At 32.2% G+C, this 144,179-nt stretch overlaps 1 protein-coding gene across 1 annotated transcript; it reads right to left on the minus strand.

Moving 5' to 3' along the window:
• Positions 1 to 34,293: 34,293 nt before the first annotated feature.
• Positions 34,294 to 107,407, minus strand: scrt (scratch). Its single transcript, XM_072537355.1, has 2 exons — positions 107,019 to 107,407; positions 34,294 to 36,273 (listed from the first exon to the last, which is right to left on the minus strand). Exons 1-2 carry the CDS (start codon positions 107,230 to 107,232, stop codon positions 35,156 to 35,158), a joined length of 1,332 nt encoding a protein of 443 aa, XP_072393456.1. The 5' UTR covers positions 107,233 to 107,407; the 3' UTR covers positions 34,294 to 35,155.
• Between the last annotated feature and the right edge of the window lie 36,772 nt (positions 107,408 to 144,179).

Genomic DNA, 144,179 nt, shown 5'->3' on the forward strand with positions numbered 1-144,179 from the left:
GCTGTTCAATCCCTTCGGATTACAGTTAACACTTGCACATATTACCCTATTTTGAGATGCAAGTCGTATTTTTCATTATTTTGGTTACAATTTATTGTATTTCGGGCTGATTTCGTTATATATCGTCATTTATTTTAGTTTCTTTATTTGTCTTTTCTTTGTTTTATTTTCATGAATTTTATGTCATTTGCCATGAAAATCCAGCTCCTTGTTCTCGATATCCTTTAGCTGCTTTATTAGAATGGGGTATATCTCTTAACTTTTTTAATTATCTTGCTTACTTATTTTCTGTTTATATATTTTATCCATTTCAAGCTCTTTTTCTCTCTGTTGTCGTTTCCCCATTACTAAGAATCGTGATTCTTCCAATAATTCTACCAAGTTTTCTCCATTGCTCTCTATCTTCAGCTTCTTTAGGGTAGCCGGAGAATCTATATATTTTCTGCTGGGTTTCGTTATTTTTATATAGATCGCTACAATAGTTACCCCACATTTCCAATATTTCGTCAGGATTACCTTCATTGTCCATCATATATCACATTTCAGGTTTAAACTCTCTGGTAAGAAGTTTGACTTTTTGAAGTAAAACTCTCGGTTCATTTCGACAGCTATGTTCTTCTATTGCTCTGCATATTTGGGATATATACTCCTCTTTGTCTTTGCGGCATTGCTTTCGTATTTATTTTGACAACCACTGTAATAATCGTTTGTTCCAAATCTACTTTTATCTTTTTTTTTCAGTGTTAAATCACAGTCCAAGTGACATTAGTTATCCATGGCTATTTTTTTTAGATAGATCCAAGTATTTTTTTAACTTTTGTTGGAATTCATTTATTTTTGAGAAGTCGTGCGTTTAATATCAGTAGTTGATGTTCACTTTCACAACTTTGCGCCCGAGTATGTTTTACATTTGGAAGTCGAAGATTTCCATATTGTTCTTATTAGGATGTAATCTATTTAATTTCTTGTTCGTCCATCTTGGCTACGCCGTGTATACAATCTACTCGAATGGTGCTGATAAAACATGTTTGTAATTGCCAGATGATGCTCCACACATAACTTTATATGACGGTCACCACTCACATTTATTGATCCCCGTACATTGCTGCCCAATACTGCTTCAATATTTTCGTTAGATGACCCTACTTTGACGTTCAAATCTCCTTTGATTATGGCTATTTCACGATTGGAAATAGTGCTAATAGTTTCTTCTAGACGACCCGATAACCTGTCAATGACATCTTGTGGAGCTGTTGTAGGAGCGTATATCTGTATAAGGTATACAGTATTGGCGGATATCAGAACTTGAATGGATATTATATGGATATATATTATTCTGTCATCGACAATACTATATCCAATCACACAATCATTATTTTGGAGGGTACAATTATAGCAACTACATTCCAAGCGTTGTGGCTTAATTACTCTCTTCATAATTTTCGTTTCCTTTGTCTGCCTTTGTTTTTTCATCTGGAATAATGTCAGATCCTGAGATTGTTCTAAGTATTTTCCTTTCAAGTCTTCTTAAAATTTCATTCTCTTTTTTGGTTACTACTATTGTTTTTCTCGTATAGATGACAACCTGCCATATCATTGTTTTTAATAACTTTATTTTTGTCTTGTTGCTTAAAAAAACAAGACCAGAAGTTACAATTGAAGAGAAGTTATGAGATTACGTAAACATACTTAGATTGCTTCGACAAGTTTAAAAATGATATATATTTTTACTGCTCTTATTTAACGAACACAGAGAATTCTTATTTTAGGAAGCTTACTCGAAAGCTGCAGATTCGGGTCAAGGAAAGTGTTATTATTGTGGTCATTATTACAAACGCCATGAAACGGTCACAAATGCAGTATATAAAAACTATTACACAGAATATGGAGGTACGTCCTAAAGCTACGACAATAAGAAAACTTTAATATTTACGTCAAATAGTGAGGGCACAGGAATAAGCGTTAGACTTATTTTGCAAGAAAAGATACAAGGAATGACAAACTCAAGAAGACGGCACAATAGTCTAGCACAAATCTAAGAAAGTGGTTTAGTTGCAGCTTACTAGAATTGTTCCAAAATGCAGCGAATAAGGTTAAGATAGCTATATTATTTGTAACCTCTAATTGAAGAAGAGAAAGACCAATATACAGGATAATCAACAACATACAAAAAGAAAGACGAAATTTATATTTTACGTTGGTTATGTTTGTTACATTGATAAAGAAACAAGTGCTGTGTTAAGGTCAAATCTAGCAGCTTAAATTAAAATTCAAACAATACCTCTTCACCAAAAAAATATATGACTTTTTTGCACTAAAAGATAATATTTTATAATAGTACAAATAAGCGAATTGCTGACTAAATTCTTTTATTAAAATAGTGGTATTTGTATTTTCTGGTCCAAATCAATAAAAGTTACGTAGTTATTAACACAAGCGGAGAAATAGTACAAATATAAATTCACACGCTAAAGTGACATTATATAAAATGAGTAATTATCTCCTCCCTCTACTGCAAATATCCCATTAATCTTGTGTACGAATTCTTTTAAAATGGAATATTTTTTAAACTAAAATAATTATTTAGTTTTTAAAAAACGCTTATTAATTTTAGCGATTTATCAATTCCAATTGCAATTTGTCTGGCCATATGACTAAAAATTTCGTGGTTTTCCGATTTTCTCGTGACACCTAGACATCTAAAATCTAAATATACTATTAACATTTAACATTATAAATATGGGTTGAAATAACAGAAAAATTTGTACCGAAATCGCGCTAAAATCGAAAAATCCTCGAAAGAAGACGTCTTCAAGGACTATCAGTAAAGGACTGCTAACAAAAATGACAGATTAACATATTTTTATATTTTTGTCAATAATAATAATTTATTTGTATTTTGTTATTTTTATTGTGAGCTAATATTTTTTGATATATATATATATATATATATATATATATATATATATATATATATATATATATATAAAATAATATTTTTCTGTAATAACAAAACATCTGTATCTTAAACAACTTTATAAGTATTATTTGCAATTTTTGTGGGTAATAATTTCAAAAATGTGATTCTTGTGATCTATAGTGGTAAAATTATTGATGCAATATCGAAATTTACAACAATTTACCTTATTTGTAATTATAACAATTTTGTGTAAGTTGGCAATAGTCAATTGATGAACTATCCGTTTATATTTAAACTAAGAAATAAAGTTTTTTATACACAATCGTCATTAAACAATACACCAACGTTGAAATCATGAAGCAGTGATTGGCAGTTGTATTGTATTATTGGTTTCATAATTAATAGAAACCAATATACAAATAATATAAACAACGAATAAAAAATCCAACGAGCTATCCGACAAGGTGACACGTTGTCACCTAAACTTTTCATATCGGCTCTAGAAAAAGCGATCAAAACCCTCGAATGGGGTGAATAAATGTGGACGGAGAGATGCTACACCACCTAAGCTACGCAGAAGATTATAGTCCTGATTGCAGACGATTTGGGACAACTAAAGAAAATGTTGGGACAACTAAAGAACTTAGACAGCCTGTCATAAAATAGGTTTAAAAATGAATATAACAAAAACAAAATATATGACGAACTTAGTACCAAGTAAACACCTTGAAATACAACGTTGAAAGACGTTGGCGTTGAAAGAAGCTGTAACTTAAAATGGAAATGGGCTGGACACTTTGCCAGAATAAAAGACGGAAGATGGACTCGCAAACTAGTTGAATGGAGACCAAGAGCCAATAAACGTAGCAGAGGAAGACCACCAACACGATGGCAAGACGACTTACGGAAGACAACAAAAAACTGGATACAGCAAGCACAAGATAGAACACTTTGGAGACAAACAAGGGAGACCTATGTCTAGCAGAGGATTGAGAGAGGTTGATGATGATATAATTTGATGATGATATTGGTGTATACAGCTCCAGCACTGCAGGATACAAAATAGATTGGCTGTATTATGGTATTTAGCTAACGTAAAGAAAATTTAAATAGTATAAGGAAAGAGTATATATTATGTTATAATAACTTTTGAGTATTGGGCCTTTTGATTCTAGCCTAAAAGACCTGGAGCTAACCGTAGTTCAATTGAACTTTTATTGGTTAGTCTTGATTATTAAAATTATCCAAGAAACCAAACGCTAAAAGCCTATTCTAATCATCGACCTATTAAGCTAATGAATCATACCCTAAAAGTTTTCCTTAATTCTGTATAAAAAAAACTTATTACCACACTTGTGATAGACCTTAAGAATAAAGTAGATGTATCTCTGCTGATGACAGAGCAATTCTGACGGTTGGTCAAAATATAAAAGAAAATTTCGAAAAACATACTTTGAATAAATTAAACCAGTGGAGAGAAAGATGGAAGATCAAATTAGATCTAGGTAGTAGCTACTAATTTTTGCACATTTCAAAAGACCAGAGGACAGAAAACAATTTATTTAATTGTTTAGTTCTTCGTCACCAAAGTAGGTGGCAGGTTCATGACGCTTTTAGAACATACTTGTAAGAAGGTACATCTGAACGAGCATGGTATCAAAATAAATGGAGAGAAGCTCACTCATTTGCAGATGACATCGTCCTTATAGCCGATCGTATGGATGATGCAATATTAAAATTATATCACGCGTGCTTGGAGGTCGGACTAAAGATTAATATTAACAAGACGCAAATAATGACTAATCTGGTGTTAAATCGAAATATTGCTGTTGATAGAAGAGCTGTGGTGCAGACTACATCGTATAAGTACTTAGGCCATGAAATTCGGTTGGGCAGAGATAACCAGACATGTAAGCTTCTACGTTGCTGGATAGCGTTTGAGTAATAACTTTTGAGTATTGGGCCTTTTGATTCTAGCCTAAAAGACCTGGAGCTAACCGTAGTTCAATTGAACTTTTATTGGTTAGTCTTGATTATTAAAATTATCCAAGAAACCAAACGCTAAAAGCCTATTCTAATCATCGACCTATTAAGCTAATGAATCATACCCTAAAAGTTTTCCTTAATTCTGTATAAAAAAAACTTATTACCACACTTGTGATAGACCTTAAGAATAAAGTAGATGTATCTCTGCTGATGACAGAGCAATTCTGACGGTTGGTCAAAATATAAAAGAAAATTTCGAAAAACATACTTTGAATAAATTAAACCAGTGGAGAGAAAGATGGAAGATCAAATTAGATCTAGGTAGTATCTACTAATTTTTGCACATTTCAAAAGACCAGAGGACAGAAAACAATTTATTTAATTGTTTAGTTCTTCGTCACCAAAGTAGGTGGCAGGTTCATGACGCTTTTAGAACATACTTGTAAGAAGGTACATCTGAACGAGCATGGTATCAAAATAAATGGAGAGAAGCTCACTCATTTGCAGATGACATCGTCCTTATAGCCGATCGTATGGATGATGCAATATTAAAATTATATCACGCGTGCTTGGAGGTCGGACTAAAGATTAATATTAACAAGACGCAAATAATGACTAATCTGGTGTTAAATCGAAATATTGCTGTTGATAGAAGAGCTGTGGTGCAGACTACATCGTATAAGTACTTAGGCCATGAAATTCGGTTGGGCAGAGATAACCAGACATGTAAGCTTCTACGTTGCTGGATAGCGTTTGGTCAATTAAACTATGTGTTTAAATCAGATTTACCCATATGACTCAAAAGGAAAATCTATGTTAACTGTACTCACTTAGGAAGCGAAAACATTAACACTCACAAAAAAGGGATTCAGAGGGCTATGGAGCGCCAGATGTTGGGTGTCTCTCTGAGAGACCAAATCATAAACGAAGAAATATGTCGTGGAACAAAACCAATAGACGTCATCAAACAAATCGCGTCCCTAAAGTAAAATTGGGCAGAAAACGTCCACCAGATTATCAGACAACCGATGAACAAAACGTATTGTTGAGTGGAGACCAAGACAAGAAGCAATACGGAGCAGAGAACGCCCACCAACTAGAAGGACTGACGACCTGAAGCGTGTTAGCAATAACTAGATGCAAGCCGCACAAGACAGAGACAGATGGAAAGAGCTGAGGGAGACCTATGTCTAGCAGTGGACGCATACAGGTTAATGATTATATATATATATATATATATATATATATATATATATATATATATATATATATATATATATATATATATATATATATATATATATATATATATATATATATACTGTATCTTAGTTCATGGTATGGAAGCCTGGACGTTGAAAATTAGCTGTTTATAACGCCTGGAAAACTTTAAAATGAAATGAAGAAGTTTTAAAAGCATGGTTCTGTCAGACGACAAATGACATGGCTGCGCAACATAGAGGAATAGATAGGACCAAATTTTACTAAGATAAGCCCAAAATAGAGATGAATTTGCAGAAGTTATCGTCGATCTTCATTAGAGAGGACTAAAAAAGAAGAATAGATAATAATATCCCTTTAAACTGGTAATAAGTTATGTCTTCTGTATAAAATGTTTTTCTTATTTCTTCAGTACCAGTAGATATTATTGTTTATACACTCCTTGAGAATCCGTATTCTCAATGTTACTAGAGAATTAGAAACCCAAAATATTCATTACTGAAAATTTTAAACCAACTTATTAAAGTTAAAATATCGTTTTGTTAGATTTTTAATAGCCAAAAATGTATGGAATACAAAAATTATGAAATACAAATTTGTGAAAGATTCCAAAACAATTATTTAAAGGTAAGTTTTATTAACTAGCATTGTTTGTTAGTAGTTCTTCCCTAATGTTCCATTCTCGAAAACGACCTAAAATACGTTTATAAAATAGTTTCTTCTAAAATTCCCCTACTTACTACTATATAAATAATACAATAAATGGTATTGCTTTTGATTATATTTGTTTATATATTATGTAAACTATTGCTGACGCTATATTGCTATATATTAAATAGGCAGGCGCTAACTCTAGTCGGTAAAGGTACTCCAACAAACCCCACTTTAATTGCTCTGATATTGACCTAAAGTTTATTTGAACTACTAGGCAATTGAAAATCTAGTACAGGAAAATTCGGCCGACTCATGGAGTAAAATAAATATTAAAATAAACTATGCCATGCTATTAATTTACCAAAGTTTAAACAACAACACCACTTTTATGTATCTGAAGGAAAATTAAGATCTGTTGTGCCAACCTTATTACAAGTTTCTTTTAATTTTTAAAAGTGTAATACTTAAGTAACCGTATATTGGAAGCAGAAAGCAGTAGTACGAGTCAATGGGTGATCAACCGATGAATGTTACGTTCAAATACGTGTCAGACAGGGATGCATTATATTCCCGATTATGTACTAGGATGAAATATTAAAACGGGAATTTTGGCAAATGGTCAATTAATTAATAATCTTAGAAACGCTGACGATGCTGTTAGCTTATGCGATAGTCTCCAGTGTCTCGAGAGTTATTATATTACGTCAATACGACAGGAAGTAAAATGGGTCTAAAAGCAAATGCTTTTAAGATATCATTTATGACAGTTAGTCGCCAACTTCACGACAATGCTTCACTACAGATAAATACATACAACATACACACATACAACAACACTTAAAATACATAACACTTCGTAACACTAAATATTTGAACTTTGAGTTACAGGCTTGTATCGTTGCTGCAAACTATTTTTCTGATAATATTAAATACTGATCGGAATTTTCCTTTTTTCATTGGATTTCTTACATATAATCCTTGTGTTCCATTACTAGTGTTCCCAAGTATGTATATCTGATATCTGTCCACGTTTTGGACAAGAGACAGGTTATTTTTACCCTACTAATGACTTGTCCTTGCTATGCTAATCCTACTCAGTTATAGAAGAACCGCATATTCGGACATTTGATTGACGCACTTACTCGGGCAGGTAATGGAGCGAAACTACTATTTCGTGAAATGATGCCTAAACGCCTCTAACGCCATATTTTTTCTGGTCAAAAGCGCCAACGATGTCTCTTGGAGTTCCGAAAGTCGAAAGGATTTTCGACAAGAAAAAACAATATGACTTTTCTAGACAATCGTAGTTCTTTACGAGCCCTTATTCCGTTAAGAATCTCAGTTTACGGTGGAATCGGTTTTTGCCGGTCAGATCTTTAGACGGACGAACATGGGTATTACAATCTTTTCAATTTTGGAACTCAAAATTTTCTGTAGTTCGCTTTAATTCGCCTTTAGTACATAATCTCTCTTATTGCGGTGTTTTTATAATGGTCATGCATTTTACCCTTTTGATATCTTAAACCCGCAATTCTTCAACTGACTCTGCGATTATGAACGTGTCCTTCGCTTATCTAATATTATTGATAGATTCCTCGTTGACTTTAATTCCAATTGATGTTTCTTTTAATGCTTCTTGCACGATCTTTTCTGTGTACGGTTCGTAGAGCAGCGGGGAAAGTTTAAATACCTGCCTAACCCCTCATTGTAACACTGTTTTATCTGGGAGTTAGTTATCTACATTTATAACCAGATTTTTGTTTCCAAGTAGTTGTATGAGTAGGTTATGTTGTATTTTGTCAAATACCGTGTTGTAATCAAGTAAACAGACACACAGAGGTTAACATCCATTTATCGTTGTGCCGGTATAGTAAGAGCAAACAAGGCCTCCCTTGTACCCATTGCATTTCTGAAATCATCTGATTGTCTATTCAATTAAAATTCATAGACAATTTTGACAATTTCAAAAATGCTATCCATGCTTTCTATATTTGACACTTTAGTTTAATTTCTCCTTTTAGATATATTTTTTGGTTTCTGCCTTTTTTTCCTTTTCCGAAATTTCAATTTCAGAATTTTTTCGTTTATCTTAGGATTCATCATAATTACTGTTTGGTGGTTGTATCTTACTATTAGGGGTTTTCTGGTTACGTTGCTTCAATTAATAACGTTCTCCAAGCTATTAATGCTTTGTACTAATTTTATATATATTTATTTTAAACATATCTCTCTCCAATGGCGCTACAGCCCAAATCGAGCCTAGGCCTCCTACAAACTATGAATCCAACCTTGTCGGTCCCGGACCGACCTTGTCCAGGTTCTCACGTCTAGCAAATTTTGCGAGTCCGCTGCCACTTCATCCTCCCACATTTCTCGTGTCCTTCCTTAAAGATTTACTTTTTAATACCAGTTATTTTATACACCAGGATTAATGCAAGCAAAGAGATCGACAATTATTGTCTGAAACATGACACTATCCTTTCAAAATACGTCAAACGCATTGAATTGGCACCAAGTTTCCTTAATGTCTAGTGCCCCTTAAAGTAGTATTCCAATAAGATGGGTAGGTTATACCATTATAATGGTAAAAGAAAAAAGCGTTAGAAGAAACAGCAAAATATCTGCTATGTTGTTTAGAACATGTTACTCTTCCACGGTTGGACATAAAGAGCGTGCCTCAAAGAAAACTTGTCAACGTTGTCTAATTTATTGATATTCTAGGTTTTATTATATTAGTCTTGTGCACAAAGATCTCAGTAAGTCATGAAGTACAAAATATCTTATCATTATTATATTTTTATACAATTATCTTTAAACCAAAAAGCTAGCAAGCTACTTTGCTACTTTATCAACTTTGAAAAAATGTTATATGTTAAATATAGCATATATTTGCAAAACAGAAATTAGAACCTAATCTTTCATTTACTTTATCTTACAATATATGAATTAATTTGTTACTTTCAAATTTTTGAATATTTTCTCCATACTAAAACCAATATTTTCCTGCACTGTATAAGGTTACAGTCTACAATCCTTTATTGCTTTTATGAGAAAATATTGCTCGGCGGTTATTGCTCAAGTTTTGCCATTTCGGAATAAAATGAACTGCACAGGTTTCGCGTATGTTAAAAATCTGTTGAACCCTAAATTGAACTTTTCTTGAAAGGATTCGTTTCGTTCGAGCTTAATCCTTTTATACCACTAGTAGTCGTCTAAATAAGAGTTAAATTTAAACTGAGTATTTTAAGGTAACATTTAATTAGATTTACAAGATATTTTGTAAACTATATATAAGTATTGCGTTTATTTTTATAAAAATTATAGCACAGTTGGTTTGCTCTTTATATTATTGCATCACTCTTAGCTTTATTTTTTAATACAATCTTTTTTTTATTTTGGTTTTTTTGTAAGTCTGTTTTATATTTTCTTTTTCGTTTTTCTTTTTCAAGTGCAGTGTTCCTATGGAACGTCATCTACTACCACTCTTTATTGATTTCTAATAATATTCTTTTATTGATTTCGGTCTTTGCGTATGTATGACAATTGCTTTGCTGTTAAACTTGTATACCGTTGCAAATTTCTTCACCAGGAGAGTGTCTTCCATCCTATCCATTTCTTTCCTTCAATTTTAGCGTTAAGAATTAGCCGAAGGAACTTATATCTTGGGCTTCTGATTATATTATGTCCAAGATATTTTAGTTTAAGTATCTTAATGATATTTAATAGAGTTGGTTAATATCCTATTCGTCGAAGAACTTCTTCGTTTCTGTTTATGCTGGTACATGGTATTTTCAGTATTCTTCGATACATCTATATTTTAAATGCCTTAATTTCATAGTATCTACATTCAAAGTCCAAGTTTCACATACATATCACAGTATCGACTATACATAGCATCTTGTAAACTCTTCACGAATTTTCAAATTCAATGGGTTATTGAAGGGGTTGAATTTTTTAAATGTGCTTGTTACCTTTTTAATTCGACATCTGATTTCGAACATTTCGACATTCTGTGAACTCCATTGATTAATTCCTGCAGTTCGTTGATGGTTTCAGCTAGAATCACAGTATCGCCAGCGTATCGTATATTGTTATTTATTTCTCTTTCTATTATAATTCTTTTTTGATCTTCTAAAGCATCCTCAAATATATTCTCACAATACACTTTAAAGAGCATGGGAGATAGTATACAACCCTGTCTTACATCTCGTTCAATACTAGCTGGCCTTAATTCTCTGTTGTGTGTATTAATAATGACTGTTTGGTCCCAGCTAAGGTTGGCAATACGTTTCATGTCTTTGTAAGATGGAAACTATTTTGGTATGCAGTATGCGATCTAATGCCTTTTCAAAATCAATTAAGCAGCTGTATAAAAGTTTTCTAATTTCCCAACACAGCCTATTTTCTTTAAATACTGTGTAAATCTTTAATGTACTTTCTCTAATCGTCCATTATTTCGTTTTCCAAAGATAGTGAATGACGTTATGAGAATATTATTCCTTAACGTTATGGTTGTTCTTGTGCATTCCAATATCTTCGATTATATCCTTATGCTTATTAAATTGGTCATGTTTTAGTTGCAAATCTCGCACCTACAACTCTTTAGCTTTACTGATTTTTCTTCATATTAAATAATACTTTGGTATATATTCTGGATTAGTACAATTTTGAAGCTGCATTCTTTCCTATATTTCAATTATTTCATCTGTCATCCAAGCTTGTTTCTTAAACTGATTTACTGTTTCACTTTGCGTTAACCTATCTTTCATTTTTCATCATTCTCTTTATCCTTCCATTATCTTCGTTATCCCAGTATGTTATTGTATCTGTTATCGTTTGAGTTTTTAGTTTGATCAGTGAAGCTTTGCTCTATTGGTTTGCTCTTGGTTTTATTGCTGTTTTTTTAGTGCTTGAGCCCAATTTTATTTTCTTGCGGTCCTTTTTAAATTTTGCGTTTTAGATAATAATAATAAAACTTTAGCATCAGATTAAGAGGCCCTAAAAACATATGACTTTGGTAGTTTTTCTACTTTTCTATCTTATACTAGAGTTTTCCAATCTTTGACTTTAAAAATTTTATGTCTTTCTATACTAACTTCTTCTTTTTCTTCTAAAACTGCTTCGAAATTGATCCGTTTTCTTGTATGTGCTTGTTTTAATTTCAAATAATTTTTTAGGCAATCTTTCTTCTTGCATCCTAGCTATATGCCCAAGCTACTAGAATCTTTAAACTTTCACAAACGTTGTTTTTTTTATTGTTTAAATGCACATATAATTTATAATTCTCTACCTTTTTTTCATAGTCATCCATTAGCTTAACCTCCTAGTATTTTGGAAGGAGTCTAAGACGATTCCTTGGTGTATATTGTTTTTTTGTTCCTACAGATATTTTTTGGTCTTATAACATTATTTATCCTCTCGATGCTCTTACTAGTTCTAATAATCTTCAATCTTTGACAAATTCTGTTTGTAGTTTTCCTACCGTCCTACCGAATGATTAAATTCGTCGATGTCTTTTTTAAATGTTTATTCAATCCATACACCTTGGAGTACTTCTGTTAAAAGCTTTCGGTCTATTACACATTTCTTTTATTTTATCTAGTTTTCTCCGTGTCTCTTATCGTTTTCGTAATACTAAGGATTGTGATTTTCTTCAATACTCCAATAAATTTACTCCATTTTGGTCTGTATCTTCAGCTGGTCTAAAGGTTTCGCAGAATAAGTGTTCCGCTGAAATCTGAATTTGGTCGAACCATCTGTTTGATGACTATTCTCTTGGTATTTTTCCCGGAACGCTTCCATAAACAATTAATCTCTTTAAATTATTGTCACCTTTGTAAAATTTGCTGCAGATATGTTTTGACAGTCTTTTATTAATATCAAGTTGATTCAGAACAAAGAAAAAATGTGCAATGAGCTATCCAAGCTATGTGCAGCATTCTTCTTTAACACTACATCTCAAAGTCATTAGTTTTTGGCATGCTTGTGCGCGAAGAGTCCAAGTTTCTGTCCCGTACAGAAATATTAGAACTAAGTCCATTCACCGAAATGAAAGTCATTTCGATTTTATGAGAAATAAATCTGCCTTTTCGAACTTCGGTTAGGCGATACATCGCATTTTTTACCATATTAATGCGTCTTTCAACGTTTGCTTTGCAGTTACAATCGTTAGTTATACTAGATTCGAGATATTTGAAGCTGTCTTCTATCTAATATTCCTACAAGTGGTTACTTAGCTCAATATTGTTAGATCTGTCTATCGCCAATATTTTCATCTTGTCTTTATTAAAAGAGATCTAGCATTTCTTGTTTATTTGCTGGTGTCAGTTGATTTTTCTAACAGCCACCAATATTTAATTACCCAACCTTTTAAATCATGATCATATGTTTATTTATAAATATTAAATAAGTAAGGTGGAAAAACGCATCCTTGTCGAATCCCTCTCTCTGCGGTGAATTGGTTTAAGAACCTCCGTCCACTTGTCGTCATTATCACATCGTCCATCTTCTATTTATCACGTCCACTGCTGGACATAGGCCCCCCTTAAACTATTTTATTCTTTACAATTTTGGGCTCTTTGTTGCGAATTTTTGGTGATACGCCTGATGTCAGCCCAACGTATAGGTGGTCTTCCTTTACTACGTTTATCTGCTCTTGGCCTCCAATTTATAATTTTTACTGTTGCCATATTGGACTGGTACATATTTGTAATAAGTGTCAGTAGGTGTATTGATGTATCCATCTTGATTAAAATGGATCAAATATTAATAAAAAAAAGCGCCTTATATACCATATCTTACATCACTATTTTTGTCTAGTTTTTATGATCTGTAACTTTTCCCTTTTTCTGTACTGGGCATCCCTTGGTTGCATATTTAAGATATTTAGGTTCTATTTCTCTTCTTCTTCTTAGTTTAATTGGCAAGACTCCTATATTTCTGATACTTGGCCATAAGACCTTTGTACCATCCCTGTTCTTTTCAACGATATCGGTTTAAATATTGTTTTGTCAACATTTAGGTTACACATCCGTAGCTCACTATCGATTGGATTATGGTCTTGTAGATTCGTATTTTATTTCTTTGATGTACATCTCGTGATTTAACTATCGGGCTCATAGCAAAGTATGCCGTATTGGCTAATATAATTTTTCTGCTAAGCTCTGCATCGTTAATGTTGTCCTTTGTGACGTTAACTCCTAAATAAATATACTAATCTACTTTTTCTAAATTGTCAATAGTCAGGTAGGATTTTTTTGCCTACATATTTTATCAGATTCTGTAGTCATCTACCAATCTCCATTCGTCTAGTCATATATATTTTATGTGCTTTATTTAGTTCTTTAATTATCGCTTTACACTAATCATTAAACCGTTGGTTATTTTTCCTTTTTTTGTTCCCAGCATCGACTTTGTTGTAGTTAGTTAGTTAGTTTTGTTCTATTTAGAAGGTTTTACTAGTTTTCTAATGATCTCTTTTTATTTTCTTCATATTCAGTCAGCTTCCTCTTTATTCCTCTCCAAATTTTTTTGTTTCGGTTGTTTTAAGTTTTACCAGATCTAGAATTTCCTTCTTTGATTAATTCTTTTTTGCTTGCCGGCTAATCCTACATCTGAAATGTACCCAAACTAGGAGGTAGTTTGAGCCGCATCATACACCTCGTCTACTTTTTACGTTCAGAATGCTTCTGATCGATTTTATATCAAGACGTGGTCTATTTGGTTCACAACATCCCATCCAGGGAAGATCCAGGTGTATATGTGCATGTTTTTGTGAGTAAATAGAGTAATAGGAACTCGACACTCACCAGATACATACAATATATTTTTTATATCTTCATTATATTTGTGTCTATTATACTTCTTAATAGAAGGCATTTCTTTTGTACCATTTTCGTTTTTTCTTTCTTCATACTATGGTTGTACTTGCAAATATTTACCGCGTTCTTATATATTTAATGTACTTTAAATTGTCTGGCCAGCTTTACATTTCTCATCTGTTCTGCCGAATAAATACTCCTTATTATATCTAAGTAAGGCTTTGTGATAAATTCTCTTTTTTTTTTCTGGAAAGAAATTACTGGCCTGTGCGTTTACAAATTCGTTTTAAATATTTTTAATTTTTTGTCCAGGAAAAACCTTTCCTTATCATAATTTAAGTAACTTTGTAAAGGATTCTCTTTTTTTTGGACGTAGTTTCTTGACTTGTTTTTATACAAATTTGTTTTCAATACACTTTTGTTGTCTAGGAAAGACCTTTCTGTTACTTTATTCTTTGTTTATGATTTAAAGAAAATCTTTCCCTGCAAATGTTGTTTATTTTTCTGTTCTGGCAATATTTCGGTTATTGTTGATAAAAAATATGTTAATACAATTTAGGATAGTAAATTTAATAACAAATATAAAACCAGTGCTGTCATAAAATTCCGTTTTAGCTTTTGGTATATCACAGTAAACTGCAAACCTTTGGATAGCGAATTTAAAATTCGACTTAATTGCATCTGTGTTTTGATAATAATAATTGACTTGGGTTTGCGAGAGAACTCTTACGAAAACGCTCAGAAAAGCGTTTGTAAACATTTTCGATGTTTAAACTTAGATCTAGATCGAAGTTAAAATATGACACTCTCTAGTTTTTCCTAAAATTCACTTTAAAAATTCGTAAAATGTACATTTTCCTATAGCTCTCTTTTTACAATATCGTATTATCTAATATAATTTCTAATATATTTTTCTCTAAAAAGAATTCTAAGAAAAAACTGCCTATAAAAATTTTATTTTACTTATATAGATTTGCTCAAAAAGTCCCAAGTTTCAGGCATTTCAGAAGTTTTATGCAAGATTTATAAAAGTTTAAAATTGCAAGCCTTAATTTTTTGTTTATTTATATTACTTAACTTTATGAATTGCTTCTTTACCTTCTTGATGTATTTTCAATAGAAAAACAAAAAGTTCTAAAAATGTAGCGATACATCATTTCTAACACTTTCAGACATAATGAAAGTTATAGTTTAAAAATTTCGCTCTAAAATTTTGCTCTTTTTTTAATTTTTTTATAAATAATAATTCTTAATTATTACACAACAGTATTCAAATTTTTTTATTGACCATTCTTTGACCATGTATTTTCTGTTATCAACATATCTATCAAGTTAAATTTAACAACCGCATTTTTCCGATATTCCTTAGAGAAAATATAGTTACCTCTGTATATTTAATAAATTAAAATTTTTATTTTAATTTAAATTTTATTTAATTTTTTTTTAATTTGTTTAGTTTGAAGATCCTGAGTTTAAACTAAACTTCGTCTACAGCTTTTTTTTATACTTTGACATATAACTTTAAATCAATACATCGCATATCGATAATATTCAACATGAAAAAATAAAACCAGTAATATACGGACAGAAATGGAAACACTTATACATTTTAAAATTGCGAATAAATTAGCATTCCCAAGTCCCAGAGAATCTAGTAATCAATCGAATATGACGAATCTGTCCTGTATTATATTATTATTAAATACAAAAATACCATTAGGATTAGTAAGGGACCTCCATGGTCAAATCTTTAACTTACTATCGATCTCCTTCACCTGTCTTCTTTTCTAGTCTGGCTTCACAACTTGGGGTCTTATCTGCATCCACTGCCGCCCTTGTTATTCTACAATCTTGTGCTTATTTCCCATCATTGCACCCCATTCCTAAACAAATCGGCTTCGACATCATCTTTTTATCTTCTCCTAGGATAACCTGCTAACTTACCTCCATGGTCAAATCTTTAACTTACTATCGATCTCCTTCACCTGTCTCCTTTTCTAGTCTGGCTTCACAACTTGGGGTCTTATCTGCATCCACTGCCGTCCTCGTTATTCTACAATCTTGTGCTTATTTCCCATCATTGCACCCTATTTCTAAACAAATCGGCTTTGACATCATCTTTTTATCTTCTCCTAGGACAACCTGCTAATCTTCTACCATCTGGTTTCTCAAAAATACTTTTATAAAGTTTTTAATACCTTGTTGTCCTCTGATCTTACCAAATGACCCAGAGGTAATTCTATCGTACAAAAAAGGAGATTCCCATGAATTAGAAAACTACACACCCACATGTATTCTTAGTCACCTATACAATCTCCTTACAAGAATAGTAACGAATCGTCTTGAGAAAAAACTTGATTTCTACCAGCCAATAGAGCAAGCGGATTTTTGTACCGGATTTGGAACAAATGATCACCTACAGAGCGTTGAAACGGTAATAGAAAAGACTATCGAATACAATCGATCACTCGTTCTGGCTTTTGTAGATTTCATAAATCGTTTATCACGGTAGAATTTGACAAAATCCTGGAAGTACTACAAGCATGCCGCATTGAGTACCGATATACAAGGTTAATTTACAATACATACAGGAACGAAACTATGTCGGTGAAACTACATAAAACACGGATCGTATCCCAATCAGTAGAAAAGTCCAACAGGGTCATACCTTATCGCCTAAACCGTTTACCGCAGTACTAGAATATGCTTGTAAAAAACTTAACTGAGAAGAGAAAATCCTGAACATTGACGGTAGAAGAAAGAAATTCACAGACAACATAATTTTGTTCTCTTACAACCTCAAGGAGATATTTACAATGCTACATAAACTTCAGTTAGTGTGTGCCAGTATGGGTCTTAAAATAAACATCTCCAAAACAAAATTCATGACAAACCTAGTACCTATGCCTTGGACACAAAATAAAGATCACAAGAGACAACCAACCATGCGACCTATGAAGTAGAATAAGCATGGGCAGCCTTTGGAAAACTCAAAGACATCTTTAAAAGTGACATACCAATTTCTTTAAAACGTAAAATATTTGACCAATGTGTGTTGTCTGTGATGACCTATGGTACCGAAACCTTGACATTAACAGCTACAACTTATAAAACGCTACAAATAGTTAGAAGTTAGAGTTAGAAATGAAGACTTAAGGCGAAGAACAGGAGTTACCGATGTAATTTGCCGAATTGCCACACTGAAATGAAACCAGGCCGGACACGTTGCCCGAATCATTGATGAAGGGTTGACGAAGAAATTGCTTGAGTAGAGACTGAGGTTAGACAAAAGAAGTAAAGGGAGACCCCTACTCGTTGGACTGACGATCTCCAGAAAATGTCAAGAAATTGGATGAGAATTGCTCAAGATAGAGCACAATGTTCAAAAATAAGGGAGGCCTATGTTCAGCACTGTACTCGAAGGACTTTGATGATGATGATGATATAAGTGATATGCCTCTATAGTCTTAATATTGTTTTTTATTTTATCTCTTATGTATGGGTACTGTGATACCTACATTCCATTTTCTAGGAATATTTTCTTTTTCAGATGCATATGTAGTTTTTTACTTCCTTTTATATCATTTCTTTATTTATATCATCTAGTGCTTTGTGATCTTTAGGATATTTAATATCATTTTTTACCTTCTTAAATTATTGGTGTTGGTATTTTTACATCTGCAGAATAAAATTTAATATCTTCTTTCTCTGTTTTACTTTTAATATTTATATAATACTTGAAAGTATTCCTTGCATCGTTCGCTGATTTTGGTTTTCGTCTTTATTAGTTCTCCTGTTTTATTTCTCATACTTTTTGTTTTCCTAACACTTTCCTCTTAACCCACCGTTTTTAGTTCCTCATATAATTTTCTGACCTAATTGATCTCTCTACTGCTGTATTCTTTTTAGTGCTGAGTAGTCGCCTTGTCTATGATTTTGTTCTGTGAAATCCAGCTCTGTTTTTATCTGTAGGATTTTGTAGCATTCCTAATATTTTGTGAGATTTTATTATCAGTATTTTTTGCATTTATTTATCAATCGTTTTTGCTTTGGGCAATTTCTGCAACTTGCCTCCAAACCCATCAATCCTGCGTAGCTTTTATCTCGTTTTCTGTTCTTCCATTTTGTTAAAGCTAGTCGCATACTTTCTTGCCATAGCATGATTACTTTTCAAATTCTGATTCACATTTTTTTAGTCTCTCCAGGTGTTCCCCCACCTTTATATTTGTCTTTTAATCCCCTTTAGAATTTCGCTTATCTTTGTTCTTTTTCTTATTTCTTATTAAGCAAATTAGCTAACAGGCCATAGATACTAGCCAGTCTACTAATGGTTAAGTCAACCTGCGGAGAGACAAGTCTTGTCACATAAATTAAGAGAAAGAAAATACATCATTAAATATGGGAAAAAGATGCCTACCAAATGGATCAAGAGGTGTGACAAATGTGGCTAGATCACATAGAAATGATCTCCAAGAACTAGGTTTAAAAGAATGGATAGGCATAATCTAAAAGGTTAACAATGTATATTTCCTTTTTCCACCGCTCTAGTTAAACTGTATTCCATATGTTCTAAAAATGTGTTCCTAGTTTAAGATTTATAAATTTAGAATAAAATATTTCTAAACCATTTTTGTTTAATCGTTACAAATTTGGTATTTTTTTACTGAAAATATAATATTTTTTTTATTTGGTTTATAACAACATATAATTGCTTGCACCTTTTTTAAAGTACATTTAGTATTTGGCTCTCCTTTAAAACGTGTCAAAATTTTGCTATTTATTTTTAAAGATAAAGAAGCTTTACAAATTGATTGCAACTATAAAACGAAGTATTTACATGTTTTCCTTAAAATTTGCTACAAAATAACCTTGCTAAAACAACTAGCACTAAGAAAAATTTTTTTTATAAAAGATACATATTACATGCATCTTTTAAATTATCATCGCTTGACTAATCTAAGGACTTTTCAAAACGTGCTTTATCTTAATTAAACATACTTTAACTTCGAGATTATCGTTACACTTAATTATTCGTTATTTCTATATTGCTATAGTTTTAGAGGAAGGGTCCTTCCTGACCGATCTACTCATTTATTGCTTTTGAATACCCGGCTTTCCGGGGGCAATATGCCGAACCCAAAATACCCGCCATTTCATATACGCAACATTATATTTTTTAATTATTCGTAAACAATATAGAACAAATCGAAATTTTTAAAAAATTAACTTTGACAGCATCATTTTAAACAGTTTATTTAAATATAGAAGTAAGTAATAGCAAATATTTATGATAATCCTTGTTAAGATTGTTTCCTGTTCATTTGCATCATATTTCACGTCATTTTTTTTTGCCAGGAAGCATTTGAAGAAAATTTTTTATACAAATAGCAGTACAAATAAATGTTTGAAAATAACTCTTACCAAATACTTCTAATAAACAGTAAAAACAAATCCTAACTTGAATATAGTTTTTATTCGACTCAAAAGTAGTTGTAAGATAAAATATAATAAACTCCTTTTAATATATTTTTATGATTAAAAAAGTTACTAAATGTATTGTAGTATATTAGTTTAACGCCTTTTTGTAGGGTCTTATGGGCTTTAATATATTCTTAAAACAAATAAACATACAACGGTTTAATGTGATTTATGGTAATAATATTTTAACGCACTGCAAAATTTTTAATCCTTTTTTTGTTTTGTATATTTGCATTTAATTGCATTAAAGAACAAGACCTCGACATTTATTGAATTTATATATTGGAGTTGATTCCTTAATGTGTGAGGGTTTCTCCATCTATTTACATAAGTTTATGTCATGTTGTCGGATTTTAGACTCCATTTCTACTTATTCCCCTTCTAGTATGAAGAGCGTTTCTGCCATTCAAACCAATATCTTCTGGAGTTTCGATCAATGTAGACTACTGAACACGATCAAATGTCTTTCTAAAGTCAAGAAAATAGCAGTACACGTCTACAGACATATAACGACATTGTTGAGCAAGTACGTTCATCCAAAACAATATGCCTCTTGTTCCAAACCCGTTACGGAAACCAAACTGTTTGTCGCATTTATTATACATACGGCCATGTATTACCTTAAAAATTTTTCAATAAATAGCTCAACAAACTGATAATTATATTATCAGCAGATGTTTTTCTCTTGTTTTTTGAGGTAGCGCTATGAACAATCAATTGGACCAACCATTAGGCTGGTGTCATTTGACTTCACCTGTCACCTGTCACCTTGTCATTTTTTGAGGACTTCATGACTTGTACTACCTCAAGGCGTGTTATTATGAGTCTGTCGCAGTTAGTATATCGTTGTCGATTAGGTTTGAAATGTAGTTTTATGAAATGTTACTTTAAATATTACATTACAGTTTTCATCGTATAGAGATAGATGGTATACAGATGACGCCCACTAAGCAGATGGATTGACGACTTGAAGCGTGTTGGCAGCGAGGATGCACGTTGCACAAGACAGAGACATATACAAAGAGCTAAGAAAGACCTATGTCCAGCAGTGAACGGGTACAGGTTAATGATGACTTTTACAAAGTTTTTTGTTGTTTTTTACTAATTGTAGTTGTTCCATCAAATTAAATACGTGTTCTGTCATCCATGATACCCGCTCACTTTATAAATTATAAATTACGCACTAAATGTAGTGTTCAGTATATATTATGCATTATGTAAGGGATGTGAGTCATTTTGTTTGTCGTAAAGAAGTATTCTAGCCTTTTCATATATAACTTTGCCGGTCAGATAGCCAAATAGGGGCGGGCGGTCGACTCACATGTCGTTACAGGGCTTGCAGGTTGGTGATACTCCTCTATAGATCCCTACCGCAAGGGCGTGATGCCTAATATGCCGTATGCCTACATCTATATATATATATATATATATATATATATATATATATATATATTGTTATGATATGTAAAATCGAGAAAAATATTGGTTTGTTTAAAAATATTTCAAAGTTCAAAAACATTAAAATAATTCAGATAAGTAGGATAATATCCAACAAACATTTCGAAGAAGGAAAGTTATTAAATTCTTGGATTACCTGTACTAAACAAAATGTAAGCTTTGCATAAATTATTTCTTTGTTATACTTGAGTGACCCGCATAATTTTAAGTGAAATACAAAGACAATTGAACGGGGTTTTCCAAAATACATTAATGCAGTGATTAGAGACAAATAGAAGAGATTTTAGAAAGAGGTTTTTGTTAGTTTTTAAGAATTATAGAAAATATTATTTGTAAATAAGTTTTAGGAAATTTTATACTTATAGGTAAAAATTTGTTTGTTATCGAAATAAAAAAATGGGGGAATTGTGACGAGTTTTGATTGGCGGAGATTGAAAAAGGTGGGATAAGTATGTAGGAAAAAGTTTAGCGAGATTGAGGAGAGAGAAAAAATAATCAGTTGGTTTTCCAAGTCTGTAAGACGAACAGTGATTGTTCTCTGGTGGTTCCCAAGAAGTAGCAAGCAGTAGTGTTGAATGTTAGTGAGTTTTTGTGGAGTTAGTGTATCTGACAGAAGCTGAAGCAGCAAAATATTGTAAGTCATATTTTCCTACTTATATTCCAAGAGTCACTGTTCAGGCCAACGAGAGATTCAGTTTATCGTAAAGAGAAGATATTCCAAGAGTCATTTTTCACTCGGGCCAACGAGAGATTCAGTTTATCGAGAGGAGAAAGGCTATCATAATTTGAATGATTGTTGTTTTTGAAGGAGATCATTAAGGATGATATACTTGCAACAATCTGTTGTAAGATTGCTGATTACATAGGGAGCGGTTGAGAGGAGATAATACAGTCTACAAGGAACAAGGATTTGGACCACTCATCATCAGAGAGAGATATTTTTGTTTTCTGCAGTTTTTTCTTTTATTGATAACACAATTTTTACACGTAATTTAGAAAGGATATAAATATTTTGATTAGGAGAGTTAGAATAGTTTGGGATTTTGAGTTTTCAATTAATATTGTTTGTACCATTAATTTTGATTGTTCACGTACGGAGAACAAAATTTTGAGAATCCTTATATGAGATTTGTTTATTAAAAACTTTTGAGTGTGAATTATTTCATTATTTTTATTTCAATATATATAGTGTTAGATCATATGTGTTTTTTTATTATTCCGGTATTCTCTGGACCTTACCTTTCACATGTAATAGCATAAATATTGAAGCACGAATTTAACCCTGAGATAAAAGAATTAAAAATTGTGATAGAGTCATAATCATATCATTTAAATAATTTTAATTAATCAAAAAAATTAATTAGCTAATTATTGCTTGGCGCACCAAGACTTTAAATATCACAATAACATATATATGTATATATATATATATATATATATATATATATATATATATATATATATATATATATATATATATATATATATATATATATATATATAACATTAAAAAATTTAGTAAACAAAAAGGAAAATAAAACTTAAAAAAATCAAAATTATATGGTGTTTATTTTCAAAATACCTGTAACATAATAAATAATTCAGGATACTATTCTTAACATATCGCTTACTATATTATTGTGTGATTACAGTTTTAAATGGTGCTGTCTTATTGATACTAAAATATGAAATATTTCAGAACGGACAAATGTCACGCGTATACCATATAATGCTTTAAAAATTTAGTTTTCGTTGTAAATATTGGTGTATATATTTTGGCATTCTGAAAAGTAGGAACCTGGAATGTTAATTTTTATTAAAAATATACAAAATAATTACAAAATTTGTTGAAAAATCTTATAATATTCATTTGTGCTTCTCCATATTTACAACGTTTTACACAAACATTTTCAAATTAATTAGAAATGACAAATTGGGGTTACAATCACATAAAGAATACTCACATGTAGGATGTATTAGCACAATATAGATTTCGAACTCTAAATAAAGATCACACATATCAAATCATGTCGAACAAGAGGCCATTGTATAAATTTGGATTTATTAAGAGTTTTTGTGGATTTTGTTAATTTTGGTGGACAATTAAATTACTAATGTTTTACAAATTAAAAACACAAAAAACTTTCTCTCTTTTTAACATATTGTGGAGCAGTAGAATTAAAATTAATTAATATTTCTCCAATAGTCACTTGAGCTGATCCACAAATATAAGAACATACAGATACTGATTATATTATGCATTGGTACTTTGTTTAGAGTTGGAAATATGTCATGTTAATATCGTTTAAGGTGTTTTAAACACTTAGCAGTTTCAAAACAAATTAAGTTTATGTCGCATTACAAAATTGATAATGTTTTGTCCGTAATATTATGTTTGAAAACTGCCAACTGATTTAAATTTATCGATTAACGGTGTTATAGTTCGAGTATTTACATATACAATATGTCATATTATGGAATTGCTTATTTTTGATGAACACATAAACGTCAAATATTGCTTTTGGAAAATGAATCACATAGAGATATTTCTTCAAAGTTGAATTAAGACTAAATATATATGAGTTACTATTTAGGTATATCATATCGTATAGATACTCTAATTAATTATATCCAGTTACGTTGTGTCTAACATATACTAAAACGACTCGCTTTTTTTTCTTTATAATTTTTCTTTAGTGAAATATTTTTGAAAATATTTACTCCTTAGCCACGTGGGAACAATCATATTTATGTTTTGTACATATTTGACCAATAGTGTACTTGTTGTAGGTTATATTTGATAATATACACAAACAAACAGTTAGAAAGTTAAAAATGATTTATATGTTATTATAAAGGTGTACTCTACCAACTTAATCATTTTTATCCTTTAAAATGATTGTTGAAAGAAACTAGGCTCGACATAAACTATAGGTTAACTCATCGCACACTCTCAATTCGATTTGGTTCGGATAAAATATTCTTATAGCTGAAACAATAAGTCTATTCATAATAACGTCTTCACTTTGATTTTGATCCTAAACGGATATGATATTGATACGTTTCATAAAATATTTTATCGAAGTAAGATATAATTTGCCTCGATAGTATGCATACACTTTTTCATTTCACATCGACTACTAAAAAAAATACTGAAAAGCAATCGAAAACGGCGCATTAATATGAATACACATATTTTCCATAACATAACCCTATCAAAAGCGAATTTTTGGTGCATATCAAGCTGTTATATTCTGAGGCTCTACCAAAAACTAAATATTTACCAAAAGAGTTTAAAACAAAAGCAAAGCCTATAAAATACACAATTATTTTTTATCCTAAATAGTCTTTCATCTATATATGGCCTTAAAACATTTTTCCGAAACTCTTTCCAAAATTTAGTTTTAAAAAACACTTAGTTCGTTGTATAGGCAACCATAAACTACTCATTAATTGATTTCACGATGTAGATTATTGCTTATGAATATCGCGAGGACCGCAGATTCGGGTATGCTCCCCCGAAGTTATTGCCAGAAAATGTTAATATAAACTATATATATTTTTAAATAAATAACTCCTATCGTCTATATTTTGCACTCACGCTACTGTACATGTGCTCAGTTCTACGCTACTGGACGTGGGTCATCTAATCACAAAATTATCAAAGAACAGAATAAAGGATATTTGAGTTAGGTTTAAAAATTTCGCTCAATAGGTTATTAAATATTAGGAATAATTAAATTGATATACGTACTATTGTATAAGACTTGAACTACATTATTAATTTTTTGCTGTATTATTTTAGTAATATTTGTCACCTGGATGGTACGCGTAGGTTCAATTCAGTTCTCTCACAAAGTTTTTCCTGATTGAAATGTTATCCTTAAAACACGTGTATGATAATGACAATATAAGTACTGCTATGATCCAATAGACAAACAAAATCTCAAATAAATAAAAGATAAATGTCACAGGGAAGTATTATATGAAAAACGAATAGATCTAACAAAAAAGAATAGAGTTAAGAGTGTTTGTATGTAGTTTAAATCAACTTAATATTTGAGAAATGAAAAAAAGTAAACTCGTTTACTCGATAAAAAAAAGTAAGAGCCCATTAGGTCTTATCTAAAATAAGATAACAAATAATTTACAGCATAATTACCCAGCCTTCAATAAAATAAGACAGTTCTAGAAGTAGCAGATATATTTATACATAAACGCAAATATCTGAAAACACCATAGGTCATTTGCGCAATAAAAAGAAGAGAAGAAGAAAGAGAAGAAGAGATCCGTATACATATTTTACAAAGTAGGTCGAATATTTCAAATTTCTCGCATATATTTTCGTAATTGCAATAAGATTAAGTTAACAGTGTATCATTCTTTCTTGATACAAATTATATCTTGAGTTTTTATTGTTCACACAAATTTAACATTACAACTAAACTAATTACACTAAAACTAATAATACCAATAAAATATTAACGTTATTTTTGAACAAATCGTTGTTAATTTCGTTGTTTTGGCTTAATTTACGTTGAAACTAAGGCACGCCGTTGTGATATTTTGTGATTAGATACCCTTAAGTGGCCCGGCACTACTGATATTGGCTAAATGACTAGATATACACTCGCCTTGGCTCAGCGCTCGGGCCTATTGCACTGGCCCATCCTTACGTGTTTATACTCACCTAATATTAGAAGTATATGTTAGGTTATTCGTTCACACGGACAAAAGAACATAAATTGCACACGAGTTGCGGTCAAAAATTGACTAAAAGGTATATGTTTATTATATGTGCCACAATTGTGCAAAATCTGCACAAAGTATGATAAATTAAGGGATTTCTAACCAGTTGCGCCACTAGCGAGTAAAGCCCTGAAGTAAGCGATGACTGTCAAGTGTCAAATGTCTTTTATTTGTCTTTATATTACTTGTAAGATAACCAAAAGTTTTGCTGCATTAAAAATTTAAAGTAAAAAAAGATGAAGATGTTCACGGCATCTTATAAAGAAGTTTTCAAGAAGTTTAAAACAGAAATTTTAAATTAGACTAATTAGGATCCGCTTTAATAAAAGCGTTTATCCTAGTTATGTTAATATATTTGGAATAATATCATCTCACAGTCTATACTATTCAGTAGATTTTACTTTTGTTAGATCCATTCAATATTTATGCATCCGTAGAAATAAAATACAGATGTAGGTACGTACCGACCTTTATTTTGTAGGGAACGATGTAATGAACGTAATACAAAAATTGAACAAACTAACATATACTTCCAATAATCGTTTTTTCCAGGAACTGTATTACCCGATCGATGAAGTTTAAAAACTATTATCTAACTCAATTAAATTAAGTATAGTCTTTAGGACGTAATACATATCCATTACGCTTTAAAAGGTTCAACCTCAAACATAAAACTAGCGTCTTTACAGTTTCTGGAAATATCGTTAATGGAGAAGATTACGAAATCAAGTATGAACGTTTGATTGAATTGTATGTGTAAAATTTACTAATTGAAATCAGGATTCAAAAACCTATTTTTTTATATGATAGAAAATAGAGTAATTTGAATATTTTGATTTTCGAAACAAAAAGGGTAAATAGCGAGTTTGCAATTGCAGTGTTTGTGTAATTTGTTTTTCTTTATAATTACCTGGAGTGCTGGAATATGATCTAACAGAAAAATATCAATAATCACTTTGAATCATACATAAACTTCGTACACCAATGATTTTTGTTATAGGTTATAATTAAAAGAGAATGTTCGAAGTAGCTAACTAATTACTTTTATTTTAAAATCAAATTAAAGAATGAACAAATTATCTGACACTATAAAGAATTCTACAGGAAATATCTTAAGAAACTTCACACTCACTTGTAGTAAAAAACTGTAGGAATATAATACCTAGAGTGAGCGCTGCAATTTAGACCCGTTCCCCCAGTGCGACAGAGAAAAATGACGCAAAGCAGTCACTGCATCTCTTTCTAAGGGGTGAGGTTTATTTCCACGTGACCTTTTCACTACTAAACACAAGTGATAAGTTAACTTATATCGCAAAAGCAGTAGCAGACTATAAGAAGGGTATTAAAGTAAACAACATATTTATTAATAACCGTAGGTATGCTGATCACACAGCGATACTGGCAGAAAAGAAGAAGACAAAAAAAATTATAGGTAGAAATAATTACTCAAATGTAAAGATATACATACCTGGAGAAGAAATAGAGCAAGGTAAATACTTCAGTTGTGTAATTTAATATGTATTAAGTTTTTTTACCTCAAATTTTATTTCTCAAATAATACCTGATTAATTTAATAACTAAGTTTATTTTATATAAAAATATTTAAAGGATTTAAAGAAAGTTATTAGAAAATATGTTTTCAAAGAAAAGTGGAGTGGATAGTTGTAACATCTAAAGAAATTTCTAAATGAAAACGGATACTGGCGTACTTCCAAAGACCAAAAGTGGAGACGTAAATGGAACATTAGTCGAATGTTTGTTTCATTGATTGTATTCGAATGAAAAATTAAGGATTGAAAAATGAGTCTTAGAAAAGAAATAAATAACTTCTACTTGAAGGTTTATAACTTACTTTAACGTTCAAGTTTTAGATCTTTGGAAGAAATAGATTTCATAAAATAGGAAATGTGAATGAATCCACGGAGAGACATTGGAACAAATTACAACAAACATTTAGGTTTAATACTTGCTAGAGCAAAAAGTTGCTCTTATTGTTAAGTTAAAAAAACTATCAAATTTTCATAACCTTCTTCATTCCATCACCCATTCTAACTTGATCAAATGACATCGACAACGAGTCTTAAATTTACATTAATTTTTAATAAATATATTTTTAATAAATACTTGCAAAAATACTGCCAAAACTATCATTCAATTATCTTTGTATAATTTTCTTTTTACATTTTTTAAAGTAACGTCTTAGACGAACCTCGATTAGTTAGTAGTAATAAATTAATTGAAATAAATAATTGACTAGCATACAGGACTAGATACGTGTGAAGAGATGCTTAAATGATGACATTATCTGGAGATTATAATAACCCTTTTGTAGGTACAATATGTGCTATATATAAAAAAATATACGAAAAATGGTAATAAAGTGGCAGCAATTTTTTTAATTACAAGTTTGTACCTCCTTATTGTATTTTAATAGAACCCTGTAAACTTTGTATTCAAAACTTCCACAAAATTTATTATAAAATCTTATCACTGCAGCTGTTTCGGCAGAGTGTCTTTCTCAAGTGATCTATTTTTGGCATGCGTTTACACTTTATAGTCTTTAGTGAAATAGGTTGAGGAGGGGAGAACTGTTTGACTCAAGTTGGTCATTCAGAATTATATCTGTGTTTTTTAATTTGTTAAATTCCATAGATTCTAACAAAGATAGCTTACGGCCTTTATTTTGAATGTGAAGAATTTGAAATTTGTCATTAAAAGAATGATTACATAATCATTCTTTTAATGACCCCAACGATACAGCCAACGATATTGTGTGTTACTGCTAATTTATTGTTGCAGTCATAACTTAATACCTTGGAGAGACAAAATAACAAAAATAGTGTAGTTCTTCGAAGAATGAACAAAACAACAGAGAACGGGAGCTGTTGATCACCATCAAGAGAAGAAAGTTGGAATATCTTGCTCATGTGATGAGAGGGAAAAAGTACCGATTGCTCCAGTTAATTATCCAAGGAAAGATTCAGGGCAAACGAAGCGTGGGGAGACGACGTATATTTTGGCTGCGCTATTTAAGAGACTGGTTCCAGTGCACATCTAACCAATTATTTAGAGCAACAGCTTCAAAGATACGAATAGCAATGATGATTGCCAAACTTCGTAGCGGAGAGGGCACTTGAAGAAGAAGTCATAACTATCATCACACTAAAATGGCAATTAAAATTTCCTATAAAGAATGCTAATATTACTGTAAATGTCTGCCAGTAAATCAGTTTGAGTAACCTCTAAAACATAACATTGGTACAACATATGCTACCATTTTTTTCAACCCTAATTGTTATAACAAATACATTAGATCATATTATATAATTATATTATACAATAACAGTGTACAGATGTGACAGATTTTAGCGTTTATCTTACGTAAATAAAAAGTCGTTGTTCTTAGTTTTTATCTTTAACCCAATGTGCGAATGATTTATTACACTTATCTGCTGTTACACACGCGCTAACCTCAATAAGATTAAATCTCACACACCTGTAGTGACAAGACTGTGACGAGGACGCCCCAGGAAGAAACCTGCATCTTCTGCTGGTCTCTCCTTTAACGAGTTCGATGCCAGGGAAACCATAATCTCTACGTTACACCTATGGGGGTATCAGGGATGTAATAACCATGTGCATCTAGCAGATGTCAAATGGTCTAACGTATTTATGTGATACATGTGAGTCGTGTTATACCTATCAATAAAGAAACGCACATATTTAACCATGTTAAAAAAATTCCTATAAAAAACCCTAAAATCTCTGAGAAAAACTAAGTTCATGCTATACAACATATTTAACCTAACCAATTCCAAAACCAAAAGTAATACAAAGAAAAAAATTTGTCAAATACTGTAAAAGAAAAATGGAAGAACTAAATAGACAATGGTATACCAAAATAGGAGACTTGGTAAGAAGAGTAAAAAAACCTCAATTAAAATCCATTTTAGAAAAGTTCAAATATACATAAACAAATATATCTCTTAAAACAAATTCCACGCAACCTTTTATGATAAACCACAATACAGAAACACTTACCAATAAAAATTAAACAAGATTTAAGTGATACAAGGAAGAGTTAACAAAACAAGACATAGATTTTAAAATTTTACATAAAAAAAAATGAAAAAATCGTGTGGAAACACCTAAAGAAGAAGTAAGTAAACAAAAATATATAAAATGATATGCAGAAAAAATAGGATAGAGAAACATAATAAATATATAGAAAAAAAAAAACAGAAGAACCTAGTGCCAGTGATCCAAAATGCCACTATTAATCCACAGGAGTAGTAAATATCAGAGTATCAAATATGTTGATTCGAGATGTGGAATACAGCTTTAAAACACTGCAGGCCTTAGATAAACTATGCTAATGCACAAAAGTTAAATCCGTCAAAACAATTAACTTGTAGACTTCATGGTAAATGAAGCGAGAGTAGAGCACTGATGGAGTCCATATTAGTGGTACTTTCGAGAAAAATTCTTAAATTTGATTTGGTAATTCAACTCCATTTGGATTCAGAGCAGAACAGTGCTATTAAACTGTCCGAGATCTTCACAGTCGAAAAAGGAGTTAGAAAGGTTTGCATAATGTCACCAGCATTATTTAACATAACTCTGAAAACATTTAACTCTGAAAACATCTCTAGAGAAACCTTGGACGAATCAGAAGATGAAATGATGATAGATATGCAGACGAAACTGTGTTGCTGGCAAGTGCACAGGGGCTCCAAAGGATCAATATGTTTATTTTATTATTTATTGTTTAAAAACGATAACAATGAATTTTGATATTTGCGATATTTATCGTAAAGAATTTGACAGGGAAAATGGCAACCCTTATGACAGTTACTAAAAGAAGTAGGCGTACCACAACACTTAATTTCGCTTATAAGTGAACTATACGAATACACTACTGGAACATTTGAAATGCTTGGCATACGCTCAAATAAATTCCATCCAAAATAGGTGTCAGACAGGGATATATACTGTCTCCATAATTATTTAATATATATGGAAAGCATATTATGAGAAGCGCGCTTTAAGGATGGGAAAATGGGTATCTCAATAAATGGCCGAAAAATAAACAACATTTACATTTCTAGATACTTAAACAGGAAAGTGTTTAATTCTTGTATATTATCGCTGTGTACTAATACTTAAAGACCATGTTAATAACTATGAAGTCCATAAGCCTATAATATATGCAGATACGATGATAGATAGATCTGGAGAATCCTGGACCAAAAAACAAGAAAACAAAAGCACAGAAAGACTTATGGATAGGATAGGATAAAAGAGATGGGTAGATGATATAAGAGCAGTGAGACAGCCAAACAGTAAATGAGATTAGTACAGGACAACGAAATATTAAAGCCATTAGTGACGGCCTGCATCCCGAAGTGGAAGTATATTCATAATCATCTGTGTCATTACAGCTGGTTATAAACCAAAGTCTTCTTCAGAATAGTTTTTCATTTACTCCTCTCTCACATCTTTCCATGTTTTAACTCCAACAAACTAAACTTTATATATAAAGAGAGAAATGGAAACTACCAAAGTCATTTCTACAGTCGTAGCCTAATGCTTCATTTAACTCTTTATTTGCCTGTTTTTATTACCATTTCTAATGTAATTTTATAATTATGTCAGCGTTTAAAGCTTATTTACGAAAACTAAACATTTTATTTATATTTAAATTAGCTGCACATGTTATAACTCGTTATAGAAAGTAAGAAAAAGCTCTCCTCCTAATAACATAAATTTGAAAAGGCTAATACTGTCTTTATCCCACCTCAGGGTGGCAAGTTAAGGCTCTGATGTGATTTTATAGCCAAGCTAATAACCAGAAAGTGGGTTTTAATAATCTCCGAGAACTGGCATCCTAAAAGGAACTCTCCAAATACATAGGGGGATCGGGATTGGAAAATGCGACTAAATTATGCGGCAGGAACCGCTTTAACGTATTAATTCCTTCCTTAATCTAAATATGTTTAATAATACTAGGTATTTGCATAAGTTCGTTGTATTTGAAACGTTGCTTTCGGTCTTAGAGAACCTTGAAAATTTCACGTTATTCGTTAAAGACATCGAAGGAAGGAGTTGGAATACATTTACATTAATTTCGTTTCGTCAAAATCGCTGCAGTCGATAATAGAAGTGCAGAATTAATACCAGAAAGTTTATTTGTAAAATTAATTTGTTCCTTTTAAATTTCAAATTAGTTTTTATTATAATTTACCGAAGCATTCAATTTATCGAATATCCACTTTGTTTATTGATTTCAAAATAATACAAAGTTGGTATTCTAAAGTGTTTTGTCCTAAACATTATCGTAACAAATAGAGTTTAAAGCATTGTATTTATGAAAGTATTCAGTTGCCAATAAAAATTATCTATCTCATATTACTTCATGATTTTGTATTTATTGGTTAATTGTAAACTGTATAAAATAATATACTTTGTACAAAGATACAACAAAAAGTTTTTTGAAATCTTGATTAACGAAATTTGTACTAGGTATACTTTGTGTACAGAAAAAATTACTCAAGGTCAGGGTATGGACTAAAGAAGCTTCAATTAAGCAACCAATTTTAAAGTGTGATCCAATTTTGCCAGTTGTAGATCCATAGATAATCGGATAAACCACTTACGCTACTTCTTCTTTCTTTTCTTCTTGTTTTTTTTCTTCTTTTTCCTAAGTCCTTTTTGATTGTCTACAGCTAGACATAGACATTTTACATATGTTTTTATTAATGTCTACTGTTAGCAATGATCATCCATTGCCTACCCACGATATGTTTAATATCTTTCGTCCAACTTCTCTGGGGTCTGTGCACTCCTCTCCTGTTTTCTCTTGGTCTCCAGTTTATTATTCTTTGCGTTTAAGTCTCGCATACGTTTCCCGATGTCAGTAATTTTTTTCTGCCATGAATGTTGGTATTCAGCATCCTGTTGCTCAAACTAATCCTGAACACGGTTTTCTCGAAGGCTTTGAGATATTCTGAAGTTTTCTTTAAAAAGACCATGGTCTAAAGTCTGTACGTTGTCACTATTTAGGTGTTTTTTCTTTATCCAAATAGAGCTTAATTTGCAATAGCTAAAAAAAGAGAACAAAGAACCAGTGTAGTTCATTGGACATTCTTCCAGACCAATGAAAATTAAAAAATATTTTACAGAGAGATGTAGTCGGTATTAGAAGAAGATGTATGAGGTTAGAAGAAGATATATAAATTAATTTGCGAATAAAATATTAATTTTTATATAGAAGTTTGAAACAAGAAAACCAGTGCAAAGCACATGAAAGAATAAAATCTGATCATGGAACAGTTCCCAAAGGATTTTAAAGAATAGGATTATGATAATCATGTCGTTGTTCCGTGATTCAAATATTTCCTTGACTTGTGATATTAAGCTATGTTAATATCTATCATAAACAGCAATAAAAATATTATGCAGCTAATCTGTCGGTCTGCTATAAGTACATGATTTAAGAGATTTTTTTCTAGGCCTTATTATTTTTAAATGTTGATTTTTTTATCCTGTAGCTTTAAACTGTTTTATTATATTTTTACTAAATACTTCCTAATTGTTGTTTCGTATATCATAGATTAGATTAGATTAAGAGAGGTGGCCTTTCGGCCTATTCCACTGCGACCTTTTCAGATCTATTGTGGTCCTCTAGTCCTAGATAACATTCTCTAGCCTGACCTTTTTTATAAAGTCTAGTAGCTTCGAGACTGTATCTTCCATGTAGCTATTTGCCGGTGGATTTTCTTCTCCTAATGCAAAGAACCGCACATTTGCTAGACTGTCACACTGACATAAAATGTGCGTATATCATACAATGCTTAAAATATTTATTATTTAATGATTAATTTAATTTTTAATCCCAAAAGAATAAAATCTAAATTGAATAGTGTAAATAAAACATAATATCAATGTTTTTTTTTAATATAGCTGATCAAAATATGTATCTGCAAGTAAGAATTTAATTATAACAAATAGTACATTGCAGAGAATAATTTATTTTAAGCTAATAATATACTATTTAATTGGAAGACTAATTTTTTATTAATAAAGCTTTTTTCTAGAAACATAATACGAGATTTTTTTCTAGGAAATCCTAACCTCTTTATTTCAGATTTAGAAATCTTTTGATTAACGCCAAATATTAGCTGTTACTGACTGGTTATTTATAGTCTTAAATTCAGTCTATGATTGACATTAATAATTTGAAAAATGCACAAAAAGAAAGTTTGATAGAACGTTTTAAACGCACTTTAAAAAATAATATTGTTTCTATCAATTCCGACGTGCGTAAAATATAATTTTGATTATATTTTATCTCCCTTTTAGGGCCAATGTACTCTAGAGCCTCCTTCGATCGCTACCTTTAACTCAGCAAAAAAAGTAGAAGAAACAGTGTCTGCAATAACTGCTGTCTATATACATCCTTTTGAATTATTAGTCTAAAAGGTACAGCTTATGTACTAATCCTAAATTAGTGGACGTGTTGCGATGTGTTATCTCTTTGGAGGGGATATTTACAAGGGGCGTCACTTACGAAAAATAAATCTAGACGGCATGCCATGCTCGCCTTTGCCATCGACGTAACGCTTAACTAAACTAACAGGAAAGACTAGAAAGCTTGACTAGACAAACTCAGATCGAGAGAGGCCACGGCATTTCATTCCATAATAATTTACATGATTCCTCCAACTATAGTGCAAGAATATTATTATACTACATTGAAAAAATATAGACTTTGGCAAGAGTTAGAGGACGTCACATAGGCAAGATTTTGCCAATTTGTAGTCAACGCAGGTTCATTTGTTATGATAAGAATAAATAGCAATTACTAAAATCAACCTGCGTAGACGCGAACTGGCACAGGTGTAGCTACAGTTATTTCTTTTGAACTTGGCTCTTCTTTACAACTTAGTGGAGATATAACTTCTTCCTTTAAACAAGCTGATTCTAAATGTTTGTTTAGATAAGATTTGAGAGCAAACGTTTTGTGGCAGCGTGGGCATTCAAAATTCTTATCTGCTGAATGCGTCTGCATGTGTGCTCTCAAATTTGATCGATCCGCAAAGGCTTTCCCACAGTGTGCACAACCATATGGTTTTTCTCCAGTGTGGGATCTGAGGTGACCTTGAAGTAACCATGGTCGCGAAAATTGCTTGCCGCAGACACCACATCGGTGAGCTAGTTTATGCGTAAGGACATGCATTGCTAAAGCTGGCATGCTTACGTATGCTTTTCCACATGTTATACATTTTTTGGCAGCTTGTGAATCCAGACTTCGATGAGTTTGTTTATGCCTGGATAGGTTACTGGATGTCGCATATTGTTTTCCACACTCGCTGCAGGTATATTTTGGTTTCTCTGTAACTTTAACTACAGTTATATTTCCGGTTGATTCTTCAGAATCGTGTCTCTTTTTTGATCGTCCGTCACTTACGAAAAAGGCTTCATAAGTGTACGCTATAGTTTTAGCAGGCTTTATAGACGGACTTAAATCGCCCATTGTTTGAGGAATGTTTGGATCTTGGACATCCGGAGGAAGTTCCAATACATGGTGCTGTTCTTGTATTTGAATTTGCGGTGGAGGTGGCAAAAAAACTGTCGTAGAAGCACTTAAGTCCAGTATAGCGTGAGCAGCGTGAAGATCTTCTTCAGCTGGAACTCTAATTGTGTGATGAAAAAATGGAGGAGAAGGTTTGTCTTCAAGTGAGTAAGGTCGATATATATCCTTTTTCTTTGGAGGCAAACTCAGTGCTGTTCCGGTACTTGTATAAGTCATTGCTAAAGATTTTTTGTGTTTGATTGGAACTTGATTAGAAGTGTTATACTCATACCGTACGTCAGTTGGTTCTTCAGCATTTCTTAAAGTGATGTAAGATGCTTGTGGTTGACTAGGTAGTTCAGATTTTGGAACAAAAGTTGTATAGCTTGAAGAAGAAATATCGTGAAGATATCCTGAAACAAAAAGTACTTGTTTAGATTGTATAAACACATAACTGGATCCGCAACAAAATATTCAGTCCTTTTTTTAAATTATATTTAAATATAAAATAAAATTAAAGTTATAAGAACGTTAGTTTTATTAATAATATTAAATTAGTCCAAAAAAAACGCGCTAAATCCATTCCTTCGGATCAGAGTCTGTCCACTTGTAATTGTTAAGACACCCTTTATTACCTTTTAGGTTGTAAATAGAACATAATTTTCTATTTGAATGTTAATGGTAAGTGGGAATGTCAGGAACTAGGGTCTTATACTCATGTTACATTGTAGATTTTTACTTAATAAAAGATTGGACTACCGGTATCGCCGTTTACAAGTTATACAGCACCATCAGGCCATCAAGTAACTAAAGGTTGAAATAGACGATATGTAAGACAATATGTATACAACCAGAAAACCAAAAAATTTTATTAAACATAGTACTAAGAAAATATAGTGAACAGTCAGTTACATAAAAAACAACTAACAACATAAATTAGTAATACTAATAACAACTAATAACATAAAAAATATATGAAATATAAAAGATGGTTAGCAATATATATATATATATATATATATATATATATATATATATATATATATATATATATATATATATATTTATATATATAAACTAAGGTACACTCGAAGAGTGGTGGGTTTTTCGGTCAAAGTGGAGAAATAAAAGACAAAGACGATGGCTACTTCATCTATTTATTGAAGACGTTTCGCTTTCTGCTCAGAAAGCATCATCAGTTCATCTAAAAAGAACAATATGAAACCAAACATCCATATATATATATATATATATATATACAATACTAAGTGATACAAAAGTATAAAAAAGTGATAAGTCTATAGAGTCATAGTTAGCTTTATAATATAAAGTGTGTTTCAAAAAACCAGCTTCAGTCCAATGTTAACTGGTGCATCTATTGCTAAAATGTTTATGCATGTGTAAAAGAAAAGTATAAAGGTACTTACATATTAATACAAGGAATTCTGTAGCTGTGTCATTGGTTGTGTGTGGTTGTTGTGGCTGTGTAGTTGGTTGTCACATATATATTTCAGAGCATACTCATGCGTCCAGGATACTTAGCAAAATTCATGTAATTAGCTTACGTTGTTCTTGTTTTTAGAATAGTTTGAAAATATCTTGCCTATGCGTCAAGGCCATGATAATGAAATGAGACATCCATACGGATATCCAAGCAAGGATCAAGGAAATACTAGCCAAATCATGTTTGCGCAGACCATTCTATCAATTTGTGTAAAGTTCATGCATTTTCAAACAATCCTAGTTGTGTAAGGTTTTTTTGCAAAGTTTGAAAGTGTATATAATTTCTTCTGGTCCTCTCCATATAGATGGGGGATTATAATGAAAGTAATCGGTGGATCTATAAAGCAGCTATCTGACACTAGATGGAGTGCCAATCACGAAGCTGTAAAACCTATTTTAAAACATTTTGATAAATTAGTTCAAGTTACGGCCTTCTCCAGCTGATTCTCCAAGGGAAAGTAAATGGTAAGAGAGGACCGGGAAGAAGACGCATTTCCTGGCTTCAAAATTTACGCAAGTGGTATAACACGACTACCACTGAACTGTTCCGCGCTGCAATAAATAAAGTAAAGATAGCCGTGATGATCGCCAACATCCGGAACGGATAGGCACTTTAAGAAGAAGAAGAAGTTCAAGTTGCAGAAAAATTGTGTGAAGCCAAGGAAAATATTAAAACACGGGGCTTCAAATTTCTCGGATTCCTTCATTTATGAACAATCCAGGGGAGTATTTACAGACGGAGTGTTTAAGCCTTGAAAACTTCGTAATAAAACTCCGAAGTCTTTTTAAAAGACAGTCGGTATGAATTGGTCACGAAGGCTCTCCAGTTTGCTTCGGAGAAAGCTGATAAAATGGGAATCTCCCTTGACAAATAAAGTAGGAGACGGTGAAAGAAATAATAAGTTAGACTTACTCACAATCAATTTAATTTAACTAATCGGACGACCGGTTTCGCTTTCTATAATATGCAAAGCATCTTCAGGTCACGATACAAAGTTAAAATGCTGAAAACAATAATACCATATTAGGGTGTTATCTAATAAAGATAAAAAACATAGGTAGGTGATATAAATTATATAAATTACAGTAATTATGCCAATATTACATGTCTGTGGTTTTATAAATGAATAAAAATAAAATGTTTAAGCAGACAAGGTAAGACCCACAAATTGGTAACATCGTCTATTAAACTGTAATGAATCAATAAATAAACCACTAAATAAACATTACTTACATGCCGGTACTCTATTAATTGATGGTTGAAAGAACATGGTTCAAACTATCTTGGATTGTTGATTGGAGAACTCAGGTTAACTATTGTAATTGTTTAACAGTAAACTGGGAAGTTCTTGAGGAGACAGATTTTATCCAATGAAGTAGAGATAGGTGGAATGTATTGTTTGTTTTATGAAAGTAATGTTCTATACCATTAATTTATTTAAAGTTATTTAAGTTTATTCTGGAGATATATTTATGAACTGTGTGTTATTTATTGAGATTTTATGTTTTGTTTTGGAAGGTGACAGTTGTAAGACAATGAATAGGAATGGATGTACAGATTGTGTGGGTGTGCAATTGTATAAACTTGTAGTTATCAAAATTTCTTTGATAAAGTTGTTGCAATATCTGGCAAATTATTGTAAAGTCCAAAGATTTTTATGTTAAAATTAAATTAAGACACTTTTACACACACAGAAACACACAGAAAACACTTTAAAAAAACGGGGGACGAAACACACATTTAATTTAAAAGGAGAGGATTTCCAAAAGAACTACATTTCTTACTAGGAGACAATGAGTTTTTTATGTGTTGTATATCAGATTTAGAGGTAAACTTGACAAATGTAGGTTAAAGTGTGACAGTTCTTCTTCTATTTTAAATGCTGTAAGTTAAGTTATCCAGTTTATGAAACAAGCTGATATTAATAAAAATCTAAAATTTTTTAATTTTAGATATCAAAGTTATTTGATGTGTTAATATTGGCATACTTTAACAAACTTTAAATAATTGATTTCAATGTAACAATATAAATAATTGTAATACTTATTCTATGATAACTAACTCAGCTTAGTCAAAGTTACAGAACAAACTTAAGTGATTATTTGTTAATTAAATTAAAATATGTACATTTGTATTGAAAATGTATAATGTATAACTAAATTACAAACTTTCTTTGAAAATAATTGTTGGTGTGAGTCATCTGTCATGGTGTGTATAAGTATTTTTAATTATTTATTCCAATTCTGATATGTTAATATGGAACTGAAATAATAAGCAAATAAACCAGTGTTGATAAAATTATTGATAAATTAAAGAAAATTAAAGAAATTCACTGAAAATTAAGTATTCAAAGGTTAGTTGGTAATTTTAATATCTGACAGTTGGGACCGGAAATTGGTTATACCAACAGGTAAAAGGTTCTCTATTTAAACCGGTGTAAAGTAAAATTATTCTTATTTCAATTTTCCAATACCATGAAGAAGTACCATCACACCGACACGAACAATGGTGAGTTTGTACAATAATTTCTGTGACACTTTAACAATTTTAAATTTAAAACAGTTTATAGTTAAAATATAATATTTCTATTAGAAAATGTAGATTTGCTAATTATTAGGATTAACAAAATTCTATTTAATTAATACTGCCAGTCTGAACGACTTTACCATGTTGTGTTGGGAAACAATCAAACCACGTGTTAATTTGAAATTAAATATTTTGTAAAATGAGTGTATGTCGCAACCGGATGGGGTGTAATAATAATTTTGGGTTAAATAAGTTGAGGCACCATACCAGTTCAATACTGATGTTTTATATAGTTTTAGGAAAAAGTAGTTTAAAGTAACATGTTAATGAATCCAGTGAACAAAAAACTTAATCAATGGGGACCGTATTTTAAACTTTATGTAGAAATTCAAATAATCTGAGGAGTATATCAAATGTATTTGAATGTATATGGGATATTAGAATAAAAAGTTTGACCATGATGTTGAAGTTAATTCCAGAAAATGTGCATGAAGATAATGGATACTGTATGGAAAACCTCATATAAAAGAAGATATTGGGTAATCAATTATATAAGTATATGGATTTTGGTGTGGAAAGCAGAAATGGAGTGAGATCAGGTAAAATTATTTATATTAAGTTTATATCAATACTGAGTATACTGGTGTGTACTCTAGTTCTAACTGTGCATTTAAAGTTTCAGCTGTGTGATTTTTTAGAGATTTTAATATTTCTAAATGTTCCAGGTTATTGAGTAATAAGCCTTTGTTACAAGTATGGAGGATTGTGAAATCTGTTTGTGGATCAAAGTTATGGTTTTTATGTCGGATATGTTGGGAGAAGTGTGATTGACCCGATGTTGGACGTTCTATATATCTAAGATGTTCTCTTAGTCTAATATTGAAGGATCTGAAGGTTCTACCAATATAGCATGCATTGCAGGTATGGCAGCTCAACTTATACACTCCGCTATACTCAAGTGAGTTACGTTTATCTTTGTTATTCAAGAAAGTCAATCCTAAATTAGAGGCAGTTTTAAAAGAGATGTTCATGTAGTCATCAAAGACTTTTGCTATTTTATAAGAAAGATCACCTATGTATGTTAAAGATCTGTAAGGTTTTTGTTCCACCATTTCATTAGAATGTTGTGTATATACTTGGTGTTCTAACATTCTATTAGTCTTTTTATGTAAAATTTTATTCACTAGATTAATTGAATAACCATTATTTATAGCTATTTGTTGAATAATTTTTAATTCTTTATTGAATGATGTTAAAGTTAATGGTAACGATATTAAACGATTAATGTAACTGTAGAATGCTGCCATTTTGTGTTGAATAGGATGGTGTGAGTCAGCTGGTATAACTGTACCAGTATGCGTTGGCTTTCTATAAATATCAAGGACAATCGTGCTATTATTTAATGTTAATGTTAAATCTAAGAAATTTAAGCTATTTGAGTCATCTTGAATCTCCAGTGTAAATTTTATGGTGTGGTGTAATTGATTAAGGTAATCTAAGAAAGAATGTAGATTATCAAGAGAACCACCCCATACAATAAATGTGTCATCTACGTATCTCGAATAGAACTTGATGTAATTAGTAAAAGGATTGTTATTCATTATTTTGTTAGATTCAAGATCATTCAAAAAGATATCTGCGAGAATTGGGGATAGAGGGGAACCCATTGCTAGTCCATCTGGTTGCACAAATGTCTCGTTATTGAAATTGAAAAAATTCTGGCTCAGGCAAATATTCAAAAGCTCTGCATATTCAATTATTTGATTAGGAGAGTAATTGTTATTCCACAAGTCCATAGTAATTATACTAATGACTTCTTGTGTTGGGATATTTGTAAATAGATTAGTGATATCTAAGGATATCAGTATGTCACCTGTGGAAAACTTTAATGAAGTTAATTTATTGGCTAAACTTAGATTATTATTAACTATATATTCAAATTTATTATTGTATAATGTTTTAAGGAATTGATTTAAATATGTTGCTAAGGCAAATGTTGGAGGAGTGTTGGAGGAGGAACCTGAGTTCTCCAATCAACAATCCAAGATAGTTTGAACCATGTTCTTTCAACCATCAATTAATAGAGTACCGGCATGTAAGTAATGTTTATTTAGTGGTTTATTTATTGATTCATTACAGTTTAATAGACGATGTTACCAATTTGTGGGTCTTACCTTGTCTGCTTAAACATTTTATTTTTATTCATTTATAAAACCACAGACATGTAATATTGGCATAATTACTGTAATTTATATAATTTATATCACCTACCTATGTTTTTTATCTTTATTAGACAACACCCTAATATGGGATTATTGTTTTCAGCATTTTAACTTTGTATCGTGACCTGAAGATGCTTTGCATATTATAGAAAGCGAAACCGGTCGTCCGATTAGTTAAATTAAATTGATTGTGAGTAAGTCTAACTTATTATTTCTTTCACCTTTTGAAATGGACTCACACAAGCAACACATTCATGATTTAAAGTAGGAGACGTTTAAAAAAGAAAATGCCTGGAGAAACAGCCAAAGACGCCGGATTATCTCTCGAAGAAGAAAGGAAAAGATGTATGCTTGATCGTTCAGACAAGCTACACCAAGAGCGTCAAACCAGAATGTAAAGAATGGAGACAGAATTTGATAAGCAAGAAATTGTAAATGAAATCAAAAGACTTTGCCACCATATAAAAGCTGTAAGAATAAATGAAGAGGCCAGAAATTGAACTACATTAATGATGGCACAATTTATTCTTGATATGGACCTGATGAAATCTGGTCCAAATGTCTTTGGAATAGTATGTGTCTCTATTACTTCTAATGAAGGGAGTTTTTTAAAATTCAGAAATAAAAAAAATGTTAATTAACAAAATAATCTTGAGTTATCAATGTAGCCCTTGCTTTAATGTTTGGATAATGAATTAAACCCGATTAATTCACTTAAAAGTAATTTTTAGCATAGCATAGGTACCTATAAATTTTATTACATTTTATCTTTAACTGTTGTATTTATATAGCTCCTATATGAAGGTGAGTCAGCTTTTTCTTAACTCAAATAATTAATAATTGGCATACAGTATATAAGACTTGTCGTACATACGACATATTGTCGTACATACGACAGAATGCTTATTGCTACTCTCAAAATAGAAAATGCATTAATATATTTTATAACTACTTTTGCACCTGATGCCGTAGATGTTATTGAAAGAATACGAAGTATTTTGTGAATAACTAAAAGACGAGCTGAACAATATATTGGCCATGATTTAATAATTAATCATTATGGGAGATTGAACGCAAGAGTAGGAAACCGACATGGATAGATCAGTGAGATCATGGGTTAGTGTAATGCAAAGCAATATTAAAAACAATTTCTAATAAAAATAAAGCCAGAATATATAGAAAACGTTAATATGGAATAAAAAATGCACAAGGAATCTGTTTAAAATTAGTTGAGGAGGAAAGATAGCAGAAAACAGGATACTATATAACGACAGACATTTGGAGCAAAGTTACAGACCATTTCCAACTTCATACTGCAGACAGTGTTAATTATAAGAAGTCATACAAATAAATAAAAATCTTTAATTTAGTGTCATAAATCAAGTTTACATGATTAGTTTTCGGTTCCATAGTCCTGTGCAGGGTATCAGTTTATTACCTTATTAAATTGATGAAACTTCAAAATAGAATACTAATTTACTTGCAAAGTATTTTTAACAAATCACTAGAAGAATAGTTGTAATATTTTATCTTATATATAAACAGCTACAAGAAATTAACGAAAACGTATTAGAACTTAAAAGTTGCATAAAACTTTCACAGCTGTTTTCAACATTTTTACCTGTAAGTTAGTTTCAAAACAAAAGTTCGTAAGACTAATTTGTATTTACCTAACTCCGAAGAATTACCAGCTTATGTTTTAATACATCTAAACGATGCCAAGTAACATAACGGCGCAATTTAGAAACATTTTTAGTTAAAATTATCTGCTTTTAACTAGGAACTCGCTTAAGAACTTACAACTTCGTAATTATGGAGATTTGTTGTGCTTTCCTTTTGCGATCTGTCTATTATTTACAATGTCGAGAATACAACAGCATAACTAAGTTTTAGTTTAAGAGGCCACAGAATTGTGCAACAGTTTCTACAGAATATTATATAGAGCGTATTAAATATCCGGGAAGGCAAGCAATGTCAAGTCATAAATAAACTGAATTTCTAATGAAAGCGCACTTGCTATTGTGTTTATGTCATAAATAAAAGAACTTTCGTTCTTACAAAGTTAACATAATAATTTACGAGTCCTAAAAAGACACTGCCAATAATGGCAGACCTTTTTGAAAAGCAAAGAGATTACCGCGATATAAACTTAAAATGCTTTTTAGTTTAAACAAAATTAAAACTACGGATAACGGTTAAATAAGGGAAGTTAGCGAAACTGACATATATGCAATGGATTTTAAGTATGAATCTCCTTTATTATCTTAAAAACGGTTCGCACACTTTACATAATTATATATATTTTGATTTATGAGGATTTTGTACTACGTTTAATTTTATAGCAGTAGAATAGAATAGAATAGAAAATATGCTTTATTGTCGCTAAAAATTCTACAATTTTATGGACAAAACTTATAAAACGTTAGAAAATAACAATAACAATTTAAAATTTACTAAAAGTTCATAAATCGTCAATATCACAAAATAAAGGATAATAAAATAAACAAACCATTGCAAAATGTTAATTAAATTGCAAATTGCATAATAAAACCTTACGCACTAAGTTTAAGTTGCTGCATGTGATACCCAAATATAAATTATTAATAGTATATTACTTTATAAGGCGGAGAAGCATGACTTTGCTTCATGAATTTGTTTGCCGAATATAATATAGATTTCTGTACTAACTCAGTGGACAGGATCGGTAAATACACATCAAAGGTTGAATTTTTAATGGAGTAGTCATGATTAGATCTTGCTGGAAAAACATGTAGGTGTTTACGAATTAAGCAAACAGTTTGTAAAATATATAAAAGGCAAGAGTTACTATCCTGTGATTTTTGAAGTAGTTTCTGTTATGTAATGTTTTTTGTAATTTAAAAATAACATCAGATTGGACAGCTGTAGTTGAACTCTAAAAAGAAGACCATATCGAAGATGAGACTCAAACAAAGAAAAATATATTATTTTGGAAGATGATAAATTGATTGCTTTGAAACAGATTTTATTGCATAGCAGGCTACGCTATGCAATAAAAAATCAAATCGATATGAAGGGATCATTTAAGGTTGTTGTCTATAAGAATATCAAGAAAGTTTACAGAATCAACGATACTGATCTGGCTGATATTAAGAAGCAAGGATTAAAAAGCTCCTTCATAGAATACTGCTACTGTCTTATCCACGTTTAAGAGAGTGAATTGTATTACTTGGACCAGGTTTTTATTTTAAGTAGATCAGAAGTAATAGGTGCATGAAGAGTTGCAATATTAGAATTACTCCAGGAGATACTGGTATCATCATTAAAAAGAAAAATTTTTTCTATTAATTTTTAATTTAGTGATGTTATTTATAAAGATAAGGAAAAGTAGAAGACCCAATACTAAACCTTGTGGTACTCCATATACAATGCTTTTGTGAATAGAGTCACAAATTCAACCAATTCATACCAATCCAAAGAAATACCTCGAATTCAGTAGAAATTTAGTTTTTTTTTATCAAAATGTCGTGATTTACACAATCAAAAGCTTTGTCATAGTCACAAAAAACAGTGGCAGTGTAGAGATTATTGTTTAGAGCTTGATAGACCTCATGCAGTACAAAAAACATAGTATCAATGGTACATTTGTTAGATAAAAAGCCAAACTGACTTTGTAATAAAATGCTATTTTTAACGAGAAAGGACATAAGGTAGGACATTTTGGATAGGACCGGTAGTAATGCAATGGGTCTATTGTTGCAGACATTTGATTTTTCACCACCCTTATGAAGAGGAATAGTAATGGCTGTCTCAAGCCACTCTGGAAATATACTTTTTTCAAAGGAATCATTATATTAGAAAGACCAGGACTTTCAACTCATTTTTTGGGAGATTTAAGACACTTTTTTTAAAATTTTTTGTTGTTGGCAAATCTGATCTTGGAGATTCAAGACTTTTTAAATAATGTTATATTCTTCGGTGGCGTCACTTTTGTTATTTACAGATACGCAAATCAGCCTAATTATAGATACTGGTTTTGCAACAATCCTCGTTGAATGCGTGAATACCACACCAGGTATCCAGAAAATCTTAATGTAGGAGTTTGAATAAAAGGCGGTAAAATAATTGGACCCTTTTTCCATTGAAGAAAGCTTACAGAGTTTGTCGTATTTAAATTGATTATAAAATAGTTTTATAACTAAATCCGTTCGAGTGGTTCCAAATTCAAGAAAGTAATTTTCATTGACCTTTTACTGCGTCCTGTACCTATCCTATTACGGGATTTCTTATAGAACATAAATTATATTAAAGAATATTTAAATTAAACCGATTTATTCAATCATAACATCAAAACTACAAAAATATACATGGTGATCCATTTAAAATAACAAAATTCATACAAGTTTAGACACAGAAAGTTATTTTCCTGAATGACATATAGAATAGAGAAGACATAGTTAATCGCCAAATTCAACATACGCATGTAAGAGTTCTTAATCCAGCGCTTGAAGACATTTTGAATAACGAAAACGAATTGAAAAAAATATTGAGAATCAGGAATTAATAGCTGACATGATAGATGGCGTCATAGTTTACATCTTCAAAAGAGGAGTGGCTTGTTACGTCATAGTGGTAGTAGAAAAGACGTCTGAAGTGAAGGTACGCCCTCATCTTTATACTTTTCTGTATTAGATAAAAGACATCGTTATTCCTGGGTGGATAATATAAACAAACAATGATATAGTGACAACGTCTTCCAACTTAATAATAAAAAAAAAAATTACTGTGCAGATTCGTCGACAACGTCGAAAAAAATACCGAAAATAACATTTTTTAAAGTCGATCTATCATTTTATATTATTTGTTTTTATGTTATAAAAAATAATAGCATCTTACAAGCGCGAGACATCGAAGAAAAGGTGAACGTATCCGTTAGAGAAGTTGTCGACTTAAAATTTTTTTTTATGTACTATGTATATACTTGCGCAGTTATCACCCAACTGGATAAACATCGTCACAGTGATCTTACCGAGACAAAGGAGTAGGAGTAGAGAAAAAAAACATAGTTCTAAGATATATCTATGCTTTATTCAGTTCTTGGTATTTCAACCCTGTAGAATATTTGATTGTATTATTTTTTATATAACTTTAGAATATTTTATTAGTGAGATTTATTTTATTGTTTTTGTAGTAGAAATATTGTATTGTTGTCAGACAAAAAGCAATATCAAACAAACGTTTCAGTACTACAACCAAGCAAAAGGAAGTTTTGTTTTGTAAAGAACAAAATAATATATATTATATGAAACTCTTTCCTATATCACTGTGTTTCCTATCGGCAAGATTAAAAGAGGTTTTCTTTCCTTTAAGTAATAAATTTCGTCTTTTGTTTCAGCTCTTTAATAAATTTCGAAGAAGGACTACCAAACTTTTTCATTTCGTTATTTTATCGTTCTACTAAAGAAACTGTTTTAAAAATGAATTGAAAAGGGAACGCCAAGAATTGTGTTCTTTATGCTCAAAAACAAAGCCATTTTGAAAACCCAACTCTACTCAATTAGGTCAAACTCTCTCTGTTCCTCCTGTCGCTAGTTTTTATTGGCTCATTTTCAACCATTACGTCATTATAACACGACTTTACGAATCCAAATGACGTATTTATGCAAATGATATTCTAATCCTAGGCCTCATGGTCGGATTTGCACAAAAGCTTTGTCATATCCGATGTCGCTTTTTATATTATTCCGTATCTATATTATATCTTTGTTAGAAAGCCCCTCTAAGTTTAAATATCGGGGGTGGCCGAAATGTTTGTAACTTTAAACCATATTTGTGAGTATTAGGTATTTTATATTGTGCTGGTATAATAACTTTTTTAGCCCATTAAATGCCAAATTTTTAATTTTTGTGATTTATATTAAAACATGTGCATCATTACTTATATACGAATCATCGTACGTACCACTTACTTTTTATGTAATCGCACAAAACATTCAATATTAAGCCCAACATTGCACTTCCTATATTGTTTTCAAACTGTCTTATAAATTGCAAATTTTGTTTTCTTTTGTCCATTTGTTCTTTCAATATAATGTTCGGTTATCGAATTTCTTACATCAGGCACACATTGTCATGATATGGATGACTTAGGAACGATGGATGTCCGGCATTTTTTGAATAGAGAATTTGCAAAGAAATAGAGAGATAAGCTGTTGCGTCTGTATTCAAGTATTGTCACATTGTCACAAATTGCATTTTGTGACAATGTTGTAAAGCACATGCACATTTGTTAGTGCAACATATGTACCGTTAGTAAAAAGCAGGAAGTAACAGTTTTTTTCTTTTTAGGTTAATTCTATACTTTCGATCATTACAATCTAATTTGTCCGCACCTTTGTATTCTAACAAAAAGTTTAGGTTAATGTAAGCGGACATCTTTCTTTTCTGCGTGGGCATACCTATTTACGTAACGTATTGGTTCGATCTTCTGATGATTTGGAGTGAGGTTGGTATCCTTCCATGTTGCTGCGAAGATTTCATTATAAGGGTCAAATCCGTAGTCAAGTTCACCTCACATATATGTACTTAGTCATTTAACATTGGACAGTTGTCGCATCTGTTGTATCTAGCAATACCAGTTACTTAACTACATTTTCACTTAGCTGTAGCATTCGATTGAAGCGTAAAAAATGGGTATACAATTTATATTCTAGTGGATTTGAAATAATAGTACTAACTTTAGACATATTAAAAGCTTAAACTCCCGAAGCTATTTTCTTGTGGCATTTTAAAGTACCTAATTACTATTTCAATGGAAAAATGCCACAATTAAAGGTTAAAGTTTATTGACGTTTCAATTTGCACTTCGGAATTCATTCTCAAAATACAAACATTAATAAATTAAACAAATTTTGTTTTTTGTTACTTGATGATAAATTCTTGTAATAATTTAATTTTATTTGACTCATTTATATTCACAATTCAGAAATATATTATACATTTTAAAGTAGACGACGAAAGATAGTTCATTCGATTACATTAAATCAATTCTACCTTAAGAATATCGGAAAGGAAAATCAGAAATAAGGAAACTAAAACGTCAATAACCTTACTTTAATCTTTAATTGTGGCTTACTCCCATTAAAATAGGATATAATCACTCAAAGTCTCATTAGAGATGATTTGCCTGACTGATAGCGAGAGCCTCGTTGATGAGGGGCAGGAGGGGGTTACATTTGAGGGCATGAATTTCACATAAAAATTCGCCCCCCCCCCCACACAATACAAATTGACGTGCTTTCTTACATTTTGAAGAAACTCTAAATTTCTGTGGGGGTCAAATTTTGGTTGGAACATACTGTATTTCCTCCACGAACATGCATTTTGATTGCCCCAAAAGTATTTTGTTTGTTTAAAAATTACTATATTAATCTAAATACAAAAACAATCTTTGTTTTGTAGTGCCTATTTGCATTCAATAACACGCCTCTTTCATATGGAAATTGATCGATGCGATAAAACATTACGTCCTTTTATTTGACTTATAATTATTTTAACAAATGATACTCGGCTACAAACAACGGCAGTAAATAAAGCAATGACAAAATACTGAAATTACTATGTTTTATTTATTGCGCCCTTTTGTCCATAACAATGAGTATCGATTCATAAAAACTGCTTCAATCAAATATACATGTCATTTGATTAATAGAAGCAATTTAAGCTGATATCAGTATAGTAATATTCGTATTGCATGTCTTCGAATGCATTTTCTTTACAAAAGTAAATTTAGTAAAAATTTTAACGACAGGTAATTTAAACGGGACATATTTCATTGATCAATTAATGTACATCGTGTGACAAAAGTTAATACGGTAAATTATCTATTATTGATGGGACCTAGTTGCAAATTGTCAATGGAATAAATGTATATTTTTCGTACCAGCAAATTTTTAAACACGAAATGACAAAGTTAAAAAATGTAATATAAAACATGTCGCTAAAAACCATGCGACGTATATTAAAAGCAAAATATAAATATTTTTATTATCAGATATTATACATAGATAATTTTTCGACTGTTCTAACAACCATACAAATTTCGTCATTTTGTGTCATGTGGAACAATTTCACCCAATCATGTCAACATTAGACTGATAATTGCATTCAGTGCAATTTTCAATCCCTATGACAACACGATCGAGTTTGACAACTTCATCCAAATAAATTTCAAAATGTCACGTTTCGGCAATGAGAATGTTCAAAGTATAAATTACTTTCACTAACTGTACTTTTAATAAATAAATGTTTCGTTATGTTGAGTTATGATTTTTTTTTTCGAAAAATTATCCGCCGAATATCCCTCGGATATTGATGAATGCCTCATAATTTCATGACAAATTTCTCAAGCTCGTTGCTTGGTAACAGCACTCAGCCTTCGACTTCGTGCTGTTACCAAGGAACGAGCTTTCGATTGTCATGAAATTATCTCGTCTGTTATCAATGTCCTAGGGATATTACTACTGATAATTTATTTTACAGAATCATACTCCAGGTGTCTGAAAATATTCAGCTATTCCAATTTTTCCATGGCGACAACCATGGCAATCTGTTTTTTGCAAACTGCTGATCTGAACAGACTTGTGGTTGTAATGTTGAACTACGTACTTAGATTTTTTAGCCAGGAAATCCTTCGCCTTGCTGGTCCCCGTTTTTCTTCTACTTTTCCTTGTAGAATTAAATGCAGGAACCAATATCTTTCGCTGTTCCTCATGATGTAACCGCGGTATTCGATTTTAGCTGTTTTTGTTGTGGTTAACAACTCTTTGTCTTATTGCATTCCTAATAAAACGTAATGGTTAGTAACGTGGTCGGTATAGGATATCTTCAGGGTTCGACGACAAAGTCACATTTCGAAAGCGTCAACTTTCTTGCAGGTAGCGTCTGTGAGATTCCACGAGTCAACTCCGTACAACAGTATAGGAAAGTTATACCATCGTAGTAACCTAATTTATGTGGGTACTGATAAATCATGGCATTTGAATAGCTTAGCCATTTTTTGAAATACAGATCTTGCTTTCCCTATCCTACATTTTATTTCTAGGTAATGGTCCCAATTTTCATTAACGTTCGTACCTAGGTAGGTGTATGTTTTTACTCTTTCTATTATTTGACCATTTATACTGCTTCTTTCAATTTGCTGTTCATTCTTAGATATCATCATACATTTTGTTTTTTAATGTTCAGTGAAAGTCCATATCTCTGATTAACTTCTGTGATTCTGTTCATTAACTAAGGGAGAGCTTCATAACTGTCAGAGAATATCACCATGTCTTCCGCGTATCTAATTTTATTGATACATTCTTCGAAATTTTTTTATTGTACAAGAAAAATTAAACATAGCTTCAGAAATAATAGATTTCATGAAATTGTTGGCAATATTTACTAGGTTGACTGGGTAACAGTTATTGCAATTAAGATTATTGTCTTTCTCTAAATAGGAGTAAGGGGAGACAATCTTCAAGATGAAGATATATAACTCTGGTTTAAAAAGACATGAATTATGAAAAACAGAGTGGTTGCTAAAGATTTTACGCATTGTATAAGGAAAACAGGAGTTGGTTTATCCAATCCAGTTGATGAATTATTACATAGTTTTCATAAATGTTGCTTTATTGCTTTAGGTGTAAAAGAGATGTTGTCAAAAGTTGCTTCTATACCTAGACACATTTTAGCAACGGTATTTAGTCCGGGATATGGCGGTAAAAATAGCCGAACACCTTTGAATGTTTTTAAGCATATATTTGCTTGAAATTTTGACAGGTAGAAAATAGCTCAAATATCAAAATCTACCATATGGCAATATGTGCTTTTCCTCTAGCGGTGTTTACCACCCCAAATTCGGGGTGGAAAAATTGTATCAAAAAAACTATGGTGGTCACTAGAATAGTGCATTTTTAAGTCAAAAATGTTCCTTAGAGTTTCAAACAGTCAATACTTTTGGAGTTATTCCTGACTGAACTTTCACAAATTATACGTCACAAAAGCATGTTTTTAACTCGAATAATTCCAAAAATTTGGATTTTATCGGAAAACTGTTTGGACGTAATTTCTGTAAATCCTCTGCAGTCGGTGTTCATTTATGAATCTATACCACAAAAATCTTATCGGCTTAAGATTAAACATCGTTTCCACTGAGTGTGCAATGAGATCATTCGGTTGAACAAAATCTGCTAAAAGAGCGCGGCTAATATTCAAAAGTAACGAGACAAATTAATAACAGATAATGCCAAAGCTACGGTGTGAACACAATATTGAAGTTTTTTAAGTAAGGAAGTAAAGATAAAACAGAAGACCTTAATGGTAGAACTGGAAGGAAAAAAGACGATAAAGTAGTGGGGAGATTTGGAGAGGATAAACAAAACGATAACGAAGAATGTCTGATTGAATTATTCGAACTAAACAACCTAAAAATCGCCAACGGATTCTTCAGACATAAAAATATTCATAAATATACATGGAAGCAAGAAACACGAAAGCTGAAATCGATAATAGACTACATAATAATCAAACAAGATACCACAATAAAGATCAAAGATGTGCGAGTCAGAAGAGGAGCAGAATGTGGAACGGACCATAAAATACTGACAGCAAAATTGGGCATTAATTGGAAACATAACAAGACCCCCTCTACAGAAGAACCGTTGAATACTATAAGAGAAAAACAATACAATATAGAACTACTCGAAGAACAATCAATAAGAGAACTATGCCAACAACGTCTAGACCAAAAATTAATAGAATTTAGATACGGCAACATCGAAGAAATATACGAGCATATAAAGGCGAGTATACAACAAGCAGCATTTGAAGCACTTGGAGAAAAAGAACATAACACAAATAAACAGCACTATTATGAAATAAATGAACCAACAAAAAGAATAATTGAAGAAAAAAAGCAACTATACAGAAAATGGCTGACTACAAACAACGATGAAGTTTATAAAGAATAGGTATAGAGAAAAGGGTAGAGAAGTGAAAAAACAAATAACACAACAAAAGATTGAAGAATGGGACAGAACCTACTAAAATATTGAAACATACATAGGAGATACAAGAACTTTGGAGTCATGGAAAGTACTGAGAGGATTGAAACAAAACTCAAAAGAAAAAATTAAATTGGAAAATATACGGGACAAAGAATGGAAGGACTATTACAAGGAACTGTTAACAGAACAAATACCACAATTTATTGGAAAAGAAAACAGGCGAAGACGAAGCAGATCCCCACAACAAGAAATAGAAATAGCAGATAGGCAAATGAGAACGGCCATAAAAGCAATCAAAGATAAGAAAGCACCGGGACCTGAAGGCATCTCACCTGAGCTGATAAAATACAGATCAAAAAAATTACAACCGGATGATACAATGGATGTTTCAGAAAGCCATAAATGAAGAACAGGTCCCAAAGGAATGGACGGAGGCATATATGACATCTATATTTAAGAAAGGAGATAGAAAACGATGCGAAAACTAGAAAAGAATAAATTTAAATACTTGGGGTTTATAATCACGAAAAATGCAACAACAGAGAAAGAAATTACACTAAGATTAATAAAAACAAGAACAGCAATTCGACAACTTAACTCAGTATGGTGGGATAGCACCTAAATATGAAGACAAAAACACAGATTTATAAAACATTAGTGCGAAGTATTATGAGATATGGGGCTGAAAATTGGATCATAAACAAGAAAAACAGCAGTAAGATAGTAGCAACAGAGATGGAATGCCTGCGAAGATGCTGCAGAGTAACAAGAATGGATAGGAGAAGTAATGACGGAATAAAGCAAAAAACATCAATAGAAACAGACATACTAAAATATATAGATCAAAAAAGACTAAAGTGGTATGGACATGTAAGAAGAACTTGTGACAGCAGATGTATAAAGAGAATAACCGAATGGAGCCCCATAGGAAGGAGGAAAAGAGGAAGACCCCGAAAATCCTGGAGGAACGAAGTAGACGACGCCATGAGTAAGAGATGCCTAAACGATGGAGAATGGGACAACAGAGAGAGATGGAAACGGTTGAGCGAGGGAAGGCAGTGAATACTGTAGAATTTCTGAATATATATATATATATATATATATATATATATATATATATATATATACATATATATATATATATATATACATATATATATATATATATATATATATATATATATATATATATATATATGTAAAAGGATAATGCGAGTGAATAATAAAAGTAAAAAGTAATGGCATGTCTCGCAAAACAGAAAAACAAAAATGGTATATCGATATATACAGATTGAACGAATTTAAAACGGAACATACGAAATCAATGTATTTCGGCTCAACTCCGCTCTAGGTGGTTGACCAACAAGAGGTTGTCAAATAATTATATTATAAAAATCCAATACTTCAGCGGGCTGTTGGATTCTGAATTCATTCAAGAACAAGTCAAAACTAGACTACACTACACAAGCAGTTATTATGCTGTCAAACCACTTATCGCTTCCTTATAGTCCAAGAGATAGAGCCGAAATTTTGAACTGATCAGTAATATGACATTTCTCTATTGGGATATATTCATTGTAACTGGGTTAAGACTGTGCCTTACAGGCGGACGCCCCTCGTGGTACAGGGGGTGGCTATACAGGGATGAAGTTGTAATTTTTTTCAGAAAAATTAACGATCGATAATATGGCTGAAAATTTGCCCAGAGTAAGATCTTGGTATAACCAGACGAAATCCCAAAGGACGGACGCGAGAGTGGATACATAAGGGGTGGCGGAAAGGGGTGAAATTGCAATTTTTTGGGGAAAAATTAACGATAAGTAATATGTCCGCCATTTTCATGGCTCATTATTTAGCCCCTAAAAACTCTAAATCCAAAAGGGCGGACAGCTGGGTTGGTACAGAGAGCCATAAAACGGGGTCAAATGTACCACTTGCCTGCGCATTTTAGGTCTCGGTAACAATTTTCAAACTGATTTTATTATGATATTTTTATATCGATTGATTTGAAAATTTGTATGCTCACTTCTGTTACTATTCTGAGAAGCGTCAAGTAGAGTTTTCCTCAAAATTTTCCAAAAAAATTTCCGTAAATGAAAATTTTCGTAATTTTTTGAGGTAAAATCTAATTTATAGAATCCTTTCGATTTTCTGTAAGTTATACCATGATTTTTTTTCAAAAATTTTCAAACGATTTTTCGGATAAGAAAAAAAATTAGAAAAACTTTTCTAAAACATTTGATAAAACTCTACGTCATCGTCTGAATCTTTTATAGAATATTTTGTAGTTTTAAAATGATATTATGATAATGTTTTTTTTTTCAAACTATTTATTTAGATTTACTTTACAAATCACATTTTTTTCTTAAATATAAATATTTTACGAATTAATTTTTAATTGAATAAATGTTTGATATTTGATATTTTATTAAATTAAAGTAATTTTATAATGTTAACTATTAAATATTTTTGGTATAACAAATAGTAATTTTACTTATTTTTTATTACAATAAAAAGGTTTTTAAATTTATATTGCATAAATAATGGTTGTTCAGATATAAGAAAAATTTTATTTATTATTACATTAATAATCAAATACAAAATATATTATTTCTATTTATCAATAGGTAAAATTCAATTTGTAGAATTCCTTTAACATTTTACAAATAATTATTAATAAAAATCAATTTAATAGTGGAATTATCAATTTTTTAAGTTTTGAAATTTACTTTGTACTTAGATATTTTCAATATTTTTTTTAACTTTCAAATTGATTGAATTTTTTTTTTTCATTAGTTAATTATAATTTTACAAATTCTGTTTGGACATTAATTTTGCATCATTATTATTTTAAAATATTAAAATAATAATGATGCGTGTTCCATTTAGATCAGTAATTCTAGACGCATGCGCTAAATGTAATAAGTATCAAGATGCTTTTATCCAACTTGGTGAAACTGACTTCGATTGTAATGAAGTTTTTTGAAACCTTAGAAACTTTCATATGTCACTTATATGGAACAGGACTGACGAAAACAATTCCAAAAAGAAAAGTAAACGATGTCAGATTTTCACTATTTAACCGGCAGTATAAGTTGCATGATATGAACGAGCCTTTTTAAAAAAAAAAACTAAAAAATTTTGATGCTTCAAGCTTACCACCATGTCAAGATGAATTATACCAACATCTACTGCGAGCCCATTATATTTCAAATATTTGGACAAATGCTCATAAAAAAGTACCAACAGAATTGATTGTTGAAGAACATGGTTGGGAGTTTGAAGATGAAACATATAAATTCAAATGGTTTAGTGGACCTCAGATGCCAGAATCAATTCGAGAAGTAGTGATTGAAAATGAAGCAGATAATAAATGTGATATTATTGAAAGTGAAAGTGACGAAGATGATGAATGTGATGACATCAGTGATAGTGAGAAAAATGACGAAATTTTTAAAGTTTTTCTAAATTTTTTTTTCTTATCGGAAAAATCGTTTGAAAATTTTTGGAAAAATTCATGGCATAACTGACAGAAAATTGAAAGGATTCTACAAATTAGATTTTACCTCAAAAAATTACGAAAATTTTTATTTACGGAAATTTTTTTGGAAAATTTTGAGGAAAACTCTACTTGACGCTTTTCAGAATAGTAACAGAAGTGAGCATACAAATTTTCAAATCAATCGGTATAAAAATATCATAATAAAATCAGTTTGAAAATTGTTACCGAGACCTAAAATGCGCAGGCAAGTGGTACATTTGACCCTGTTTTATGGCTCTCTGTACCAACCAAGCTGTCCGCTCTTTTGGATTTAGAGTTTTTAGAGGCTAAATAATGAGCCGTGAAAATGGCGGACATATTACTTATCGTTAATTTTTCCCCAAAAAATTGCAATTTCATCCCTGTCCGCCACCCCTTATGTATCCACTCTCGCGTCCACCCTTTGGGTTTTTGTCTAGTTATACTTATATCTTACTCTGGGCAAATTTTCAGCCATATTATCGATCGTTAATTTTTCCGAAAAAAATTACAACTTCATCCCTGTATAGCCACCCCCTGTACACCTGTAGGGGCGTCCGCCTGTAAGGCGAAGTCTTAACCCAGTTACAATGAATATATTCCAATAGAGAAATGTCATATTACTGATCAGTTCAAAATTTCGGCTCTATCTCTCCGACTATTAGGCAAGCTCCTCTCTCCTTTAAAGGAGACAGATAGTTGAACGATATTTTATACAATGTCTATCACCGGGTATGGATTTATTTTTGTCCAAGTTTTATATTGGTCCACTATTTCAAATGCAGTTCAAACAGACATATATTAAATTGTATGTTCCGTTTTAAATTCGTTCAATCTGTATATATATATATATATATATATATATATATATATATATATATATATATATATATATATATATCGATATATATATATATATATATATATATATATATATATATATATATATATATAAGTAAAGATATAATATAATTATCGGTTTGGTATTTGGTACTTAGAGTATTGGAAAGTAACGAATATAAAATAACGAGTAGTTACTTTTTCAACGAGACTAATGAAATAATTGTTTTTCATCTCATCTTAAAATACAGTCAAGTTTATGTCATTAATTTGGTTTTTTTATGTTTTAACCATGTTTTAGCATACGTAAGCTTATTAAATGCAAACGTTTATGAAGAAACAAAATAACTCCCGAGGGATATACTAGATGGCTCAGTTAGTTAGAGCATAGGTACGGATCGCTTAGATCGTGGGTTCAAAGTCCACCCGGTGTCAGTTGTTTAGATATTTATTTATTTGGTTGGTCTTTATTATGGCTATGTCAATTCAAGCTTAAAATGTACCTACCATGTTACGTTGTTCTAAGATCTAAAGTAACGTTTAATAAATAGTAATAGGCTAATGGGCAACTGCAAGACTTGTAAGACTCTTTCTGCAAGATCAAGATTAAGATCAAGTCCAAGACCAGGAACACAATACCAATACCAAGACCAAGACTAGGTTTATTGGCGCAATACCAAAATCAGTACAATATTGTCAATTTAGAAAAAACTATAGAGCGGGTGTCAAGATATAAATTTTTGAGCGTTCGTTTTCACGGAAAACGACAACATTTGTCAAACTTAAAAAGTTTCTATTAGCTCGCCATCTGACACAGGCATTTAGACTACTGTATTTAAAGTTGTAAAGTGCTACATATTAGTCATTTTACTTTTCTGCGCGGGAATGTAGCTGTGAAGGTTAGAACACTGAATTTCATTGAAAAGTTTAAAATATGGACTCTTAGGAGACTCTTACGATTAGCATGGACCACACATGGCATATGTCACTAATAAAGAGTTAAGAACTTCAGCTTGCTATTTAGAACTACTCCATATCGTTAAGGAGAAACTTTTACCTTAGCTATATCTTTTGAAAAAGCAAATAATATATTCCCATACCAATTTTGCAAAGAAAGGTACAGAGGCCCGAGGCCCTAAAATAAAACAATTCTGATTAAGAAACTTAAGGGACTGGTGGTACATCAGAGAGGTAACTACCGTATTTCAAAGAGCTAAAAACTGCACTCTAAAAATGATTTATACTAAGATAGTAAAACTTTTAGATTCTTTACAAAAGAAGTTAGTTTTGTTGTTAGTTTTTCACTTACTTGTTCAGTTATGTTTTATGTTAATATAATTGAGCCATTTTCTTATATTTTTATTACCATACTGCTCCAAAAATGAGTTCTAAGTAGGAGAACGTTTTTTATATATTTATTATTCAATTTAAAAGAAATTGTACGTCCCTGGTATCTGAAATTTGACCGAAATCGTCACCACTTGCAACATTCTTATGTAAAGTAGCGCCGCGCCGCCTGTCATAATGCGCAAAACTTCATATATGCCTCGAATTTCTAAATAGGCTGCGCCGGATATTAACTTTCTTTTTATCGAGGTTCGGTGATGATGGGCCAAATTTAATGGCGTCCACGCCACGAAGCGTCTCCACCCAACTGTTGTGATGTATCGGATTTAATTAAAGGGGGTTGAGTCGGTTCCCCTGTTTTACTATACGTACAGCTGTTCAGGGAGCCTACATGCCATGAATATTCTTATAAGGCAACAATGCATCGCTACCATAAAGTGCCGGAAAAATATTTTATGTCTTCTCCGAGTCTAAACTAATTTTCAAGGGAGGAAAATTTATATCAGTTAAATTATCGAAGTTTTACTATATATCAAAGGGTAATTAAGCAAAAGTAGAAACATTTAATGTTATATGGTACTGAAAAATTGTTAAAATATTTAATGGATTAATTGTATTTGTTATTAGTTTATTTACTTCTATTAGTAATAACATACAGAAACAAAATTAAACAGTTTAGAATGAATCTACAATTCATACTAAAATAACATGCATACAAAATTAGAGTCTGATGTTAATTCTGAGAGTAAACTAAATGTAAGACCAAATACTTACTTAACACTGTGGCTTATTCCTAATCAAAATATTAAATTATGTTTTAGAAGAAATACAATAAAGATTAAAAATAAGTTAATTAGCGACTATTTACGAGACTTTATTTACTAACAAATGATGACAAAACAGATTATTCTCCGTAGAAAGCAAGTAAAAAAAATATGAAGATTAAACTTCTATACTCGTCGGAAATTAATTAAGAAAATTAAATGAAACTAGAGAAAATATAGATACCAGAGAAGAAAAATAAATTTTCAAAATATATCTTATCAATTTCTAGTTTAGTTTAACCCTCAACTGGTGATGTGGTCCCACTCAGTACCCCAGAGAGGTACGAGTTTAGTTGTACAACAGTGCAAATATCAAATATAGGTATGCTCTTATGTGTTTGTTACTGGACACGAAATGGCCCCTTTTGGGGGCGATTTCAGACAAGTAAGCGCGAACATACTGGGCATACACTTGCCCATCATTTTCTTAGATCGCCTGCAAGCCGTGAATTGTCGGGTTTTCGGAGACGCATCAAAGGGAATCGCTTAATCTTCTCATTCGACATACTATTACGGACGATTGTGTGTACGCTTGTAGGATGATCGTGTCAATCATAAGGCCCGTTTTAACACTACGTATTATTGTACGTTTTGTGGGTCATATAAAACGTACGACAAAATGTACGTTTTGTCCAGTGTATACACACTACGTTTTCCTTCCGTTTTCTACCTCATTTCTAATTCAGAGTCTTGAGTTGTGTGAAGTTTGTTTAGTGATCTTTTTTATTATGAATGAAACACGGCTGCTTTCTTTTATGTTTTCAACCATAACGATACTATGACTAAGGAAAAGGGGAATGAGGAGGGAAAAGACAAGATGGTCAGGAGAGTGGGCTTCTAAAAAGAAGCCAGTATTTCCACGTCTTGTTAATAAAAGAACTGAGAGGCGAACCAGATGACTGGTGCAATTATTTGCGAATGGACACCTCAGCCTATTGTAAATTGCTAGTGTTGGTAACACCATACATATTGAAATAAGACACCTCATAAGAAAAGCCATTACACCCCATGAAAGACTCACAGCAACTCTCAGATATCTTACAACAGGACGCAGCGTCAAGGACTTGGAGTTCACAACCATAATATCCAAACCAGCGTTAAGCCAAATAATTCCTGAAACCTGTAATGCAATCTACTTGGTTTTAAAACAGAACTACTTAAAAACTTTTATACAATTCAATAAATTCCCCGAGAAAATCGTGGATGCATTGCCGCAAATCTGACATTATTAGGTTTTTTTAAGAAAAATGAAGCGAACTGCAGTGGAACTAGTCGTCAAATAAGTCAAGATCGGATGACTTGTCTGAACATGTATTTTCACGTAAAGGCCCGTTTTCACACTACGTCTTATTGAACGTTTTGTGGGTCATATAAAACGTACGACAAAATGTACGTTTTGTCCAGTGTATACACACTACGTTTTTCCTTCCGTTTTCTACCTCATTTCTAATTCAGAGTCTTGAGTTGTGTGAAGTTTGTTTAGTGATCTTTTTTATTATGAATGAAACACGGCTGCCTTCTTTTATTTTTTCAACCATAACGATACTATGACTGAGGAAAAAGGGGATGAGGAGGGAAAAGACAAGATGGTCAGGAGAGTGGGCTTCTAAAAAGAAGCCAGTATTCCCACGTCTCGTTACTAAAAGAACTGAGAGGCGAACCAGATGACCGGCGCAATTATTTGAGAATGGACACCTCAGCCTATTGTCAATTGCTAGAGTTGGTAACACCATACATATTGAAATAAGACACCTCATAAGAAAAGCCATTACACCCCATGAAATACTCACAGCAACAGATATCTTACAACAGGACGCAGCGTCAAGGACTTGGAGTTCACAATCATAATATCCAAACCAGCGTTAAGCTAAATAATTCCTGAAACCTGTAATGCAATCTACTTGGTTTTAAAACATAACTACTTAAAAACTTTTATACAATTCAATAAATTCCCCGAGAAAATCGTGGATGCATTGCCGCAAATCTGACATTATTAGGTTTTTTTAAGAAAAATGAAGCGAACTGCAGTGGAACTAGTCGTCAAATAAGTCAAGATCGGACGACTTATCTGAATATGTATTTTCACGTAACGTTTTATCCTATCAGTTCTCGCAAAACTATGCTTCTCCCATCATTTCTACGATCTGACCTTGGATTTCATTTCGATTCGACAAGACGTACGTTTTGCTGTTTACACGCCACGTTTTATTGTATGGGATTTGTCCTATCCAACAAAACGTACAATAAGACGTAGCGTGAAAACCGGCCTATAGACATACACACGATCAGCCATCATCGTCGATAATGTAGTGTAGGCAAAACATACGCTGGGGTGAGGAGCGACCACACGTCACCGTGAATGTAATATTTTCATAAATTATTTTTTGCAGAGAAATGGCCAGTACAAAAAAAATAAATTTTGTCATGGAAAATAGAAGTATACTGTAATAAAATGGTATGATAAACTGGATGCTGATTCGGAAAACGTCATAGTCGACAATGATCACGATATAGAAGTTATGATGATACGATAGATAGTGAAAAAAATGTTTCAGAATCTGAACAAAATATACAAGAGTCTGTTATTGAGAAAGAACTGAAAGAACTGAAGCACTAATGTTGAAAATACTATGCAATAATTGGATACCGCAAATTATGTAGGAAGGGCGTTTTATGGGAGAACTGACGTTCTCTCTGACGTAGGAGAGATGACGTAATAGAAGAGATACTAAAGAGGGCAAATGAAAGAATGGCTTTAGCTAGGCAGAAATATAAAAATTCAAATAAAATAGAATTACAAGATACCGACAAAATACAACTTATTATTATTATTAAGCATTATTTGGCCTTCTTTTTTTTAAAGCATTTTTTAAATCAAATAATGAAAACTAAGAATTAATGCATACAACAAATAGAACGGGTAGATTAATTTTCAAGTGCACAATGTAAAACGTATACTTTCCTCACTAACACAAACATAAACTATTTAAAAAAATTATCAAGAAAAGACTCGACGCTAAGTTAGATTTATACCAGCCCAAAGAACAAGCTGAATTTAGATCGGAAGGTAGCACTAACGACCACTTACCAGTATAAAGAACTTGATAGTTAAATCTTCAAAATTTAAAAAAAATTATTGACAGCAACTTTAAATGGTCTTTTCATATCTAGATTTTCATATATAGATTTGTTAAGGAAGAAACTAGCATCAGCCTGCTATTTAATAAGATCTGTTTCGAAGGAAATCAATTAAGCATTTTCTAAAATAACATATTTTTCTTTGTTCAAGTCTCATATTCGAAATGATCTTTCTTTTTGGGGTTCTAGTACAGCTGTTCAATCTGATGTTATTTTTAAATTACAAAAAATAGCAGTATGGTATCCGTTTGGCCTTAGAAGAGCACCCCATTGCAGAAGATACTTAAAAAATAACAGGATTTTAACGCTGCCGTCTTTATATATTTTTGAAACTGTTCTCTGAAACTGCTTAATTCGGAAACACCTACATATTTTTCCAGCAAGACCTAGTCATGACTTATTCAACAAAAATTTAACCTTAGCTTTATCGGTCCCGTCGACTAAGTTATTAAAGAAATCTATATCATATTCTGCAAAAAAACACTAAACAATCATCTCTCTTTACAACTTAAATCTGCAACATCTTTCCAGAAGTTCTGTAAATTAACAAAAGCCTATTTATCTGAAGACTATGTTCAGTAGAAGAGTTTCTTAATGAATAACTAAGACATTACAGTACCTTTATGTAAAACTAAGCAAAGTATTTTTATCCATTTTTGGGTATCATATGCATTAACTTATTATTTCGTAAGGTTTTATTTTGCAACTTAAAATTTATTTAAATTTTTCATTGGATTGTGTATTTTATTATCTTTTATTTTGCGATATTGACGATTTATGTAATTTCAGTAAATTTTAAATTGTTATTGTTATTTTCTGACTTTTTAAGCGTTTTTCTATAAGACTAATCTTTAAAACAAATATTACCTACATCATCAAATAATTAATTTTTAGTTTTTATCTCATCGTATAGTTTCAACGGCTACCATCCGATAACTATTTATATAATTAGTAGCAAGTTTTGAATTAATAATTTAATCTCTCAATTAATAAATTTAAATGTAACTTTAGATCGCTAGATTCTTCGAGTAAACCATAATATATTATTTTGTCTATATTTATACATTCTAGGGTGAAATCATTTTCACTACTCTTGACGACTTGAACATAGAGCTGCTGAGCCATCTTTCAGTTTTTGCTTGATTTTATCTTTCTCAAATTCTTTCTCTGCTTGATTTTATTTTATAAAACATACAAATTAATAAAACATAAAACAAAATAACAAGTAAGTACTTATAAAAGAATTAAATTACACAAAAAAAAATCAAAACAGAAGAACCGATATTCGACGAGAAAGGAACACACTACGAAACCCAAAATAAAGTGGATACAATCGCAAGCAGAGTGGCAGCAACACACAGGCAAAATCAAAACATGTCGGACTAAGCAACCAAACAAAAAGTCAACAACGCCTACGAGAGAATAAGAAGGTTTTTAGTGGAGAAAGAAGAGCACTTAAATTCAACAGAAGTTGCTAAAATCATAAGAAGACTAAAAGAAAACAGAGCACCAAGATCGGAAGACATCCACAAAATAGCACTCACAGAACTACCGAAGAAAATAATAGTGCAACTGCACTACATTTTTAGATTTTGCCTAGAAAAAACGCATTTGCCGAACAACTGGAAACATGCAAAAATTATCCCTCTACTAAAACCAAGAAAAAACGAAAGAAGACCGACCAACTACAGGCCAATATCCCTTCTGGAGTCAATAGGAAAAATATTGGAAAAGATCATCTACAGAATACTGATGAAACATGCAAAAAAAAGAGTCATCCAAGAATACCAATTCGGATTCAGGAGAGGAGGAAACTGCAAACTTCGCAGGAGTTATCAGCAATACGAAGATCCGCTTCAACAGAAACCAAAAAACTGGAATTTTCCATCATCGACATCGAAAAGGCGTACGACACAGTCTGGAAGAAAGCCCTCATATACAAGATAGAGCTATAGTATTACCACACAGTTTCAAGTTTCAGAAAACTAAAAGACGTCCGGGATGAAAGATGTTCAAGAAGAAATGCGTCAGGGCAGGATTCTATCGCCCATTTTATACAACATTTTTGTTTCAAATTAACCAACAGATGCAAGAACAAATACAGCACTATATGTAGACGACACAGCAATCTACACATTAGGAAAAGAGGACAGAAGGATCGTCCAGACGTTAGCAAACTACTTGGAGAGGATCTCAGAATTCACAGACAAATGAAAAGTCAAGATAAATGCTGAGAAGACACAATTTATTATCTTCATATCGTCGATATTTATCAAAATCAACAGCACTAGTAGTCGACTAATGCTATCTCATTAGTCGACTACTAATGGGACAGCAGCTCGTCCCATTAGTAGTCGACCTCACGATGAGAGGAAATGTCATCCACTCGGAACCGTCAGTCAAGTACCTAGGAGTCCACCTCAACTGAAAGCTAAACTTCACGAAGCACGTTTAAGAAACCAAGGTAACACAAAATGTAGCTAAAAAACTAATACAACCTTATACTTTCAGGACAAGTCCCCTATATGCAGTTCCAGTATGGAGTTCTACGGAAGAAACCAACTGGAGAAAACTAGAGAGGACAAAGACATCGTGTTATCGACTAATCGACGAAGCATCATGAAAGGATAGAGTTTCAAATGCAACCATCCAGGAAAGGCTCCAGTACATACCACTAAGGCAGGTGTCTGAGAACAGGACAAGATAATTCTTCCACCAAGCCACAAAAGACTCCTAAAAACAAGAGACATCCTCGACAAAACTCGGATACAAAGGATGTACAAAAATAAACATAGGCTGATCGACCATCTGATCAGCAACTAGCCAGGTGATTGCAACGTCGACCAAAGATAGTAGGTACGATGTCGGAAAACAAGTACCTATAGAAAAAGATGCCAAGGAGTCCATGACAGAAAAATCCAAGGTCCTTGAGGAAGGAGTTCAACCAGTAGGCGGTGCAGAAGTGGGACGTCAAGAAAGAATGCTATGATACCTTACGTTGAAACATCTTAAGTGTTTATATTAAGAGCAATAAGCGTTTTTATTTTTATTTTACTTTTATTTTATTTATTACGAAATTCACCGACAAATAAAAGCAACGTTCAAACACTAAAGTTAATATAAGTCAATGTCAGTGAAAATGTCAGTGACGAAATGTTGTTTTAATAACCTTTACAAGTAAATAAACTATAATATATTTAAAATCTACATTTAAATAAAGCGTAATTCATAGAGGAAATTTATTTTTCCACAAATATTATTTTCCAGCAACTCCGTAAAATTATAGTAAACTTCAGCTTCTCTAAATAAATACTTATAAAGAGTACACAAACATGAGGAAAATGCATTTAATACCATTACTGCGACTTCTTCAGACTTTTTCAACAAATAAGACTTATTTCATCAAAAGACATGGCCGGATTTAACATGATTATTTTCAAGAGATTACAGTTTCTTGCTTTTCCGAGTTACATTGGGAAAACTTTAATGTCGGCAGGTAATTGAATTGACACTGTCTATCCTCTTGTGCTCTCTCTAGGAATTTACTACATATAATTAGATTTATCCAAATTTACCTTTAGCTCCGTCTGGGATTTGAGGTATAATTTATCGGTAAATACGGTGAGCACTATTTATTTCAACAAAGATTAGAATATTACTATTTCATACAGTGTCCAGTAATACTTATAATTACCTAACTTACCTTTATACACACTTAATAAAATGCAAATTATGATGAAATACCAGTTTATACTGCAATAGCTAAAGCTCTCAAACAAATGTGCACAATAAAAATTTATGTAAAAACTAGTAAAACGATGATCACACGATTTAGAATACATTAAGGACGTTAGAACCACACAAAGACAACATCCCTCATTAAACGGACACTTAGGTCTTTTTACTGTGAAATGAAGACATAACGATCTTAGACAGAAGAGGTATCCTCCTGCACTCATCACCATCATCATCATACAGCCTTCTGCGCCCAAAGTTGGACATAGGCCTCCCCTAATTTCTTTCAGTTATGTGCTACATAACATTGTTCCTAAAGTAATTACTATTTAAATGGGAATAAGCCACAATTAAATGTTAAAGTACGTTTATTGACGTTTCAATTTCCACTTCGGAAATCGTTCTCAAAATACAAACAGTAATAAATTAAACAAATGTTTATTTTTCTGTTACTTAGGGAAAAATTCTTCTTATAATTTAATTTTATCTGACTCATTTATATTGACAATTCAGACATACATTATACATTTTAAAGTAGACGACTTTAAAATGATATTGCCAATATTGTTGAGTTGCGCTCCTGGGACGACTTTACTTATGAGATAGTTCATTCAATTACATGAAATCAACTTTAACTTGAAAATATCCATCAGAAAAGATCATAGCATGTAATTCGTCTTTAAAAAGACAAATACATGCCATGATGACAGTAAAATTCTCCTGTTAGTGATTCCATAGTAAATTATGAGGGAAAAATCAGGAAAAAAACCTCATAATACTATCCCGACATGGTAAGTATTTGGTCGTGCATTTAGTTTACCATCAATATTTATTTTTGAAATACCTATGGTATTTCAAAAATAATTTTTATTAATTCCGCTGAACAGTTTTTTATTTCAGTTATAAGTGAAGGAGGGTGAAATTAACAATATTTTTTCACCTTAAATTTTAAACTAACAGAATTATTGGCTTTTCATAAGAGGCAGTTGCTGGGTGAATAATTATTAGAGTAGTAATAAATTCGATAAAACCTAGTAGAACACTGTGGTATTTCAAAAATATATTTTTTTCTAATTTCGCTGGCTCAAATATTAAGCTAGCAGAAACGTTTTCAAATAAGATTGGTTTAGGGGTGCAAGATTATCAGGGTGGTTAAAGTTTAGTAAACATTTTAAAAACAGTTTTTTATTTCAGTTATAAGTAAAGGATAGTGAATTTGAAAGAAAAAAGAATGTTTCCCCTCTAAATTTTAATCTAACAGAATTATGGACTTTCCATAAAGGGTAGTTAACGGGTAAAAATTATTAAGGTGGTAATAAATTCATAAAAACCTAGCAGAGCACTGTGGTATATCATAAATATTTTTTTTTGAATTCTACTGGTTTTAACCGTAAGCCAGCAAAATCGCTCTCCTTAAGGTTGGTTTGGTGGTGAAAAATTATTAGGGTGGTAATAAATTTGTGAAAAATGGGTGAAAAAATATTACGTAGGTTAAATTGGATTTCGCTCATTTGTCCCCGTAGAGTAGGAGTCCTATATTTACAAGAATTTTACAGTCAAATCCAACACAAAACTACATTTTTGCATTGTAGTTGATGTGAGATCGATATACTTGTAGATCATTTTTGATATTTTTATCTATTGGGTAAGATAAAGTTAATCCGAAATAGTCAATGTAATAATAATAGTAATATAATAATAAGCTATTCCAGAATATTAAATAAAAATTATTTTAAGGCAATAAACCATAATCATATTATCAAGGTAAATATTCACAAAAATACACAGTAGAATAAGGTGGCACAAAAACTAATGGATAACTAGTTCAAAGTTATTGGAAATGTACCATCTAATCACTAATAATAGATACCAAACTTGTTAAATAATTCCATTGATGTTTCATATTACTTTTATTTTCGTCCAATAACTTTATTCTGAATAAAAGAATCGATACCGGGCTAGTAAATAAGACATTCAACAATCATAGGATGAATAAAAAATTATATGATCAATAGCAGTTGTTAGTGTAAACCCGTGGATGTATTCGAACTCTAAATTGGGGTCACAAAAATTTTTGATAGAGAAATCGGCTAAACAAAATTGAACATTGTGATACAAAAATTCAAAGAAATTCAATAAAATAAGTTTGTGAAAGGAGTGGAGGAAAGGAGGAAAAATATGCAATTTTTTTATACCGTATATACATAAAATCGACATATTTGCATAGTTATTCATTTTTCCTCCTATTAAATGTTTTGCATTTTTCCTTCTAGAGGTTATTTGACTGTTGCCATTATTAATGGGTTCCTGTTCTTTGCTGTCTAGGAGCTTTGGTTATAAACAAAATCACGTACCTCAGTCAACAATATATTGAATTAATATAAACATAAAGAAGACAAAACTCATAAAAAAATAACAGAAGATCAACTCTACGTCAACCAAACCACGGTAGAAAAAGTGAAGCACTTCAACTTCCTCGGCAGCATAATCAACGAAGAATGGAGCAACAGCTGGGAAATAAGAAAATACGTAGAAAAAGCTACATTCACCTTGAACTGGATAAGAGCATTCTTTAAACGCCACAGTCTCTCTCTTGGTAATAAAAGTAAGACCACTGCAATAAAACTTCTTTTCTTTTATATTTATGGTGTTAAATCGTGCACCTTGAACAAAGATATATTAGAAAGAGTGGAAGCGTTAGTTTGAAGAATAAAAAAGGAAGAACTAAGAGATTATAGCAAATGGGAGAAAAACAACTTAAAATAATCTGATATGCAGATGACCCGATTGGGTTTTTTTAATTTATATACCTTTTATAGAGGATTTTAACAAATTTTTTGTGATACATGGTATCCAGCCAGCTACAGGAACTTAGTTTCCTTGTGGATTTTAATTAATTTAAGTTTTTTTTCTTACTACAGCTTGAACTATTTTGTCCTCCGTATTTGCATCTTAAAACGCTACATATTCCTAATTATAATGTAGACTATTTGTGTCTTAAAGTAAGATCATTTAACCACATTGAAGCGTTCCAAATGAGGTGTCTCATAAGTTTGCTTGTAATTCCTGGGGAGGCTATATTACAACTGAATGAGTCTTAAGAAAAGCTTATACTTACAGAGAGCGTCAGAACTCTTTAGACAGCAAAAGGTCTCATATGGCATATTTTAAGAGGCGACAAATGTAATCTTTTAAAAATCTTTCAACGGGAAAAATTGAATGTCGGAGATGACCAAGACACAAAGGACACTCATGGTTTAGAGACATAAGAAACTAGTGCGATATACCTGATATCAGCACAATAATAAGAAGAGCGGAAATACGATACTTACGCATAATCCAACCAGCATCAAAGTATAAACTCGTTTTCATCGTTCTTGGCGTGTGCCTGAAATAAGCTACTACGGAATTTTTAATATTCGTCTCTCTTTGATACACAGAGATACACACACCGATGCGTTTGGCCGATACGGTGTCGGTGATAAGTTCGGCCTCTTTACGAATACAGATAGCTGGCAGTGACGTGTTTTTTTTAACATGTTACCCTGATCTGTGCAGGTTTGAAGTAGCTGATAAAATAGTTTTTATAAGTAAACAGTTTTTAATTAATTAATAGTTTGAGCTCTTACTGTGTGGAATTCCATTACATAAAATAATACTGTCGACACCTTAAAAATTCCAGTTTATTATAAATTAACTCTCTCTCTTCCGATACCCATTGCAATAATGACTTGTGGCATTGTTCTTGAATGAGCTGGCTAATAGGTTTATAATTGTAGCAATTACCATTGATATTGTATGTTGTTTTAGTCGATTTTAGTCAGTCATTGTTGGAATTTGTTTCGAACAGTTTTACTTATTATTTTTTGTTGTGAATAACTAATTGTTCTATTTAATAAAAAAAAATGCCGGGAAAAACGATAACAGGAGAAATGCGACAATGTGTAGTTCATTTATTGGAGTATTTTAAAAAAGAAAAATAAAACAACGGACCTTTGCTTTCGTTATCATCGATACATGAACGAGTAGCGGACGCTTTGAAAATCAGTCTTCGCGCAGTGACAAGAATAAAGAGTGAATACAAGACAGGGGCAGCTCTTACTACACCAGGAGAGTCACGTAATGTACAAAAAAAAAAGACTTATGATGTCAGCGATACTATAAAAGGAGAGATTAGAAATGTACTGTATGGCATGAAAGCAAAAGAAGAGCACGTTACAATTAAAGTTCTAAATACACAATTAAAAAACAAGCATCTCTATGACGGTTCTGATACAAGTTTGTGGCGTCTTATGAAAAATTGTGGGTTTTCATACAAACTAGAAAATAGTAGACGAGTGCTATGTGAGAAACCATGTATTGTCTCCAAACGACTGTATTTTTTGAGGCATTATATGAGAAATTTTTTAAGTCCAAGCCCACTTCAGTTCGTTTTTTTAGATGAAACATGGATATTCCTAAAAAAGGCATATAAAAGTACTTGGCAAGATGACTGTGTGAAAAGCATCAGAAAAGGACACGAAAATACAGGTAAACGCTTTGTTGTTTTACATGCCGGAAGTATGCAAGGATTTGTTAAAGATGCTGGATTACTGTTTTCTACGAAATCGAAGAGTGCAGACTATCATGATTCTATGGATAAAGAGTATTTTAAAAAGTGGGTCTCCGAAAAGCTGATACCAATGTTGGAGGAACCATCTCTAATTATTATGGATAATGCCTTATACCATAGCTCTTTAATAGAAAAGTTACCGAATGCCAGTTGGAAAAAATCGGACTTACAAGAATGGTACGAGCGAAAAAAATAATTTTTGACGACGATTCGGGCAAGACAGAGCTATTGAGTCTTTGTCGCCAGAATAAACCACAAAATACCAGGTACGTTATAGACGAGCTACTCCAAGAACATGGTCATCAGGTTTTGAGATTGCCTCCATATTACTGTCAATATAATCCGATTGAGTTGGTCTGGGGCATTTCTCAACAATACTATGATCGTCATATTGGAGAACATGGACGTGGAGATGAAACAGTGAAAAAAGTTTGGGGCGATGCATTAGCTGAGGCAACACCTGCAGTGTGGGCGAGTTGTGTTAACCATACTGAAAAATTAATTCAGGACGACTGGGCAAAAACGGTCACATATGATGAAAATTAAAGTAGGATTATCATTGATTTGGCGGAAGATTCCAATGATGAAGACAGTTCCAGTGAAGACGCTGACTGATTAGCTAACTAATCAAGATCAGTACGTTGTAACAGTTCAGAATTCGCTAAAGTGCTTCAAACTTAAAAAATCTGTATCATTTTTTAATTAAAGTGGGTTAAATAATTAACACTTTTTTGGGTATATTTCAAAATCCTTTTAAAATGTACTTTTCGTTATATCCTGTCCTATTGTACTGCAAGCTAGAAAAATACTTCTTCGCAATTTATACGTATATTCCGTTATTAGAAATTTAATGAAAAATAATTTATAATTTTCTTTTATAACTATTATTTCGTTTGACATGCTACATTTTGCTCCATCACTGGAGGAGGTAAACGAATCGAGCTTAGACAAGGAAAGACAGATGAAACAACTTATTGCAAGTGTTTTTACACGCACACGCCAAGAACGATGAAAACGATTATACCAAAAGAAGAAGATTATTATAAGAAAATAATTGATTATTTTTTTAAGCTTTAAGTTGGTAGGATTTATTCATAGCGTCATTAAATATATGACGTGGAACGATATTTGTACTGACAATATTGTATATACTTTATTTTACGTTTGATACGTCCCACACACGTCAAAGTTTCTCATCAAAATGCAAATTTGGTTAAGTATTTATAGGCCTACCTTGTTTACTATTAAACTCATCCGAACCAATGTTTCCGTTATATAATAGCAGGTAATAACATTGACCCTCGATCAAATACTGACATTTTGCCTGAATAATATCGTTGTTTATGCGTAATAAAGCTGTTAGGATTGTGAAGGCTTCCTTAATGCCGGTAAAGCTTGGAGTCAAATATTGGCCAGCCCGTTTGGGCCAGCATAAATATATTTACAATATTTGATTTATGGTTTGTTGTGTTTGATATTTCCAAAACTACTAAAGGTAGGAAATAAAGTGTTGTAGACACTACATTTATTCCTCTGGTGGTAATGCATCTACGATTACATCTACAATAGCCATTTTTTAAGGCACCCATTATTAGTTTAAAAGTGCGAGAAAAACGGGAAATCTCAAAATAAATGAACATTTTATTTTAACTGTTTACCTTATCCGCATCAATGTTGCTTGTTTATTTTTTACAATATCAAATTATGTGCATGCATAAGAGAAGATCTATTTTATTTTGTTCAGGAAGATCTTATCCCTGGATAGTGAAAGTCCCTCTCTATCTCTCTCTCTCTCTCTCTCTCTCTCTCTCTCTCTCTCTCTCTCTCTCTCTCTCTCTCTCTCTCTCTCTCTCTCTCTCTTTCTCTCTCTCTCTCTCTCTCTCTCTCTCTCTGTCTTTAGTCCTAATCCCTCAGACGGAGTGTAGTGGTTATCGTTTTGTCTTTCTATCGTGTATTTTTTTTCTTCAAAGATCTCTCTCCCTCTCGATCTTTCTCTCTCTGGTCATTTCTTTTATTTTAACTTATGCAGAGGTCTTTTGCATATTCCGGTAATTTGTCGATCCATCTTGTTGGGGATCTACCTTGTGATCTTTGTCCTTCTACCTTTCCTTAAATAATAAGTCTTTCTATGTTTTCTGTGTCTGCTTTCATAACATGTCTAGAGTATTATAATTGTTCTAGATGGGCTTTGATGGAGAGCTGTTTGCTGACTTTAGCTCATTTAAAATTGTCTTGTGGTCGGTCCACGTAATTTGTAACATTCTTCTCCAATAGAACATTTCAGTGGCGTCTATCTTCCTTTTCTCCGCTTGCCATAGTGTCCAAGATTCACATCTGTATTGGGAATATTAAGCAGTTGATCCACTTCATTTTAAGAGTTCGTGAAATTTTGAGAATTCTATATTTTGGCCATCTTTCGTACAGCGACTTTTGATAAATTACATCTACGTTTTATTACTTCCTATAGTGACCTTGTGTTTGTGATCAGTTATCCCAGATATTGTATGAAGTGACAACCTTAAACTGAGATACAATTTTATTTAGTGGACATTTATTAAGACGCCCCTTTCCTATCCTTCAAGCACTCTTCCCATATTATGCTCTCCATATATATTAAATAATTGTGGAAAAAGTATGCATCCTTGTCTGACACCTTGTTTTTTTTTTGTATTTATTTCGTACCATCTGTGCCTTTTGTACACCTTTTATATTCATTTTCAAGTGGTTATACTTTAAGGTTTTTAACTGAGGATGATCTGATAGGATAGAAAACGTTCTGAAAATTTATAAATCCGTTTTGTCTACCGTCTGATATGCGGTCTACCGAAATTTCAATATGCGGGGAACGTCATCTATCATCAAATGCTGTTTGCAAAAATCAAAAATCAAAATCAAAAAGTAACAAGTAGTTCAATGAAAATTCAAAACTTTGATTGGATTCTTAAAGTAAATTTATATGACAAGATTTAATTAGAGGCATTTAAACATATACATTTCTAACATCGTACAGAAAAACGACAAACTTATCTTCTACATTTCTTCGTAGCATTTTACACGCAAGATAATCCAAATGGAACTGCAAGGTACTGACAGGAACACCTCTCATTTTCTTCAAAATCGTATTTTTACCCTCCAACGTATGCTCCTGTTTGTGGGTCGACATAATTTTTCTGGTGGTTAATGGTTGAGTGCACGTAGCCCAATTGGTGCAAATTGCCGTATGCTGGTTATTCGTCCGAGTGAATTAGTAACCCAGCTTCAACTTTTGAACTCAGCTAATTTGTTTGAGTTTGTCATAAATTCCCTAATTTGTTTTTGCATTGCTAATTGACCAGTAATGAGTTTGTAATAGTTTCTCTAATTCGTTTTTGAACCTATTTTAGGAAGACGTGGACCTCATTCCGAATCAGCTAAACTGCCATAGATTGCAATTAGACGGTAGACCGCATACCAAACCGGCACCGTTTTTACTTTATTATAAGTTTTTTTTAAACTGTGTTATACAGCTAATCACCGGGAATTTCCTTTTTAAATTTTTGTATTGTTACTTTTTTTTCTTCATGTGCCGAGCTCGATTATCGAGCGTTGGCTATCAAATTGTCTATAGTAATTTTGTTGACAACAGCTCGGAAAAGAGATGCAGAGGATCTGTTAAACCAATCTCTCAGGTTTCTAAGCCATGACGTTCTTCTTCAACCTAGCCCTATTCTTCCGTCTACCTTGCCTTGTATTATTAAATGGAGTATATTATATCTCTCTGGGTAGCGCATAACATGGCCAAAATATTCAAGTTTGCGATTTTTAACTGTTTTGGCGACTTCCGTAACTTTTCCCATCCGATGCAAAACAGCTTCGTTACGAACTCTATCCACACAACTTATTCGTAGGATTCTCCGATACACCCAGATTTCAAAGGCTTCCAGTTTCTTGAGAAGTGTATCCGTTAAAGTCCAACCTTCGACACCATACACAAGAGTAGAGAACACATAACATCTCACTAATCTAATTTTCAGACTAAAAGTAATATTGTTTGCACATAACAGTTTCTTCATCTTAAAGAATGCAGCTCTGGCCTTCTCTATCCGTATTCTAATTTCTTTGCTTATATCCCAGTTCTCATTTAGATTACAACCAAAGTAAGTGATACTGTTAGTTCTCTCCAGTTGTTCACCCCATAAGCTGTTATCACTTCCGGTGGTATTGGCGTTTTACTGAAGACCATCACCTTTGTCTTTGCGGTTCATCACACGTTGTGGTAATCCTATTAATGAAGTGTTGAAGTTCTTCGTAATTGCTTGCAATTAACGCTGTGTCATCCGCATATCTCAAATTATTAATATTGACGCCATTCATTTTTATACCACATTGAACATTATCCACTGCTTGAGTGAAAACGAACTTAGAATATATGTTAAATAGTAGCGGGGACAAAATGCAGCGCTGCCTTACTCCTCTTCGTATTTGAAACTCTTCAGAAGTATCCTGGCCAATCCTAATGTTTGCACGTTAATGCCAGTAAAGATTTTTAATAATGCGTAGGTCTTTATCATCAATACCTACCTGCTGAAGAATGGCTATCATTTCAGTATGTTTACTCGATCAAAAGCCTTCTCAAAGTCTAAACTGAATATCCGACATCCGTGGTGCATCTCTGTACGATAACCTGAATACTAAATAGTGCTTGTCTTGTTTCAAGGTTATTGCGGAATCCAAACTGTGTGTCACCAAGTTGTTGTTCTATTTTTTGGTACAAGCTAGAGTGCAAAATTCGTAGAAATATCTTTAAAACATGACTCATCAAGCTGATGGTTCGGTAGTCACTACCGAACTATATTGTTATTATTCAGTGTAATTCTTATGTAAATATTCTGGGTTTCTTAGTTTAATGACCGTATTCCGAATCTTCTGTATAAAATTCATGTTATATCAATCTATTTTAAACAATTTGCCGTTTGGCTATTTTTTTGCACTATTTTCTTTAAACAAGCCGCATATCCTCTTAAACGGTTCTACTAAAAAATGTACCTGTTCTGTTCCGTCATGTTTTATTTGCAACTAGTTTAAATATTCCAAAATATCGTTAAGACCACACAGAAAACACCAAGTAAAGGTGCTTTTATGTATTTAAACATTTTTTTATAAAAAGGTATACTTCTTCAAAGTTATTTTATTCTTCGCTGTGCAGACGTAATTAATGTACCAAACTCTAAGATAGTTTTAAATGTGTTTCAAGTCCCCTATCAAAGGGTAAGATATTTTTTTAATTTTATTGTGATTACTACTATTTGGCCATCTTCTTCTTATTGCGCCATCTCCTTTCGAAGGTTGAAGATTCAAATGGCAATTGTAGTTTTGGAAACTGCCTCATGAAAGATTCCTGTGGATAAGTGTTCAAACCGTCTCCTCAGGTCTTTCACCTACGAGTTCTGGCGTCTTCCAACTATTTATCCATGATTCTAAATATTATTAGTCTTGATACATTACAAAACAGGTATTTTCAATTATCAATTGTAAATTTCTAAGAATTTTTATGCAAGCCATGTACGACATTTCGAAAATGAGATTTCGAAAAAGCCTTTGATAGAGTACCACATACATTATTATTTCAATGCTTAGACTCAGTTGGTCTGGACACGTATGACATTATATTGCTTAAAAATCTTTACTACAATCAGACCGCTTGTGTTAAGGTGGACCAAGAGGTTTCAGCTAAAGTTTCTAGTAAGCGTGGTGTCAGACAGGGATGGGTTATGTCACCGATGTTATTTAATGCCTACACTGAACCAGTTTTTGAAATAGCGTTAAATAATCGCAGCGAAGGTGTTAAGATCGGTGGTGAAATTATTAACAACATCAGATACGTTGATGACACCGCAATAATGGCAGAGAGTCTAGAAGATCTTCAAACCCTTTTGAATGCTGTAAACAACGAACGCACTGAAAAGGGATTAATAATCAACGCAAAAAAAAAATTGGATGGTGGTCGGAAAAATTAATATCGAAGACTCAGTACTAAGATTAGATAACAAAATCCTGGAACACTTTAGATATCTGGGTAGCTGGATTGACTGCAGGGTTGAAAGTGACGAGGAAATTTCGACCAGAATAGAACTCGCACGGAAAAACTTTATTAACTGGCGTTCTGTATTATGCAGTAGAAGTCTGTCGTTTACCACACGTCTAAGAGTATTGAAGTGCTACGTCTGGTCCACTTTGTTCTATGGATGTGAAACCTGGACAACAAAAATAAAAAATTTTAACAAATTAGAAGCGTTTGAGTTATGATGTTACCGTCGCATGCTCAGAATCCCGTGGACAACACACATATCTAACGAACGCGTGCTAAAGACCGTGCACAAAGAGCGAGCATTGATCAACATGATCAAAATGAGAAAGGTCCAATACTTCGGTCATATAATGAGAGGACCTAAATATCGCTTACTCCGGTTAATCATTCAGGTCAAAATCGAAGGAAAACGTTGGGTCGGAAGAAAACAACTGTCCTGGCTGCGTAACATTAGACAACGGACAGGTCGAACGGTCGAGGAACTGTTTCATCTAGCTGCCGACCGAGAATCATTTCATCAGCTTGTCAATATGACGATAGCCAACGCTTGAATACAAGCACGGCACACAAAAAAATGTATGACATTATGTATGAGTGCATTATGTATGAGTGTATAAGGAATATTTTACTATACTCGATGCTTTTTATTTATCCTATCATGCCTTTTGCCCGATAAATATTTCTTAGATTTTACTATATAAACTTGTTACACTATTATTTGTTGTGCAAGTCACTATCAATTAAAGTCGAGAGGACTACTAATGTTTTTTTCTAGTAGGATAATATTTGTGTATATAATATATAATTTAAACTGTCCACATCTAAATGACTATATTGTTTGGGTTTAAATACAGAATAATTTATTATTATATTCTACAATAAATATACTAAAGGCTTTCAGCTAACACGGTCATATTGTCCAGTATGTATTCACTATGGAAAGGTAAATAATCCATTTGAGTGACACGAAAACTAAAAGCCATCAATGTAATGCACTGAATAAATATTTGAATATTAACAATTACTTTATCATCACAGTAGATCGAAAAACAGGCACTCACTTAGAAAATGCAACTGTACATAGAAATATTGTAAATGTGGGAATGGAGGCCATAAATTATTTCTTTTTGATCGTACGTATCTAGCTAGATACAAATGTCGGTATTTTTATTGTAAGTTTATACACAAACGGAATATGATATAGACCGATACTTAGAAATAAAAAAAAAAGAATTATAAGACGGACTATTAATAACGCAAAGAACATTTTGTAACAAAGTGTGCTTAATCATTGAAATACAAAAAAAAAGGATTAAATCTAATACAAATTTAACACTAGAAAGTTGGAGGGGCCAATTGGGCCCCTGTTGCTATTTGAAGTTATTGTAGTTCTTTTATTTGACACAATAATAATTTCATATTTTATGACTTTTAATATTTTGATACAAAGTCTTATTTACCGCAAAAAAATATAGTTTACTAAATTTATTAAATGGATTTTCTAACAAACCTACCATAGAAGTCTGAAGGGACCAAACTGGCCCTGTATTAATTATTATCGTTTTCTCGGAAATTTGACGATTTCTTTTAACTTTCTGTCGGATAGATAAAATTATGTTTATGTACGTTTATTCCTAGAAGGTATTTTGTTACATACTGTTTGTTCCTTGAAAGTATTTTGTTTATTGAGCGGTTTATTAGGTTCTGCTGACTCTCGTTTCTAGAATATTAAAACATTCGTTCAATTGTGAAAATTCAAGAAGACTGTAAAGATGTCTCGTCGTGGACTATCAGAACTTGAACTTCTTGAAGAAATACGAAAAATACAAGAAGATGTTTCGGGAGGTGAATCTGAATTTGCAGAAAATAATAAGTCAAACGATGAACAATACGTACCACCACAAAATAATGATTCAAGTGACTCTGATGCTTCAGAGCAGTTAGAAAGTTTTATTGTACAAGACTCACCAATTTATGTAAACACTGCTTCTACAACTCAACAGCACGAGTCAGCTAATTTTATCGTGAATCCAAGTGCATCTTAGGCAAGTCACAAGAGAAAAAGAGGTCAACAAGGAAAAACTATTTCAATCGGAGACACCGAACAATCGAAAGACGGAAGAACGTGGAAAGTTATTGATTCTGGATCAGTACCTGGTAAGATTATGATTTTTAGTATCTTCATATTCATTGAATGTTTGCTCATTACTACACTACATTACTGCACTATTGCAGAAGCACATCGATGTTTGAAAAATGACACATGGACTATAACTTTGGAAAAACTGGACGCTGCCCTTGCTATTATGTACGCAAGAGGAGTCTACGGCGCCAAAAATTTCCCAACCAACAGCTTGTGGTCAACAGTATGGGGTCCTCAGTTTTTTAGGCAAACTATGCCACGAGACAGATTCAAGGATATTATAAAATATCTCAGATTTGACATAAAGCAAACGAGATCTGAACGATTGAAAACCGACAGATTTGCTCTAGCCTCTGCGGTTTGGAATGGATTTATAAAAAATAGTGGTGCGTGTTACAAACCGGGAATAAACCATACTGTGGACGAACAACTACTGCCTTCTAAAGCCAGGTGCCCGTTCACACAGTACATATCAAATAAGCCGGATAAGTTTGGCATAAAATTTTGGCTTTGACATGCGTGGAATCAAAATATATTGTAAAAGGTTACCTTTATACTGGCACTGATCATCTACGCAAGAAAGATACAAGTGTTGGTGAACATGTTGTTTTGCGGTTAATAGAAAATCAACTGGGAAAGGGCAAAAATGTTACGACAGATAACTACTTTACATCGTTAAAATTGGCCAAGGTATTGCAAAAAAAATCAACAAGTCTTGTGGGTACTTTGAATCGCAACAGAAAGGAAGTTCCTCTAAGCGTAAAGAGTAAAAATGGAGAATTATATGCTACCCATATATTCCAGAGCGACGAAAAGATAACACCTACTGCATACCAAGGAAAGAGTCACAAAAATGTGCTTTTGTTGAGCTCATTACATCAATCAGTGGATGTTGCTGTCGATGGAAAAAAACTTCCTCAAACAGTAAGTTTTTATAATAAAACAAAATACGGGGTTGATGTAGTGGACCAAATGGCGCGTCTTTTTACTACAAAAGTTGCTTCAAGACGATGGCCAATGCACGTGTTTTATAACATTCTTGACTTAGGAGCAATAAATGCATGGATTATTCATAAAGAAGTTACTGGAAGTAAAATCAGTCGTCGTAAGTTTATTCTTCAGCTGTGTGAAGAATTACGGGCTCCATACCTTGCCTCCCGAAATCTGGTACTATACCCAGCACCACCGGATTTACCAACCACCAGCACTGTTACTAGCCAAAAAAGAAAAAAATGTCAGTTAAAAATGTTTTTTAAAGGAAATCATACTTCCAATGAGTGCCACGGCTGTAACAAGGCAATGTGTGGCAAATGCCAAAAACTGCAAACTGTATGGTGTTCCAAATGTTTAAAATGAAACTAAAAAATTAAATCAAATTCTATCGTCAAGAGTTTATATAATTTCTTTTTATTTTTATTTTATGTTTATTCCCAAATACATAGTTAATTCTAAACTTGGTTTTTATTGATTTAGGAACTTGGGGCCAAAATGATCCCTTTGGGCTTTCTAGGTAGGTATGCTAAGCCCGACTTTCTAGTGTTAATATTTGTAGAAAAATTCAACTTACAGTAGGTGATCAAATTATTATGATCATTCACAACAGTTTTTCACATTTGTTCGAAAGTTTTGTAGTAAAATCATATACTGGTACACAATTAAAGTATACCATTATGTTTTGTCACTAATAGTCTTACTTTTTTGACGTTGACTGAGCTCTAGAACTGTCATTTGAGTAAAATTATATCACAACATACATATTGTGGTGAATTTGCATTTGGGGTTTAAATTTTAAAAACATTTTTTTTCAGTGTCGATTTTTGAAAACAAAATCATAACGGGTAATGTTAAAGACATCCCTAAAACTAAAATAGTAATTGATAAAAACACTTTTATAGAATACAAAGCTTTCACAACGTTAGATAGCTCAAGAGTGCCAAGTAGCGCAAGCAACAGTGAGCAATATCAAGCGTATCACTATACCCAAAAACGAGGGAAAAATGAGGGATATCTTCGTAAACAACAGAAAAAACACAACGAGAAATCCATACGGGACTCATTCGTGAGGCTGGAATGCCAGTTTCCGACATCACAGTCCGCAGAAGCCTTACTGACCAACGCTATAAATCATGTCGCCCTGCTAAAAAACCAAAGTTGACCGTCACAATGATGTGAAAGAGTCTACAATCAGCCAAAGAACACAAAAATTATACAATTGAGGATTGGAATAAGGTAAACTACATTACTACTAAAGTTTAAATCCCTAAAACCACTGTTTTGTTTTAAATATCTTTTATTTTTTTATCCACAAGTTTGTTTCTCTGATAAGTTCACAGTGGAGACACTCATGGACAAGTCGACCTGTAAAAAATATCACTAGGATTGCATAATGGAGCAAGTAAAGCATGCTCTTAAGATCATGGTATGGTCTGTGATCAGTAGCAAGGGCACAGAGAGGCCATACATTCTGAAGGAAATGATGAACGAACATCAGCATATTGAAGTTCTAGAAAAAAGCTTATGCCACAAATTAAAAACTGGTTTGGTGAATCGGAAGATTTTAACTTTATGCCCGATTTAGCACCGTGCCGTGAGGTAAAAACAGTAACATATTACCTGGAAAAAAGAAAATTAAAGTACTTAAGTGGCCAGGTAATTCCCCAGCCCTCAACTCAATCGAAAATCTATGGGAGCTCATGAAGAGGGGGATTGTCCAAGAAATTGTAACAGATAAGCAGCAGTTAATTGAGAGACTCATTGTCACCTGGCACAGAGACGACAAAATAAGAGGAAACTGCATCAAAAACATTCAAAATAAGTCAAGAACGATCTAAATCGCCTTCGAAGCTAAAGAAGGTAACACGAAATATTAAAAAAATTGTTATTTGAGGTCAAAGAAAAAAAATTTCAAAATTTTTGACAGCAAAATTATACTAACAGCATTAGATGCTTACATGGAGTTTTATTCTTTTTTAAACACCAAAATACAAAGTTTTTTGCAGTGATCATAATAATTTAATCACCCCCTGTGTACTTACAAATCACAATTAAGAACTGTTCACAGAAGACAGAGTTGAATATCTTATAGCATCACCAACTGCACATTAATTGAAAACGAAACAATAAATACCGACCTTGACATAATCAAAAAACGGTGAAGTAGCTTAAAATGTACATGCTACAGGTTTGCTGAGTGGAGATATTTAGATTAAATTCTTGTACTCTTGTGTTAAATATATGCACTATCCTCATCTTGGGATATCAGTATTGCCTAACTAAGTCTGCCTAACTGAGTATTTTACTTTATTGTTCCCCATTCTGTATTATTTTCCTTTATTAATACTTTTAATGACTTAAATTTAAGAATATAGAACTTAGTAAATATTATTTCGTCGCCAATCCTATATGTTCTGTAAAGTGTTTGTCTATTTTGTTTTCCATTTTGTTGTTTTCGTTTCTAGTAGCTTTTATAATATAGTTTTATCACTATTGGCCAACTCTACTATGTATAAAATAAATTACATCTATGAGTCTTATAAATGAATCTCAAATATTTTCGTAAAGTCAATCAGATACAGAAATGCTAATCCATCATACTCTAGTGATTTTTCGGTAATTAACTTCGAGAATGGTATAAGTGCTGCTCAGTACACCTCTTTAGGGTAGCACAAAAGCAGGGATAGCTATGATGATGACAAACCTCTGAAAGAAGAAAAAACCACTAGAAAAACATTCACAAGAAAAATGAAATTCCTGTAGTTGATTCTATACCAAGAATCATAAAAACTTTTATTGAAAAAATCCTTTATAAAGTGTACATATTTTAAAAATGCCCTTTTGGCTTACATCACAGAACGCTGTCGGACTAATAAGTCCATCATCAGTGCAGTTACCCGGTATACATGAGTGAAGCCACCAAATATGTGGTTAAAAAATCTTTAAACGTTGTTAACTTTGTTAATTAATACATATCTGTTGATATCTTTAAATAACGTTTTAGTTATAAATAGATTTACATCATAACAACGCAAGACTCCCAGGAGTTTCCAACCCAAGAGAAGGTGTCTCTATGTGTCCTCGATAGCAACTCAACATTTAAGTGTCTCTTTAACTGAATCCATCTGATATAAGCAGAACATATAAAAAAATTTAGTTTTTAAACGATAAAATTGTTTGTTTCATAGGACGACGTTTTCTTTTTAAATAAATAAAATATCTTACAATAAATTTTGATCACTTGAGAAAGGCACTCTGGCCAAAACAGCTGTAGTGATAATAATTTAAAATAAATGTTGTGGAAGTGTTGAAAACAAAAGTTTTCAGTGTTTTATTGTTAGATAAAATGAATTTCAATCAAGTAACGGTCGAATCCATCACTTAAATAAAATATCAGATATTTTATCTAATAAAATTTAAAGAAATAATCGTTTAATACCCGTTAAACCCTTCCGTTATCCTTGATACGATCTACTCCAACGTTCTAGTTTCTTAGAGAATGGCCTCACTACGAAAATAAATTGTTGAATGGTGTGCACTTGTAGAGTGTCATTAAAGCCTTAAAAGTGTCATCGATAATAGAATTATCTAAAATAATACTTGCTGATAGTACACAAGGTGAGGAGATTAGTTGCGGAAACCTGTTACGCGAATGCAGTATGCATTATTTTATTTATATTAGGAAGGGTTTGTTTTCGACAAATATAAGAAAAAATTATAAAATTATATAAACGTTTGGTATAAGTAATCATCAGGAAACTATTGTAGCATACTTTTGAATAAACCGAATATTTTAATTTAAACAATTTGAGAACGTGGTCTTAAATGCAGTTCCGTTGATCAGTTTAGAGCAGCGGGGTCAAAAGTACGAATTTCCGAAATGATTGTTAATATTTTTGGAAAGAATATCGCATATAAAGAAATAGTTTTCTTGTGGCGTACTCATAATCATCTTGAATAGATAAAATAATTATTCATCAGCAAATATTTATATCGTTTCATCTTCAAGCTCGGGACGGTTGTTGGTATTTAGAGGTACTACAACGCTACTCTGTCTCATTCCGGTGTTTATTACTTTTAAATCTCTTGAGTAAAGAGTTTAGATATACAATTTCATTAGTTTGGTGTATTGTATTAGTAGCGTTGTTTTTAAGGTTGATCTTCACCCTCGATTAATTTGTTTCTGATCCTAGAGATGGCTCTACTGCGGCATACTACTGTGGTAATTTTTTTAACTTAATCGTAGATTTCTACATGACGACTCTGTAATATTTTCAAACCCTAACATAAATTGCAGTTTTCTATCATTATATCAATTGGCTGAGTTGCCAAGTTGTGTAAACAGTAATTTTATCAAATACCAACGCTATAACTTATAATACTAGTAGACCAAGTAAGCAAAGATATCTTTAACACCATGTTTATGTATAATACTTTACTGCTCTGCTGTGTCAGTTGGAATATAATAATTATCTAAACAATTTTATCGACAAAAAAATTATTGCGGCTATCTCTGTGAATATCATATTACCATTAAATTGGTACATCATATTATATTACATTTTTGTTGATAGTTAAAAATTAAATGATCCGGTATTATGTAATATTTATACTATCTCAGTCTTTATGGATTAATACATTTTACTATGTCTTCCTCTTCATCAAATTAGTTCATAATAGAAATAGCAAGCAATTTTACTTGAATTTTACAATGAATTATTTACTTGAATTTACAGTTCGTAAACAAAAAATCCTTTTTGATTCGCTTTCCGTATCAGTTATTTTTAATGGGACTGATTGTATTTTTATTTTAATTTTGTTTAGGCTTCTTAATACCATAGTGAAAAGTTATCACATTTTTATCTCGAAATAGAAAATATAACGATCACATCACAGCTACAGAGGGAAATTAATTACATTTACTTTTGAGTAAAGTGCATACTCAATTTTTAATTGTAATTAATTTGTTCCCAGCTCTGATATCTAATAAAAAGTCTATATTGTACCAAAGTATTGTTATATTATACGCGTTGACAGTACACGCAAAAATTTTAACAACGCATATATTTGCCTTTATTTACTGAACGTAAGAGAGTATGCAAAATATTCTTCATGAATACCCTAGACATTTCCGGGAAAACCATCACAACTGTTGTGAAAAAGAACAACAACTGTACTGTCAAAGGCATTCAGGATGAAGATCTTAGAGGAAGACACAATAATCGTCACCAGATTAATCCATCTCTACGATGACGTCAGGAATCATATTAACTCCATTCCGAGAATCGAGAGTCATTATTGTAGATCTCGTTCTAAACGCGAATATATAGAAGGCGGTCTTAACATTGCTGCTTTACACCGAAATTATGTTAATAAATGTGTTTCTGAGGATAAACAATATATTCCACACCAAACGCATGATCACATTTTTGTGATAGACTTTAATATCTCCTGTCAGCCCAAGAAAGACCAGTGTGAAGAATGTACATTCTCTAATAATGCTGACGATAAACCAAGTTTACAAGCGAAACAAAAACCAGATGAAAGAGAAAATTCTTTCAAGATCAGAAAAAGAAAAAGACTAACAAAAAGTTACTGAGATATTTATAGTTGCAGTATATGACTTGCAGGCTGTAATGCCTTGTGCACAGGGCGAGGTCTCTAGTGTTTATTATATTTAGAAAGTAAATGTACTTAATTTTACAATTACCGGTTTGTGGCTCTTTTGTATTGAAGTAGCGATATATAGCGAGTATATTGTAATATACAATACATACAACACAATACTAAATATACAAAATATCAAGTTTTAAATTTTCAAGATTTTGGTTTTACGTGGTAGATCAACTATTAGACGGTCGGTAAGGAATAAACAAAAGATTAATAGATTTACTTACCGTTTAACTAAATGTAATCCTCTCCTACTATTCTTTTTAAAAGACATGTTGTCCGAATACTAAACCTAATTCTAATACTAATTTAAAAAGTACCCAGGGGGTTTTGGGGGTTACACCCCCTTCCCCAGGGTATATAAAGTAAAAAATATATAAAGAATAGTAGGAAAATGTAACTTGTCTTTCACACATAATACAAAAAATCCAAAACGCTAATTGAATAATTAAATTACCACGTTCAATATGTAGAACATAATAATTATTGTATAAATACACAATAATTAATAATATTTTTCGTTATATTTAGATATAGATACCTAATATTAGGCTTATGACAAAAGTAGACAGGTGGTAGACATTGTGGACTATCACGGGTTGTGTTTCTCTGCATGTGCTAGCAGTAGAAAAAACAAATCTCTATGAGAAAAGAGAGCATTTAACAACAGCTACAAAAAAAAGAAGAAAGGGAAAGATCAATGGAAAGATGGCAAGAAGAGGAGAACCACAAGGCAGATGTTGCCCAGTGGACCAAGATGCTGATCCCGAGCCTAAGGAGACTGGTTAGATTGTCTGTTTTAGGGTGTATCTTCACAGGTTCAGAAAGACAGATACAGATAAATGCCTATACTGCGAATATTCCGACATTGTTACTCACACAATGCTGGAGTATATTAGATGTACAGTGGAGATAAACAGAATGTATAAAGAAATAGGTATAAACCCTGTGACTGTAGGAGAGATAATCGTGAAGATGGCGGGAAGTACGAAGGGATGGAATAGTGTTCACAATTACATCCGAGCAGTCTTTAAAAAGAAAGAAAAAGAAAGGAAACACCAACCGGGCCAACGACAGAGATAAGATCTGATTACTATGTTAATGGAAATAAGCCGCAATTGAAGGTTAAAATAAGTTTATTGACGTTTGAATCTTTGATCTTTGATGTTGCAGTGATAACTTGTTTATACTCCAACAATTAATATAAAAAAGAATAGTAGTTGGTACCAAAGTACATCTAGCCTTCATCGACCTAGAAAAGGCGTATAATACAGTTCCAAGACTTAAATTGTGGCAAGCTTTATAACAACTCGACATTAGTCCATACCTTTTAGGAATAACCACAGAAGTATACAGGGATAACACTACTTACCTAAAAATTGGAAATAGACTATCAGAGCCAATAAAAGTAACTAAAGGACTAAAACAAGGATGAAGTATGTCACCCTTACTGTTTAATTTATATATTGAGGCAGTCCTCCAAAATTGGAAAAACCACTGACAGAGAATGGAAATCCACATAGGAAATGACGTAGTGTTGTGTGTGTGTGTGTGTGTCATTGAATTTCCTGACTGTGGACTTAATCCATTACCCGAACTTATTTTTGCTCTACAGATATTTATGTCACATATTACTATTAAAATAAGATTTTGTATTTTAAAGATATACCTAGATTCCATAACAATAAATGGATAATTTATGGACAATAATGACGTAGTGTTCTCCCTGAACTTTGCGGATGACCAAGTCGTCCTAGCTCAAGATTCTTATGATCTAGAATTTATGATGAAGCGTCTATACAGAGAATATGTAAAATGGGAGTTACAAGTCAGCATGAAGAAAAAAGAATATAGTTATCAATTCAGATGCAAGGTTTGAAGTGTTGATCGACGAGGACGTGGAAATCAAACAAGTGGAAAAATTTTAATATTTAGGTGCACTCATTGCTAAGAACGGCTTGGGAGAAACCGAAATTAAACACCGAATTTATCAGGGACGTAAAATTGTAGGATGTCTGAACTCCTTATGGTGGGATCGCAACATTTCCAAAAGGAACAAAAAAAGAATAGGGCAAACCATGGTTGAATCAGTTCTTTGTTATGGCTCTGAAGTATGGACAATTAATGCAGACCTGAAGAGAATTGATTGTTAGCAGTTGAAATGGATTATTTGAGAAGAAGTGCTAGAACATCAAGGCAGGAAAGGAAGACCAACGAATATATAAGAAATAAGATGAATACTACAGAAACGGTCATTGACAGAATAGAAAGAAGAGGTTCAAAATGGTTTTGACACCTATTGAGAAGGCCTGACGAACGTTGGCCCCAAAAACTTCACAAATTTAAGCCCCCTGGAAGAAGAAAAAGAGATAGAACTTGACGCTCATGGAATGAAGGAATTAGAAGAGCGATGGAATCAAAAGGTTTGGAGGAGGAGCATGTCTTAAACCGGCAGGATTGCCGGTTTAAGCCGGAACGGCGATTGCCGGAACGGGAATACGGCGATAGCCGTCTCCAAAATGTATTGTATTTAAAAGTTGGATTAATGTCAAACGTTAATAAACTTATTTTAACCTTCAATTGTGGCTTATTCCCATTAAAATAGTAATTATTTTAAAATGCCACAAGAAAATAGCTTCAGAACAATAGATAAGATTTAGATAAGAAAAGGGAGTGTTCCAAAAAGTGAGTGTCGTCAGTCTTACAGTGACCTCCCCACCTCATTCGGAGTACGGTACGTGCCTCCATACCCCTTTTGGAGTACGGTACGTGCGACAGTCAAATGCACACAAGTAAGAGAGCGTGGTTTTAGTTGGTAGGCAGGATAATAAATACCCGAATCTTTGGCACTGCTATCTTTAATACTTTAAATTAAACTAAAACCCAAATTTTAGGTACTCACAATGAAAATAGCATAAAAAAATTTCAAAACCCAACCCTCAGAAAAATTGTGAGTACGCCACTGGTTATGCAAGGAGCACTATTGTTTATAAATAGTAAAATAATTAACTAAAAACGCCTAAATAGTTTTGTAAAACTAAATAGGTTTTTTATAGATATATTACTTATAGAGTGTAAATTTTATAATATCGTACTATCAAAATAAAAGTTGCAGTATCTACTATTGTGTAACTCTGTAAGTTTCAGCATGACCGGTTCAAAATTCAAACCGATAACATTTATATTAAATTTTGTTATAATCTGCCAAACTGTTGTACAAAGTAATTGATATGGCAACCCTGTTAGTATGACGTTTCGTTTGAAGCGTTTCGAAGCCGAACGTAATGCTATCTATCGATGATAAATACTACCATTGTTTCAGATGGAGCCATCTCCCTACATTACAATTTGAAGGCGGCAGTTCAAGACATAATTCTTGTTTAACGAGATTTTTCATATGTTTAGGAAAAAATATTTAACGTTTTATTGCAAATATTTTCCACTTTTATAGTTTTATATATGTTTTTATTAAAAAAATTTTCGGTTTCTTACCGGTAACTTTATTATAAGCCGAAACATATTATTTTTTCCTATTGGGACAAAACTGTAAATTCAAAAATTTTTAAAAAATTCATAAGTATTTCTTATAATTATATCTTGATGCTGTAAAAAAATTAACAAAAACCTATGTTTGGTTTTCCCGCTTTATACTTGGAAAAAAGTAGTTTTTTTGAGTTTTTTCAAAAACGAACACATGAAGTTTGCTTAAAAGTTGTCAAAATACTTCTAGTCATCACATATACCTTCTCAAATTTTTTCAAATTTTTTGAATTTGGAATTTGTCTTTTGGGGGGTGCAGATCAACCTTAATGTTAAATTTCACCTTACAGTAGTGTTAGCAAAATGGTTTTAGACAAAATTGATCAGGCACAGATAATATACTAGATTTAGAAAGCGATATCCAGGAAGCACTAGCGATGCGACAACACTGTATAGCAATATTTTTCGATATAAAGAAAGCATTCAACACGTGCTGGCGATATAATATTTTAAAAAAGCTGCACTCATGGAATATCCGGAGAAACTCTCTAGAATTTATTAAGAACTTTTTACGACAAAGAGAATTTCAAGTCAGAGTTCTAAGTTCATATTCCGAAGAACATATTGAGGAAAACGGAACCACCACTCAAGGTTCTATAATTAGCCGGACATTATTCCTAATCGCCATAAATGATATAATTAAAAATTTACAAAAACCTTTGATAGCTCGTCTTTACGCAGACGATTTGGTGGTTTATATCGAGGGGAAACATTCTTCACTTATGTCGAAACACTTTGTGACATTTGTGATGAAACAGTGTTAAACATTTTTTAATTGACTGTCCACTTTTTGTAAATTAACGCAACAGGTTCAATATTTCAAACAATATCAATAAACTCTTAGGTACAGACTTAAATTATGCTGATTTGGGAAAATACTTCAAATGTATAGGATTTTATTATAAAATTTAAACTATTAGAATTGTATACTCACACTGTATTCCCGCTAATCACCTTATGGTGGATGCGGTAAACTTTTTCAATAAAAAAAAGTAGTGTTACAATGAGATTACAGAAATGCAGAGATCAGACAATAGATGTTTTTATGTGGTTCCTAGATTATGAAAAGGTGTTTGATTAAGTAAAACACATCAAACTCATTGAGCTACTTACTAGATAAAGGTTAGACCAACAAGATATCAATTATTATATTAAAAATTTGTATTATAAATAGACAACCTCAGTCTAAATAGGCGAAAACCTGTCTAGTAGTGTCGCGATAATAAGACAAGTGTGCCAGGGATGTGATCTTTTACTTTTTATTGTTTTCGCCCATTTAACAATAAAATTAAAATGTGAAAGCCTTGAATTATCCATGTCTGTCTGTACGTCCTAAACACAACTACTCCGTTATTAAAACAGGTAGAGTGAGAAATGATGTGTCGAATGAAAGCTTATAAACCAATAATGGTACTAACGGTGAAAAATTTGACATTGGAATCTCGGTTCCAGTGTTACCGTCGGAAGTACTGTTTTTAGGTTGTCGAAATAGTACAAGCGATATATTATTCGACACCCCTTAGCAAGACTAGAAGAAATATATTCTCCCGGTTTCATACCTATCCGTTCGTCCGTAAACAAAACTTTTTCGTTATTAGAACAGATATATTAACCAATAAGGTGTCAAATGAAAGCTCACAACCCAAAGCTGGCACTAAAAGTGAGAAATTTATGCTGCTGTTTTTCTTGTTTATAATCTAATGTTCAGCCCCATATGCCATAATACTTCACACTAATGTTTTATAAATCTGTGTTTTTGTCTTCATATTTAGCTGTCTATCCCACCATACTGAGTTAAGTTCTCGGATTGCTGTTCTTGTTTGTTCTAATCTTTGCGTAATATCTGCCTGTTGTTGCCTTTTTCGTGATTATAAACCCCAAGTATTTGAATTTATCCTTTCCTTTGGTTGTTACGTTGTCGTCTATCTGTAGATCTTCTATGTTTTCTTCACTTATGGATAGGTGCTCTATTTTCGCGAGGCTAGCGCAATATCTAGGCCAGCCTTGGTATATTCTTCTCGTAGTTTCTTTATCAACTGAGGTCTTTTTAATCTTGTGAAATCACTACTTGATCGTCTGCAAAGCTTAACGTATATTGGTATTCGTTTCGTACCGGTACTCCCATACCTTCGCATTTTCTTTTCCACGTAGTTAAGGCTTTCTGTAAGTATATTTTGAATAGGGTTGGAGATGTAAATCAACCCTGCAGGAGCCCTTTGTGTTGTGGTTGTGGTGAAGTCTACTATGATTCTTGTTCCCATTTTAATGGGCACTTTATTTTCATTATACAGAGCTTTTGTAGCTTCTATAAGTTCCGTCTGTATTTCTAATTTGTACATTATCTTCCATAGTTTTGACCTTGGTACAGAGTCATACGCCTTTACTAGGGTCACAAATGCCAAATTTATAACTCTATTTTTCGCTTTTTTCTTTTCCAACAGTTGTTCCAGTGTGTATATGTGGTCTATGCATGATCACTGATGCACTGATGCAAGATGTAACGTTTATTTTATTACATTCTACAGGGTGTTGCAAAATTAGATGAAAAAACACAACTTTCTTTTTACATCCCGTATATAGGTAAAGCGTTGACATTTCTCAAAAAACATCAATATAGTAATTAACTAGAAATATATCTACAATGTGGAAAGAAAATCCACTTTTGAGTTGGTGCGTTAATTTTGGAAAGTAGTATATATATATATATATATATATATATATATATATATATATATATATATATATATATATATATATATAGTGTATAGTCAAAAAATATGATGTCAGGTCATCAGAAGTGCACTAGATCATACTTTATATTTAGGTACTTGGATTATATGCAAAAAGTTTAATATTTTAAAAATTTAATGAGTGACTGCAGATAGCAATAATTGACCTGTTGTATGCGACGAGCAAAATCACTAATCATTTTTTAATTGCCCACACTCTTTAATATCCTTAAAATCCGATAACTGTTTGCAAAAATGCCGACGTCAAAATTTCATGACGTGCAATAACTTCAGTACAGTATATATAACTTATAGTCTAATAAGTATATTTTAGTTAATCACTTTTATATAATCATTCAATATTTAAAAATGTTTAACAAATTAGATCCTCTTCACATAAATTCCGCTTGAAAATAGCATGAAAAATATGCAGTTCATTTAAAAAAATATCCTCGTTTTGTTAATATGTCGTATCGATGCTCATGCCATATATTTTAATCCCGATATTTAAAATTATATCCATTTAAAAAACAATTTAACAAAGTGAAATCCACCATAATCGTGATATCCATTTTAAACAAGATTAATGCTTGTAATCGAAATTTTCAACAAAATACAAATATTTTAACGTGAAAAGTTAATACCATCTAAATTCTGTGAAATATTTTGTACACTTTATTATTTAAAATATTTGAATTGGAGCATTAACAAAATTGATTATGAATTTTAAATTATTAGCAATAATTAAAATATTAATAATAAATTTAAAAGCGCATTCGGTATTCAGAGGGAAAATCCAGTACACATTTTAAATTACTTTATTTCGTTTCTAGTTTAATAAATATAAAAAACTAGCAAAATAGACAGATACTTATAGCATTCTTATAGTACTATATGATATAACAAATTTAGAATGGAAATAACGAATGGAAGATTAATTTATACCACGAAACCTAAACTGATACGACTCTATGGTTTGTTTTTTAACCAGGAGGAGTAAACTAAAAAGACAGATTTACACCCAAGAAGTTACTAGAAAAGTCCCCAAAAAACATCTACTTTTTTAGTTGATTATCTCAACCTTGCGGTAATCCAGTAATCAGTATCGGACAACCTCACACGTCGATTCTAACCTAACTTTGTTTATGTTTCAAGAATAATTTTTTCCAATTCACTTGCAAGATATATTTTTGTGTTTTTCTAATTACAATAAAAAAATGTTAGATTGTTATAAAGAAGTTAAAGAATTTTTAGAGTTTATTTATCACATTGTAGAAGCAAATCGTCTGGAACGTATGCGAAAGCGATATATTCGTGATAAAATTATATCTAAAATCCAATGGAATTTTAGAATATTTTATCAGCGTATTAACTTAAACTACAAATATTGTATGCTACTTTATAGGAATATAACCATCGGATATACAGGTATAGACTTATGTTTATATAATAATGAACGATACATATTTGTCGGGCGGTTGTTAATTTCACTTAACATTTTATTTAATGTGCGCATTTCATTCTTGAAAAAGAAGCTGTGTACTATCTTTCGTACAGATGTTTTAATATTTTTAGGACATCTTACTGTTCCAGTCTGCTTATATTCCTTAATTGTTCTGTAAATAGTTAAATTTACAACATCTAAAATTAGCACATTACTTAAGTAAGTCTTGATTTTAGCAATAACTATTCTGCAAAACTAACTTGTTGCCTGTTTTATTTTCGCTACCATGGCTGTTATTTTCATTCCAGGATTATCAATTTTTATTTGTTTGTGCATGTTTATAGTGCATTGTTTTTAGTTTGATGATAAATGACCCAAATCTACTCGGCGTTTTTTAGGTGAAGAAGGATAATTACCACTTAGTACTTGGCATTGAATCTATATTGTTATCTTAATAACAATAATACGTCGCTAAATAGTTTTGAAAAGAACTGTTTTTTAGAATAACGTAGAAAATACAAAAAATCGTCGATATTTAATGGTTTAAATCGTCAATATTTATTTATTAAATTTTTAATTTTAAAATTTCATAAAAATTAGTGTCAAAATGTCATAGTTTAGTGGAGTAAACTTGGCTGCGGTTGGACCAATTACAAACAAGCATTACGGTGCGGTAAATTTGGATTACTCCTCCTGGTTAAAAAACAAACCATAGTAAGATTTGATCATTTTGAGCAGTGGATTTGATTGGTCTGACATTATATTATATTTATTATGACAGACAAATAATAAAATAAACAAACAAACAACAAACAATTAATTATATATGTTAATTCATAAATTGTAATAATTATTAAGGTCAAAATTTTGATATTATTTTGAATTCCTGCATTTTATAAGTGTATATTAATGATAGTTTTTACATAAAATAAGGTTGTTGGTATTATTTTTATTATTATTGAGGAATAAAACAAACGACTTAATTCAACAATATATTCAAGGAAGAATTGTAACCAAATTAAAAGATAACTGAGCACTATCAGAGGCAGAAAACATTTTAACACAAGCAGAACTGCAGTTTTTCTATTAATAAAAAATGGTCGGAACAAGAAACTCTCCTAAGAAAGCGAGGCTCTGGAAGACCAAAAGTATGCTAAATTTAGGTATGTAAAAATAAAATTAGTATTTTGTAATATTTCCATCATCATTGATAACAGCTTGTAGTCTTCGGTCCATCTGCGTGGAAGAAACTATGAAACTGTCTTCTTCAGAGAGCTCTTCCCAAACCTGTTGTATACCGTACCACAGCTCTTTAGCATTTTGAGGTACAAAATTACGCCGATACAACCGTTTTATAATAACCCCTCACACATTTTCGATTGCGTTTAAATCTGGACTCTAGCTGGACCACGGTAAAATTTCGATGTTGTTGTTATTCTGGAGCCACTGCAGTATGAACAGGACAATTATCTTGTTAAAGGATAAAATTATTTTCTGGATACAACTGTTCTACATTGGGAAATATGATGTTTTCTAGAATATTCAGATAAGTCTGCCCAACAAACCTGCTATCAATACGCCATCATTCCCATACCTCTAGATGAAATCCATCCCCATACATTGGCGCTAAAATGACCAGCTGCTCGATATCTATCAACATATAGGGGATTATATCTAATAATATCTGGTCTATGCACCTCAATTTGGCTTTTTTTTAAAAGATTTAACAATTTTGTCACTTCTAAATATTACCCTGTCCCAAAAATCTTGATTTCGTAGCTGATGGTTTAAAGCAAATATAAGTCTTGATGCTTTTATTGTGGTGTAAGAGCTTGTTTTTCGCTGCAGTTCGGTACCTAAAACGCGGTGCTTTAATTATGCGCCAAGTTGTTGTCTTTCTTCCCGGAAATTGTGACATAATTCTTGCAGTTTTCGTATCTTCAAAAAGATTCTCTTCTAATCTCTCCAAAAGCGTAGGATCTTTATGAGCGTTAGATATTTTTGATCTTCCAGAACCTTGCTTTCTTTTGAGAGTCTCTTGTTCTCTCCATCTTTTTTTAATATTAAAAACTGTTGTTCTACTTACATTAAAATGGTTCGCTACAGCAGATAGCAACCAACCATCTTTTAATTTCGGTACAATTCTTGCTTTTAGTGCTTTGCTAGCATATGGAGTTATTTTTTGAGATTGAACAGAATAAGTTATCTGACAAATTTTGACAAAAATTTTGCAGTGACAGTTTGTAAATAATAAGTACATAGATAAATAATATAATATGTAATAAGTGCTCAATCCTTCAAAGTACGCTGCTCAATTTTCTACAAAATACGCTTTAAGAATCGTATCAGTTACTTTTGGAACAAGCTGTACATCGAAATTTTATTTGAACTAAGTTCTTTTAAGTAACCTACGCTTCCAAAATATAGTTTATTGATTTATTCGAAATTGTCTATCTCCATCTTATACCTCGTTTTTAAACTGGGAGGAGTAATTAAAATTTAACTCCCCATAATGCTTGTTTGTAATTGGTGCAACAGCAGGCAAATATACTCCACTAAATTATGAAAATTTGACACTCTTGACATTTAAAATTCAGAGGTTAATTTAGATATTCCTTAAATTTTTAGATTTTTAGTCAGCTTTTTTATAAAAAAAAAACAGTTTGGTTCAATAAACATTTGGGTAGTTTATCATCAAATGGAAAACAATACATTATAAATACGTATAAACACATACAAATTGATGATCCTGAAATACAAATAACAGCCATGGTAGCAAAAATACAACAGGCAACAGGTTAGTTTTGCAGAATAGTGATTGTTAAAATCAAGACCTCTCTAATGTGTTAATTTTAGGTTTTGCGTATTTAACAATTTATAGAACAATTAAGGATTTCATGCGAACTGGATCAGTTAAAATGTTCTAAAAATTCTGACGGTCGACCTTCTACACTTGCAGATGAAAAAGTTAAATTACACAGCTTCCTCAAGAATGAAATGCACACTTCAAATAAAATTTTAAGTAAAATTAAAAAGCGCCCAGATCTTTCAAATATGTTTCATTCGGTATCTATAAATTGTTGAAGCAAATTAATTTTCTTCTTCTTCTTCTTTTTCCTCTCTATAAACAAATCTGCTTGTTCATTGGCGGATTAATACCTCCAAGGAAGGTTGTCACTCCATCTTTTGCGCGGTCGTCCGATACTTCTTCTGCGGATTGGTGACTTATCTCTTGCTATTTTGATGACACCGGTCTCCCCCACTCTGCTTATGAGGTTATTCCATCCTTTTTTCTATTTTGTGTCCATTTATTTATACACTATACGTTACATTTTCTTCTAATGTCTTCACTTCTCTTTCGATCTCTCAGCGTATTTCCTATAATTCTTCTCAGTACTCTCATCTCTGCCGTTTCCAGTAGCCTTTGTGTTGTGGCGGTTTCTGAGGCATATGTTATTATTGGTCTTACACTGGCTTTATAAATACTTGACTTCATCTCAGTGTTAATGTGTCTGTTTTGCCATATAGTGGTATTAAGTCATTTTGCCAGTCTATTTGCTTTTTGTACTTGATCTCTCACTTCTTTCTCCAGGTCTCCATAGCTGCACAGTGTAATTCCAAGGTATTTTATTTCCATTACTTGTTCAATACTAATGCCATTAATTTCTATTTTACATCTGGTTGGTTCTTTGCTGATTACTATTGTTTTATTTTTCTGAGATGAGATTGTCATTTTAAATTCTTTTTCTCTTATGGTAAATTTGTAGACCAGTCTTTGCTGACTATCTTCATTATGAGCTATAATATTTATGCTTACGCATCGTTTGCGTAACAGAATATTTTTATTTGTTTGTTTCCCATTTTGTATTATGTTCGTTTGTTAACGATTCTGATGATTTTATCCATGATTCAATTAAAGAGCATAGAGCTTAATGACTTCCCACTTAGACAAAAAAGAAGACAATATCTACAGCAACAAATTGAAAAAGTAGAAGGAGAACACAGAAGAGATCAAAATAAAAATTTCTACAGAGAAGTAACACGGCATAAGAGAGGCTCGTACATAAGCACACCCAACTTCATAAGAGATAAAAATGGAGAAATGTTGGCTGCCGAAAACAAAATAATAGAAAGATGGGCTGAATATTTTGAAGAGCTCCTGAATATCCAAAATTTCACTGATGAAAATGGTGGAAACAACGGAGAACATGAGTATCAAACGGGCGAATTAGAAATACCCCCACCAAGCATGGAAGAAATTACGCATGCGATAAAAACGCTTAAAAACGATAAATCCCCTGGTCTGGACAATATTAATGACGAGCTACTTAAAACAGGCGGTCATGAACTTATAAGTAAAATCCATCAATTAATAGAAATGGCCTGGCAACAAGAAATAATGCCGAAAGAATGATGTGGTAGTATTATTGTACCAATACACAAGAAAGAAAAAAAGGAATTACGCATGAATTACAGAGGAATCTCACTAATCAACACTACGTGTAAAATATTGTCTTCGATATTATTAAAAAGATTAGTACCATACGCCGAAGAAATAGTTAGTGACTACCAGTGTGGTTTCAGGCCTGGGAGATCGACTATTGATCAAATATTTACAATAAGACAAATGCTTGAAAAGTATTGGGAATATAATCACGACGTGCATCAGATTTTTATAGACTTTAAACATGCTTATGATTCAATTATTCGTGCAACATTATAGAAGGCAATGATCGAGCTCGGCGTACCTGAGAAACTAGCTGCGGTAACACAAATGTGTGTAAGTAACTCTTTTGCACAAGTAAGAATAGGGGGAAAAATTTCAAATGCTTTCTGCTTAAATTCTGGACTGCGACAGGGAGATCCGTTGTCCCCATTGTTGTTTAACCTGGCCTTAGACTATGTCATGCGAAAAATATATCCAAAAATCAAACCAGACACAACTGCTCGGGGAGCAAAAATCATACTTGCCTTTGCCGATGACGTAGACGCAGTAGCACAATCAACATTAGAAATTAAGGATATTTTCTCGAGCTTTGAAGAAGCTGCATTAAACATCGGTCTAAAAATAAGTGAAGACAAAACAAAATACATGGTCATCTCAAACCAAGAACGACGGCGAATAAGGCAAAACATTACTGTAAATGATCACAACTTAGAAGTGGTTAAAGAATTTAAATATCTAGGAGCAACAATCACAAATGACAATAAATTAGAGCGAGAAGTTGAAACGAGAATAATGGCAGGAAACAGATCATTCTTTGCAATGCAACATCTAATTAAGTCAAAACTTCTGTCACGAGATACAAAAATCCGGATATATAAGACCATAAAACGATCAGCAGTTGCGTATGGAAGCAAAACATGGACAGTAACAAAAAGAGAAATAATAAATTGCTGGTGTGGGAACGTAAAATTCTTCGAATGATATATAGCCCTTGCAGAGACAGCGTGGCAAACGAATGGAGGGGCAGATACAATAACGAGCTAGAGTCTCTATTCGGAAAAGAAAATCTAGTCAGATATATAAAGGCCAATAGACTCAGATGGGCAGGGCATGTGATACGCAGTAACGACAATCGCCTTATAAACAATGTGTTCTGGGAAAGGCCAGAGGGAAGAAGGTCTGTAGGGCGGTCTAGAAAAAGGTGGAAAGATGCAGTCAAAGAAGATCTAGAGAAAATGGGAGTGCGACAATGGCAATAGTCGGCAAAGACTCACGAAAAGTTGTAGCGCCATTGATGATGATGAGTTCCCTTGTCGTATTTCTCTGTCCATTTCTATAGGTTCTGCAAAATATCCATCTACTCTGACTTCCGTTTTGTTGTTTTGGTAGATGTTTAAGATGGTTTTTATAATATATAGGAAAACTTCTCTGTTATACAGAAGATGGATTATATCTTTGAGTCTTTTTTAAGTCAATCAGAAACAGAAATCCTGGTCTATTATACTCTAGCGATTTCTCAGTAATTTGCTTTATAACGAATATTGTATCTGTACACGATCTTCCACTACAAAAATCCTGTTGTTCATCTGCTAAACTTATTCTATGATTTATTAGTACTTTTAGTAAAATTTTAGTGGTAAGTTTAAGGGTAGTATTTAATAAGTTTATACCTCTGTAGTTTTCTGGCTATTATTTTTCCCTTTTTTGAATAGTAGAATTAGTTCGCTGGTTCTCTGTTCTTCCAGTATTTTATTGTGTTTTATAATTTTATGAAATAATATTGTTAATTGTTTTGTCAGTGTTGCTCCAAAATATTTCAGTAATTCGTTTGGTATCCCGTTTTAACCTGCTGCTTTTCTGTTCTCCAAAGTATTTTACGAACTTCGTGTACATTTATATTAAGTTCTTCATTTGTGGTGATTTCTGGTGTTTTCTGTTCCAGCGTCGGTCGCTGGTTTTTTCTCTGCATAGAGCTTTTTTAGGTAGTCAATCCTTGTATCATTTTCTATGTGTTTTGGTTCTATAAGTTCCTTTAACTCTGTTCTTTGACCTCTTATAAAGCGCGATATTTCCTTTTGCAGACCGTAAAAATCATGTTCTATTTCTTTCAAAAAGCGTTTCCAGTGACCATTTTTTATTTTTCTTACAAGTGCATGTATTGTAATTATGGTATGCCTCTTATGTTCTGGTTGACATGTATTTCAGGTAAGCTTTTTTCCTTTCTTTACATTTTTTTCTTTTCTTTACTAAAAATTAAGTTAATATGTGTTTTCCTGATGTCAATTTGTATGTTCGAGATTTTTTTTAACTGTTTTGTTCGATTGTAGTCACTATCCATTTTCTGTTTTTCTAGCACGTTTGATTTTTCTGATTCATTTTCTTTAAGCCGTCCAGTTTGTATTTTTTGTTGAGGGTTAATGTCTCGCTTGCAAATAAGAAGAAGGATTTGATGGCGCTATTGCAGTGGTGGATTTTATTGTTTTTTGATATGGATTTGTTATATATTATAGGTAATAAGTAATAACTCTTATCCATTTGTTGATATATTTTTAATACCATTCTACTTTTTTTATTATTCTTTTAAAATATATGTAATATTTTCTTTTTATCAACTTTTCTCTTAGCTTTTGCAACCACAATATTTTTTAATATTGGACACAATCGGATGGATATTTTGCGCTAGTTATTCCTACAGGCGTAACAATCAATAAAAATTGCAATGCGTTATACCAGAAAGTATTAAGCTGATTTTAGCACCAAAAAATTTAATTAAACTCATCGAAAAATAGTTTCAACATTTTTGTCCGATATGTTATTATAAAATATCACTAAACGATAAGGCTTTTGAGGCTTAGTTTTTTCAATATTCATAAAATATTTTTAGAATTTCAAATTCGGGAAATTATTAATAAAAATGATTTTATGTGTGAAATAATTTGAAATTATTATTATAAATAGAACAGTATTAAAATTATTATTAAACACACATTTCTGTTAGATAATTAGAAATATATAATACCCTATTGCCTTATTATTGTTCAGAGTCTTTACACTAAATAGTGCTAAGAAATATAAGCTATATCAATCTTATTTTAGTAATAAAAAATTATTTTTAAATCCAAAAAGAAATAAAATATTTTATAGAAACTTGTAATAAATGCGTTAATTGTATCTAATACCATTATCTACCTGTACCAATTCGCCTATATCTGTCGGTATACTTTAGAAAAAAAATCAGGGTCTTGGAACCTTTAAAGTCTTACAGAAAAGAGTGTGAAGTTGGTAAATTGGCTTAAAAGAGGAAGAGTGCAAAATTGCTTGCACTTAAGAGATAAGCTTCATTTTCTTCTTCTTCAAGACTCTTTGTGTATACAATGCTGTTTGACGATGTGCCTACCTTAAATTTTATCGTTCCATCGTTTTCGTGGTCATTCCACTGATCATCTTCCTATTGACGAACCATCTCTCGCCGTCGACTTTTCCGAAGGTTTTCATCTCTGCTGTTTCCAGAACTCTTTTTTTCCTTTCTGAGTCTCATATGCCACCTGCGGCTATGTTTGCTCATTTTCTTCATTCTTATTCACGTGCCACATTAGAGTTATCATTGGCGTTCACCGTTGCGAAGATTTCTCGATCTTCTGCATGGAATAATTGTCCTGCAATTGATTGATCTCAGTCCATTTACGAATGTTTTTTAATAAGAAACTTGTTTTCTTCCCACAACTCGACGGCCTTTGAGATTGCATTTTATGATCAGTTGTAAAAGTCTATATCGATTTCCCCTCACTGTATATCCCAGATAAGACACTTTGTTCTATTTAACAGTTAAGTTAACATTTTTCATTCTTACTATAACATTCTTACTAGTCGTCATGTACGACGTATTTTTAAAGAATTTCAGTTTAAATAGTGGTATTGTATATTGTCTAACATTGTCGTTTGATCTGTTTATCAGTACGCGTTAAGTCAGTTATAATAATTATGAAATATTTTTTTTTAATATCAAATTAGTGACAGTTTTAGAAAATTTTTACTGTGCAATATCATAAAGGAGTATTTTAAGAAGAAGAAAGAAAACAATGGACCTTTAATGCCGTTATCACGTGCGTCAGCGAGTTGCAGACACTTTAAGATCAGTGTTCGTAATATAATAGCGTTAATCAAATTTAAAATAAGGAGAAATGTTTAATGCATGCTATTACGTGCTGTACCAAAAATGAAAACTCATGACGTCAGGGACGCAGCAGCAGGAATAATTAGAAATGTTGTATATATCGTGAAATTCAAAGCGTCATATGATATAATTCTATTTATTAATGTAGAACTAAAAAAGAAGCAACTATGTAGCGCTTCTAATCAAAGTTTTTGGCAACTTTTAAAATACTCAACTAAGGTTTTATGCAAAATTGAAAATAGTAGAAGAGTCCTTTGAAAAAAAGCCAAATGTGGTTTCTAAATTGTTACAATTTTTAAGCACTATTTAAATAATTATTTAATTCCAAGCTCACTTCAGTTCGTTTTTTTTTTTAAGAAACTTGGATATTTATGAAAGGATCGTACAAACGTACATGGCAAGTTGATAATATACAAAGCATCAAAAAAGGACACGAAAATACTAGTCAATGCTTTGTTATTTTATATGCAGGAACTAGTAATGGGTTTTTGGAAGATGCTGGACTGATATCTTCCGCTAAATTAAAGATTCTATCATGATTCAATGGAGAAGAAGTCTTTTAAAAATCAGGTCTGCGAAAAGATAATACCAAAGTTGAAGAGACCATCTCTAATAATTATCAATAATGCTCTAAACCATAGTTATCTAGTAGAAAATTTGCTTAACCTCCTTGGACAAAATTCCAGTTTAAAGAATGTTTACAAGTAAAAAATATGAAACTTAAAAAATATTCTAGCAAAATAAAGCTATTAAGTCTTTGTTGTCTAAAGAAGCCACAAAACATCATGTATGTTATGGAGAATCTACTGTAAGAATATGGGCATCAGGTATTACGACTACCTCCATGTCATCGTCTGTACAATCCGACAGTATTATTCTGGGGAATTTGTAAACATTACTGTGATCGTCATGTTGGAACAATTAACGTAAAGATACAGTAGCCAAAACAGTATAGCACGATGCTCTAAATGAAGCAACACCTAAAGCTTGGGCTAATTATGCAAAGCACACAGAAAATTGTATGTACGATAATTAGCCAAATATTATCACATGCGACAAAGAGAAAACACTACTTATAGATCTAGCACATACATAAAGTGCTGATTTTCATGTTTTAAGACAAATAGAACCAAATTATATCCTGTCTTAAAATAAAGTTGCCTAAAGTTAAACAAAACTTATAAGAAAGCATTTTATTTACTAAAAAGGCCCTCCATAATTTTGATCAAACGTTACTAGTTGCTTTGTCGACTAGTTCGTCAGGACTATTTATTTCCTGTCTTGCATTTTTGGCGTAATATCTTTTATTTGTTTTCAAATCGGTAAAAAGGATGAAACGGACTTTATACTGTAGGTAGGTTGTAGTATGCTAGATAAGCTGACTCTAAAGCAATAATATCTGTATAGGGATAGAATAAATACATCAAAATATAAACTTTAATATTTCTCTAAGAACAAAGATTAACTTGAAATGGCAATATACGAATTTACTGCTTCTCCAAGAAGCTGCCTGGAATGCCACTCCAAAATGTAAAGTTATACAAAATAAATGACGCTCTCCCATCAATATTAGAAACAAATTAAAGATAAGAGGCGACTAAGCAATATATGGTGAAACACAAGGCAGCAGCAAGATAAAATAAACTACAATAGAGTCACAGGACAGCTAGAAATTACAATAATGAAGCATAAAAACTCCTACGTTGAAAATTATTTGCTAAATTTAACATTAACAGCAGATACCAATTATTCACTTTGGAAGGCCACCATTAAATTAAAACAAGCCAGTAATTACATCCCAGCATTAAGAAACCCAGATGGTTCATGGGCGGAAACAGATTAAGAAAAAGAGCTTTTTCAACCTTTACCCTCTGTCAGTGCTAAAGAAGATGAAACTATTTACGAATGTCTAGAAACAATCCAACAGCCAGGTCAGAAAATTAAACTAATTATAAAAATAGAGGTCAAAAGTTCCATTAAATATGGAATAAAAATCAAAAAAGTTCCAGGTTATGATCTTCTACCACAAAATCTTAAAAGATTTACCAGAAAATGAAATAGTTATGATAACACTGCCTTAACAAGTCTCAAAATTGTACCAACTCAATGGAAAATTGCTGATATAATAATGATCCATAAACCTAATAAACCACCTTACGAACATACCTCTTATGGTCCTATTAGTCTCTTACTGGTAATTGCTAAACTATTTGAGAAGGTAATAGCGACAAGACTTATGAAGAGATAATAACTGATAATAATCTTTTCCATATCATCAATTTGGTTTCAGAGAGAATCATTCAACAATAGAACAAATAAATAGAGTCGTTGATATAGTAAATAAAACCTTTGAGAAAAAAAAATACTGTTCCGTATTCGTTCTTGACGTCAGTCAGGATTTTGATAAAGTCTGGCATAAAAAGTTGCTCTTCAAAATAAAAATGAATGTTTGTTTCTCTTCAAAATAAAAATGAAAGTTTCAGAGTTAATGTTTAATTTACTAAAATCATATTTAGAACTAAGATACTACCATGTTAAGTACGAATCAGAAACATCAAAAATCTATTATATACGATCTGGAGTCCTTCAAGGTAGTGTTCTGGGTCCTATATTATACTTGATATTTACGCATAACATATACATAACCCATAAACGAAAATGTAACGACTAAAATATTCGCAGACGGTACTGCTATATTAGTCACCGATAATAATCCTACAACAGCTACCGAATCTCTTCAAATGGATATTAGGAACATTAAAAAGTGGACAAAGAGATGGCACATAAAGAACAATGAATCTATTATATACTTGAAATGTAACTGGACAAAATTTAAAATTTTACCCATAGGTATATAGAAAAAAAACAATTGAACTTAGTATTACGTAAACATTATTAAATACTGGGCAGAACATCGAAGTTGTCTACTCGTGACAAACTGTTGGTATACAATACAATGCTCCAACCGGTCTGGACCTATGGGATACAGCTATGGGATAGTATACAATACAATGCTCCAGCTGGTACCAGCTATGGGATACAGCAGCAAAATCTAACTTATCTTTCATGGAAAGATTTTAATCCAAAGTGTTACGCTCTATAACACACGCCCCATGGTTCGTGACAAACAAAAATATTTATTGTGATCTCGAAATATTTACGATCAGTAAAGTGATAGTTCAGTGAAGTGGTCGGTACTTAAAATGTCTAGAAAACCATCCAAATGCCCTGGCAATAATATTGCTTAATAACAGTCAACAAAGTCAAAGACTAAAGCGTAAAAAACCACTAGACCTGATTTACAAATAAGTATCTAGCTCATCATAAGATTCTAACTCATCTAAACTAATAGATTGCTGAATATACGTTACAAAAAGCAATAATATGACCCGAATTTTTGAAATGTTTGTTTATGAATAATTTAATTTAATGCCACTTTTCTCGTAATGAACAACACACAAATCGTAAAACGCTCACCAATTATTTTTGAAAAATGTCAGTAATTAGTGAACAAATTTAATTTTGTATCTTACACAAATTACAAAATTGTTTGTGAAAATTTTAATCTAAAACACAACATTCTTGAAACAAATATTTATTTTCTTTAAATTTAAAAGCCCTTATTGTCAATTTAGTAAAAAAAGTTTTTTTCATTTTTCGGGCATCAGGAATAAGGAACATACACCAACCTTAGCTTGTTGATAATGTTTTTAAAATGTAGATTTTAAAGGTATTAAAACTATCCAAATTATATGTATATTATCCGGTAAATCGAAATAAATGCAAAAAGTTAGATAAATAGTTTTTAGTGTTACAAAATAAAATAGAACAATCATTAGAAAAAAAGTTTGTTCGACAAAAGATTGTATGTATACTTTGATAATGGCTGTTATTGGAAAATACATAACAATAATGAAAACTTTTGTGTCTGTAAATATGATATTTTTTAATTTGAATAAATTGAATTAAAATCCTTTTAATACTACTATAAACAAATAATAAAAACAGTTAATTAATATCACTATTTTTTATCTTTTACGATTGATTACTAGTTAAAATTGACCCCCTTGCGTTTTCATTTTTATAAAACTAATTAAATTCTTTGGATACTATTTACTTAGAATAAAATAAAATTACTCTCAGTATATTTTATCAAATCAGTAATAAATTAAAAAATGAAAACTAATTTAAAAGAGAAAAGTGCGGAATTCTTAATTCAACTTGAATAAACACCAAAATATACCTAAAACAACATTTAAAACAATTCAAAAAGAATATTTATTTATTTCAGCACTTATGTACAATATCTTTTTAAGCAAATAGCATTTTTCTATAATATATTTAATTATCTCTGAATAATCGATTTATTTCTTAATCCTTGTGATTAACTGTTGATTGGTTGTCGTATCATAAACGTAGTATAAGATTTATTCAATTTTAAATTAAAAAATTTTTAATAATATAATAAAAAAATAGAAATAACTATATGCAATTTAAATTGCACTTAATATTTAAGTTAAAATAGTTTTAATATTTTGGGACGAATTGAGAAAAATACTTGTTGAAATATTTTTATAGCTAAACTTTTATGAATTTTGGGACTGAATATTTTGCGAAAATTTTTTTAAATGATTAACAAAGTAAACAAAAACTTACCATTGTAGAGTAAAGTAGTCCCGTGCGGCGATGTAGGCGGGGGGCTAGGTGCAGTGGCCCCCTCGGTGGGGCTGGACGGCCCCCAGCAAGAAGTCGCTGTAGCCGGCGAATCCCCGACCACATCAATTTCTTCGTCTTCTTCTTCCGGAGTATCTGTCCTCTCCGTCGGCCACGTATAAGCCTTGAATTTTTTTGCCATAAGACAGCGCGGCATTTCGCGTGATGTTATTTTTCTGTCCAGTGCAAGTCACTTCATTTTGACATTGTGATTATTTTTATTTTCGATTTTTTGTATGAATGGTTCACTCACGCACATGCACATCGGGTTAGAGAGAGAAAAGAGCGAAGATAGAGGAATAGAGAAAAGACAGCACAACAAACGGAACAAACTAAACTAAACGTCGCCCTCGTGATTTTGAAGCGCACCCTCACTGTGGCTTTGCTTTTATATAACAGAAGCGGTGGTGGTGGAAGACGGAGAACGATGAGATGGGGTAGAAATCACCCTCCACCATTCGTTCTGGCCTCGATGAAGAGAACTACTATTGCGCGCCCATCGTATACTCCAGCCCCACGCGCATTAGGCCGGTTGTGCTATATTTTTTCCGTTTCTGGTTTTCGCTTTATCGGATTGTATTTTTTTTATACAAAATATATACAGGGTAGTATTAAAAAAACAGCAAATTTATTCGCAAACTACAATTAGCTATTTAAATATGATTTTGTGTATAATATAATATTATTGTTTGAGATAATATTTTTTTTAATTATTGTTCCTCTGGACAGAGGTTCTGAATTTTTTTTGTGGCACGTTTAAGAAAAAAATTATTTTATATGGTATTAAATCACAACTGACTGTAATGAAAATTACATTTTAAATTTATTTTGACGTTTTGATTTCCACTCCTGAAATCGTTTTTAAAAATGTATATAAGAAATAAAAAATTATTAAATTTAACCTTTAAATGTTTATAGTTGGCATTGGTTGGTAAATAAATTTGACAGTTTACTTACTTGGCCCCGATCTTGTAGGCAAATAGTCATATTTTGAGCAACGTTTTGAGAGTAGTTGTACCCTCGGATTATCAAAAAATTCTAATCTTTCTGTGATTATAGTTAGTTCTAAATGATATTTCTCTGAACTTCCATTACCTCATTAATATTGGTAATTTTTTATTTTTCACTTCTTCTTTCAGTATTGGTAACCAGAGATTCCTAGATTCCATTGATGTGTTTATCATATATTTTTTTTCATTTAGTAGTATGAAGGGCTGGGGACTGTTTCTTGGATTTTACTCGTTATTTCTTTCTTGACTATTTATGCATCTTTCCAATTTATTATCCCAGCTTGTTTGCATATCTGTTTATTATAACTCATGCTCATTTATCCTAACACTTAGTGTTCTTGAGGTTTCCCCAAATTAAAATGGTTGCATTCACGAGGTATTTTATAAATGCAGTTCTATGACATTACCTGTGTGTTGTTGGTTTTGGTTTTTGAAAGAATAGATCTCAGTGTGAGTATTGTTTTCTCTTTCTAATCTCTTGCGAGCATTTGTTGATAGTTTTTGGTGTTTTGTTTGAATCAATTTTACAACTTTAAAATGTGAAAACCTTGAATTATCTATCTCTGTCTGTATGTCCCTAAACACAACTTCTCCGGTATTAGAACAGATAGAATGATAAATCTCATAGATAGATAGAATGATAAAAACCTCAAACGAAGAAGTGCTGCATAGAATAGGCAAGGAAAGAGAACTTTTTAACACAGTAAAAGTTAGAAAAACATCATACCTAGGCCACATACTGAGAAATAATAAGTACCAATATGCCCAACTTATAGTGAAAGGAAAAATCGAGGGAAAGAGAGGCCTAGGAAGGAAAAGACTATCGTGGCTCAGAAACATCCGACAATGGACAGGGCTAAATTTTGAACAGCTAATAAGAACAGCTGAAGATAGAGAAGATTTTAAAATTGTAGTAGCCAACCTCCATTGAGGAGAGGGCACTTTAAGAAGAAGAATGATAAATGATGAGCGAATGAAAGCTCATAACCCATAGATGGCATTTAAGGTTAAAAAGTTGAACTAGAGCTTTTGATTCCAGAGTTGCAACTGGAAGTACTGATTTAAAGTCGCCGAAATTGAACAAATGATATATTATTCGACGCACCAAAGCAATAGCAGAACAAATGTATACTTTCGGTTTCATGCATCTCTACATCCGTTTATCTATCCGTGAACACTACCTCTCCGTTATTGGAACAGAGAGAATGACAAATAAGTTGTCGAATATCTAACGCAAAGATGGTATGAAAGGTAAGAGAATTGACTTCAGACTTCCCGTTTTATCCTCCTCCTCAGTCCTAATCCCTTTTGGGATGTGGTGACACCTTTAGGCCTTTACAGTTTTTTCACTATTTCTCTCCATCCTTCTTTGTCCTGGGCTAGTTGTTCGGCTTCATGTAAACCTTGCTTAATCAGTACTTTTATTTGATCTACCCAACGGCTTGGAGATTTTCCCCTAGCTCTCTTTCCTTCAACTCTACCCTCGACTATCCCGTTTTATAATTGCAATCAAAAGTATTCTTTTAATATCGTCAAAATAGTACAAGCGACATATTATTTTACGAGAATTAGCAAGATGAAAACAAATATATACTTCCAGTTTTTATATCACTTCAGGTTAAAAAAATAACCGGAAGTGCAACAATATAGTCACAGAAATAGTTTATATAATATATCAATCGATGTATATTAAAAAACACCTATTAACATCAATTTATTACTTATACATCATCATCACATCATCACTTAAAATGGCGAAATCAAAAGGCGGCAAAGAATATTATGAACTACTTGTATATATGTATATATATATATGTATATATATATGTATATATACAGATGTATAAGTATATGTACATATGTATATATACTGTATGGTGTGGAGGCCTGGACGCTGACGGAGACGCTCACGAGAAAACTAGAAGCATTCGAAATGTGGGTGTACCGACGCATTCTTCGTATATCCTGGACCGAACATGTCACCAACATAGAGGTAATCCAAAGAATCGTAAAGGAGAAAGAAATCGTGAATACAATTAAACAAAGAAAGCTTGAATATCTAGGCCACATATTGAGAAACAATAAGTACCGTCCACTGCAATTGATTGTCCAGGGAAAAATAGACAGTAAGCGAGGGCCAGGCAGGAGAAGACACTCGTGGCTCCAAAATCTGAGGAAGTGGTTCGGGCTCACATCGGTCGAACTATTCAGAAGCGCCGCAAACAAGATCAGAATTGCCATGTTAATAGCCAACGTTCGCAACGGACAGGGCACTTGAAGAAGAAGATACAAATATACAAGTATATATATATATATATATATATATATATATATATATATATATATATATATAGATGTATGAACAATTAGTTCATAATATTCTTCGCCGTTTTTTGATTTCGCCATTTTAAGTGATGATGTGATGATGATGATAGTAAAATGTAATGGCGTGTCTCGCAAAACAGAAAAAATGGTATATCGATGGATGGCAACCGTATACGTATTTCTGACTATTGGTCGTCTTCAGTACGGTGCAGAAGAAGAAGTTAGAAAAGGAGCATGTTAACTTGGGAAAGGATCACTACCAGAGCAATGAGACTAATTTGTGGCATTAGAGTTAGAAGAGCTTGATGGTTTCCAGGGCAACAACTAACAATAACCACGGAGGAAGCTACAGCTAACTGGGGAAAGAAATGGCATTTTTTTAAAGTTAACATGCTCCTTTTCTAACTTGCGAGACATGTTCTTCGTTGTTTTTTAATTTCCAGTTTCCATTGGTCTTGGTCATTTAAAAGATACTCGTCTATTCCTCTGGCTTTTATATTCTTGACGACTTCTTTTCTCCAGCTTAATCTCGGTCTGCCTCTTTTTCGCCTTTCCTGTGGTGATTTGTTTAATACTTTCTTTGGGATTCTGCTGTCATCCAATCTTTGTACGTGCTCGTACTATCATAGTTGATTGATTCTGATGTCCTTTGTTATTCTATACTTAACGCCCATGATTTCTTAAAATCTTGCGATTCATGCTCTCTCTAATCTTGATTTAACGGCCGTTGTCCTTCAATAATCCATTTCTGTTGCTTTCAAAGTCTTTACGGCTTTCTACTTCAATGGCCATATTTCGCTTTCATGTGTTACAATGCTTTTGATAATGCTATTATAAATTCTATGATTATTTTCTCTCAAAATTGTCCAACTTTATCCAACAGTATGCTGTTTAATTGCCAAATGACTTCTGTACCATGGCTATTTCTGTGTCTCATCTCTTTATCCAACTTACCGTTATTCGTTATGTGTATGCTTAAATATTTATACATTTTACAGTGATTTATTTGTTGGTTTTCCTCTTTCAAAATGAATTTTTTATTCTCCTTCTACACACATGTATTCTGTTTTTTGATATTTACTTCTAAGCCCTATTTCCAATATTCATAAATAAGTTTGCGTGTCATAAATTCTAGATCTTCGTAGACCTGAGTCAAGACTATTTGGTTATCTGCAAAGCGTAGTGTGTACATAGAATAAGGAGTCGTTTAGAGGGATTCCTATACCACTACATTTCCTTTTCCACGTATTCATCGCTTGCTCCAAGCAGACCTTAAACAATGTCAAGGATAAACAAACCCTTTGGATATCTCTTGGCCTATCTTTATTTTGTTCGTGTTGTTTTTATATAGATTTTACTCTGCCTTGATTAAAGTTAGGTTGATGTTTGCTTTTTCTAAAGCTTCCCATAGTATTTGTTGGAGTACACTGTCGTATGCTTTTCGAAGATCTACGTATAGGAGGTGTATTGCTTGGTTTGGTGCCGTTTTTTTCAAGTTGGGTAATCGTAATAAGATGGTCTATAGTCAATCTACCTGCTCTAAAAGCAGCCTGTTCTTTGGGGTACATATCACTGTATTTTCACTATTCTCTTTTTTATTAAATTTCTGTAAACTCTCGAGATAGTGCCTAACACTGCTATTCCTCTGTAGTTTTCTCATATCATGTTTTTAACTGTATATCGGTATATTCTCTTCATTTCTACATTTCTGATACATGCTGCTTAGCTGTCTGTTTAGTTTGTAGGTTCCGTATTTTAGTATGAGCCAGAATACGTTAATATAATCGTATAATAAGGAAGGCTCCAAAACGAAAATAGAGCGATACCAGGATCTGGGTATCAGGGTCAGTTGTAACAACACTTATGAAGTTTTATTTAGATAAAGGCCACTCTCTATTCACAGATAACTGGTATACCTCTCCAACGCTTTTTACCTATTTATTTGAACACAAAACAAATACGCGCGGTACCATTAGAACTAACAAAAAACAAATGCCTGATTTTTCGGGTAAATTAGAAAAAGGCGCGACAAAATCGATAGTTAGCGATAATATGTTAGCCTTTAGATGGAAAAATCGTAGAGACGTTAATATGTTGACAACTTTTCATAAAGATAAAATGATAAATGTAAATAAAACAAACGGGAAGACAGGGGAATTTGTGAAGAAACCAGAATGTGTCGTCCAGTATAACCAAAATATGGGAGCAGTAGACAGAACGGATATGATGCTAAGTTCCACAGAATGCGCTGGAAAATATTAAAGTGGTACAAAAAACTATTCTTTCACATTCTTGATCTATGTGTCCTAAACAGTCATGCATTATTTTTTACGCAAAATCCAGGGCAGTTGCCCTTGTCACATATCCAATTGAGGCTAACTCGACAGCTGCTTGAAAGGTAATTTTGTGAGAGACTATAAATTTATGTTATTTACGAAAATCTTTTGTTACAGTTATAATGTACCAAGGACCATACCCAGGACGTTGTTCTTCTTCTTCTTAAAGTGCCATCTCCTCAATGGAGGTTGGCTACTACAATTTTAAAATCTTCTCTATCTTTAGCTGTTCTTATTAGCTGTTCAAAATTTAGCCCTGTCCATTGTCGGATGTTTCTGAGCCACGATAGTCTTTTCCTTCCTAGGCCTCTCTTTCCCTCGATTTTTCCTTTCACCATAAGTTGGGCATATTGGTACTTATTATTTCTCAGTATGTGGCCTAGGTATGATGTTTGTCTAACTTTTACTGTGTTAAAAAGTTCTCTTTCCTTGCCTATTCTATGCAGCACTTCTTCGTTTGAGGTATGCGATGTCCATGAAATTTTGAGCATTCTCCGGTAGATCCACATTTCAAAGGCCTCCAATTTATTTACGGTTGATGTTTTTAGGGTCCACGTTTCAACTGCATATAAAAGAGTCGACCAGACGTAGCATTTTAATAAACGTAGTCGAATTTCGAGTTTTATTCGAGAATCACAAAGCAGTTTTTTTATTTTTTCGAAAGATTTTCTGACCTGTTCTATTCTCGATCTTATTTCTAGATCAGGATTTAGGCTGTTATTGATCCAACATCCCAGGTACTTAAATCTATTGACCTGTTCTAAAATGGGCCCATTTTTTGTGCAAGGTTGAGGTACGTTTTGGTTTTTTCGGATTGACATCACTTTGGTTTTTTTTAATGTTTATTTTCATACCAAATTGCTCACAGGTCGAGTTGGTCTTGTCGATGAGTTGTTGTAGACCTATGTCGGAATCCGCAATTAACACTGTATCATCGGCGTGTCTGATACTGTTGATATTTACGCCATTCACCTTGACTCCATCCTTGGAATTCTCCAATGCTTCTTTAAATAGAAACTCGGAGTAAAGATTAAACAGCAGAGGCGACAGAACACATCCTTGTCTAACCCCACTCCTAATTTCTACTTCTACGGATGTGGAACCTTCGATCCTAACTCTGGCGTTTTGGTTCCAGTAGAAATTTTTTAAGAATGTAATGTCTTTTCCATCTAAACCGACTTCTTGCAAACGTTCTAATAGTAGGTCGTGTCTTACTCTATCAAATGCTTTTTTGCAGTCTATAAAGCATATAAATAGTCTATAAAGCAGGACGTTGAATACATCAAAAGCGTCTGACGGGAAGACACTTTCCGGCTATGCTACCAAATAAAAAAGTTCGAAGATGCATTGTTTGTTCACATTCTAAAATTCGTGACCAAACAAGAGGAGAGATTCAAGATATATGTGCAATGAATGCGACGTGGGTCTATATATTTTTCCTTGCTTCGGAGAATATCACACAAAAGAAACTTTTGACTTATATGTACGCAATCCTAGTTATTTGTTTAAACTTATTTTTTGCCAAAATATATTCTTATAGTAAAATACACAAGGTGTATCAATTATTTCATCTTAATACTATTTATTATCTCCTCATAAAACAACTATTGATCTATTTTCTAGAATGCCGTATGTTATATGGCACTGGCGCTCATGACTTTTTAAAAAATTTGGATCTGGCAGTACTACCAAGGTATTGATGACTGGTAAAGAAAGGGTTAATAGTCAATATTATTTCAGTTTCATGTCCTATTCTTCTAGTAACTTCTGCTTTTGACATTCTTTGAATCCGCTGCTTATTCCGTTCTTCCATTCCTCCATTTGAGGAGTTGAGTCTTTGAAACTCAAAACATTGAGTTTTACTTTTTATGGTTTAGTCTACATTTGATGTTATCCATGTTTTTAAGTATTTGTAGGTATCCACACTCTCAATTACAGTATTCTCAACAATCAATTGAATGTTTCCATCTGCTTATTTAGTCACGGCCATGCATTTAGTTTTTTTAAATTCATTCTTAGTCCGTATTTATGACAGCATTCATTAAGTCGTTTCATTAAGTTTTGTGAATCAGTTTTGGTATCCCTGATTCTGTTTCCCTAATTTGACATTCTAGGACAAAACCTGCACATTTAGAAAATTCACAAAGGAAAGAAACAATATTTATTAAATTCTAGTCCGTCATAGCTTTCAAAATATATAGCACCCTTCTAAGTAGCTTTTAAATGGAAAAATATGCAGATAATTTTGTCGATCTCTGGATTTGCGATATTTGCACACATACACATGTCTAATGGTAGGGAATTGTGTCTTGTTAATAACAACCCCAAACATAGTAGAATAATATTAAAATATTCAACTTAAAAATTATCAATTCTACTTTCAGGGTTCGAGTAAATGCTTTTTCGCTTTATTCTGATTAGGTAATTTTCATTACAATACCTTTATTTACCAATTTTAACGTATATTTACTAGATTAGAGGAAACAGGGCGTAAAATAACTTATGGGTTAAATTTATTTAAATTACCTTTGATACTATCTTTATTGAATCAGTCAATTTTTGATCAAACAAAATACACCAATCGATCAATAGAAACCCTTTGAATAATTCAAAATATAATTACACGGAAGAAAATATTGACAAAACATGGTAATTTCCCAAAAATATATTTTGAATAAAAAAGAAAAAAGAACCGCACATTAATAATGTACGTGTCTTGTTGGAACGCAGATTGACGTTGTGATAAGACTTCGTGGTCACTTAAATGTTGCTTAAATATTTTATCAAAAACGCAAAATCACTTTCTTTGGAAACAATCAAGAAATCGTGTTAAAGTTCTCACGTTTATAAAAATTATACTACATTTGAACGCACTAAATAAAATATATTATGCTCTTTTTAGTCTTAATAATGTACAAGAGGTTTTGAAAATAAAAGAGGACGACCAAAAACTTTGAAGGCAAACGGACACGAAAATTGTTAATATATTTTTATCCAAAGTTGATCAGAAAATAATAAATAAACATTTATTTACTACAATATTTTGTCAAACCGATTTATATAAGTTACTTTATTTTAAGTTAAGTTTAAGTTACCCTTTTCTGATATTATCTTTGGATATTTTGGTCTAGCATCTTGCTTAAAATCATTTTATCAAATACATTTTGGCTTTTCTTGTTTTATTTTGTAATTCCATGCGATCTCGTCGATAATTTTTGTTTGTTTTATTCGTCGACATTTTGCTTGAGTCAATAGAAACGTAAGCCGATAAAGCGATAAAGCAAAAATAATACTTAAATTATCATAATGAGAATCCCCAAAAAAAAAAAGAGAATGAGAACAGGATATTCCACCAATGAATAGTGATAAACTACCTGGGATGGTAATGGATTTAAGGCCAACAGGTCTTACATCTCTAAGGTTACCATGTAAAAATCGTGAGATAGCTGGCACTCAACGTCCCACAGTTGGGTCGATGACTACTTTTTGTGGTAAAAACTGTGTAACTCAATAATTATATAGAAAATTAGCTGATTAACAACATTCAAAAATAATGCAACAAGAATCAGGTTTTATGTCAGGCAAATCGTGCACAGCTCAAGTATTGAACTTTACAGATCACATAGCGCAGGATTTGAGTGAAGAGCGATAGTGTGGGTAGCTTTGGTAAAGCTCACGGCTGCATACGATACAATGAATCACAGTACTCTGCTAAGTAGGATCTATAACGATGTGTTTGACTACAATCTGGTGAAGATTAATAAGTCATTGCTATATAATAGACGCTTCTACGTTGTGCTAAATAAAATGAAGAGCAGACGCGAACTCAGCAAATGGCCTACTTTAAAAACAAATTTTAGAGTTTATATTTTAGATCTACACAAACGATCAGCCAATGCACTTACAAAATAAGAGCTTTGTTAACTGATAGAATCGACAATGAAAGAGTTGACAATGACTTTAAAGATGATGTTAACTTATTATAAACCAAACTCACTAAAACCAAACCCTGCTAAAATCCAACTGTGTGCATGTAACTGATGTAATTGATTGTATTCTGCAATTAGAACATACTGATAAACTCAAATATTTTGGAGGCGTACTAGACCGTACAACAATATATCAATACCACTGTCAGAGTACTTAACCTAAAATTGGTACGGGAAACAACCTTATCAGGAAATTTGTAGGAAGCAAATAAGGTACAAATATACATATCTTGAACGTCAACAGCCTAGGCCTTGTGTTTCATAGCCGCAGAATATGCCTATTCCGTCTAAAGTTAATCCATGAACGCATCAGGAGTCACTACTGCATTAAACGAAATATGTAGAATAACTACTGGCTACTATATCAAGCAGCTGAAAACCTTCTGAGAAACCTTTCCAAGAACTAGCCGGTTAAAATTAAAAAAAAAGATTTATGAGAAGAGCCCAACAACTATGAAGAATGTGGAACATCCTAAGATTATGAAGACTTTGTCTATTACAGTGCACTTTTAATAATTTATGGCTTGGAAATACAAAGAAATGGGCCGATACTGGGCAGAACTAATAACGAAGATATTATGTATGAGAGGTCGCAAATGAAGTCCCGAGGATTTAAGTCGAAAAATAGTACAAACATCATGTTTTTTTCGTCATATTTGTGGAATAATGTATGTTAATCATATTGGTTCTAAGTTAAAGTTTTTCGTTGAATTTTTATCGACTGACAATACCTTAGTGAAGATTTTGCCAAATGACTAAAAATTTTTTGTCAGAAGAACTGAATTTTTTAATGGGCACTAAAGATGTCAAAACATTTTTACTTTATTCACTAAAGACTAAAGCAACGATCGAAACTCTACTTAGTAATTAGTTTCAGGTTATTTAAATCACACGAGTTAAGAGGTTTAATGACTTTAGTTTCTACTGTCAGGCTAAAAACAGTGTGATTAACAGATTTTTTTTTTATCTTGCACTTATATTTTGTACTATTTTATAGGACGAAGACCTTTTTTATTATGTTATCTAATTAAATTAATAGTAGAAAAATTCTACCGTGTCCTGGACAGAACATAGAACTAACCTATCAATTCTGGAGGAGCTTCATATAACAGACAGACTGTTAAAAAAAGTAAACCGAGCATACCTAAATTACTTCGGCCACGTAGATAGAAGAACGGGGACCATGGAACTATTGGTAGTAGACGGAAAGTTAGAAGGCCCAAGACCAAGAGGAAGATCTACAACACGATAGGAAGACCAAATGAAGACTCTGGTGGGAAAATCCCTACATGAAGCCGTCCACATGGAGCATGATCGCAGCCAATGGAGACAGCAAGCTAATACTTAGAGTGTCACTATGCCCTGACAAGCTTGGTTAGCTTTGGTGAGTTTGGTCGACAGATCTTTTTACGCAGACATTCTTTTCGTTAATATTCGCAAATGGCGAAGAATAGACTTCTTAGCTAACTATTTTGACTAAAAAGCACAAACTAGCTGGCATACTTCTCACTGGGTACAGCTATCGGTCTAACTAAATAAAAAAAATTACATTTTTTATACATAACATGCAAAATTTCAAAATGACGTAGACTTACGCGCTTTAAACTTTTTAGATTATATTCGATTATTGTAAAAGGTACTTTACAGTCTGATATCAAAATTAGCATTTTAGTCCACTTCAGTCATGACTTACTGTTTTCCGAATTTTGTATTGTTCACTTACAAAATCTAACGTTTTAGGTTAGTTACTAGAAATGGGTATATCAATGATACGTAAAAATGATTACTATTGACTTTCGGGTTTGTCGTACTGGTTCATAATAATTTTTATGCGTTATTCCACTAGAATCGCGACAATTTTGCTTCAAACAATAATTGTTTCAGTAATAAAGCCCACATCAAGACTCGATTACAACTGTGATTCCATAGTTGATTCAAAGTTCTCTACTTATCTGTTTTATCTTTGTTTAAGTATAATAAATATTGCTAGGTTTATTACAACCTTGTACAATGACAGTAAATTTTTTGGTTTTTTTTTTTTGTCAGCTTTAGAGGCCATCGACGACACTGTTCATCGCAAAACTCGTATAACCTTAAAATCCTTCAACAACACGCCCAAAGTCCAGTTCAGGTTTTTAGTCAAGTTTTTCATTTATTAAACTGCCGCAGTATTTCTTACATCGCTTTTTCACATCGTTTTAGTACTGTTTTATTAATATATATTTAATCTGATTGATCTATGAGAGATACTTAAAGAAGTAAGCATACCACAACACTTAATTTCGCTTATAACTTAGCTATAGGAACACACTGCTGGAACAGTTTAAGTGCTTGGCACATATAAATGAATATAGATGGGGAGTATAATTACGAGAAGAGCGCTTGAACGATGGGGAAAAGGGCATCAAATGACCGCGATATAAATAACTTACAGTTTGTAGATGGCTCAGCCCTTCTTACAAATAGTCAAGAAGAATTAATTGATCTCATACGACTGGTTGAAAACGAAAGTCAAATATTTGGTCTATACTTAAACATATCAAAGACAAAGATAATGATAATGGATATACGACATAACAATCATCCACACATAACCACGATTGACCGGTTTGGTATTGTGAGCTCATACTTATGTATATCTGGGATAATTTATCACAAATACAGGGTCACTATAGGAAGAAATAAAACGTAGATGTGATATAGCAGAAGTAGTAGTAGGAAAGATGGCCAAAATATCGAAGGACTCTTAAATTTCACGAACTCTAAAAATGAGCTTGATCATCTGCTGAATATCCACAATACTGACACACAAATATGAATCTCTGACTCTGTTAGCGAAGAATGTTAGGAATTCCGTAGAACGACCACAGGACAAATAATTCCATTTTAAATGAGCTAAAGGTCAGCAAACTGCTCTCCAGTAGCAATTAAAATACTTTGAAGATGTATTCATGTAAATCAAGAGCAATATCTTCAAAAAGATGGATTGACCAAATTACAGGAATATGCAAAAGACCTATACATGAGTTAAAAGAAATAACCAGAGACACATATCTTTGGAAACGGACAATACAGGACATATCAATGACTACAACACTACCTCTGGTCTGTCAGAAATGCAGAGAGAGATTTAATCTGAATAAAATCTTTTGCTTCCTTTACTGGGTATTTAATATATATCTTGTTTCATCCTCCCACGTATCTAGTCGGTCATGTAGATTTTTATACGATTTTGATTTAGCTTTTGCCACTGCATCTTTTGTTTCCTTTTTAGTTACCTGTAGTTATAAAAATCTCTGTCCGATTTATTTTCTTGTCACTGTTTATTTTTCTTTTATCTTCTGTGTATCGTCTCTTATATTTTTCTTAAACTTCCATTGATCACTATTAAGTTTTTTGATTATCAAACTTTTTTCTTGAGGTTTTCCAAGTATTTTTATAGCAGTATCTCGAGTAACACTAGCTGTATTCTTCCAAATTGTATTATTACTTCTTTTCATGTGTCAACATATTTTTTCTAACATTTTTACCCTAACCTTCCTTTCTTTATTATCATTTACCATCCATCATTTAACTTTTTTTTGTCCTTTTCGATATTTTGGTTTCGGTTGTTATAAAAACTATCGAAAACATGGGAAACAAAGAAACAAAGACTGGTCCACAGATTTAAAATAAGAGCAAAAAACTTAATATGACAATCTCATCTCAGAAAACTAAAACAATACTAGTCACCAAAGAACCAACCAGATGTAAAATAGAAATTGATGGCATCAGTATTGAGCAAGTAATGGAAATAAATTACCTGGAAATTACACTGTCTAGTTATGGAGACCTGGACAAAGAAAGAGAGATCAAGTACAAAAAGCAAATAGACTGGCAGGATGCCTTAATAACACTATATGGCGAAATAGACATATTAACACTGAGATGAAGTCAAGAATTTATAAAGCCAGTGTAAGACTAATAATGACAGACCAATAAAGACTCAGAAATAAGATCTAATACAGCCACAACGCAAAGGCTACTGGAAACGGCAGAGATGAGGGTACTGAGAAGAATTACAGGAAATACGCTGAGAGGTCGAAAGGGAAGTGAATACATTAGAAGAAAAAGTAGCGTACAGTTTATAAATGAATGGACACAAAATGGAAAAAAGAATGGAATAACCACACAAGCAGAATGGAGGAGACGCGTGTCGTCAAAATAGCAAGAGATTAGTCACCAATCGGCAGAAGAAGTATTGGACGACCGCACAAAAGATGAAGGAAAACCTTCCATAGAGGTATTAATCCGTTAATGAACAAGCAGAATTGCTTATAAAGAGGAAGAAGAAGAAGATATTTTGGTTTCGTTTATGTTGTTTTTCCTATATGCCACAATTTCTATCCTCCACCTAGTTCTTTCGCCCTTTGTCCATTCCACATCGTCTCTTGAATGCAAGCAATCTGTACTCCTTTTAAGTGAATCTATTAACTCTATACTCATACTTGTAAGACTTTCAACATTCTTAAACCATAATCTGATTTGTATATTAATAACATTACATCACGATATTATTCTAAAGTCTCTGACCCACTCTATTTCATTTACCTAGCATTTTATAATGAGGTTCAATCGAGTTTTAGTATCAAATATATTATTTCTTACATCATTTTGGTATTTTATACCAATATAGTGAGTATTATATTTATTACTTCTTCACACTTTTGTATTTTTCCTATATTCAATGAATTTTTCTCAAATTTGTTTTAATTTTTTTGTTAAGAAACTCAGCACAAGATCTTCGAATGGTTATATCTTTAATAGGGTGTCTATACCGAACAGGGCGTCTATACTTACAAAGATTAAATTAAATGGTCGACTAGGTGCTCTAATAGCACCGAAAACTTGGGTACGGTTCCCAAGAAAAAAAATATTATTCACTTAAAAAGCTCTAAAAATATTTTAACTTAATAAATTGCAATTTTTCAGCATTCACATCCTCTAAAAGGAATCCCTTCAACAAAATCCACACCTTGTCCCTCAATTACGCACATTGAAACTGACACCAGTATCACACATACTTCTTCCTTTAGGTTAAAAAAAAGAACGGAAGCTGTCTCGGAACCCAAGAGTGGTAAGTGGGCTTCCCTTTCTCAGACCAGCTGTGACGCTATCAGGTGGTCGGCGACCAGGTAGAGCACGTGGACTTTCTCCCCCTTCGATAGGCCCCCTCCCGAGCTGTAATGATACTTTGGCACGCGTTCTAATGGTTGGCCACGTGTTGGTCGCGGGGAGAAACGGGCGCCCCTTTCGCTGAATAAGCGCCGATTGTTGGCGGAGAATCAAAGCAGTGATGCCGTTTAGTACAGGTTTTATTAGATTCTCGCGTGCAGGGAAAATTTTAGTAATCTCAATGCGAAAATAATACAAGTTTGTCAAAATTGTTTAAATAAAGATATTACAAGATTAGAAGAATTAAATTTTATCGAGGAAATAAATTTTATAAACTGAAAATTATAATAATTGTGTTGCTTAGATCAAAATTAAATTTTTTTCCAATATTTTTGTTGTTATGGCACATTTTCATAAATGTAAAGTATATGGTTATGAATTAAGCGTTTCCTATTTTTAACTTTAAATTAAACAAAGTGAGTTTGAGAACGTTTTTATTTGATTGAACGTGAGTAAACCATGTTTTTTCTACCTTTTTTAGGCTTTCTTGCCTCTTCAAAGATGGGGTTTGTTAAAGGAAACGTCAGTCTGTGTATTATACTGCTCTCCCCAGGCTACGTGGTGGCTACGAAGCAGTAATGTCAGAAGGATTTCTAACCTTTGTAAATGCCGGTAGGACCAAGTCCGCTACTAAGTAAAAATTCTATTGGGAAAACGGTCCTTTTCAGATTGTTGGCCTTTTGTTTTGTTTGGTTTAAACGTGTGGAGGATAGCTGTGTCTATGTCCTCACCTAGGATCAGGTATCGTTGTGCAATGAGATTGGAAAACCACAGAAAACTTATCTCCCCCTGCCCTTGTGTGGTGTGTGTGGGTTTGTATAGAGTTGTTGGTTTTTTTTATTTTGGTGTTTGTATGTTTATTTGTTTGTGAGCTAGTGTGGATGGTAAAGTGTATGTGTATGTAAATGATAAGTGTATGTATGAATGAATGTGTATGTTGTATTTGTGTGTTTATGTTCGGAGTTGAGTAAAGGTTTGGTTTATGGAATTGTTATACCAGGGGGATTTGGTTTAAATAGCGGATTGTGTCGCTCCTCTTTTCAGGCAAGACATTAAATAGGATCATAGATGTGAAGTGGATTACGGATTTTATGTCCGAGGCTAGATAGTATGAGGGGATTTGCTTGGAAGTGTGTACGGGTTGTGTTTGTTTTGTGTCTTTTGGTTGGATTCTTCTGTGTGGACATTTTTATGAAAATGCCAGGTGACCTCCATTACAGTGCGGACATTTGGTTACTTCTATCATAGGGCATGCAGTAGACTTGTGTTGTTGTCCACAGTATGGACAGATAATTGATTTTTTGAGGCATTCGTTGCTAAGGTGTCCACTTTTGCAACATCTCGAACAGTATTTTAGCCGAACCGGAACGGAATTGTTTGATCTTGGAATCTCACAACTCAATCGTTCTCCTTCGATCTTAATACCGTTCGCCAGTGCATTAGCGAATTTGGTTTCAGAGTTTGTGAAAACTCTTACGAAAGAAGTGGGTTGATTTGTAGAGCGGGCAATTATAGAAACTATTTTGGTGAATGGGAATTTGTTTTTGGATAGATTATCCTCGATGTGTTTTTGAGATAGTTTTTTGTCGACGCGGCAATGACTAAATGAATGCTTAGTTGTTGATTTAAAACGGGTTGGGGATTAGTTGGGCCTTTAGTTTTGAATCTTAAATTTTTGGAGATTTTGCTATCTCCCATAAGTTATTGGAGTTTTGCCGTGAGATATTTGAGGTCTGGAAGATTGGTAGTTCGTACGGAGGCTGTCTTTTGGGTTGTGTGTTCTGTGTGTTAGTTGTTGGTGGTTTTGTAGGTAATGTTTGTTGTAGTGTAGTAAGTGAGTGTATAGGCGATAGTGTTAATTGTGTGTGTATCGGTAAGAGTGTAATTTGTGTTTGTAGGGGTATGTAGGTGGAAAAATTTTTGGGGTGGAGGATAATGGTGAGGAGTGGATGTTCTGGAAGTGGACGAGATAGGTTTATGTTGTTCTGTGTGCGTGTTTCTTTATATTTTCTTTGGTGTGGTGAGTATTTTTTGTGTTGTGTTGTTAGTGATTACGATTAAAAGTCTCCTGGATGCAATTATATACGGAATATAATATCGATCAAATGTCCTCCGTGACTTCACTCAATGGTGCGCATTCGAAAGTTTCAACTTTTCTTGACTCTGATGCATAAGTCAGGTTGAATTTGACCGGTGGCTTTGAAAGACAATGTGTTTAGCAGCTTATTCACGTAGACTTGCAACTTGAGAAAACTTTTCAAAAAAGAGTCTGCAGCATACAAATACAGCAGAAGCAAATTTTCGCTGTATGCCGAGCAGGTAATCAACGCCGAGCCGCGCTTCTTAATATTTTATAACGAATGTATGTTTTTAAATTTAAAAGTATACAGTGAAAGCAGATCTGAACCAGTAACCAGCTGTAACCAGCATTCTCACTTTTACCGGAATACCAATTTACCGGTTTCGTAGTGGTACTAGTGATAAGGAGGCTCTTATTGCTGCCATTTTGACAGACCTATTTAAAACACAACTAAAAGTCATTCGCATATATTAAAAGAATAATTATTCATTATCTTTTTTTTATTTTAAAATAGTTGATGATATTCTCCATAACATATTCTTTCACGATTAAAAGAATGTATACCAATTCTCTTTTTGTTTCAGTTTCATCAAAGCCAAAGTGTAGATCGGAGCTGATGCCGATGGCGTCAGTCGAAATCCCCACCAAACAGTTAAGTTTTCGGGATGTATTGGATGCTTTTGGATGTAGTCTGGATTAGTAAATTAGTATCGTCCCAAATTGGACAATTCTGTTTGTTGACATACCCATTTATACAAATATAGACCTCGTAGCTAAAAATGATTTTGTACGGATGTATGCGAAGTTATGATGCAAAGTTGTGGTCTGTGAAAGGCCGAGTTCTTGTGAGCGACGTAAAATCAACTGCCTGAGATTTCCCTGTACATTCTCATCGACAGAGGTGATGCATATCTTTCGTTTTGTCAACATAAGAGTGTTGGTTGTCTATTTGTTGATAGTCCGGCAGCAGGATATGCCTTTTTGTATGCATCAATAGGTAAATAGTTCAAAACTATTCTGTCCTATGTAAAATGTCTTATGTATTGTCCTAGTTTTCTAAGTTGAAATCATCTTGTTAAATTATTTTGCTATTGTATTAAATCTGTGAACTAGTCCTTGAAGGCTTTCTTCATTTTGAGTGTATTTCCTCTACTTGTGGATTTTTGGAGAAGATGCATCTTATGGATTAAATTAAGGAATGAGAATCAGTACAAATGGCAATTGTTTTGCTTTCATTTGAAGTGGGATGGATTGAAGTCTTTAACGCTTGGAGTATTCCATATAATTCTGCGGTGTAGATACGATAACTTCTAGGCAGTCGCACAGAGCTTATTGTCATCGTCAATGTGTACACAGTACAGCCACAACCGTCTTCATTCTTGGACGCATCGATGTACAAAAATTCATCAAATTGTGTTAAGTTGAGGATGTTTTGGAAGGATTTTCTAAGGATTAAGTGTGTGGTTTCTGTTTTATTAAATCTGCATAAATCAGTATTGAATATTGAAGGATTGTATATCCATGGAGCTGTCTTGTGGGTATAAATAGAAATAGTATTGGAAAGGTTAAAGGAATCTAATAACGGAGATAATATTTATTGTAATGTGAGTGAGTGATTAGATGCGTTTGCTCTTGGACGTTATATGTGATTGATTAGATTTATTACCGGGTTACTTGGGTTTACTGATATTCTTACAAAGTAAAAAAGTAGAAGTTGTTGCCTTCTTTGGTGAAATGGTGGCTCTGAAGATTCAACACAAACTAAAATTCAATAACAATGTCAGTGTGTAGTGGGACCAAGTTATCCATTGCACTTCGATTTGATCTGAAGCCTATTTGGAATGGGTCAAGAATACTATGACTTTTTAGATTACATAGTAAGCATTTATTGACCATCTTTTCTAACAGTTTACATAGTGAACAAGTGACGGAAATTGGTCTATATGATTCTAGAAGATTTGGAGATCATTCTTTCTTATAGAAATTGTAGTTGCTTGTTGCCATAACGTTGGGAACTGTTTTTGAGACCAGATCATTGTTATATTAAATAGCATATAGTTTGGTGAATCCCCCTGAATAACTCCATTGCTAGTATCTATAGGTTTTGTGAGTTATCGGAACAAAACTATTTAGTTTCGTGTCGGTCTAAAATTGTGAGTCTAAAATTTCCAATAATTTACGCAGAATAGACTGGGTGGGGATATCTACGATGAGAAATGAAGAATTTTGAATAAAGTACAAACCAAAATAAAAACCCGCAAATTAACTGAGAATATTACATAGTCATTACATTAGGTTTGTGATTAGACATGACACTCTTAAATATATACACACACATTTAATTATAATATAGATATACACTCTACGCTCACTCTATATATCTATACTCTCATCTACTCAAATCGGTACATCACCAGATGCATGACAAACGAGAAAAAGGACTGCGTAAGCGAACTCTGAAAGAATATAGCCTTGGCATGGACCTGATAATATTTCGACCCAACTAGCTGGAATAAAAAGAACATGAAACAATAAAATTTTGCCCAGAAGAGGAATCAGAAATAAGTGACTCTTCTGGGTCCACAAACAAATATAAATAAAACTGGTAAAGAGGCGAGTCTGGTCTCAGATTATGTCTCTGTCTTTTCGGTCTTAATGGTATCAATCAAGAACATACAGGCAAAACTTAAATAAAATAAAAAGATAGTAACTGGAAGTTATTTGCCTTATAGAATAAGGCAAATGGCTGCAATGTAACCGGTATAGAGTAGATGGCTTCCAAAGAAGCAAAAAAACATTTAGTTGTATTTTTGGATCACTGTAATGTTAAATTTTTTTTTATAGATGGATAGTTCCATGTTTAAAAATTTATTTAGCAGTCCTCGTCTTAATTCAAAAATAACTATAGCTTTTTCCTTCTTTTCTAAATAATCGCTTTTCTCACCATGTTTATAAACAAAATATTATCACTATAACTTATATAACTAAATATATGATTATTTTTAAGTTGTTCTGTTAATCTACCTGTATACATATATTAAAATTTTTGCAAAATTTAGAAAATGTATTCTTTGGAACACAGACCTTTTTAAAAGTAGATGTGGCAACCATGGAGTGATTCCTCTAGTAGTGGATAAATGCATTGTGAGCGAGTGGTTCAACAGGGGTTGATTGGGGTTGAGAAACTGTAATTTGGGTATAAAATGTGAAATCTACCGAGTGAGTAATTTATCATGCAAATATAACAATTTAATTGCCCCTAAAATTTAAATTAAACATCCCGTTTGTAAATGATTAAAATAATTCTAATGAAATATTTATTTTCGTTAAAATAGTACACAATACCGTATAGTATCGTATGGATAACTAGTAATAAATCACAACACATACAAAAAACATGTGTTTAATGTTTTTCTCAAAACAACTGCATATTCTAAATTATTCTCATAAGTGAGTTCAATTTCGTTGGTGTTAGAGAGTTATATTATCGAGGCAACTCGGGCGATTGTTAACCTTATAAGAATATACTAAAGATTTTAGATGTTTCTAGAAGTAAAAGTTCTAGACGTCAAGTGTTTACCAAATTAATAAATTAATACCAAATTAACTAATTAAATGGTTTAAATAAAAGTTTAAATAGTTTTTTTTTGCTTAACAGCTCACTATAACTACTAAACATTTTAATACGATAACAGAGCGTAGTCACCTCTTTATACTGTGGCGTAGTTGTAGGTTTTGCCAGAGAACAAAAGAAGTGTAGAAGCGTTGATTGAATAACCCAAATCAACAGTAGAAGTAATAGATTTTCTAAAGACCTATAAGCCATATCGACGCAGAACACAAGTTTACGTCTAAAATAAGTTGTATTAATCATCCTAAAAAGTTTCGGTGGTTAAACTTCATTCATTGGTATAATCTTTGTTCAGGTTGTTTCTGTTCCAAATCTTTTAATAGTGCAGTAATATTTGTTTCTTTGGTCAATATTGGTCATTTTTAATATTTGATCGTTATCAATATTCCTCTTGTGGGTGTAGTTTTCTAGTTATTTGGATGTTTTTCCAGTTCCTTTTTTATTTTGTTCCATCTTCATTCTTCTTGGTTTACTAACACCTTGTTGTAACCAATTTTGATGTCTTTGCCTTTCTCTTTTTCGTTTTTTGCAAAATTTATTAGGTGTTTCTGCTTTTCTTTCTCTTCTCTAGTCGTCAAGTCATCATTGATGAATACTTTCTCTCCTACTACGTTTTTTAGTTTATATTTTTTTGCCATAATCTCGTGTTTTTCCTCTTCATTTTTTAGGTCTATTACGCATGTATTCTCGCCTATTTTTTTTTATTGTTGTAGGTGTAATATCAATTTGAAGATGTTTATTAAAAAGTCCTTTTATTCTTTCTTTTAGGCTGCTTGGTTTATTTGTATCCATTTTTAAACCATTCATTACAATGTTGTTTTTTCTTCTATTTTATTCGATTTTTTCGACTGCTTTTTTCATTTCTTGTAACTCTCTCCTTATTTCTGAATTCTCTAAGCTTATATCCTAATTTTCTGTTTTTAATTGTTCGTTTTCTACTGTCAGTTTTAGTAGAGCTTCGATTGTTTTATTTTGTTGGTCTTTAATTTCTCTTATTTCAGTTTTTATTTCTTTCTGTTCTTGCTTCATATCTTTTTGAGTTGTGTTCATTTCTTTCATCATTATTAATAACTGGTCTAATTTCTCAGATTCAGTTTTTGGCGTTTTGTAGGAGTTCCTGGTGTAACAATAGATTTGTATGCTATTGCTCACATCATCCAAATAGGATAAAATTGAACCTTATAACAGATTTAAAAAAAACGTATTTTAAGGCTTTCTCGCCCAGATTATCTACAGGAATATCTTCAATTGTTGAAAACTATTTTACTTGAGAACGCTTATCCTTCACATAAGCTACATAGGATGCTTTTTTATAATACTGTTAATATGAATAACTTAACACCATTTTTGACGAAATCTCAGTACATTGTTTTCTAACAACCAAAACATCACTATTATCATTTACTACCATTTATACCATCGGTAAAACCTAAATTAATACAAATACTAAATGTTATTGACAATACAAAAATAGCAACAAAAAACATCAAAAATATTTTATCTTTTTATTCAACTAAATATCATACAGATTAATTAGAGAAAACAAATGTAGTATACAGCATTAGTTGTACTAAGTATGAAGCTGTATATATGTTGGTGAAACTGGGGGAAATCTATTAAGTCGTATTATTTCCCACAAGTATGATTTAGAATAAACAAACCATGTTGTGCTTTGGTAGAGCATGTAATTAACAAAGATTAGGACTGGTCCAACGAAGACTGTAGTAACTCAAATTTTCCACTTTTTGTGTAACGAGAGCAAAACAATAAAACATAATTATCTCTTCCACAGGAAAAAATCGTATTATAGTAAATATATTTATGCAACCAATATTATGTGTACGCGTTTTGTAGTATCTCCGATTTATGAAAAACACAACCGTAGAAAATCATCGTATCTTGAGTTACAATAGTCTTCGTTGTTATCCGAGGTGATAGCATTAGGTATCATAACATGGGTTACTATGGTATTCGGCGCTAATTTAAGGTTATGTTCAAAAGTTTAGTTTTTTATAACTGTCATAATGTGTTCTAGAAATGAAATAACATTGGAATTAGCTAAGAAAGCGTATAAAAACACTTAAAAGGATATTTTTTATTGGTCTTTTGAAAGTAAATTCATAATCAACTTTATTCAAATTAATAACAACAAAATAAAAACCTACTTATTTTTTTAAGGTAAATATATTGCTGTAAATATTGTAGAAGAAAGCAAATCCAAAAAGACGAATAAGGATCATGGTGACCACGAGACTGATTTAATTTCAGTAAGCTTAGACGAGAATAAACCAATGGGAATGAAAATGAAATAATTGAGAAGGAAAGCGATGAACAACCATTTTATGCAGACTCTGATACTCACCCCGATTACATTCCGTCTAAATCTGGAACTTAAACATAAAAATCGAAAAGGTATTAAAATTAAAGGAAGACAAGTAGATGCACCGTGCGCAAACACGTAGACTAAAAGTGCTACCAAACCAGTACGAGATTTTTTTTCAAAGAATTTTGGAAGTTAAAAGATCATACGAGCAAGTGGAATTTTATTGCTCGTCATGTGAGACAGGTTGCCAAAAAACAAGTAACTATTAGTGCAGAACAACGGTCTCGAAGAAATTACTCTCGAGAATAAAACTTCTACATTCGCAATGAAGAACAATGTGTTTGCAAAACTATGTTCTTGGAAACCATTAACATTTTAGAAACTTGGATTACTACAGCATTAAGAAAACTAAAAGATGTTAGATCATTAAAGGAGAAGAAACGTGGAAAACACACTAACAGACCACATAAACTATCACTATAACTTATAGACAACGTAAAAACCCACATAAATCAGTTTCCTGTAGTACCTTCCATTATACGCGTAAGAATATGACGAAGATGTACGTTGAAGAAGGGCTAAATATCCAGAAAATGTACGGATTGTACAACGAGTATTGTGAACAAAATGTGTCCATCGAAAACTATAGTAACTCATTCAAAAGTCACTTAAGACCATTTCTGTCTTAAATCTGTTTTACTCTTGTAAGATTATTATTAAAAGTATCACTTAATGCTATAAAAATTTACTTTTATAATTTTCTTAATTCAAAGGGTCATAAATTTAAAAGGACCTTTTAATAAATGGCGTGTATTAGCAAAATTGACAATCATTTGAACAAAAGATCAGAAATTCAAAATCTAAGTAAAATTTAGAACTATATAATTTCTTTATAATTCATTCAGACCAACCACTAAAACATCACATTGCTAATTTTATTTTCCATATGCTTATATCATATTTTCGGATACCTATCTGTAAATAATATAAAAATTTTCTTTTTCTTATTAACCCTTTTAAAAAATTGTCATGTTGGCAATAAAATTGTTAAAAACAAATTCCACTATAAAATAATTTACTCCACAGGTTGGCATACATGACATTATTTATGAATTTATGAATTTATCACAATTCAAATTTCTTTTTAAATAATTTTTTTAAATATTTTTTTAATTTAATTTTTTTAAGAGAAACATTTATTAGATCATAATATTTTCTTTCATAGCTAATGTTAAAGTGTTGCTATAACAACTGTTTTGAGTAGATAAAGTATCACTTTAACCGCAAGGGTAGATAAAGTGACACTTTAACAGCAAGAGTAGATAAAATGTTTTAACTTTTTTTTATTCAATAAAATTTACAAATTCAAACACATTAAGGATTAAAAACAACTGAAATTTTACAATTAACATTATTAGAAATATCTATTTTTGGAGCATCACAACTTGTACTCTTTTGCTTAAACAGTTGATTCGAGGTACTGGATTGATTTTCTGGTCCGCCAAGTATACACTTGGATACAGCAATCTTATTGCTTATTGACTCTTCAATGTAAGATTCTGCAACAGATGACGATTTCCATCCACCTAAACGTTTAACTTTTACTAGATCAGCTCCAGAATTTGTGAACATAGTAGCTGAAGAACGACGGAAACAATGCCCCGTGTACATTTCTGAATTTGCAAGTTTCAAAAAATCTGCAATCTTCTTGGGGATATTATATATAGTGTTAATCCCCACCGATGGGTAGTGCACTTTTGCTGTCGGTAATTTACAAAAAACTTACTGTGAGATACGTTTTTGGGGCGCAAGGCAATATACTTTCTCACAATTTCCAAGAAACTCAGTCCACTTTTCTTGTCAGTAATACAAAACGACTTTTCCTGCTTGGTTTTAGTATCAGATAATGAAACGATTATCACCGATTTTCTGTCGTCCACGTTAAACACTTCTAACTTGTACAATTAATCGGACCTAGTCGCTCCATGCACACCAAAAATAGCAATAACCTTCATCAACAAATAGACGTCATCAGGAGCTTCTGTCAGAAATTTAATAATGTCATCTGACTCCAGGATTATGGACTTTTTAGCTTTGTATCCTCCACTCAGGTTTTTTAGTAAGGTGGTTAACTTGCTGAATTTAGAAATGTCACAATTTTCATTCACCAATAACGTACGCTTCAGCATCGAATAATACGACCATAATGACGATGGCATAGCTTTCTTCGACTTTTTAGAAAAATACGCCAGAAGTATTTTTTCACTCACGCCATTGATATTCTTAATGCTTTTCCACTTTTTAAAAGACTGGTATTCTTTCTCATACATCATCCTAGATTTTTGTGGCAACACTAAACTTTCTGCTTCCAACGCTGCATTTCCTACATCTGATGGCAGGTTTTCCTTTTCTTGTGGCAATTATTTTCCTTCCATTTCGTATTTATTCACTTTGTACACAAAACGCAACAATATTCTCCGCAAAAACCAAAACGTAACATTTGTTTGACATTTGTTGACAGAGTAATTGATATCCCTAGCAACGGAGCAACACAATTGCGATTTTTGTGCTAAAAATTACAATTTTCTTTGAAATTCTATTTTTCACCTGAATTTGAAGTCTTGCTATAGAAAAAAATGTTATATTGCACACGACGATAAAATCGCATTATCTTCTCGAGCATAATTAGCGTCTTGAATGACGTCTCGACGCTAAAAAACGCTCTCGAAGACAAAGTACAATTGTATCGTCTTGTACAATAAATAAGTATAATTGTAATATTTGTTTAAATTTTTTTGGCAGCAGTTTCATAAACAACCCAATTTTATTTGGTCAGTTATTACTAGACTTCGGCAAATATGCATATTGCATATTTTGCATATTGTGCATATTTTATGCAAATATTTCATATTCGGGCATATTTGTATAAAAGTTTGCATAAAGTGCATAAAAGTTCAGATTTTAATACTGTATTTGAAAATTTTTAAACATACCAATTTATTTCAATTCTTGTATAAAATTTTGTAGTCATTTTAATCAAGAAATGATCTAAGTACGTAATCTCTACAGGTACAAAACATTTACAATTTCAAAGAAGATCAATTTAAGTAGCCCTCAACATTCTTAGAAAGTCTCGGTCACTGAGGCATTCAGTTATTGGATAATCGCTAGGGGTTCGCTCATTTGCATTTTATGATCTAATCCCCAAATCTATCAACAATTTATTGTATCTTAACAGCAGGTAAACGGCTAATAGTTTTGTTCCTAATTTAGGGATTTTCCAAAATCTCCCAGTTTATTGAATTAGGTACCTAACCATTTCTAATTTGATGCTCAGATTTGTAAATCATTTTAGTTTTGATATTCAAAGCGTAAACACTCGTTGTGCGTAACAAAAAGGAAGATTGTGATTTTATAATGCCTAAAACAACCAGTGCTTCAACTTGGATTAAACCTTATAAAGAGCTGTCTATGGATATGGGAAAAATCTACTGTTCAGTCTGTGGCAAAATTGTAAAATCTAATATTTTCGATTAAATATCTAATATTTCATACATACAGGGTGTTTCCAAATGACACTAACAACGTTTGACTGTAGATACTTCTCGAAAAATTGAACAAAACGATATAGTTAATGAGGGGTCAAACTTATTTACTTTTCGAGATACAGGGTGTTAAAATTAAAAAAAATTAAATTCTTTTAGTTAATAACAACAATAACTTAAAACCAATAAACGTATTTTTAGCGAGTGTTTTTTTTTTCCAAACCAGTTATTTGATTAACCAAAAACACCTTGTATATTTTTATATTTTAAAGGTTGGGTTAAAATAAAGGTTTTTATTTTTATTTATAGATAGCATGTGAGAAGAAATTTCAGATAGACCAACATGTGAGAACTGCTTCACACATTGCAAAAAAAGGAAAAATAGGAGGAAAACATCAAACTTCAATGGCTAAATGTTTCCAATCTACTTCAAAAAAATTAGATGAGCAAGAAACTTTTAATGAAGACTTGTGTCGCGCATTAGTGTCTGCAAACATACCGCTTTCAAAATTAGCAAATGTAAATTTTAGTTCGTTTCTAAAAAAATATTGCAAACCTAATGTTCCAAGTGATCGGTCTCTAAGAAGAAATAATGTGAACGGGCTATACTCGTCGGTGTTAATTAATATTAAGGAAGAAATTGCAGATAATAATTATTTTTACATATATGTAGACGAAACCACTGATTTCTCAGGAAAGTATATTGCTCATTTATTGATTGGTGTTCTTAAAGAAGATACCTTACCAAAATCTCATCTTATTTCATGCCAGCAACTTGAGAAAACAAATGCTTTAACAATTTCGCGTTTTATACAAGAAACATTAGCAACTTTTTTTCTTCCGACAACTATTCCTTCTAATAAATTACTGCTTATTTTATCGGATGCTGCTCCTTATCAAATTTTAGTTTTGTTCAAAAAACAATTACTCAGTTAGAATCACCAAAACTGTCATTGTTCGAAAGTACAGCATTAATAAAAGAATTTGCGTCATGTTGTCGGAACGTTAGAGGTAATATTGGAAAAGATATTTTAAAAAAATTTGAAGCTACCATGGAAAAAAATAAAGGTTACCATATTCTTTCTGAAGTAGTCAGTGTTCTAGCTGGAAATATTTCGGAAACAATTAATTTAGAACCAAATGTTTTGGTTAGTTTGAAAAATGCTCCCGTTACATCAGTTGATGTTGAACGAAGTTTTTCCGTATATAAATATATGTACTCAGACAGAAGCCACAAGTTTTTGTTAGAAAATTTTGAACACCACTTGGTCATTTATTGTTACCATAATTCTAAATAAGTTTATTCATACTTAAAAATGATGTAGTTACTTAAATAAATGTAAATCTTAATGAATAGTAGGAAATATTTAGTTATGTACACTTTTTTTTTAAATAAAATTGTTACTATTTTACGATTTTTTTATTTATTTGTATGCATATTTTGTAAAATATTTGCATATTTTCGGGTAAACACGTGCATATTTATGCGCATATTTTCTACATTTCTATTTGCATATTTGCCGAAGTCTAGTTATTACTATTTTGCAATTATTGTTTCCACTCTCATTTCCACTCTATATCAGATAATTTTTATTGTAGCCCTTGAAAATAATTGTAATTTATATATAATATAATAGTATTTGCTGTTAACTAAAGCATCAATCCAAGTTTAAAAAACATTTTTAAGTTGGAATAAAATTGAAATTATAAACTTTATAATGCGTTTGTATGTTTGCTGGTGATCAAGGACCTTGAGGTGTACTACCGGTCTTTGGTTATCCTATCTGTGCATGTAAGTATTAATTTCGTTAGTTTAGTAGGCTGGACTGGTATTTGAAATTCCAACATAGCCTGGAGCAGCTTCTGTGGCATATTTAACTTAAATATGTGACAAGAAAACAGTTTCAGAATATAATAGGTACGTACCCTAAATTGTGGTATTCACATTTCTAATTTGTGACGGCAGTTAGTGTTATTTAAATGAAAATTGCACAAAGCACTCTAATTACAATTTTTCTTGGTAAATAGGTAGGATAAAAAGTATATTTTACTGAAGGTAGCATCCTAACCACTATATCTAAGGTAGACAACAAATACTTCAATAAAATATTTTTCCGTTTAATTTCTCGAACAATTTAAGCTATCTTTAAATTACATAAACTACGTTAAAGTTTATACGGTACATTTGTGTTACCGCCTGTCCGAATTTTCAATTGTTTTTGTCATTTTATCTTCTTGCTACAAAAATTCGTATTTAGCCAAAAAGAAACCATCCACCACAAAACATTTTTCACCTCTTTCTGTTTGTCCGGAATTTCAATATAAAAGCTAATACAGGGTCGGATTTTACACCATTCCAAACACCTTTAAAAGATTTAATTAAATGAGATCTCACCTTAAAAAAATAGAACTTAGTAAAATAAAATAAAGAAATTAATAAAAAATACATGAAATAGAAAAGTATAACAGGACCGATCGTTAAAAAAATAGCACTTGTAAACCAAGCATTAGAAAAACAAACAAAAAATGAATTTCCAGGTCAAAGCTCACGACAGAGAAGCCTCTAGTATTTGGTAAAAAAGTCTCATATCGAAATTAAGACTACTAATTATAATGTTTTTTTTTTTATTTATCCTAAAAATTAGAAAATTATTGTTACCAACTCTTACATATAATTTTGCTCTAAATGGGAAATGATTTTCAGATATAACATTCTTGTAATGAAATATGATTAATTCTATTTAAAGTTTATTCTTCTACTCCTCTTCTATACAACCAATTCTCATACCACAAGATATTACAGATTCTCATAGTTTTGCATCCGTTGTTGTTAGTTAATGACCGATAAGCGGACGGTATCTTTTTTTGTTCAACTCATTCATTTTATCATTGTGGGAGCAAAGACTAAAACTATTAACTTACCATAGAGCCGATACTGGCTCCGATCCTATCTGTATCTGTAGAGTAGGGAGGGCGAGTTAAGTTTCACAGCACTTAGGCTACAATTGACCCATTGTGCATCCTCCCAGGGAGCTGTCACCCTTAGCTTATTGTCCATCCTGCCATTTCTAGAAAGGTGGACAAGTCACCAGGAGACATCTCTCTTATGTGGGCAGTTGTGGGCCAGGACTCGCCGAACGCGTACTCTCGTATTAACGATAACTCTGGGCATTCACATAGGACATGCTCTACAGTTTCGTCTTCTCGTTCACACTTCCTACATAGAGGTGTGTCTGCTAGCCTCGGTGTATGGAGGTGTTTGCTTAGTTGACAATGACCAGTTAAAAAACCAACTGCCAAACGTAGGTTTTTCCTGGTCATTCCCAAGTACTTCTTAGATGTTGACTCTTCAAGGTTACTTAGTGTTATCGTGGCAAGTTTACATCCTTTCCCTTCTTCCCATCTTTTTACGGTTTGCGTATGGGAGTGACATTTGACAAATTCCGCGATTGTTGTAGTTGACCAACCAAAAAGATCCCCAGGTCCTAAGAGTCTTAGGCCTGCCGCCTTCCTAGCCAATTGGTCAGCAATGCGATGCTCCGATCCTAATACGATAGTCCATATGCCCAACATAAGAGGACCACGGACTGACAAAAGGAGAATATTAATGAAAGTGGTTCATTCTACTATACTCTATGTGGCACCGGTACGGCTACAAGTGCTTAACATCATGAAATATAGATGAAAGCTAGAAAAAGTCCAAAGAAAAGCACTGCTAAGGGTAGCACTTGCATAAAGAATAACATCAACGGTGGCCATATAAGTGATCGCGGGTTATATCTAGGATAGAGTAGGCTAGAGCGGCTTTTAGAAGTATGTCCAAGGTGTTATGTAACAAAGACCTAAAATTGGCATTGAGGATCCGCCTACTTCGCTGCTACGTGTTCTCGGTCTTACTTTATGGTGTCGAGTCCTGAACTGTGAATAAAATCGATCTAAATCGCCTTGAAGCTTTTGAAATGTGGTGCTATAGAAGAATTTTAAAAGTTTCCTGGGTGGAGAATATTCAAAACTCCACAATACTAGAACGGCTCAGCAAGACTACTGAGATCATAAAAAGCATTAAGCAGAGAAAGCTGGAGTATTTCGGACATGTAATGAGAGGTCCCAAATATAGGTTGCTACAAAATATCATGCAAGGAAAAATAGCAGGCAAACGCAGTCCACGACGAAGAAGAACCTCATGGTTAAAGAACTTGCGAGATTGGTATGGTGTTGATACAAGCATGCTATTTAGGGTGGCAGTGAATAAAATTAAGATAGCTATGATGGTAACCAACGTTCTAAAAGGACATGGTACATGAAGAAGAAGAAGGGTGTGTTACCCATTCACCTGATGGTAAAAGAAAGGACAGAAATCTACGGGATGGAATTGCAGGAGAAAATTGTAGCTAGGAATAGCTGCATAATGCAGTAGCAAAACGAATGAACAAACGAGCATCAGGGTGATTGGGGAGAGGGTAATAATTCCAAATATTGTAGACTGGATGAAATGCGGCGACAGAGACACTAACTACTTTTCTACCCAGTTTCTAACAGGGCGTAGCTCCTTCAGGGTCTAGCTAGAAAGGATAGGAAACGTGGCAGATAAAATCTGCGTATTATATGGAATGTCTGATGCGACCGAGCACTGTGTGTTGAACTACAGAATGTTCAACGACGACAGAAACGAATTAGACAGGAATGTAGGTAGAGTAAGCGCCAATACAATATTGGGGGGGGGATATAGCAATGCGGTCAAAGACTGAATACAAGGCAATACTGGAGGAAGTAAACTTTAGTTGGTAGGCAGAGAGCTATGGATGCATGTGTAAGCCAGACTCTTCTAGGAGGACTGCTTATAGATGGACCCTTCCACCCTGAACCCAACACATGCCAGGTACTTCTTAAAGGGACACAGACTGGTACGGTCTTTAGACGATTCATCACCTCCTTCTCATTAAAACAAAAAGGTTTAGTTTTAAGCTGTGACTTCAAATTAAATCTCACCACGAGTAAGTTCAGAGGTCATTAATTTTATATACGTATTTACTGACTAATATCATTTTCTTAGATGTCCTTAAAAAGAATTAAATAAATTCGTAGGCTAGACGAAGCAAGCAATTTGATTAAACCCAGCCTATGAGACATGTTCACCCCTAAGAATTACGTTCGGGTGTAACAATTCATTGGAGCAAGGTGTGTTAACTCGTGTAAATACAGGAGTCACCCCACCGCGCTCCAATACTCTAGACCATCCCTTTCCCCCCTATAGCACTCTGATGCGCGATAGGGGCACAACTATCAGCCAAATGCTCTTCATGTGGAGGTCCTGGGTAATAGAACCCCAACATGGTTTCCTAACCGATTGCAAAAACTCAGGACAGCGCATTGTCGCTATGATCCTGTTATCATAATGTGGCTTATCCGCGAAGGCTAGACGAAACATCCAAGAGTTTTACTAAATTCCTAGGCCAAAATCATCAACCGACACTTCAGGATAAACTTTTACCTATTTCAATCACAAATACCACTTACTTGTGTATGTATGTGTGTATGTGTGTATGTGTGTGTGTGTGTGTGTGTGTGTGTGTGTGTGTGTGTGTGTGTGTGTGTGTGTGTGTGTGTGTAAAGAGGTTTGGTTTTAAACTATGTTCATTAGCCACAGATCATATTAACGATATATCCCCGACTTATATAATATATATATATATATATATATATATATATATATATATATATATATATATATATATATATATATATATATATTTCCTTGAACCCAAAGATTTGTGGATTAACTTGCAGAAATTTACAATGAGACATTGATCATGATAAAAGATATATGTTTATTGATGGCAAATAAACTATTGTTGTGTCGTGGGAATGACAATACTTAATCGTAATATGCACGATGCATAAAACCACGAGTTGCAAAGAAAACAACAGTACGACAATAAAGCATTGGCCAAAACATGTTCTTACATGTTCGTACACATGTTCCATAATTAAATCAACAACAAAGAATTGCGTACGATACTTTGATAGAAGCTGTGAATGGAAAGCTGGATTTGGTGAAATTTACTTCCTCGTTGCTCCCGAAGGGACCGGAAAAACGTTCTTTATTTCATTGCTTTTAGCGAGGATCAGATCGCACAATAATGTAGCTCTAGCGTTGGCTTTATCTGGAATAGCTGCGACTCTGCTCGATGGCGGGCGAAGTGCACATTATGTCTTGAAATTACCATTGAACATGCAAATCAACGAAACAACAATTTGCAGCATCGCCAAAAATAGCTCAATGTACAAGATCTTACAGGAATGAAAATTTATTGTTGGGTACAAATGTACAAAACACTCCAATTAACAACTAACATGCGAGTATTTTTGTAAACAGGATGAAACTTGGAAATGGTAAAGTAGCAGTGGACACCTCGATCGAATTCATCAGATTACACTTTGATTTCTGTCAATAACAGTCGCAAAAAAAAGCTTATTCAGCATGGTTTTCCAGATATAGCGTCGTTCAATACAGTTCAATAACCGTAATTGGCTGGGTAAACGAGCAATATTGGCGACGAAAAGTAAAGATGTCGATGATCTCAACGCGACCATTCAGAATTTTCTTTCGGGACAGTTGGTTTCCTTAAAATCAGTTAAACCAGGATGACGTAGTCAACCATCCCACGGAATTTTTAAATTCATTGGAATTGCCTGGACTACCACTTCACAATTTGTAGTTAAATTAGAATCAGTTGTCATCATGCTGCATCATGCTGTATCATTATATACATATATATATATATATATATATATATATATATATATATATATATATATATATATATAACTGTTTTGGATGGGTTGGAGTCAATAAAAGGGCTATTGATTAACTATTTTTTTATTCTCGAGCTTTCAATTGTGTTTACAATTATTATCAAGAGCTAAAAAAGACAAAATACTTACAAGGTTGAACTAAAAAGAAAACAATTTTTGTTAACTTACCAAATAAAAATTAGTTTAGTAAGTAAAAATTACTGCTAATACATCTTCAAAATATTTAATACAAAAATGCTTTAATCCAATAAATGTTTCTCCGAAAATTTTTATAATTTTGAAAACATTTTTTTAATACAAAAATAATTGAATTTATAAATAAGTTCAAATAGCAACCAATTACAAATAGCCTCAATGTCATAAATGCCAACATAAAATTTTTATTTTTGACAATTATATTGCCAAAAGTAAAATTTCGTTTAAACATTCTTTTTTGTTTAGTAACAAAAAGAAGAAGATTTATTCACCGTTGACAGATGTCTGAAAGAATGTAACAGATATATGTGGAATTAAATATGACATTTTACAAGTTTTATAATAATATATAAATCATAAAGAAAGAATATAAATATAAATTTTGCTTAAAATTTTGAATTTCTGATCTTTTGTTTAAATTTTTATCACTTTTGCTAATACAAACCATTTCCAAAAAAGCCCTTTTAAATTTATTACTTTCACTACATAAAATTTTAATGTTATCAAAATCCATAATATGGTCTTTATCGATTACATGATCTGCCAAAGCACAAGATGGTTTTTTAATTAAAAAAAAAAAAAAAACAAAGGACTTTTTTGGAAATGGTTTGTATTAGCAAAAGTGATAAAAATTTAAACAAAAGATCAGAAATTCAAAATTTTAGCAAAATTTATAATTATATTCTTTCTTTATGATTTATATATAAAACTTGTAAAATGTCATATTTAATTCTCCATGAATCTGTTACATTCTTTCAGACATCTGTCAACGGTGAATAAATCTTCTTCTTTTTGTTACTAAACAAAAAACAATGTTAAACGAAATTTTACTTTTGGCAATATAATTGTCAAAAATAAAAATTTTATGTTGGCATTTATGACATTGAAACTATTTGTAATTGGTTGCTATTTGAACTTATTTATAAATTCAATTATTTTTGTATTAAAAAAATGTTTTCAAAATTATAAAAATTTTCGGAGAAACATTTATTGGATTAAAGCATTTTTGTATTAAATATTTTGAAGATGTATTAGCAGTAATTTTTACTTACTAAACTAATTTTTATTTGGTAAGTTAACAAAAATTGTTTTTTCTTTTTAGTTCAACCTTGTAAGTATTTTGTCTTTTTTAGCTCTTGATAATAATTGTAAACACAATTGAAAGCTTGAGAATAAAAAAATAGTTAACCAATAGCCCTTTTATTGACTCCAACCCATCCAAAACAGTTATATATATTGTTATGTTTCTTCTTTCCCAACCAAAGAAAAATAAATAAAAAGATCCATCGAAATAAAATTTCAAGATATCAATATAGACAAATTGTATATAGTAATTTAAGATAAGATTTAGTGTAGATAAGAATAGAAATTTGTTTGGCAAACGACCGTTTTTTCCGTTGCAAACAAAATTATAAAAAAACCTTTGTTTAGAATTAGAAGACATTTTACCTGAAGTTAATCTCTTCATTGTTTGTAGAGTCGAGTATTAAATGACCATATTCTAATCTTTTGAAATATGTATAAATGATGTATTGAAAAAAACCAATTTTAAAGTAAGCTATTTAGTTTTCTCTGAAACCGAAATTAGGCTTTTCCAATATCATAGTAAACACAATTTAAGCTTTTTGATTGGACGGTCGTTTTTAAATGGGAATTTGGGAGTCGATGATGAGACAGGAGAAGTCAGTCATATTTTGGTCATCGAAAGGAAACAGTCGTGTGTCTCAAGATAAGGTGTGGTTCGTGAGTTTGGATACCGGCGTAACGAAAAGAAGTGAATAGTTTGAAGGAGGTAACAAGTAGATTAAAAGAGGTCCTTGTATCTACCGTGGGCATTTTATAAAGTATATGTGAAAGTATTCTTACGGCATCAAGTTGACAAAAGGAGGTCCTGGTGTCATAAATAAGTAGCGGAGTTTGGAGAAGTGAATCAGGTGTTTTTTGTGTAGTCTGAAGGAGGTTTGCAGAGACGTAAAGAAGGAGCCGAGGTGCCAAAGAGGGGAGATCACATCTTTGAGGAGACTGGACTTTTCTGGGTATGTTCCAACATACAACTCAAGAAGAAAATAAACTGTAAGTGTTTGTACAATTGAATTTTATATCTGTGAAGGATCGTTTCGACATCATGGTCATTAGCATTCAAATTTAAGAACTGAGGGTTTGTTAGGCTAATCAAAAGTTTAAAGTTTTGTGGTTTCTTTTTTCAAGTAAAGAAAATTTTAAGTAAAATTGGTTTTTCACGTAATATAAATGTATGTAGCTTTATAATCTTATTATCATAATAATTTGATTTATTTTCTTGTATGCTGATTGATAAGATAACGACAGAAGTTAATAATTGTTTTATTCGTTCATATAAAATAAAGAAACGTAAATCTTTGTAATATAATATATTTGTATTATTATCCTTTTTTCTCTATCCCGATAAAAGACAACTAGAAAATCTTTTGAATCCATCGAACACAGGTAATATAAGGATTATTTTACTTTTGATAACAGATAAGTTATAATTTTTTTATTGGCTCAATAAACTAAGTTTGAACTCAAAATAAACAATCATAACAAAATATTATATATATATATATATATATATATATATATATATATATATATATATATATATATATATATATATATATATATTGATCTGAAATTGTTTGTTAATTCGCAATATAAATAATAACTCATATTACAATGCCACAAAAAAATAGCTTCGGAATATTATCATGAGTTAATTTCAGTTGACAGTTTGGACTATTTCACTTTCTAAATTCATTAAGTGCTTCCTTTAAAACTAAATAATGGTCTAATCGTGTATATGGTTTATATAAATTGACAAATATCATTTTCATATGCGTCTATGTTTGATTTGGAGAAAACCGTAGTTTTTTTTTTCCAAGTATTATCCCGAATCCATCTCTGACATCGTCCTTGCTGTTTTTTTTCTATTCATGACGGACAAATTTCAACAATGGCTACTCCAAAACGGGAGAAAGCACAATTAATTCTATTCTTGGTGCTCGGTCAGTGGCACGTGTCCGCAAAAAAGGTACGCTAAACAATAATTCAAATAATTCAAGCAGATGAAACTGTTGCGACAAAAACCTACCTGGATATACAAAGACAGTAGCGTTCACAATTTAACCGTATGTTTTGCACATTGAACAATTTGGTAAATTATTAAAGTTTTTGTACACTTTTTATAAATCTAAAGTTATCAATTTTTGAATAAAAATATGCATTTAGACAGAATGCAATTTATCTTAGTCAAGTATATTTTGATGTATTATATACACATTGAGAAAACCAGCAGATGTTTTATATAAATGGGTTTTATTTCTATAATTAATTAAATTATTAGTTAATGTTGTTTCGTAACTTTATATGAATGTTGATTAAATATTAATTTTAATCAAATAAATCGCATCTGAAATAAGCCAAGAAACGTTTTTTCAACTGAAGAAAAATTAATTAACTTCAAAAAAACTCGAAGTTGATGGTTGATAATTTTTTTTATGTAATATAACGTTTTAGACTTACTTCGTTAAAATTAGGCTATCTAACAATATATAAAGAATGTAAGAAACATTAAATGATACATTAAAACAACAAGACACAAGGACAAATAGTTTAAAAATTA

Source organism: Diabrotica undecimpunctata, chromosome 7, assembly GCF_040954645.1.
Source record: "Diabrotica undecimpunctata isolate CICGRU chromosome 7, icDiaUnde3, whole genome shotgun sequence".
NCBI lineage: Eukaryota > Metazoa > Arthropoda > Insecta > Coleoptera > Chrysomelidae > Diabrotica > Diabrotica undecimpunctata.

What these genes read in the sequence shown, in the direction of transcription:
- scrt (XM_072537355.1), bottom strand. Translation starts at nt 107,232, where the DNA reads ATGCCGCGCTGTCTTATGGCAAAAAAATTCAAGGCTTATACGTGGCCG. An exon ending in GACTACTTTACTCTACAATG is followed by an intron (nt 36,274 to 107,018) that starts GTAAGTTTTTGT and finishes TTTTTGTTTCAG; the next exon opens with GATATCTTCACGATATTTCT.